General features: G+C 44.3%; 1 protein-coding gene across 2 annotated transcripts; it reads left to right on the top strand.

Annotated features, from left to right (window-relative positions):
• The first annotated feature begins 25,099 nt into the window (after positions 1–25,099).
• OXSR1 (oxidative stress responsive kinase 1) lies at positions 25,100–143,315 on the top strand. 2 transcript variants are annotated; one of them, XM_065397713.1, is made up of 19 exons: positions 25,193–25,276; positions 34,914–35,116; positions 59,611–59,723; positions 70,648–70,756; positions 83,669–83,810; positions 99,373–99,428; positions 108,817–108,926; positions 111,975–112,076; positions 115,315–115,448; positions 118,199–118,247; positions 125,416–125,481; positions 125,751–125,873; positions 130,344–130,379; positions 132,470–132,628; positions 135,455–135,540; positions 137,024–137,076; positions 138,868–138,936; positions 139,949–140,013; positions 140,679–143,315. In XM_065397713.1, exons 3-19 carry the CDS (start codon positions 59,709–59,711, stop codon positions 140,751–140,753), a joined length of 1,449 nt encoding a protein of 482 aa, XP_065253785.1. In that variant the 5' UTR covers positions 25,193–25,276; positions 34,914–35,116; positions 59,611–59,708; the 3' UTR covers positions 140,754–143,315. The 2 variants fall into 2 exon arrangements, with proteins under 2 accessions (XP_065253784.1, XP_065253785.1); XM_065397712.1 differs by lacking the exon at positions 34,914–35,116 and having other exon boundaries at positions 25,100–25,276.
• Positions 143,316–144,179: the final 864 nt, after the last annotated feature.

Here is a 144,179-nt window from a genome sequence, read left to right as displayed (position 1 = left end):
TACAGAAGTGCAGTTATAATTTCTTGGGTACTGCAATAAAGCTATTTACCCTAACAGTGAGTACATCCTATTCCTAATACAATCATTCTTCAGCCTCTTATCTGTGATGTAACCTCCCTTGGCAATGCATCTGTCATCCTTACTCTTTTTTACTGCACATTGGGAATGAAAGCTTTTGAGATCTTGGCTCTCCGCCATCCCTGCTGACCAGCATGCTGCTGTTGGTGGGCTGTGGTTTTCCTTTTGCTCTAAGACATGCATATTGATCGATCATTCTCATTTGCTACCCTCATCCTGTGTCATTGATTTTAATTGCTCTGTACTGGAGAGGAAGCATTCAGTCCACGTAGAATCTACTGACTCTGAAATCTTGCTTTTAGTACCTTTTAGCCAAGCATTGAATGCAACTAAGCAATGAAGAGCTGTGGCTATCTATTTCGGCTAGCAAGCCCTACAACTTATGCAGGATTGGTTTTGTCTATAAAATTTCTGATTCATTGTGGCAACTTTGCCTATCACATGACTTCAGACTTTAGCCATTAGCCTCTGATGTGCAAAGCTGTCCAGATGGTGGTGGTTTCGTTTTTTTTGTTTTGGTTGGGGTTTTTTGGGACCCATAGATACAATGCTCACATCTTCCTAGCTCCCTTTTCCTGCTATATTCTCCAAGAATCCAAGCAACTTCAGGACACTGCCAAGGGGAGGAAAACTGAGGCTTCCTGTGGAAGTTTCTTCTGAATCTTTCTGTTTAAATTGCAAGAATCAGGGGGTTCAGGCCTAAGGCCCCAAGATCCCTTGACATTCTCATGGATCTTGAGAATCTGCTGGAGGAACAATGGACATCTGAATAGAAGCCTTGTATTTCTGTGCTGCCTACATGCTCTCCTCTGGCCTTTTGTCAGCTGGCACGGCTTCTCCTGTGGACAGTAGTCCGTGCAACCAATTTCAAGGTCCAGGATGGGAGGTGAGGGAGTTTACAACATGAGAGAGTCAGCATTTGCTCCTGTAAAATTTGGTAAAATACAAAGTGCTGATCCCCTCCCCCAAAGGCAAAACAGCACAAAGGCAGTTCCAACATGTAAAAACTTGATTCTGGTATAATTTATTCTTTTATCTGTATAATCCCACTGAAAGTCTCCTTATAGTTAGATTGCCCCTATCTGTTTGAAACATTCCTAAACTCCCTTAGAGGACTGCAGTTACAAGTAGTTCCTGATTCTTCTCTATACAAAGTACTTGGTTTCTTTCTCTGACTATCTCTCTGATTATAGTCCTTCCTAGATTTTATATACACAGAAACTGACCTATTTTTTGTAACCAGCAATCAATGAAATAGCTCATGAGTGGGGAGGAAAGGGTGTTAACTATCCAAATTGCATTTTATTTTTTTTAAATGCACTCTTTGCATGGCTATATCTAAAGTAACACGGAATGAGACACAGTTGCACAGCACCATTATGCTATTCCTCTAAAATAACAGATTCTGATTATGTGATCTTAAAGCACTAGCCTGTTAACATGTGTGGAGGTGGAAGACTCTCTTACCTTTATAGGCCTCAATTTAGTAACATTCTAAGATTAGATATTTATATGGCTAACAAGAATATCTCCTCCCACTACTTATTTCCAGATGGTGAGATTAAATTTTCCTTTGTTCTGCTTCATCCTGCTATTCCAAGCTATTTTTATTGCCCCACCTCTAAATAATTTTATCTTCCTTGTGAGTTTGCTCATGGAAAAGTCTTTCCTGTCCTTTCCTTTTTCTTTTATTTCAAAGGGGTTGTAAAAGGAGGCACATTGCACTTTCCAGGGTCATCAGACCTAATTTAATTCATGTAACATATAGTTTGAGAAACAGCAGTGCATGCTTCCCACGCTTTTCCCCCACACTAATGCAGGGGTTCTCAAACTTCATTGCACCGCGACACCCTTCTGACAACAAAAATTACTACAGGACCCCAGGAGGGGGAACCGAAGCCTGAGCCCTGCCATGCTGGGGTGGGGGGCAAAGCTAAAGCCCCATCTCCCCAGGCCAGGGGGCCAAAGCCCCATGGTTCTGACCCGCAGTTTGAGAACTGCTGCACTAATGTTTCACACTGGGGGAATCCCAGGGGAGCGAGATGATAGTTCAGTCCCCAGGGTCCAAGACATTTAATCTTGGGCTCTGTAGAGAGACTACAAAAGAAGTGACAATGGTGTACACACTTGCCCATTACAAACTGGAATGAGGCCATCCACCTCATTGCACAGAGGCCATCAACGAGCAACATCTGTGTTCGTGGTGGATTCATACAAGTGATCAAGAGGTGAAAGGCTTCATAGCCCATATCAACCCCCCCGAGCCATTCACCTGCCCCGAAAACCTTTCTTAACAAAGAATACCACTTTGTTGAAAATAGCTCGGGAGAAGCCTGTCTCACACAATGAGAAGTTGTTCCAAGGAGACAATTATACCCCAACGGCTAAAACCACATGTAGCGGGGTGGTAACCCCGCTCTGGTCCAGAGGGGGCTGTAGCTGGAGAAAGCAGCTTTTAGGCTGAGCTGATTGGGGGAAGTGGCTGCAGCTGGGGCCATGCCCCAAACAGACTCAGCTGGCCCTATAAAGGCCAGGGCAGCCAGAAGCTCAGCAGTCTCTCTCTGCACTCAAAGAAGGGCCTGGCTGCAGCAAGCTAGGGATAGCATAGTTGAGTGGAGCAGGGCTGGGCTGGGGAGCTCCAGTCTGGAAAGCCCCAGGCTGTGGCCTGGCATAAGGCCAACAGGTACTGGGGGTTGCAGAGGGCAGCCCAGGGCTAGGCCAAGGCAGCAGGTCCAAACCCTCCTTGCCAGTGATGAGTGGCCTACACTGCAGTTTGCCCCAGGGAGTGGGGGCTAGTTGGTGACTGGCAGTGGCCTAGTGCTGAGGCAAGGTGGGGATAGTGGGTGGGGGTTCCCCTGGGAGGGGAGACCTAGCGTGTGGGTACTGCCAGGGGGCAGCACCCAGAGCAAGGGGCACCGGGGTCCTGGGAGGGACACGGGAGCTGAGAAGGAGAGGACAGGTGAATCACCAGCCTGCAGAGGGCGCTCCAGAGGCTGGGGAGCTAATTCCCTGGATGACCAGCAGGGGTGAGTCCGCTCTGTTACACCATGATAGAATAAAGACACTAGAATAAATAGTGTCTTACAGACTTATTAGAAGACAAAGTAATATAAAAGTGTGACTGGGGTCCCAGTGGAGAGCCAGCCGAAGTCACTCAATTAGGGTGAACTGCAAAGAATGGGGCAGACAAACCCTGTGGCAGGGCAGGGGTAAACCCCCCCTTGAAAGCCCTGCCAAAATGCTGGCTGCAGCCTGCTCTCTGGCCAGGAGGCCAGGTGTAGAGATGCAGGGAGCCCAGCTGCAAGCCCTAATGTGGGCTGGCTCAGAGGAACATACTGAGCTAAGTAGTGACAGCTGGGCTGGAGCAGGAGAGGGCTATAAAAGCCCTGGGTGAACCTCAGTGAGGAGGCTAGCCTGGGTGGAGACAGGAGGGCAGGATCTCTGTCTCCTTACCAACAAGGAAGCCTCAAGGGCCAGGAGACCCTGGGGAGGGTCTGTAGGGCACTAACTGTTGGGGAACTGGGAATTGCACAAGCATTGTAAATAACGACACTGGGGTGATCCAACAAAAGAAGGAGTGAACACTCTTTATTATACCAGCCTAAACACAGGGTGCAGGCACAAAAGTGGGAGAGCCTGCGCTGGACCCTGTGACAAACCCCAAAGCTGGTGGATAATTCAATACTTAAATTTACCAAGCCAGCCTTAAACAGCTTCTGTTTTACCTTACTGGTTACTCAGAAGTCCAAACAACACAATTCCCTTGAAGAAACCCAGCCTCAGGCCTCCATCCAGGTAACCAAGTCAAATATGATGAAGATGTCTGAAAATCTTATTACATCATATAAAAGAAAAGGTTCTACCAATCCCAAAGGATCGGCCGCATTACCTCCCAGCAGGGCTGTCCCTAGCCATTTGGGTGCCCTATGCAGCCCCCTTGCAGGGCTGTGTGGGGCCCTAGACACCCCCCCCCTGGGTCTGGGAGGTAGGAGGGCCACTTTTGGGGGCCCCACAGGCCCAGAGTGGCCCAGGGGATTAGCAGGGGGCCAGGAGCAGCCTGCTCCACTTCCCTTGCCCCAGCCGTGTCACTTGAGGGAGGGGACTTGGGGGAAGGGATCCACACTCACCGCAGTGGCGGGAAGCGGAGCAGCCCAGCCCCAGCCCGCTCTACTCCGCCAGCACCCAGCCATGGCGCTCCGCTTCCCGCCGCCGGTGAGAGCCGTGGTCGGTCCTTTCCCCAACCCAAGCGATGTGGCTGGGGCCGGGGCAAAGGAAACGGAGCGAGTTGGGGCCGCTTTGCCCTGCTTCCCACTGCCGGTAAGTGCGGGGGGTGATCCTTTCCTCACACTCACCGGTGGTGAAGCGGAGCGCCGTGGCTGGGAGCTGGCGGAGTAGGGCGGGCTGGAGCTGGGTTGCTCCGCTTCCTGCCGCTGCTGGTGAGTGTGGGGTCGCTGGGGAAATAGGTGGAATGGGGGTGGTCCGGGGGCGGAGCACGGGGGAAGGGTAAGAGGCAGAGCGGAGGGAGTTGTCCGGGGCCCCACACCTCCCTAGGGACAGCCCTGCCCCTTGCAGGGGGCGCCAGCCAAGGGATAGGGCTGGTCACTGGGGCTGGTGCTGCAGCATAGGCAGCCTGCCGCTGCCTAGGGCACCATGAAATCATGATGCCCTACGCAGCTGCATATGCCTAAGCACAGCCCTGCCTCCTAGGCTAATACATATTCCAGATCTTACCCAAATACACGTTACAGCCAATTCTTATGAACTAAACTAAAATTTATTTAAAAAGAAAAGGGAGAAAGTATGGTTAAAAGATCAATATACATGCAGACATGAGTTCAATTCTTGAGGTTCAGATACATAGCAGAGATGGTGAACTTTGTAGTTGCAAAGAGTTCCTTTAGAATTTAGTCCATAGGTTATAGTCCAATATCCAGTATCAAATCCAGGGTATACCCGCTTAACTGGGACCTCATCGTGCGACTCAAACTTCCTCTGATGAAGCTTAAGCAGATCTGAGATAAAAAGGATCAGGACCCAAGGATCTTTTATACAATTTCAGGACTTGTTTGACAAGTTGGAGTCCTTCAGGGAACAACAGGCCCTTATTTCCTAAGCATCATGGTTAATTATTCACACAGATTAACATAAGGCAGTCTATCCATCACACATCATCACTGGTACTTAGTTATACAAATTAATACAAGACAATCGCCTGCTCCTCCACCATTCACTGGTGATTTGCTATACATTTCAAAGAGAGATGAATACCGAGATATCCCGTGTTTACACGTCATTTAAAGGCTAGGATGTTCTTTTGATCTCTGAATTAACAGAATATAGCACAGAGAGGGACTGTTGATTACATTGTTGACCCTATTTATATATATGTAGATGCACAAAAACACAAACTTTATCTCCCCACATGTCTTTAAGGGTTGAAATTGAATAATTTATTTTACAGGATGTTTAACCCTTTCTGGCCATGCATCACAAAGATTTACTCTCTTATTCCAATGCAAAATCAAAACTCTATATTTAAGAGCAATTTGGATGAATGATACTCAGAAAGATTTTGACTTTTTATTTATTTTACATCTAATATCAGATTTGAAGGGAATAATAAGGCTCCCTTTTTCATAGCGGATTAATCTACTTCCACCTGGTACACTTGGCAAGGAAAAATGAATGCCAGCTGCAAAATAGAACATACAGGAAGAAGCGACCCATGGGGGGGGGGCCCGAAGGGTCACATGACCCTCCCCAAAATGCCGGAGGGGGAGGGCAAGGCTGGCAGCCGGGGAGATCAAGGGACAGAGCCAGAAGGGAAGAGGTGGGGACAGAGCCTCTCCTCTTCTAGCCTCCTCTTCCGGCCATGCTGCTTGGTGCAGCATGCAGCAGTTGCACTCTCCCAGACAGCCTCTGGCCACAGTGCTTGGGGTTCTGACCCACAGTTTAAGAACTGATGCACTAATGTTTCACATTGGGGGAATCCCAGGGGAGTGAGCATCCCCGGCAGGCAGCGTGGCCGGAAGGTGCCTGGGAGAGTGCAGCCGCTATTTGCCGCACCACGGGCAGCGTCCCAGGCAGGCAGCGTGGCCGGAGGGTGCCTGGGAGAGTGCAGCCGCTATTTGCCGAACCACGGGCAGCGTCCCTGGCAGGCAGCGTGGCTGGAGGCTGCCTGGGAGAGAGCAGCCGCTGCGTGCCACACAGGGCTGGCCCACAACATTTTGGCACCTGAGGTGGGGAGCTCAAATGACGCCTCCATGCTCCCTCGCTTGGGCCAAAACTTTGAAAGGTCTCAGTTCTGCCTTCTTCCTGTTCTACTCCCCTCATGGTACTGCTCTGCTACCTACCCCCAAATAAAGGAGAACTAACAACTTAAAATGCCTTGTTCAAAAATTTTAAGTAACACTTAACTTTCAAACGCCTGAACAACAGATGTAACTTTTCTTGTCTGCATAGTAAACACTAGCATTTTTATCTGTTTGAATAATCAAAGTGGTACTTTCCGTGCCTTTTTGGTTGCAAAGATTTGAACTGCTTCCTGAAGGTCCACAGTCTGGGCCAGCTCGTGCACTGTTGAGATGGTTGCAAGGCCGACCAGCCTCTTCTGTGTCATTGTGGAGCGTAGATGTGTTTTTTATTAACTTCAGCTTGGAGAAGCTGCATTCTCCATTGGCAACTGTTACAGGAAGTGTTAGAAGTATGCGCAGAGCAACAAAAGCATTTGGAAAGAGGGTGGTCATCTTATTTGTGCACATATATTCCAGAACAGCCTTTGGAGTTGATCCTGCTGAAATATATCTTGAAAGGGCTTTCAGTCGCATCACCTAAATCACTCGCATCAATATCGCGCATGTCATCATGTGTCAACACTGTCTCTAGTGCCCTGCATTGCTGGTGTAGGTCTTCAGGTATAGTGAGGAGTTTTGGAATATCATACAACATCCCAAATATACTGCTGTGTTCCTTGAGCTGCATGTAACGCTCTTCAACTGACTCTATTGCACAATCTAGCACCTGGTAAAAGAATTCAACTTTGAATTGTTGTTTGGGGTCTCTTATGGGATTATCCCGTACCTCGTAATCAAAATGTCTTCTTCGGTGACTCTTGTATTCTTGAATGGGTGGGAAAATAGCTTCAGTGTGAAGTTCCTCTGCCAACTTCTGTGCACTCTTCAGAACGTTTTGAAATCCCTCATCTGACCGGTAAGACTGTAGGTATGACTTTGCTTTGTCCAGTTGTTCCATTGCTCCAGATATAGCAAGGTCAACACCTTGGAGTCTCTTGCTTACAACATTTATTTCACACAGAATGTCATGCCACAACACTAAGCCACACAGAAATTTGAAGTTATGTATGTTTCTGGTGATTGCATTTCCCTCTGCCACTGTTCTCCCACGAACAGTTCCTGTCATAGCATTATCCTCCATAATGGCAACTATGGCATCATCTATCTTCCCAATTTGGTGTTTGATAGGCTTTATCGCCTCCACTCGACTTTCCCATCGTGTGGCACTCAGTGGTTTCAGTGTCAGAGAGGATGTTCCCAGATGTTGCTTCAAAATTTGCCATCGATGAGTTGATGCAGAGAAAAATACATAGCTGCTTTGAATTACATTAAAAAATTCAGCAGCCTCACTAGAAGCTGACGCTGCATTGCTGACCACCGAGTTCAATGAATGAGAACTGCATGGGGCAAAAAAAGCTCGAGGGTTTAACTCTCGGATCCATGTCTGCACTCCTCTGTTCTTTCCTCTCATGTTGGCACCATTATCGTAGCCCTGATCTCTCATGTCAGCTATCGCAATTCCCGTATCTTCCAGCTTTTTAAGAAGCACATTTGTCATACCAGCTCCTGTAGTATCATCAATGTCAATAAATTCTAGAAAATGCTCTCTGACAGTCACCATTGCAGGGACATTTTCACTAGGTTCTGTTGTTACAAAACGCACCATTAAAGTCATTTGTTCCGTATGGCTGATGTCAGGTGTGCAGTCCAGAATAACAGAGTAATATCTTCGGATCTGCCACAATCTTCTGTTTGACTTTTGTTGCCAGTAATGGTATGATCTCATTTTGAATTGTTTTTCCAAGGTAGTGGTGTGTGTACATTTCTTGGGTGGTGACTCTTCTTAGATGCTCCTGGAGTACAGTATCAAACTCAGCCATCAGCTCCACAATTTTAAGGAAGCTTCCATTGTTTGGCACATACAGCTGATCTGAAGTGCCACGCAGTGCTAGGTTTTGGGTAGCAAGCATTCTCACAATAGCAATGAGCCTTTTCAGAACATTTTGCCAGTAAAGAGACTCTGATGCAATCTTCTCTTGATGCTGATCATCTATGGTGGCCTTTAACCTTAGTCTCATCTCAAGCTCTTTCCACCTGTGGAAAGCTCTCCGGTGATTTGCTGCCTTCTCATGGCATGCCAGATTTCTAACCAGATTTTTTCCAGCCCTTTGTTCCTGTAGAACCCAATGTGGCTGGAACATTAGACAGGAAGAGTTTGCAACAAAAACAGTATGCAGCATTCTGGGTTTTTGAGTACATAAGCCATGGCCTCTCCACTTTGTCACCATTGGGGATTTCACGCCAGTAATGTGTTGGATGGAAACTTCTATTTTCATTGTCTTTGGGGAACATGAAGTTTTTCACTTGCTGTGGCCCATGCAGTACAAGGAAGTCCCTCAGGCTACTGCTCAAGTTGGTCCACAGTCCTGATCATCTAGACATAAGGAACTAAACTCAGCAGCAACTGTTTCTTGTGCCTCCACCACACTCTTCTCTGATCTACACTTTTTTTTCTGGAATGTGCATTGTTACATCCATTTCAGATGGAGATGTGGATGCTGCAGTAGCTGCCAGGTCACCTGCACTCTGACTAACTGGAAGATCAGGCATCTCCTCACCATTCATATCCTCACTGGGGCTGAAAGGCTCACCATGAACATTTGTGTCTATGTATCTCAGGAGAGCTCCTTCCTGCTTAGATAGAAAAGCTTCCTTTGCTTGCTTTCTTTTTCTGAATGCTGCCCCAGAGGGACGTTTTCTTCTTTCACTCATGGCTGCTGCTCTGTGCCAGCTATAGTGGCTCTCAACACTCAATTGAAGAGGACAGATAAGCAGTCTGGTAGCAGGGCCTGAGTGAGGGACGATATCGGCGTCTTAAGGGCCTAACTGGCTCCTACTACTTCAGTTGACTGCCTGTTCTCCTCAGGGAAGCCGCAGGAAACAGGAAGCTCCCTGAGAAGCTGGTGTTAATCAGTCCAGGCTCCTGGGGGTGCTAGAGAGGTACATAAGAGGCTCCTCCTCTCTCTCTCCCTGCAGCTCCTGCTGCTTTCTGTCATTCCCTCTCACCTTTTCGCCTGCCTGTTGTGTCTCTTGTGCCCTCCTTCCTCCAACACAGCACTCCACCATCTCTGTGCATCTAGAGCAGAGAGAATACATATGCACCAGCAGCAGACACAATTTTCTACACTCTGGGTCCTAGTGGCGCCCCACCACAGTCTGGCACCTGAGGCGGCCGCATTAGATGGCCTCATGGTAAGGCCAGCCTTGGTGCCACACCATGGGCAGTGTCCCTGGCAGGCAGTGTGGCCGGAGGCTGCCTGGGAGAGAGCAGCTGCTGTGTGCCGCACCGGGCAGTGTCCCTGGCAGGCAGCGTGGCCGGAGGCTGGGAGAGAGCATTAGTGGCCCCACATGTGCCAAGGGGACTGGAGCAGAGCTCCCACTGCCAGGTAACATGGGATGGGGAGGGGATGAGGAGAGCAGAGGGCCCCTGGGCTGGGGGTGCTGTGGGGATGAGTCACATGTGGGGGTCATGTGGGGAGTGTGGCGGAGAGGAGTCACATGAGGGGGTTGCGTGGGGGGCAGGGATGAGTCACGTGGGGGTCACATGGGGAGGTCACATGCCCCCCTTTAGCTGGTGCCCCCTTTGTGTCCCTCCCACTAGTTGCCTGTCACTTAAAACTATGGAAGCATTTTCAGTGAAGCAAGTAGGTGGAGAGAATGTAATGTTTCTGTTAACTGGGAAGAGGTGGGGATGGGATAAGGGGAAACTGTTTGCAGAGCAAAGTGAGAGCAAAATCTGGATTCCATAAACGTACTCTGAGAACCAGAAAGCACCTGTTCAAACCTGGCATTTGGCTACTTCAAAGTGACCTCAAAGGTGAATTTAAAATTACTTGGTACACTAGCATGGAGTGCAATGAATGACTGGAGGTACTCAATATTACACAGAATAGTTGTAATATAGAATAGTAAAATCTATTTAGCAGTTTAGGCTTGCATTTGGCTTATGTTTTGAAAACATTCTGCTGAGCTGATTGTAAGAACAGTGCATTGGTTGGAGGATTTTAAAGCAAGGCTCCTTGCTTCCCTGTCCAATCCTAGTCTTATCATTTTCTCAAGAGCAACCAAAGCACACATGATCCGAGAGAGCCCAGGAGATAAAGTGCATTCCTGCCTTTGTTGGCTACAGAGCAAACTGCCATGTAATTTGTTTAAATAATCATCCACAATTTGAGGGAGTAAATTCCCTCAATTGAATTCCATCAATGAAGAACAGCATGCAAATTTCGTACTGGAACAAGGTCAGGCATTCTGCTTGCTAATGCACACTTGCACTATTATGAATGCAATAAGACGCATTGTTAGGTTCCCTCTTGCTTTAGTAAACAAAGACTGTACAGAGCAGTTCAGTAAGCACATTAACTACTATTGTTTGTGAGAATCATGGTAGCTAATGCACAGTCACTTATAAACACTGGTTTATGGTGCCTTAAAAAGCTTTTAACTAGAAATGTGGTAGCAAGTTCCATGGCCCTAAACCACAACTGAACTGTAAACACTAGATACCTCTGTATGGCTGTTTTGAAACAGCAACTCTTTAACTCCAGCTAAAGGATAAAGTATACATGAAGAGTAGGATGATGTATGAAATACCTGAATTAGCAAGATGGAGTTACATCAAATTAGCTTTGTACATGCTAGAAGTTGCATCCCTATAGTTTCACTGGTGATAATACAACTTTGTTCTTGTTCTCTCTACCCGGAGTTCTTCCATGTATTAATTCTTACAACATCCTTGTGTTAAATACTAAAATCATTATAATATCACACCTAGATTATCTCTGAGATGGATGCTAACATCATTATAACAGATGGGGAAATTGAGGCACAAGGAGGGGGAAGGGCTGAATTGTGCCATTAAAGCACAGGCTTGCATTGAGGCCAGTGTGGAGTTGTCCCTCCTCTTGGGGAATGGCAGGAGGCATTCAGGAGAGCACAGGAGGTAGGGGAGCTCCTTGTTCTCTAGTCTTCCCTTATACACCCATGTAAGGGTCACCTACCATGTGACACTAAGTGTCTTCCCCAAGGTCATGCCCTAAGTCATTGTCAAAACCAGGAAAAGGACGCACAAGTCCTGACTCCCGGGCCTCTCCTCTAATCACTGAACAATAGACCCCCATATGGTAAACATGGTAACCCCAGATATGAGATCAGCCTTGGAAGAAGGATGAACTGTACCACTCTTGAGTATCCCTGAAAGCCTGGCCCAGAATGGAGGTTCAGGCGCAGAAGGCTGTGACTCCATTTCAGATTTCTATTAAGATTTAGGGCTATTATTATGACAAAACACTTGCACAGCAACATAACTTCACCAGCTGCTTTACAAACAGAGATAAAAGACACTTCCCCTGCCCTCAAGAGCTGACAACCTAAATGAAATGAGACAAGACAAAACGCAGCACAGAATAATAGCTCAGGAGAAGTTGAGCAAGGGGAATATTAATGATAAGAGGTAGGGACATTGCTTGAAGTTTTGAAATTGCACAAGGGTTATGATTTTTCCCCCTCCTTTTTTTTAGACTGTATCCAATTCTGGTTAAAACAGACATTGAACTAATGCAATTGCAATTTCTGACTTTTGAGGAGTTAAAGAAAGAGAGCTTGGAGTCGTCATGGATTGTTCTTTGAAAACATACACCCAATTTTTAAAAAAGGCTCCAGAGGTGATCCCAACAATTACCGGCCAGTAAGCCTAACTTCAGTACCAGTCAAATTGGTTGAAACTATAGAAAGAACAGAATTATCAGACACATAGTCACGGGCGGCTCTATGTTTTTTGCAGCCCCAAGCACGGCAGTCAGGCGGCCTTCGGCGGCACGCCTGCGAGTGGTCCGCTGGTCACACGGATTCGGGGGCATTTCTGCGGGTGATCTGCTGATCCCACGCCTTCGTACCCGCCGCCGAAGCGCGGGAACGGCGGACCTCCCGCAGTCATGATGCCGAAGGCTGCCTGACTGCCGCCCTAACAGCAACTGATACGCCGCCACCCGTGGCTTGCCGCCCCAGGCACGCGCTTGCTGCGCTGGTGCCTGGAGCCACCAGTGCACATAGTTGAACATGATTTGTTGGGGAAGAGTCAACGTGGTTTTTGTAAAGGGAAATCATGCCTCGCCAATCTACTAGAATTCTTGAGAGGGTTAACAAGCATGTGGACAAGGGTGATCCAGTGGATATAGTGTACTTAGATTTTCAGAAAGCCTTTGAGAAGGTCCCTCACCAAAGGCTCTTAAGCAAAGTAACTTGTCATGGGAGAAGAGGGAACGTCCTCTCCTGGATCAGTAACTGGTTAAAAGATAGGAAACAAAGGGTAGGAATAAATTATCAGTTTTCAAAAGGGAGAGCGGTAAATAGTGGTGTCCCCCAGGGGTCTGTACTGGGACCAGTACTGTTTAACATATTAATAAATGATTTGGAAAAAGGGGTAAACAGTGGGGTGGCAAAATTTGCAGATGATACAAAACTACTCAAGATAGTTAAGTCCAAAGCAGAATGCGAAGAGTTCAAAGGGATCTCACAAAACAGAGTGACTGGGCAACAAAATGACAGATGAAATTCAGTGTTGATAAGTGCAAAGTAATGCACATTGGAAAACCTAATCCCAACTATATATATAAAATGATGGGGTCTAAATTAGCTGTTACCACTCACGAAAGAGACTTGGAGTCATTGTCGATAGTTCTCTGAAAACATCCACTCAATGTGCAGCGGTAGTCAAAAAAGCTAACGGAATGTTGGGAATCATTAGGAAAGGGATGGATAATAAGACAGAAAATATCATATTGCCTCTTTATAAATCCATGGTACGCCCACATCTTAAATACTGCGTGCAGATCTGGTCGCCCCATCTCAAAAAAGATATATTGGAATAGGAAAAGGTACAGAAAAGGGCAACAAAAATGATTAGGGGTATGGAACAGCTTCCATATGGGAGAGATTAAAAAGACTAGGCCCGTTTAGCTTGGAAAAGCGATGACAAAGAGGGGATATGATAGAGATCTATAAAATCATGACTGGTGTGAAGAAAGTAAATAAGGAAGTGTTGTTATTTACTCCTTCTTATAACACAAGAACTAGGGGTCACCCAATGAAATTAATAGGCAGCAGGTTTAAAACAAACAAGGGGAAGTGTTTTTTCACACAACGCACAGTCAACCTGTGGAACTCCTTGCCAGAAGATGTTGTGAAGGCTAAGACTATACAAGAGTTCAGAAAGAGCTAGATCAGTTCATGGAGGATAGGTCCATCAATGGCTATTAGCCAGGGTTGCCAGGGATGCAAAACCATGCTCTGAAGTGTCCCTAGCCTCTGTTTACCAGAAGCTGGGAATGGGTGATTACCTGTTCTGTTCATTCCCTCTGAAGCACCTGGCATTGGCCGCTGTCGGAAGACAGGATAGTGTTCTAGATCAGTGGTTCTCAACCAAGGGTCCGGGGCCTCCTAGGGGGCCTCGAGCAGGTTTCAGGGGGGCCTCCAAGCAGGGCCAGCATTAGACTCGCTGGGGCCCAGGGCAGAAAGCCAAAGCCCCACCGCATGGGGCTGAAGCCCAGGTCCCTGAGCCCCGCCACCTGGGGCTGAAGCCTGAGCAATATAGCTTTGTGGGGGCTTCTGTAGCATGGGGCCCCAGACAACTGCCCTGCTTGCTACCCCCTACTGCCAGCCCTGGCTTTTATATGCAGAAAACCAGTTATTGTAGCACAGGTGGGCAGTGGAGTTTTTATAGCATGTGGGGGGGGGGCTCAGAAAGAAAAAGGTTGAGAACCTCTGGTCTAGATGGACTATTGGTCCGACCTGGCGTTCTTATGTAATGTGCCATGGAAGTCAAAAAAGCTAACAATGTTGGGCACCATTAGGAAAGGGTTAGATAATAAAACAGAAAATATCACAATGCCACTGTATAAATCCATGGTATTCCCACACCTTAAATACAGTAACTCCTCATTTAACGTTGTCCCAATGTTACGTCCCTGCTCAATTAGGGAACGTGCTCATTTAAAGTTGTGCAATGCTTCCTTATAACGTCATTTGGCTGCCTCCTTGTAAGGGTACGTCTTCACTACCCGCCGTATCGGCGGGTAGCAATCGATTTATCGCGTCTTGTTAAGACGCGATATATCGATCCCTGAATGTGCTCACTGTCGACTCCGGAACTCCACCAGAGCGAGCGGCGGTAGCGCAGTCGACGGGGGAGCCGCGGCCGTCGATCCCGCGCCGTGTGGACCCCAGGTAATTCGATCCAAGATACTTCGACTTCAGCTACGCTATTCACGTAGCTGATGTTGCGTATCTTGGATCGATCCCCCCCCAGTGTAGACCAGCCCTAAGATTCTGTGGAAGAGCAGCGACTTTACAAAGGAGCATTACACAAGTTCTGCTCCTCTGCCTCCTCCCTCTCCCTCCCAGGGCTTCCCCCACCACCAAACAGCTGTTTGGTGGTGCTTAGGACTTTCTGGGAGGGAGGGAGAGAATCAGACACGGCGCTTCCCCATTCCTGCCCTTCCCCTTCAGAAAGTCCTAAGCGCTGCCAAACAGCTGTTTAGCAGCGCTTAGGATTTTCTGGGAGGGAGGGGGAAGAGTAGAGACACAGGGCTTCTCCGCTCCTCCCCCTCCCTCCCAGCACTTCGCGTTTAGGACTTTCTGGGAGGGAGGGTCAGGAGCGGGGAAGCGCTGCGTCTCCGCTCCTCCCCCTCCCTCCCAGAAAGTCCTAAGCGTGGCCAAACAGCTGTTTGGTGGCGCTTAGGACTTTGGGGGGGGAGGGATGTGGTGTGCTCCGGGGTGGGAAGAGGCGGGCCTGGAGTGGAGCAGAGACAGGAAGAGGCGGGCCTGGAGTATCCCCGGCAAAATCCGAGCCTGTTCTCCGGGGAAGCTGCTGCTGCAAAGGTGCTTTCTAGCGTCCTTGCCTGCAGCGGGCTGTGCCTGTGTGAGGTAAGCCAGGGGCACTTCCCAACTACAGTACTGTACAGTATACAGTATAATGCCATTTGTCTGCCCCCAAAAAATTTCCTTGGAACCTAACCCCACACATTTACATTAAATCTTATGGGACAATTGGATTCGTTTAACATTGTTTCACTTAAAGTTGCATTTTTCAGGAACATAACTACAACTTTAAGTGAGGAGTTACTGTACTACATGCAGTTCTGGTCACCTCATCTCAAAAACAATATATTACAATTGGAGGAAGTACAGAGAAGGGCAACAGAAGTAGTTAGGAATATGGAACAGCTTCCACGTGAGGAGAGATTAAAAAGACTGGGACTGTTCAGTTTAGAAAAGAGACGACTAAGGGGGGATATGAAAGAGGTCTACAAAACCATGAATGGTGTGAAGAAAGTGAATAGGGAAGTGTTATTTACCCCTTCACTTAACACAAGAACTAGAGGTCACTTGATGAGTTTAATAGGCAGCAGGTTTAAAACAAACCAAAGGAAGTACTACTTCACACAATGCACAATTAATCTGTGGAATTTGTTACTATAGGATGTTGTGAAACCCAAAAGTATACCTGGGTTCAAAAAAAAAAATTAGATAAGTTCACGGAGGATAAGTTCATCAATGGCTATTAGCCAAGATAGTCAGGGACACAACCCCATGCTCTGGGCGTCCCTAAACCTCTGACTGCCAGAAGCTAGGGCAGGATGACAGGGATGGATCACTCAAAATTACCCTGTTCTGTTGATTCCCTCTGAAGCATCTGGCACTGGGTTCTGTCGGCAGACAGGATACTGGGCTAGATGGACCATAGGTCTGACCCAGCATAGCCATCCTTATGTTCTTAAAAATATTTATTTTATTTGCAGAATTAAAATGTTAAAGGATTTTCCAAGTTTTATGCATGAAGTGATTTTTGTGTGGAAATGGATAATTCTCCAAGGAGCTAAAAATTAAAATACATCTTTAACTTGTGTATGTTGATATGACCACCAATTGCATCATCAGTGCATGTTTTATAATGTTGCTTTGGTCAGAGTCTATACCAATTCTTAGAGAACGATACTTACTATGGGCTTGATACTGCTCTAAGTCAATAGGAGTTTTGCTATTGACTTTAATGAAAGTAGGATCTGGCCCTAAAGTCACAGGAATTCTGAATAGGGCCCTGACCCTACAAACACTTGCTCATGGTAGTAAAGTTAGGCACATGTGTAATCATGGAAAGTTTAAGCATGTGCGGAAGTGTTTGCAGGATTGGAGCCTTACTCTTTTCTTGCTGCAGTGGTGGTGGTAGAGCCTCAATGGCCATCTGAAGGCATTTTATTAGCAAGGTAGCTGATAGCACAGAAATTTGGAGTCACTAGCTTGGTGGGTCCATGGTAAAAATTCATAGCTAGCAACCCATGTAAAAAGACTATCAATTCTGTTATAACTGGTCTCCTTTGAAACCAACATTTGCCAGCAGATATCATGGTGTTTCTCTAGGACAGGAATTAGAATAAAAAATAATAACTGCATAGTGCCTATTTGACAAATGTGGCTTTTTAATGGTGCTCACTACACTACAGGTTGGAACTTCGGAGCCTTGAGATAGGCATTTGAGAGTAACACCAAAAGCTTTCTAATGAATACGATTCTTAAATACTAAAATTAAGAAATAAGCCATAAGAGGGGATGCATTAGTAAGCTGTTGATATGTGCCTCAGATGCATTTTGGCAACATGTCTTCAGACATCAAAAAATGTACCCATAGCCCTGTGGCCAGGGACCCCCTTGGTGCTAACTGGCAGAGGGCAAAAGGGTGCATATGGATTACAGGAGTCCCCTGATTCTGATATCTATATAATAGTTCACCAAAGGGTGAACTCTACTGAAAATCTGTGTCACATTGGTCATTATAATAATTGCAAAATGTATGTATGGATAATATGTAAGGAGTTATATATGTATACTGGAAATTAAATGTTCTTAAGGAGGGCTGATCACCAAAGGTGATAAATGTCTTTTGGGCAGAGATGCTTATCTATCTATCTGGCTATGTGTAAATCCTGTATTGTCTGCCTCACTGAGTCTGAGCAAAATGCTAATCAAATATGGAAATATGCTAATCAAGAGATTGCAGAAATCTATAGGAAAGGATCTCTGCAGGGAAGCAGCAGCGTGGTGTCCTGTTTACAAGCAAAGACAATGGATTGTTTGGGTTAACTAGGGGTACAGAGCTACACCCAACATCTTTTGCCAAGGTGGCAAGCTGCCAGCGACTTGTTTCATGAACAGAAGATCACAGCTAAGTCTGGCTGTTAAGCGCTGTAAGAAAGATTTTGGGTGAGCTAAACTTCAATAGACAAAAGTGTTGCCGGCACAGAGTGCCCGAGGAAAGCAACAGCGAGGTTCGTTGCCTGGTGTGCATCGCGCCAATGAACACACCAGGGTGGAGAAGCAATCAAAGTTTATTTGAGATCTCAAAGCGGTGCAAGGAGACTGGCACGTCTCAGATCAAGCACACTGAGACAAGCAGTTTTCTCTTTTTATTCTTTTTTTCCCCTTCCCTACCTTCCCCCCCTTCCTCCCCCTGCAGTAGTTACATTTAAGCAAGTAACAAGCAATTACATTTAAGCAGTTAAGTCATCTTGGCGGCTATAAGTCCAGCTTGTTAGTAACTTCTCTTTGAATTATTATCTTGTCCCTTTCCTTTGATTTGTTATTTTGCCTTTCAGCCAGAAGTATGCAGGCCTCATTATTACCGCTTGGCACAGGTATGAGCGGTGCTACACCTGATAACTGGCTGCTACACATTCCAATTTCTGCATCTGGCTTTTGAGGTCGATTAGAGTTTAAACATGGAAGGAGTTTGGTTCATTTAGGCCTAGTGTAGGAAGGCTTCATCGACACTCGTGGTCTTCCACGCTCCCGAGTTACCTAGGGTTATGCCTAATGACACCAACAAAAGGGTAACTTGTTAATAAAGTTTAGGGTCTAGAAGATGTGTTATGGTTTTATTTTGTATGATACCTTTGCTTCCAATTATCCTGCTCGCCATCACTAGACTCTCTAAGCTTTGTTAAATAAACCTCTTCTTGCTTTCACTAAAAACATATCTAAGGGCTGTGTGTTAAGAGGAACAGTGATCTGAGGTGTGACTGGTAAGCTGGGGTGTGACGTTATTGATATAATTTGGGACCATATAGGTCATTGTTGCAACCACAGTCCTGTAGTGGCACCAAATCTTGTATAAAGGGGGTCAAATGAGGTGTCTAAGACAAGGTTATGGTTTCCTGGTTATGATTATGCTATCTATATGTGTGTATCAATTTTGTAGTTGAAGTTATGAATATTGGCTCTATACTGTCTGTATTTCAAACTTATGCTATGCTTCCTGGGAGACTTCTCAGACAAGTTGGTGTTAGCTCTGCCTAGCCTGCTTGATGGCCCATTAAGGACAATCAGCTATACAATTGACCCATTGAGAGAAGGCAGATACGCCTTGCAACTCAGCAAAGTATGCAGGGACTTGCCCATGTGACTCCAGACTCCATTTTGCTGTAATTTTCCACAGTAAGGACAAAGAGGTGTTCTTACACCTGGAAAAGACCATAAAAGGCTGATGCCTCTCCTCCATCTGGTCTTCAATCCTGCTTCCTACCTCTGGAGGGATTTTGCTACGAATGGAAGCTCTACACAAAGGACTGATGACCCATCCCAGCTGTGGATGTACTCCAGAGACTTGATTTTGAACCTGCAGTTTATTTCATCACTGCTACAAGCCTGAACCAAGAACGTTGCCATTACAGTATGTAATTGATTCTATTTAACCAATTCTAGCTCTCATCTATATCTTTTTCCTTTTATGAATAAACCTTTATATTTTAGATTCTAAAGGATTGGCAACAGCGTGATTTGTGGATAAGATCTGATCTGTATATTGACCTGGGTCTGGGGCTTGATTCTTTGGGATCAGGAGAACCTTTTTTTCTTTTAATGGGGTATTGGTTTTCATAACCATTTGTCCCCTTAACGAGTGGCACTGGTGGTGATACTGGGAAACTGGAGTGGCTAAGGGAATTGCTTGTGTGACTTGTGGTTAGCCAGTGGGGTGAGACCAAAGTCCTCTTTGGCTGGCTGGTTTGGTTTGCCTTAGGGGTGGAAAAACCCCAGCCTAGAGCTGTAACTGCCCTGTTTTAAGCGATTTGTCCTGAATTGGCACTCTCAGTTGGGTCCCACCAGAACCGCATCGTTACATGGGGTGTACTGTTCTGGGAAGAGTGAGTCTGTGGATTCTGCATGTGTCCAATGGATCAGGGCTGGACTCTCAGGGTATATGTACACAGCAAAGAAATACCTGCGCTGCTGGCCCATGCCAGCCAACTTGGGCTTGCAGCGCTAGTGCTGTGGGGCTGTTTCATTGTTGTGGAGACTTCCTGGCTTGGGCTGGAGCTTGAGCTCTGGGACCCTCCCACCTTGCAGGGTCCTAAAGCCTGGGCTCCAGCCTGAGCCCAGAAATCTACACAGCAATGAAACAGCTCTGCAGCCTGAATCCCATGATCCCAAGTTGGCTGGCCACAGGCCAGCCATGGGTTTTTCTTTGCTGTGTAGACACACCCTCAGAGGAATCAAGGCTTGGAGTCTGCTTATTGCTAACCTGTCAAGAAGGAACGGAACCTGTGCAGGCCTGGAGGGCAGTGCTTGTGTTTCCAGAGGAATTGGGGCACTGACCCATGGCAGGTGTATGCAAGGCTTCCTCCTGGTACTTCCAGGAAACATCACAAGCTCCACCAATATATACACTGGTACAGACAATTCCTTCCATAATAGGGATGATCTAGATAATACTTAGTCCTGCCTTGAGTGCAGAGGACTGGACTAAATGACCTCTTGAGGTCCCTTCCAGTTCTATGAGTCTATGTTTAGCCAATCACAAGAGATATTGTGAGCAATAACTGTATTATACTTAACAAAAATAATTGTGCTGTGTATCACTCTAACAACCAAAGGAAAGAAGTAAAATGAACATCGGTTTTTAGACGGTAAGTTCTGTGGAACAGGGATAATCTTTTTGTTCTATGGTTGTATAGCACCTAGGCATAATGAATTCCTGGTCCATTCATATAACCAGAGGAGGGGGTTGCTGTCGAATACATTAGGCAGTATTATGATGTCAGATAAAAATGGTGGACTCACATCATGCATTTTGCAGGATTTTGTGGATCTTCTATGAATCTTGGTTTATCAGCTGCATCTCAGGGAACTTGTCCTAATAAGGTAAAAAATATGTATGACTGATGTTCCTTGTGGGACAAGCTCAGTGAGGTAATATCTTTTATTGGACCAATTTCTGTTGGTGAGAGACACAAGCTTTTGAGCTTATACAGAGCTCTTCTTCAGGTCTGGGAAATGTGCTCAGAATGTCACAGCTAACTACAAGGTAAAACAGATTGTTTAACATAAATAAACATATTTCAAGGGACCATTCAAAGTGAAGTGGCCCATTGACACTTCTCAAGTCATGAGAGACGGGGAGGGTTAGGCAGGGCTGGTGCAACCATTTAGGCGCCTAGTGGTTGGGGGCGCCTAAAAGCCCGCTCAGGCGAGGAGGTGGAGTGGAGGTGAGCTGGGGCGGGGGGGGGGTTCGGGGAGGGCCGCCCGCAGTAACGGGGGGGGCGCACAGGGGAACCGCTCCCCGCTCCAGATCACCTCCACTCTGCCTCCTCCGCTGAGCACACAGCCCCCACTCTAAGTCTCCTCCAATCGGCGCCGCAAGCCTGGGAGGGGAGGAGAATTAGAGCAGCGCCAGCGTGCTCAGCGGAGGAGGCGGAGCTGAGGTGAGCTGGGGCAGGCTCCCTGGGCGGGGTTAGCTGCCGCGGAGGGGGGCACAAGGTGGAAGTTTCGCCTAGGGCACGAAACTTCCTTGCACCGGCCCTGGGGTTAGGGGATTATAGATAGTTGTAATAAACCATAAATCTACTGTCTCTCTTCAGTCCATGATTTTCAGTGTCTAGCAAAGTTATTAATTTAAGCTCCCAGGCTCATCTTTTGAAGGTATTGTGTAGGTTTCCATTGAGGATGAGAACTGAGAGGTCAAGTATGGAGTGATCATTTTGTGAAGTGGTTACTCACAGGTGATGTGGTGTTTTTGTCTTCTATCATTTTTCTGTGTGAGTTCATTTGAGAGTGTAGTGATTGTCTGGTTTCACCCACATAGTTGTTATTGGGGTATTTAGTGCACTGGATGAGGTACACCACATGGATCTGGAAAGGTATGTTATGGGGGGTGTTGATCATCGGAGCAGTGGAGATATGTCTGCAGGTTTTTCAGCTGTTATTCTGGCAGGGTCTGGTGTTGCTTTGGGTTGGTATGTCCTGGTGTATGGGGAGCTTGCTTCTGATGATGAGCTTGGAGAGGCTGGGGGGCATTGTTTGAAGGCCAGAACAGGGATTCGGGAAATATTTCTTACAAGATGTGGTCTCCAAAAAGTATAGGTTGTTATTGTTTGATACTCCTACCGGTTCCAGTGGGAGGTGACAAGTAGAGGTGTATGGCTGGATGGGGTTTCATTTCTGTATTGAAGCAAGTTCTCTTGGGATGGCCCATTCCACATGCAATCTATTTCTCTGGGGAAGCATCCTTGTTTGATGAAGGTAGCTTTAAGTGTGTAAAGATGTATATCCCAGACTTTCTATTCGGAGCATATGCTGTGGTATCTGAGTGCCCGGCTGTAGATAACAGATTTCTTGGGGTCGTTACTGGATCTGTGAAGGCAGGTATGATGATCAGTGGGTTTCTTGTATATAGTTGTTTGTAGGGTTCCATTGTTGAAGGTGATCATGGTGTTCAGGAAGTTGATGCTAGAATAGGAGTGTTCTAGAGCGAATTTAATGGATGGGTGGCAGTTGCTGAAGTTGTGGTGGAAATATACGAGGGAGTTTAGGTCATCTGTCCAGAGGATGAAAATATCATTGATGTATCTTAGGTATATTATTGGTTTTGTGGTGCACTTATCCAGAAATTCTTCTTCAAGGTGGCCCATGAAGAGGCTGGCATATTGGGGAACTATCCTAGTATCCATGTCTGTCCCATGGTTTGGACAAAGTAAAGAAGAACTTTTTGCTAGACATTAAAAATCATGGACTGAAGAGAGGTACTGGATTTAAGGCTTATTACAACAATCTATAACCCACAACATCTCCCTCCCCTTCCCAAGCATTCTCTCCACTCCCCATGACTGGAGCATTGTTGACAAGCCACTTCACCTTGAATGATACCTTGAAATATGTGTTAACTACTTATGCTAAACAATCTGGTCCACCTTATATTTAGCGGTGACACTCCGAGTACATTTCCCAGACCTGAAGAAGAGCTCTATATAAGCTTGAAAGCTTGTCTTTTTCAACCAGTAGAAGTTGGTACCATCTAAGATATTACCTCATCCACCTTGTCTCTCTAAGATCCTGGGACCAATAGAGCTACAACAACACTGCAGACAACAATGGAAGATGTTCCTTGTGACTTACAGTAATATCTGATATTAAGCTGGATAGTGGCCACTCCAGGTAGACTAGAAAGCAAAAATAAAACCCAACACACAAATTCCACAGATTTTGCCAAATGTCCCAGCTGATTTGGGTTGTCCTTGACACTAAAAAAGGGAAAACAATTTTATCTATTTTGTGTGTGTTTAAAAACTGTCTTGACAGCATCTAGCTGTGTACATAATTAGTGTATGATCTGAAGAGCTCTGTGTAACTTGAAAGCTTGTCTATCTCACCAGCAGAAGTTGGTCAAATAAAAGATATTAACCACCTTGTCTCTCTAGTGTATGTAAATTCATGTTGTTGTTGTTTGTTATCCTCTTCCTTGCTCCATTCCTTCAGAGTCATCTTTTTTTTCCCTTACGTACTACTTCTGCCACACACATGGATCAATGGGGCTCCATGCAGGCTCAGCTGTGCACCTCTGTGCAGTTAATTGCAAGCTCTCTAGAGGCAGAATTTTTCACTCTGTGTTTGTAGAGCATCTAGCACAATGATTCCCCTATCCTGTCTTTGGGCATTACTGCAATGTCATAATTATAGGGGCTACATCTTGCTGAGATACCCGGAAGATAATGCCAGGATTTTATCATGGTTAGTAATCAGTCAGAATACTTAGATTGCCTGGTATTTGAATCAGAAAGTCTGGCTATATTACTCAATATTGAAATTAGGGAGGGGAGTATGCAGAAGAGTTTGGCAACTAGGAGATCTAGAAGAGAGGAGAAAGAGTGACCTTCCTTCTACACCAGATGACACCCACCATGACCTCTCCCTGTATTTAAATACAGAATATGGAGCTCAGAAGCATCTGTGGTGGACTACTGTACCTGCCCATTGAATTAATACAAGCCTTGGAAATATACATACATTGAAGAAGAGGGAGCCCCAGTGCCTGGGGATACTGGTTTAGTTAATTTAACACAACAATCTAAACCTCAGGGTTGAAATGCCTATGTTCTCTAGATCAAATATTTCACTGCCCTTCATCTTTTCAAGATAGAGAAGTTTGTGTTCACACAACTTAATCTTGAGGGGCAGGGGTGTCTCATATGTGTGGGCATTAGAAATATTAGGGCACTTTTCCTAACAGAGGTTTAGGTTGTGCCTCATCCAAAATTTTCCTCCAACTGCTTACCCTCCCCTAAGGATGCTTCTTTGAGATTGTCCAGTTTGGCAGAAACTTCTAGTTTGTGATGTTTTGATACACTACATCAAAACATCATGGCATTGCAGTGTGAAAGGGACCCTGGGGAATTATTAGTATCCCAAAGGATTGCCTGAAGCAGCTGGAATCATCACGGCAAAATCAAACACTCCTGGACGTACTAGAACGGGTGGCAAGCCTGCTCGGGGATGGGTGACATGACTATGTGGCAGTGCCTAGGTGGTGACGTACTCAGTGGACATTCTGCATGAAGCCATGGTCCTCAAGCATTCCCGACGGCTATTACCCCCAAGATGGGCTCTGCATGCTAGGTCAGGCTCCAGGAGTGAACCTGGCTCACTTTGCACAGGGCCCCACACAGGTGCAAGCCCTTTCCCTTATTCCTTCTGCTTCCCTCCCTTTTCTCCCCTCCCCATGCAAGAGCATGGCACACATACAGGCTGGGCCGGGGCTTCAAGCTATTGACAGGCTTTCAAGCCAATCGCTGCTGGACAGCTTATAGCCGAGGACCAATCAACACCGGTCTCAGAGACTAGGGGGCGAATCCTTTCCCGCTCCTCCCTGAGACGCAAACGGCCGCCATCTTGTGTGTGGCATGTTCTCATTCCGCCTCCCTCCGGATTATAGTACAGCCAAGTCTTTATCCTTCGCGGGATGTCTGGCTAAAAGCAGCCCTTCATACGATGGTGGGGATGGGAGGGGGGTGAAATTTTGGCGAGGTCTGGCATGCGCCTCACTCAAGATGGCGTCGGCAGGCGTGCGCGGGTGACGTCATCCGCGTCAGTGTGGGTCGGCGGACGGAGGGCCCATGTTAGTGGGGGGAGAGGTTGCCATGGTAGCGTTTACCTTGTTAGAGGTTGGTGGGTTTTTCTACTGAACTCTACAGGCTGCCTTTTCGATGGGCCTTTTTTGGCGGGGGGGGGTCGACTAGGCCCCGCCTCGCATGACTGTGACGCCCCGCCCCCCGCCGCTCTCTGACCCCGCCCCCACTGCTGAGACCCCAGCCAATGGGGAGGCGAGAGAGGGGCGGCGCGGGGAGGGCTCAGGCAGGGTGGCTGTCGGGCCGCTGGGCTGCGCGCCTCTCTTCGTCCTTCCCCGCTGCCCTGCCTTGCCCGGCGCTGAGCTCGGTGCGCCCGGGGAAGCGCCGCCATGGCCGAGGACCCCAGCTCCCTGCCCTGGTCCATCAACAGGGATGACTATGAGCTGCAGGAGGTGATCGGTGAGTGGGGCGCGCGGGGACCCCGCCGGCCTGTCAGCCGGGCACGGGCCTGGGCTCTCTGCGGCCGAGGGGTGGCTCCTGGGGGGTAGGGTCCGGGGTGTGTGTGCGCGCCAGCCCGGGGGGTACGGGCCCGGCGGGGGGCTGTGTCTGCCCTAGCTGTGGAGACCGGCCTGTCTCCAGGGGGTAGGGTCCGGGGTGTGTGTCTGGCCAGCCGGGGTACGAGCCCGGGAGTCAGGGGCCGGGGGGTACAGGGGCGGCGTGTGTGTGTGTGTGTGGTGGTGGGGGGGGAGACCGGACCTGGCTCCCAGGGGATGGGGTGCGGGGTGGGGCTGGTGTCTGTGCCAGCCCGGGGGCAGGGCCCGGCGTGGGGGGTGTGTCTGCGCTGGCTCTGGAGCCTGACTCCTGGGGGGTAGGAGCCGTCGCGGGTGGATCTGCCCTAGCCCTGGAGACGGGCCGGGCAGGGCAGGGGAGTGTGTGTCTGGCCCTAGCCCCGGAGACAGGGGCTGGCTCTGTTCCTACTCCGGAGGTGTAGCGGCCGCGGGGGGTGTGTCTCTCTGGTTGTCTCGCTTCGCTCTGGAGCCTGTATCTGTGGGGGTGGATTCCTGCTCGGGCTGGGGGGCTCTTGGGGCCTAGGGCGGTGCTTGCATCGGAGGGTCTTTGTTACAGCTCAGGAAATGGGAGCGCAAAAGGGGACTCCGGGCTTACTTCTTTGGTGGAGGGGGTCTTGGGGGCCTGGGGTGTGTGTCTGCCGTTGCGTTGAGCTGTATTTCTGCTCCTGGGCCTTGGGCGATTTTGAGCTTGGGAGAGGGGGAGCGGGTCTGGCAGCTCTTCTGACTGTCTGTGTTTCTACTTCTGGGGTGTAGGGATTTCAGCAGTGGGGGTGTGTCTCGGCTAGAACTAAAAGGGAAGGGTCACACTTACTCCAGTATCTGTTCATGGATCTCAAAAGTAATTGGTATGTGCGTTTCTGGGAGCATCTTCTAGGGGACTCTGTACTTTTTCTCCTGAGAGGGGCATATTATATCTTATGGTCTAATGCCCCCCCCCCCCCCGCCGTTGGGGTCCGTGTGTTTCTCTAGCTTAGCCTTTGAAGAGGGAGTTGTCTATATTTTTCTGATGTTTTGGGATTGGAAGTAACTGCTATGGGCAGTTGCCTGCCCACTTTGGGTTTTGGAGGAGGGGTGCTCATGTCTTGCTGTCCAGTGGGTGGTCTGTTTTGGCTGCTGGGAAGGATGAGGATGTAAGGTATTTGTTATGGTGGTTGGGATGTTGGTAAATAATGAAGGGCAGTTCCTCCTCCTCGGATTCTGGAATATACGGTTTCCTTTATAGAGCAGCTGCTCTAAGCTGTATTCAGTCAGAAGGGAGAGTCCATCCATATGGTGATTATTAATTTCAAGGCGCTGTATGTTGGTCTGTTCAAGGGATGAGGAATTTTGCTGTGAGTGTCTTTATATTTGAAATATCTCTCATTCCTTCTCACTTCAGCTTGAGGCAGCAGCCTTTGCTCTTTATGAATGACTGAGCCTCTCTTGACTTAAATGCCTGCACCAATTCACTCAGTCTTTCTTTTTTTAGTCACTTTATCAGTATGGTGGTGTGAAGGCTATATTGCTGCACACTGAGTATCTAACACATTACTTATTGAGTGCCACAGGTGACTGTAAGGTCAGTGCCTCGTGTTCCATTTCAGCAGAGAGGCAGAGAGTGGAGTGGGTGGAGGGATAGGAGGGATTGTTGGTCAATGTCTTAGAAAAGTTAATTTTTAGTTTAATGTTTATGAGGAACTTTTATCTTTTGGCGATTATAAATGAAGATGCTTCTATCATGCCTTGGCTTTGCGTCTCTGTAACGCAGAGACCTGCTTTATTTTGCTAGGGTGGGAGAATTTGGGGAAATCATGGTTACAGAGATTAAATTCTTGGCATTGTTTTAAAAGTAGGAAGGATCTACACAGCTGTGGCTGGTATGGAATCCTTCTGGAAGTACTGAAAATCCCCATTGCTCCATCAGATCAGGTTCCATTCCCTCCCTTAGCCTATTGGGAGCAGCAGTACTATAGAAGGGGGAGAGTCTGGTGCCTGCAGCAGGGGCTGGGGAAACTAAATAGTGAGAATTAGCACTTCTTAAACCCTTTCCAGGAAAACATGTCCTGGGGAGGCTGGTGTCCAAAAATTGGGCTTGTCCTGTGAAGAAGCAGAAGCTGGAAAAAGCTGCCACTAGGCTCCAGTTCTCTCTAAAGCTGGTGAGCAATTGCAGCTGTCTCTAGGAAGTGCTTTGCTTGTGGGAGTCTACTAAGAGGTGTGCCCCTCCCCCCGACCATTTTCCCCCTATAAAGTTCTGCTCTTATTTACCTTATTAGATGTTAGTCTGTGCTGGGGGAAAGGAAATTCACACAGGGCTGAGGGAAACATTTAAACTCCCAACAGCTGCTTTCCTGGGAGCTGCTGACAGACACTCCTCACATAGTCTAACAATCACTAGGAGGACATAGATATGTTGTTGTCCGTTTGTAACATATTGAGCTTGGGGAATAAGCTTTTTCATTCCTTTTTCTTCTCTCCTCTCTTCCCTCCTCCCCCCCCCCCCCCCAAACAATCTGTATGCTGAATTTCTGGTTGCCAACTGCTACCTGAAAGACTGCATCAGGTTTCTAAACTATATTGCCTACTTTTTGGAACATATGCTGAAATGTGTTTATAAATATTTTTATTGTCCCCCTTTATCTTACTCCTTCTAAATGTTGGAATGTCTGCCAATGTCTAGGATGTAGGTGTGATTTAAGTCTCATAGCACATACGTAATTTGAGGGACAAAATGTTCCAGGGTTGGCTAAGCAACTGGACTTTCCCCCTCCTGCTTCCACATATCCTCTAACTCTCATCAGGGGCTTGCTGGGTTCTCATTACTCTAGATTTATAGGCTTACAATTTGTGGTCATGGTCAAAGTGGGAATCCAGTATGGAAAGTGCCCAGCCTTGCAGCAGTACTTTCAAGGTACTTAACTAGATCTGTGATGGATGACAAAATCTTAACCTTAATCGTGATTGTTTTTAGTAAAAGTCACGGACAGGTTGCGGGCAAGAAACAAAAATTCATGGAAGCCTGTGACCTATCTGTGACTTTTACTAAAAATAATGGGAGGAGGGGCTGATGGGTGGGGTGGGGGGAAATGACTGAAGCCCAAGCAGGGGGGAAGACAGCCTGAGCCCCGCTGTGGGAAAGGGGGGAGAATCCAGCACCGGCTGCTGCAGTGGCAGACAGCTCCGGGTCCACGCCACAGCTCAGAGCTCCAGAGTCTCCTGCTGGCTGACAGCTCTGGCCCCACCACCCTGGGGCTGAAGCGAAAATGTCACAGAGATCTCTGAAAGTCACGGAATCCTTGACATAATCTTATCCTCAGTGATGACAAAAGTTGTTCTCTAGGTTTTCAGCCTAGCACTCTGTATGTTACATACTCAGCTATTTTTGATACCCAAGTAAAGGAAATCAATTTTTCACTCTCTTCTGATACCTTATTTCCTCACACTAATTCTCTGCCTGTAAATATCCAGTGGGCAATGTGGCCTCTTAGTGCAATAGTTAAGAGATAAAACATTCTTCCAGATTCAGGAAAGAAGTTCCCTTATAAATCACCTTACAGTTTCTATCTAGGATTAAAAACCTGTTAGTCAGCAGTGGATCTGACTAGTTCAATTTTAAAGGTATAGATTATGGCCTATATTCATTACACTGTATTAGCTTTAGTGACTAACAGCTGAGTATTCTCAAATATAGATTCCTTTTTTCATTGTAATGTTGCAAATTGTCTTGTTCAGGATCAAAACTTGACCTAATTTAAACAAACAAAAAAACTTACTGCAAACTGAAATTACAATACAGTTATAAGGTGTGCCTGTTGTGAGTAAGCATCTTTCCTGGGTGACTATTAACTACTGTGGAATCTGGCTTCATTTTAAAAAGTAGTCTCTCTCCCTTATGGTTGTAACGATAACCCTCCAGATGTGGACTGCATGGAAATCAATGCAATGCTGTTTTCTAAAGTCTGAAGGAAGATAGCCCCATTGCTGCTGCTGCTCAGAGCTTCCCCAATCTGCCATAGAGTGAAGACCAAATAGAATTCTATGGGTTCTCAAAGTTGCTATTGGGGGAAACCTGTGGGCAACAATGAAACTGAGTAGACCAGGGGTAGGCAACCTACGGCAGACGTGCCAAAGGCGGCACACGAGCTGATTTTCAGTGGCACTCACACTGCCTGGGTCCTGGCCACCGGTGCGGGGGGCTCTGCATTTTAATTTAATTTTAAATGACGCTTCTTTACTTTACATACAACAATAGTTTAGTTATATATAATAGACTTATAGAAAGAGACCTTCTAAAAACATTAAAATGTATTACTGGCACATGAAACCTTAAATCAGAGTGAATAAATGAAGACTCAGCACACCACTTCCGAAAGGTTGCCGACCCCTGGAGTAGACTCATTTCACTCATATTCATTCTGCTGCATCTTCAGAAAGCTGTGAGCAGTATGTGAAGTAGAAACTGTACTCCTGGGGGAATTCTGTGCCACTGTGTGCATGCATAATTAATGAGCTACACATTTAATTTTTTGCCAGAAAGCTGCTGCAGTTCCACCTTTTGCCCCCTAAAGGGAGCTGTGGCGATAGAACAGAGCAGCAGCTCCTGGCCAGCTAGGGAAGAGAGAGAGCCCGCTTTCTTCACGGCGCCTGTCGGGCCACGTCAGAGACAGACAGCGTGGGGCTGCTGGGGGTCAGACAGGGGCTCATAAGGGCTGGTGTGGGAGGACAGACTGGGAAAGAGCTGAATGAGAGTGAAGGTGTAGGGCCATGGGGAGGAGGGCGTGTAGTGACGGGGTGGCTGGGGAGGTGCAGGGCCACATGGGGATGGGAGAGAGAGTGCAGGGCCACGTAGGGATGGGGGGGTTGCTGAGTGGGGGTGGAGGGACACACGGGGGTGCAGGGGCACATGGGGATGGGCAGATGTGACTGAATGAATGGGACAGGCTAGGGTTTAGCCAGGGTCTGCATGGGGGAAGCTCCCTAACAATCCCTTCCCGCTCTCACACAAAAACCTGTTCCATACGTTTCCCACCCATACCCAACAACCCTCCAGGTTCACACCCAGCCTCCTTCGCAGCAATTACTTCCCTCTCCCTCGCTCCTCTGTTGCCCCGACTCCCCCAAGCCTTTGCACTGCTTCTGAGGCATGCAGTAAATATGGTTCTGTATTGTAGTTTAAATTAATTATTACTCAAAATTCTGTATTAATATGCCTAGTAAGGAATCTATTTGTCAAAAAACATTTCCTGAATCTTTTTTGTTGTCTGTATTGTTACAGACATACTTGCTGACAGGTATTTTGAAATAAGTGACCAAAAATCATTGAAACTGGTGTGATTATATTGTTGTTTTGACAATAAAATATGCAGAATTTTAAAATATTGTGCGCAGAATTTTTAATTTTTTTGGCTCAGAATTTCCCCAGGAGTAACATTGGTGCAAGCTGTTAACTGAGGAGGAGGAGAATGTATAAAACCAGAGGCAGGGTAGGGGTAAATTAACAGAGAACTCCCTCTTCTTCTCTCTCTCCCCCGACCCCTGCCCCGACCCCTGCTTTCACAGCAATCAGGAGGCTCTGGGGTGAGAGGAGGAGGAACAAAGAGTGAATGTGCATGTTCCTTTTCCCTTCCAGAAATGAAATCTAAAATAAAGTTAATACTTATTAAGGTTTTTCCCTTTCCCAGCAGCTGGGTATATGGGTAGCTGTTTTACACAGGCATTGCCCCTGAACACAGTAGAGCTTGCAGCTTAATCCTGTGGCATTTAGGTGTGTAGAAAATTTTCAACTCCTGTGGATCGGGGGGAATGTGGTTAGGTAGGAGAGGTTGATTACTATTCTGTTGCACCCCCAAGAGCATCTCAATGAACATAGTCTAGTTCTCTGAATTTTATCAAAATATCTATAGGGACCTATCCCACAAATTAAAAATGCATAGTACAGAAAGAGCACTCATAAGTCTCTACACACTGTAATAGCAGTTAGAACACTTTTATGTTAAGGGAGAAGGAGATGGAATGGGAAAAATTTATCGAGCAATAAGCTGTATAGAATCTGTTTGGGGACTAGAATTGATGGTTCACCTATGAGTCTTGTATGGTAACTGTAGGCAAGTTTCAGAGGGGTAGCCGTGTTAGTCTGTATCAGCAAAACCAACGAGGAGTCCTTGTGGCACCTTAGAGACTAACAAATTTATTTGGGCATAAGCTTTCGTGGGCTAAAACGCACTTCATCAGATGCACGGAGTGGAAAATACAGTAGCAGGTATATATACACAATACATGAAAAAATGGGAGTTGCCTTACCAAGTGTGTGTGTGGGGGGGCAGTTCTAATGAGACAATTCAATTAAAGTAGGCAAGTTGTAACTAAGCCTAAATAATTTAAACAAACCAGTTTTTTTTGTTACTAATGCTATACATTGAAAATGAAAGTCATAAAACCCAGTTCAGTTTTCATTCTCTTTCTTGCTCTATTTGTTTCTGGCATTTCTCCATTTATTTTAATTGGCTAAGCTAAGTCAATTTCCATTGCAAGTTCTCAGTGTTCAGAGTCAGAACATTGCAGGGAAATGTCTCTCTAAAAAACAACTCAGTAGAAAGTTTGATCTGTTCTTTTAAAGTGGAAATCTTTCTACTGGTCTTAGGTTGTATTAAAGCTTTTACAAAACCAACTTAAGAGGAACATAAAGCCTATTCAAAGTGCTTAGCCTATCTAGGCATCTATGCGCATAGCCCTCATCACCATAACTAATGCCCCACACTATGAAATCCAAACGCAAGTGCTTGGACTGTAAACCCACTTAAACAGCCGGGTGTCCCTGCCATATTCAAACCATCCACTCATCTGAACAGTGGGGATTTCTAGATACTTAGAACCTTGTTACCATCGCTTCGTAAAATCCAACCATTTGTCTTTGAAACTTTCCTCCTATCTGATCATCTGGGAATGAAGGAAAAGAGCTGTTCTACAAGTGCAGTCCAGCTTCTGTTGCCAGCCCCTGCTCCCTCTAGTTGGCGTAAAAGGAGGATAGAAGGGAGGAAGCGGAAGTAGGATGAGGGTATTTAAAAATAATAAAATCAAGCAGCAGTAGCACCTCTCTTCTAAAGAGGAGGGCTGGAAAGAGTATCTCATAGAATCAGCTTGGCTGCCTTTCCAGCTGACTTGAGGGGAGGGCAAAGGATTCTGCTTGTGTTTCCTTCAGCTATTTTGGGATGAGTGAGATACAAGGAAGCCTTAAATAGAAGCAGACCACTGTAGTTTGTTCCTGGATGGCAGTTAGTTCCAGTGGAGCTAGTTTCTTGGAAAGATTAATATTTTGTACTTTAATTTGTCAATAAGCCTTTTTATAAGTATAGTGTAACACTCTGAGGTAGGCATTTCTCAGCCAGTATCAAATATCTTGGGTGCCCTTGGCTCTTCTGCATACCTGAGGGGTGCATATATTGGCTGACAAATGCGCACTCTGGAATGTTATTACTTATGTAACTGACTGAATCTCAGAGAAAGAATCGATTCTCCCCAGAACATTCAGCTTTTAAAGTTCACAGTGACTATTTTATTCCAGAGGCTGGAGCTGTTGATGGGAACAGGAGCTGGTCCATTAAGACTCTAGATGTTGACTTGAGTTCTTCTGAAATTTAAATATCTGAGCCTTTAAAACTGCAAACAACTAGAGCTAGGTATTTTAATTACAAATGAGTATTGAAACTGTAATCTGGTAAAACTTGATCTTTTGTGAAGTGTTTTCTCTGGTCAAACTATTTCACGACTAGGGTGACCAATGCTAAATGTAGTTTATTAGACTTTTTACCTGCAAGCTTAGAGAAGACACAGCTGTGAGCAATGTGAGTATAGAAAATAACCATGGAATAATTGCCAGTAAAAAAGACTGCCGTATTAGGAAAATGGGAATTGCTGTACTAGGTCAGCCTAGTGATCTGCCCAGTCTGTTTTCCTGACTCCTGTCATAGCTGAGCAACTGAGGCGCAGAGATGAAGGGCCCAACTTTCAAAGTTGCTGTAGTTCCCTTTGACTTTAGTTGGAGCCGTTCATGCATAGCACTTCAGAAAATCAAGCCTTATGTGACTTGCCCAAGGTCACACAGGAAATGTGTGACGGAGTCAGGCCTAGAACCCAGGTTCCTGACTACCGATCCAGTGCCTTAACCACCATTCTATTGAATTGTACTTGAAGAAGACTGGTGGTGCCTGAAAGGACTACATAGTAGGTGACTGCTGTCAACATATTTAGTCATAACTATGTTAGCGAAGAGAACATGTATTTAAAAATGAAATCGGAGTGAATGAAGTTAGGTATTATGTTAGTAAGTGGTATGAGTATACTTGAATGGAAAATGTAGGCTTGGAAGGATGAAATTTTTGTCAGTAAATGTTGATTTCAGCATATATCTACAAACTGATGGAAAAAATATTTCCATTGATGAGAATTGAAATCTACAGATGGGCAAAGAAAGAAAAATGCTGGTTGCGAACTTATTAGAGTCAAAATCCAGTGTTTGACTTTTGAATTAGGCTTGTTACAAAAGGATGAGTAAGTGAATAGTAAAAACCAGTATGACTTGTTGATTTAAGCATATTTACTTCATATATTTTGACATGCAAGGGGGACAGTTTGCGTTTTAACAGTTTATAAAACTTTAACTTTTTGGATCTCAGTGTGTCCTGTCATTAAATAATTGTGACTCCCAATAACTTCCTGCTACTGTAAACATTTAAACAAACAAACATCTAAAATAAAGCTTTAAAATATACATCGATATGAGTTGAAATTACAAAAAAAAACCAACAATTGAATTCTGCCAATTCTATAGATAGGTATATCTAAAGTGGCAGATATAACCCTTATTATATTGAGAAATGCTGTGTGTTCCATAGTACTTAAACACCAGGGGGCAGAGCTAAGGCTTCATGTGCAACCGTAAGGGGATACTGCCTGAGATCTAGACAATTGAAACTGTTTTTGTCCTACACCTGCCCTGAAATGCTCTGCCAACTTCTGTGGTTTTAAAATGACAGTTTTTGCTATCTTTTACATATCTTTCTCTCCCCTGTTGCTATATGCCAAACCCACATGATCTGGATATGTCTACCTGCGGCTGGCCTATGCCGGCTGGCTTGGCTTAACAGGCTGTTTAACTGTAGTGTAGATGTCCAGGCTCTGGCTCGAGCTCTGGGACCCTCCCACCTCACAGGGTCCAGGCTCCAGCCCAAGCCTGAACATATACACTGCAGTTAAACAGCCCCTTAGCCCGAGTCAGCTGGCATGGGCCAGCTGTGGGGGTCTAATGGAGTGTAGATGTACCCTCTGAGTAAGCTGACTAGACTCAATGGGTTCTCAAGTGCACAAAGTGAACAAATTAGAAAATGGAAATCTTTCATTTCTCAGTCACAGTAGTCTCACCAGGTGTTACAGCTAACAATAGAATGTTTTTTAAAATAACTTTAAGACAGTTATGACTTTTTTTTTGAAGTCCTTTAACTTTGTCACTTCCTGACTTTTGAGTGTTTAACGTGGCTTTTATTGTAATCTCCTAGGGAGATTAAAAGAAATTCTGTGATATGGAACTGTTTGGCTACACAACATGACAACATCAAATGCTGCATCCCACACACCTTACAAGGTTTTCTTAGAGGGAGCTCTTCTACTCTGCACTCTGGGAAGTCTGCAGGAGACAGCTCTCTCCAGCAAGCCTTAAAAGCTGCACAGATCATTTCTTGCAAGATGCACAGTGAATGAGGTAAGAGCTCTGGATTCACTCTGTGCATTTACTTTTTCGCTACACTGTTAAGTTAGCCCCAGTCTCCTGCTCAGTGTAGCTGACGTTCACTGCAAACACTGCTTAAGGGAAGTCGTACCAATTGTATTGTGTCTGCATGAAGTGCAACTTTCAAAGGCTCATAACTCGGTCAAATTAAAATGAGTTTTCACTGGAACACACAAAGGCTCTTCTCATCAAGGGCCTAACTTCTGGCCAAACTTCAGCTTTCTGCCCCAGCCATCTTCACTCTCCTCCTACTCAAAGGAGTAAACTGGTTTTACTGAAACTTCCCAAAAGAAACTCCTGTTTGATCAGAACGCAAGCCTGTGTCAACCCAATAAGTGAAAGCTTCAGAAAGTTATGAGCAACTGAAAGAGGTGAAATTTGATGACAAACTGAAACACAAACTGTAGCAGTATCTCCTGCAATAATAAACCCAAGCTGCTTACTGCTTATAGTTCTGCTGTCCTCAGTCATAAATAACTTTAATCAAACATAAGTGTTTTTTTTTTTTAAACTCCTTCTAGTGCCTCCTCATCAATATATCTATGTAGGAGGGAAATCGCTTCACTTTTTCATCCATCCACAGAATTGTTAACTAGATTCAGATTGCAGGGTCAAATTCTGTTCTGTTATCCCCCACTGAGCATTTGGGGTTGCACAACATAACTGATTCCAGAACTTGGCCTGCAGTATCTCCTTCTAGAGGTGATGTGTGAGAGGAAAGAATTTTAATTGCCTCTCAGAGCAAAGGATGAGTTCCTAAGTTTGGCCGGTGGGGGTGGGTGGTGTCATCTTAACCGAGTAGATGTCACTGGGAAATGGCTGGACCACATATATGGAAAGACATTTCTGGTGAGCTTGACCCAGGGTCACTAGATCCTGGGGGTATTCTGCAACAGTTTCAGATAATTGAAAACCCTGCATATTTTTTTTTTTTTTTTTTTTTTAGTTTAAACACATAAATCATTATAGTAGTGTTCTTCATAGTCAGTCCCTTTGTGCTCTTGCCATGCTGTCAGGTTTCAATATGCTGTACATTCTTGTACTGAAGATGCTGGTTTAGTAGAAGCTCTTATGAGGAAATCTGGAAGTTTTGACAGAGTAGGGAATTCTGGTTTCTGGGAGCTGAGAACCAATTTAGGATTGTGGGGTAAGCACATTAGATGGGTGTTTCTGCTAAAATCATCAGCAGTGAAATAGCTGTGTTGATATTGTCATCTCTAGGTTTCATAGTTAACCTCATTGAGATAGTGGTACAATTCAGACATCAGAGTTCTTATTTCAGGATGTTTGCAGACTCATGCAGACAGTACAGCATTGGTTAAGTCCAAGATTAAGGTTTTCTTCACAACCATGAGGGCTAGAAACAATTATTTTTTTTAAACTAGAGCCTAGGTTTGTGAAAACAATTCTGTAACAGCCAATTCAACCTCTACAGAATCATGGACTCCATGGGGCCCTGAGCTTTCTGATGTTGTTTGTAGTTACTTTTCAGAATTGAAGTAAAGGGAAACATCCTTTACAATAGAACCTCAGAGTTACGGACACCTGGCGAATGGAGGTTGTTCATAACTCTGAACAAAACATCATGGTTGTTCTTTCAAAAGTTTACAACTCAACATTGACTTAATACAGCTTTGAAACTTTACTATGCAGAAGAAAAATGCTGCTTTCCCTTTATTTTTTTGTTGTAGTTTACGTTTAACACAGTGCTGTACTGTATTTGCATTTTTTTTTTTTTGGTCTCTGCTGCTGCCTGATTGTATACTTCCGGTTCCAAATGAGGTGTGGGGTTGACTGATCAGTTCATAACTCTGGTATTTGTAATTCTGAGATTCTACTGTATTTCGAAATGCCTAAGTCAAATTAAGAGGGACGATTAGTGAATACATGGTACATCTTTTCTAAAGTGCATGTGAGAGTTACATGCATAAATTGCGTTAGTCCAGTGGTCACCAACCCGACGTTCATGATCGACTGGTTGATCCTGGGAACTCTCCCAGTCGATCGCGATCTCCGGCTGCGGGGGCGCAGTGGGGCTGGCTACCTGCCGCGGCCCCATGCCACTCTCGGAAGCGACCAGCATGCCCCCGCGGCCTGGGGGGGGAGGGGGTGTTTCCGTGCGCTGCTCCTGCCTGCAAGCACTGTCCCCACAGCTCCCATTGACCGGGAATGGGGAACTGTGGCCAATGGGAGCTTTAGGGGCAGTGCCTGCAAAGAGGGGCAGCGCGCAGAGCCATGTGCCCCCTGCCCCCCTCCCCCGGTCGCGTTGGCCCCTTCTAGGAGTGGCGTGGGGCTGCGGCAGGCAGGGAGCCTGCCTTAGGCTTGCTGCGCCTCTGATCGAGATAACTGCTGCCTGGCGGGAGGCTGCATCCTGAAGCCCCTCCTGCACCTGAAGCCCCTCCTGCACCCGAAGCCCCCCTCTTGCGCTCCAAACTCCTGCCCAATCCCTGAGCCCCCTCCCAGAGCCAGCACCCCGTACTCCCTCCTGCACCCCATCCCCTGCCCTAGCCTTGACCCCACTCTCAGAGCCAGCACCCCACACCCTCTCCTATACCCCAACACTCCTGCCCCAGCCTGGAGCCCCCTCCTGCACCCAAACACCCTCCCAGAGCTTGAACCCCTCACCCCACCTACACCCCCAAACCTCTGCCCCAGGCTCAACCCAGATCCCCCTCCCACACAGCAAACCCATCAGCCCCAGCACAGAGCCCGCACGTCCTCCCAACCCCCTGCCCCAGCCCAGGGAAAGTGAGTGTGGGGGGGATGGAGTGAGCAGGGCAGGGCCTTGAGGAAGGGGCGGGAAAGATCCTGGTTTGCCCTTAATTTCAAAAAGTGACCTTGGGTGTAAAAAGGTTCGAGACCACTGTGCTAACGCACAGAAATCTGACTAGTTGTATGTCCCCTGATGGATGAACTCCTATTCACCCTCTTATTGCTTGTTCAGATACTTCTAATAGACATGTAAAGGTAAACTGCTATACCAGAGAGTAAATATGCCCTCTACTGCCTCTTTATGATGTATAGAGATGCTGTTGATGTTTCTTCAACTTTTCTTCTGCTGCTTGTTCTACGTTAGTGATGCTGGTCCTGGCAACCTCTTTGCTGGAGGGGTTGGGTGATATTTGGAGCATCTGTATGGTGATATTGCAGCTCTTTTTCTTTAAACCCAACTGAATATCCCCTCCTCTCGTTTGGGGATGGGAGAGCTGCAGACTGAGATTTCAGCACTGATATGTTTTATCTTTCAGATTCTCCAAACATTTCCAAATACCTCTATTAAAAAGATGGCAATTGGAACTTGATTTAAAATAGAGTAGTAGAGGATGCAAACTCTTGTCTAGTAACTACCTTGACATTAACATCCAACAAACAGCATTTCAACAGAAGAATTCTCATTAGATTGACATTTCTCCATGTCATTGACCCAAACCTTGATTTGAACAGCTGTGAGGGCATGATGGACAAGTATCCTTAACATAAAATTATTCATTCTGCATATAGGATCCAGAGTAACTCTTCTTACTCGTGCTTAGGTAATACTCTTTCTAGCAATTCAACTAATCTTGTGCACTGAACCCACTAATAGAGACAGAAAAGATCCTATTACATCCAGCCTATGCCTTGCAATGGCCGGATAACTGCCTCCAATAGGGCAGGGGTTCTCAGCCTTTTTCTGTCTGAGGCCCCCCTCAACATGCTATAAAAACTCCAGGGCCCAGTGGGGATGGGGGGCTGCGGGGCAGGGGCTTTGGGCATAGGTGTAGTTTGACTTCTATTTTGGGGGGGGCAGGGGCCAGTGGGGCTCGAGCGCACGGCGGGGTCTGTGGAGGGTGCGCCACCTCCACCCCCTGACTCACCTCAGCAGGCCACCCAGCCTGTCTGGGTTGGTGGGGGTGCAATCAAAAATTATAACTCAAAGGTGGTGGCTTAGCTCAAAAATTTGAAAACAGCTCAGGGTGCAGGGAGGGGGTAGCTAGGGGCTGTGTGCAGGCACGGGGGTAGCTCAGGGTGTAGGGGGGGCGTAGCTCAGGGTGTAGGGAGAGGGGTATTGGGGCTGTCTGCTGGGAGGACTCCCCTGTGGTCCCTGTTCCTGGAGGGGTCTGCCAGCCACGGAGCCAGGTCTCCCCATCCAGGTGGCTCTGACCTGCTGCCTCTGCGGGAGCAAAGAGGCCTGGGAGCTGAGGAGCAGCTTCAACCCCGGGCACTAGCAGGAGAGGAGGGAACGCTGCGGCTGCTGGCTTCATGGCACCAGCCGGAGCAGCAGCTGCCTTGCATGTCCCGGTAACGGCAAAAACAGCAACAGGCACATTTTCCCACCAATAGCAGTTACCTGTACTGAGCCTGCTCGGTTTGGGTGAACATGCTCAGTACAACCTAGATAGGAAATTCTTCTACCAGGGAGCTGTTTGTTGTGACTGAAATGTTTAGCAGACAAGTCTGAGAAGGGGGGTAAACCTGTTCCTCAAAGATAAGGGGCAGGTTGAGGCCTCTAGCTGGGTGTCATCAAAGTTGATCAGTAATCACCAGTCAAGTGGCCAGGAACAGATCGATCTGCATTGTAACAAACAGCAACCTGGAACCTCTTTCACCACGAGACTCCCTGTCTCCATCTTCACAGTGGGAAGAAAGTTTATCTGGGGGTAACCCTCAGGAAAATGCATTTCAAAGGGTCACTGGACTATCAAAAGTGAGGGGCAAAAACACTCTAGGTTTGTTCTCGTTCTCTCTCTCTCTTGCTTTCAAGATGACAAATCAGCATTAAGACTTTGGGCGGGGTTCTGAACTGAGAATTTGGTCAGTCCTTTTGCTGGGAACATGTATTAAGGATTTTAAATTGAGCCATGTCTAGCTTGTTAAGTTTTAGCTACTACAATTTTCTTTTTCTGTTGTAATCATTTCTGACTTTAATACCTTATACTGCTACTTACTTAAAATCTGTCTTGGTAGTTAAACTGGATTAGTTTTGATTAAAAAATAAAACTATTGTTGTGTTTAAACTTAGCTGTTTGGTAACTCCATTTAAAGTGGCAAACTTGCATATTGACTCCTTATGGGGCAACAGACCTCTAATAACTGCCCAGGAGAGGGCTGGTCAGTGCAGAATACATGTTTTTGGGGAAAATTTTGGACTGGGGGTGTCTTGGGGTCACCCTGCAGATAATAACCAACGCTGTTGGAAGCCAGAGTATGGCTGGTGTGTCTCTGACAGGCTGCTGAGGTCAGAGTTGCTGCGCCAGGGCTGTAGCGGTACAGACACTCAAGGTGTGACCTGCAGGCTGTTTGTGAGCAGAGCATTGTAAGACACCCACAGTTGCAGGGCAGGTGGTGACACAGCCCCTCACTGATCTGGATTGCACCCCGGAATGTGATAGTTGGCCACTACAATGCGTGAGGGATAAAACAAATGAGAAATGATTCAAGCTTTGGAAATATGAGATTAGAAATTTGTATTCAACCCTAACACTTTAAGTATCTTATCATAGGAGCAGTGACTGAAACAAATAAAATGGCTCTACGACTTGCAGAGAATTATAAACAGTCGTGGTATATTCAGGGATTGAATTTGCCATACACTACACTACAAAGTTACATCGACATAAGTTGCCTTATGTTGAGCTCTGTGTGCATGTGTCTACAGTCTAAGTTGTCTCCGGTGGATGAAAGTGCCTTGTTGCAGCAATGCAATAAAACCACATCCCTAAATGGTGTAGAGCTGTGGTTGACCTACTGAGGTGACAGTGAGAGGGTAGACCTTGCATGACCTGTGTTGACCTTAACAGTCCTCCAGCAGCTGTCCCACAATGCCCCATTTCCTGCGACATTGACTGTGCTGGTCACAATTTTAAACTCCACTGCTGGGGGGTGAGGGAGACCAGAAGCTGCCAGCCCAATTAAAGTTCCCCATGTGTTTTTTGAAATGCCTTATCCTGATTGTCCACCTTGGCAAGCACACCTAGCAGCTCACCTTTGCTGTGTGCAACTGCCCAGCCGACCATGCCGGCTCCACGTATGCAGACAGGTACTAGACAAGCTCCAGCCTGGAGCATACAGGAAGTATTGGATCTCCTGGACCAGTGAGACTGCAAGCACAGCTACAGTCCAGCTGTAGATCTCCACTTTCTGTGAGCAGATTGCACAGGGAATGCAGGGATCAGCAGCAGTGCTGCGTGAAAGTGACGGAACTTCGTCAGGGATACCACAAGGCCAGGGAACACAACAGATTTGGTGCTGTGCCGCCACCTTGTCGTTTCTACAAGAGCTGCATACCATACTTGGCAGAGACCCTATCAACCCTTCACAGACCACTGTGGATACCTCCGAGGAGACACAAACTCCTGCTGTGAACAGCGTGGGATGGGAGGAATGGAGGGATGTGCACAGTGGGGGACTCGAGTCATGCTGCGAGCCAGGGCTTGTTTGAGACACTACCACAGTGAGCGTGATGAAGGGGAAGAGAATGTGGGTAAGTGTGTGCCTATTTTCCCCTTATGATCTTTTGTGCTCTTGAGATCTCCGCAGTTCTCTCCTGAAGGTTTTTAGGGTGGATGCTTTATTTCTTTCTCTGCTGTAGGATGCTTTCTCACACCACTCTGATGGCTTTGGCAGGCTCATTGCAGTCAGCAATATACAGGCCTGGGTGGCTTTGGGACACCAGTAGCAGCTGTTCTGTTCCTTCGTGATTCTCAGTTGTGAGATGTCACCTAAAATCACCACCACCTGTGGAAAATAGTGCCATTGCCATATGCTCAGACCCATGGGAAGAATGGCTGAAAATTTTATAGCTTCATGGAACAGAAAATCCACCTTCCCCCTACTCGTGGTGGGCTGTATTCACCAGAGCTAGGCCTGGAGAGCGGTGTTGTGCCAAGGTGCTCCAAAGTCGAAGTGTCAATAAGCATCTCTTATTAAAAGTGTTTGTGGGAATGAGGGAAGAATTTTGAAACTTATCTTTCCTTTGCCGTTGCGACTGTCAATCCAATGGTTTTTATCAGCAGCTTCTCGTGTGGTGGCCTGAAGGGGTGCCCCCTCCACACCTGCAGAAAGCATGGCTTTGGTGAGGAAGAGATGTTCTGTGAGATCCTGCAGGCCTATGCTCCTCTGGATTGTCAACAAAGGGCTTGCAGTGTGAATAGGCTAACAGCATGGAAAAAGACAGAGGACAGGAAAAAGGCCCAGGAGTCCAAGTAGGACAAGGACTGGGAAATGCACCAGGACATAATGGGTCTTCTCAAGTAGCAAACTCAAATGCTGCAGGACCTACAAGTCTAGAAATCCCAGCCTTTCCATCTTTTGTTTTCCTTGGAGAACTCCGTAGTCATTGCTCCCTACACCCCTCTCCCCAACGTAGTACTTGTCATCACAGGGTGCATCACCAGAAACGGAGGACAAGCTGGAGGGAATGCAGGCAGGAGGGACTTAGCCTTCCATATGGACTTGGACCAAACCTAGACACTTACAAAAGGGGCGAGATCAGGCTGGAGGGGATTGCATTCAGGAGTGTGTTTTCCATAGATCTATAACTCTCTTGTGCTCTTTAAGAATAAAGTGTATGTGTTTAAGAAATTCCTTGCTAACACTGTTTTTCCTTGTTCTACTGCCACTCTGTAACTAGAAACTAGAGCTCCCACAACGAGGTTGTCGGGGGGTAGGAATGTGTCTAAGCACCTGGGGTGTGTGGGAGTGCTGTGGCACCGGTTCGAGGGCCTAGATGGCGGCCAAAAATGGGTGTCAGGCGTGGGTTATGCTTCTGGGGAGTGTGCCTGAGTGACCCAGAGCTAGGAATAGTGATCAGGCACTACCCAGACCCAGGCAGCGTAGCAGCACATGGAATTCAATGGTAGGATCTCATCATAATAAGATTGATGCCCATTGAGAGAGCTGGAGTGGACCCGTTGTGAGACACTACGGAAAGGGATTGGAGTAATCGCTAGTGTGGGATTTGTAACGGGAAGCCATGGAAATTCCCTTGCCCCAAATAATTTTGTTTCCTGTTGCTAAATGTTCAGTAACTTCCCAGCCAGACAATGTCACCTCTCCTGAACTTCCCTTCCTCCATATCTGTAGGTTGCAGTTTCATTTGCTGAATATATTGTGATGCATAAATCTTGATCCACTGCTTTAAGATTCTTGTCTTTCCCCTCTCCTGTCTCTTCCCCACCCCAAGGAATTTCACAAATAAATCAAATAGCTGCAACTCCTTACCACTCCATGAAAGAAAACCACAGCTTCATATACATTAATCTGTGAAAATCATGGTTGGTGTATGTATAGCATTAATGGACTACATTTATTTACTCAAACGGACATAATTAATTTTTTTAATTTTATATTTCCAATCCCATTTAGTTATGTTAAAAATGTGTATGACTCTCCCTATGGGGTTTTTCACACATTGAGTGAGGAAAAGAGCACGGAAAAATCAAAGTTCTATTTTTGGCGAATCACATTCTTCATTAGTTCAGAACAAATATTGCAGCATGCATAGTGGTTGCCAAAGCAAATGGTATTGTAAATTCACACCAAGCACCACATAATTCATAGCTTCAGGAAAACAACCAGTCAGATTCATTAATGTGTACAGCAAGCACGACACACATCTTAACACCAAAGCTCCAGGCCCAGAGAAACTCGGGCTGACCATTAAAGTGCTCTTTCAAAGCCTCCCTCTACCACATAGCTCCGTGCTGGGCTCTTGCAATAGCACCTGTCTGGCTGTTCAAAGTCATGGTGGCAGCTTTTCCCCATTTGCCTCACAGATATTACGCAGGACACAACAGTCAGCTATCCCCATTGGGATATTTTTCTCACTGAAATCCAGTTTAGTGAGGGAACACCGCTAGCGTCTCTTCAGTCTATCAAAGGCACATTTGACAGTCATTCTGCACCTGCTGAGTGTGTAGTTGAATCTTTCCTTGCTGTGGTGTCCAGTGTATGGCTTCATGAGCCAGAGGACCTAGAGGTAGGCTGCCCCTCCCCGAGTTGCTATTGGCATTTCGGTGTTACCAATGGTAATATGCTGGTCGAGGAAAGAACATACCTTCTTGCAGCTTTCTGAACAATCCCATGTTGTTAAAGATGTCAGTGTCTTGCACCTTTCCTTACCAGTCTATGCTGATGTTGGTGAAGTGTCCTCGGTGATTCACCAATGCTTGCATAACCATAAAAAAACCCCTTTCTGTAGGTGTACTCTGTGGCAAGGTGGGATGGTGCCAGAATAGGGATGTGCGTGCTGTCTATCGCTCTACCGCGGTTTGGGAACCCCATTGCTGCAAAGCCATCCACTGTGTCCTGCACGTTGCCGAGACACAGTCATACATAGCAGGAGACGATTAATGACCCTACACACTTGTATGACCACTTGGATTTTGCAACTTGAAAATGATTTCCCACTGATCAGTAGCAATCTGCCGTTGCATACTCCCAGAAATGCCAAAATTCACTCGCTGCTTCACTGTCAATGCTGTTCTCGTTTTGGTGTCCATGTTGCTGGAGGACTTGGTCTAACTTGGCACACAGATCCAGGGATGTGGCCTTTTGCAGTCACTGCTTGTTGTCCCAGACACACTTTATGATGCAATCCCGCCAGTCAGTGCGTGTTTCTCAGACCTAAATGCAGTGCTCGACCAGCTGCAGCTGCTGCATGAATGCCACCGACAACGAAGTGTTTTCGCTTTCTCTCTCAGCAAACGGTTCTCGAAGACATCCTGCCTTCCATTGTTTGATCCTCCTGTGGATCTGCAAATCAGGAGATAGTGTGTTCTGTATTTGCAGTGTTCATGAAAATATTGGAGGTCTATGGGCTCCGTGCTTCTGTCAGAGATGGCAGACCCCAAAAAATGCTGTGTGGGTTTATGGGCTTCTTTTAAAAAAAAAAAATTGAAAATTCTAGGATATGGATGGCTTAATAGGATGGAGAACATTGCATGCTGGGGAGTTGACCCCTAGCTCCTAGAGATCTCTGGTCAAGTCATCTCTATCCAATAATGCATTGCCAAAATTTCCCAAAAGGCTTTGCACAGGATGGCGGCATGTGGCATCCTGGGATACTGTGACACTCCTCACTTTGCATCCACACAAGCACTCGTGGTGAATACACAGAGTGCCAATGCAAGCAGGCAAGTATGTGGTCATATAAGCAACAGACAAACTTTTGTGGCTGTATCCCAATGTAATCCTGTCAACTTTGTTTGATGCAATGTAGACATAGCCTTAGGGCATGGCTACACTTGCAGATGTAGAGAGCTTTGAGTTAAACCAGCCTTCGTAGATTGTGGTAAGGAAAGCGCTGCAATCTGTCCACACCGACAGCTGCAATTGCACTGGTGTGGCCACATTAGCAGCTCTTGCAACGGCCACAGGGAGCAGTGCATTGTGGTAGCTATCCCAGCATGCAAGTGGCTGCAATGTGCTTTTCAAATGGGGGGTGGGGTGGAGTGTGACAGGGAGTGTGTTGTGTGTATATGGGGGGAGAGTGGATTTTTTGGGGGGGCTGAGAGCATGTCAGCATGCTGTCTTGTAAGTTCAGACAGCAGCAGACCCCCTCCCCCCCCCCCCCCCCCCGACTCTCTCTCTCACACAGCATTCCACAGTAATGGTTGCTTTGTCTCGGAGCAGATAAGCATGCCGGCTGTCAGAAACGAAGCTTTCAAAGGGCATGTCTGCATTCCTGCAGTGATTCCAAAACAATGACAAGAGTGGCCACTTGACTTAAGGGGTTTATGGGACGTTTCCGGAGGCTGCTCAGAGCGCAGTAATGCAACACCTCGTTCACACTGACGCCCGGGCGTTTCAGCCAAGGCGCACCAAGCGTTAATCTTCTCGCCGAGGTGGAGTACCAGGAGCGCTCTAGCCCTGGAGTCAGAGCGCTCTATGGGCCTTGCCAGTGTGGATGGGTAGTGAGTTAGGGCGCCCAGGACTGCTTTAATGCGCTCTAACTCACAAGTGTAGCCAAGCCCTTAGTCAGGACTCAGCCTAGTACCAAGGATGAGAAATACTTATCTTAGGCCATAACAAAGTTACATTCTTGCAATTTAAAGGAATAGAACATGTGTGGTATTTAATTAGAACATTGTCAATCAACTTTCTGAACTTGTAACTTACCCACATCTCTTGTTAAAGTTGCTTTCCCTTTCTGGCTTCACTCAATACTACTCTGCTATAATGGATCATTTATCTCATTCCTGAAATACATTCGTGTATTCTCTCTCGCCCCCCCCCCCCCCATATCCTTGTTCTTTTCCTATGCCGTATTCTATTTCCTTCCCTGATTCTTTTCTCTCCAGTCCTGGACCCTAACATTTCTCTTTACCCTACTTCCTTTTCTAAGTTATTCTCCCAGTCTCTTTCCCTACTCACCACCTCACACAAAGGGCTTGAAAAAACTTATCACACTCAGTCCTGGTGAAGCTCCCGCTGCTGGACGCTCACCAGGTTCCAGTGTTTGCATGGGCGGCGGGTATAATAGGCCAGGGGAGGCTCTGTCTCCCCTGGTGCAGCTGCTGCCATCAGACCCTGGTTGTGGGTTTGGCGGGGGAAATTTTTGCTTTTTATTATGCCTCATGCAGGTTCTGGGGCAGCTGAGGAGATGGTGTGTGCTACTCAGCTCCCGGAGTCCAGGGCGATGACTGATGAATCTGGGAAGCTGAGTAACACATGCCGCCTCCTCCGTTGCCACGGAACCTGCATGGGGCATAGCAAAAGCTCAGGTTCTTCTTCTGGAAGAGAGAAGAGCTTTTGAATTTTCCCGCGGCATGGCTTGGGGTCTGTGGAGGGGAGGCGCAGCTGTGGCGGCTCCGGCTGGCCCGGTGCTTCTCCGGGCAGGTTGGTGGGGGGGCTCGGGGCTGTGACTGGCCCAGGGCTCCTCCATCTGTGGGGAGGAGGAGGGAGTGCCGGGGGTCTTGGGGCTCTGGCCATGGGCAGGTAGATGGGACAGAGCTGGGGGCAGCCTCCCCGAAGTGGGGCTCCACCCGCCACCCATGTGAGTTTGGGACTCACCAGGCTGGACCCAGGTGTTCATCAGATTCTCTTGGTCTGATAGACCCAGTGTTGGAGCCTTTGGCCTCTCTGGCATGCTTCCTGGTCACAGACCTTGTCTGTTACCCCTTAAAGGTACTGCTGTGCCCCTCCTACGTCACCCTCAAAGACTTAAGTACACCTTTTCCCAGAGCTTCAGCCTTGTGGTCACTCAGGTTTACGGTTTACTTCTTCAGGGACACATGATAGTTGAAGCACATAACACACAGGCTTTTGTAATGATTTCCAACACTACTCTTTATTTTAGAAAGCACAAGAAAAACAGATCTATGCAAGACAAAACACCTTTCTCTGCCTCAGTTTGCTCATCACTCTTGAGTGTTCTTTGGGATTTGGTGAAAGTCCTCTAGGAGCATCCAGGATCCCCTCTTCTGTACGTTACTTCTCTGAATTGTGTAGTTTCTCTCCTGCAGCCAGCTTCCTTCTTCCTTAGTTGGCCTACAGTCAGAAAAAAATTCCCTTTGCTATGAAAGCATGCCTTTCTCCTGCACAAGGTTCCTTTTGTCTTTTTAGAACTGCTGCTCTGTCCTCCTGTTTGTTCTCCTGTTTTAGGGATTTTACCATTCTTCTCTCCTCCCTTCCTTCCCCCCCTTCCCCCCCCCCCGGTTCCACCCCAGTTAAACTTGGTCAGACTGGTTTTCTAGCTCCTGCACGCTCCTTACTATACCCATTATTCAACCAGAGCACAGTCATTAAGGCTAGTGATGACTCTTATTTGTTCTGTAGTGCCGTGACTCTCAACCTTTCTGGACTACTGTACCCCTTTCAGGTGTCTGATTTGTCTTGTGTACCCCCAAGTTTCACCACACTTAAAAACTACTTGCTTACAAAATCAGACAAAAGAGTCATAGCACACTATTATTGAAAAAATTGCTGACTTTCTCATTTTTACCATATAATTCTAAAATAAATCCATTGGAATATAAATATTGTACTTGCATTTCAGTTTTTAGTATATAGAGCAGTAAAAACAAGTCATTGTCTGAATTAAATTTGTTTGTATGACTTCGCTAGTGCTTTTTATGTAGCCTGTTGTAACACTAGGCAAATATCTAGATGAGCTGATGTACTCCCTGGAGGAGCTCTGTGTACCCCCTGGGGGTATGCGTATGTTCCAGTTAAGGTGACCAGATGTCCCGATTTTATAGGGACAGCCCCGATTTTTGGGTCTTTTTCTTATATAGGCTCCTATTCTCCCCCCCCCCCCCCCAACTCCCTGTCCCATTTCACATTTGCTGTCTGGTCACCCTAGTTCCAGACAGTGTGGGTGACACCTGTCAGGGACCATGCCAGCTTGTGGCTGATTCACTACAGCAAGTTCATAAAATCAAGCAGAATTCATAAATTGTACATAGCTTCCTCAGATTGTCACAGACAGCAGAGGGCTAAGATTAAGGGCAATGCCCAGTTTGAAGCCAGATGTGTCCCATCCTCTCATGACTGCTAGAAAAGGGAAGAACATTGGGATTGTGAATGGTGGCCGTTGCTTGGGGGCTCCATCTCTTTTTTAGCAGGTAGGTGTTGGATAAATGTGAAGTCTGCATGCCTCTGACTGCTGTATGGGAAACATTGCTCACATTAATCCCCCACTCCCAACACTCATAATTGCAATGAGGGTGGTGGTGGGTTCTTCTATCCTCTTGCTCTTCCAGCCTCTTGTTTGTCAGCCTCTCCCAGGGAATGGCTCCACTGTCTGCCTCTCACCTAGTCCTCATAGCTTTGCCAAGCAGCTGCGGAATGAAATTGACCTGCTTCTTGCTGGTTTCACTGCTGCTCCCAGGGTTCCCAATAGCAGCAACAAGAACAGACAGTACAGGGCAGTGCTGCAAGCTTGGGTGAGATCCAAGCAGCAGCAAAGGCAGGCAAAGGCGCTATCTTTCTGCTGAGTCAGGATTGTAGCACTGCATCAGTTACTGTGTTCCTGAGTGGAAGCTATCCTTGCAATCATAGGTGCTAGAGACTTCATGTTTTATAAATGAGAGCTTACATTCTGTAGAAGTTGATGGCCCTGGACAACTTCCTCCTCCCCATGGCTGAGTGAATTTCTCAAGCCCTCTGTGGCCATTTGGAGAATGTCAGTGTCCAATTATGAATTCATTTGATTTTATGAACACCACTTGTAACTATAACCATCATTGCGGGTTAATCAGCCATTTTGTAGCATGAATTTGATACGCAGACAGCGGAGAGACTGGAAAGCTGTGACAGAGCAGTCAAGGGCCATCAACATTGGCTGTTGCTCCACTGTGTGAACAATGGGGTCACTTGCAAGTACTGTAGGGCCTTTGACTTTGAATGGTCTCTTCACAGAGGAGCTGGAACACCCAATCCCCCTCTGCTCCCTGATCTAAGCACATGGCTGGGAGGGCTGCAGTTTCTTCACCTGACTAAAAAGGTGACAATGGTTTTTAAAAAGAGGCTGTTTATGTGAGCAAGGGGGTCCATTTCGTCACTGGAAACAGAGGACAAGCTGGAGGGAATGGAGGTAGGAGGAATTTCACGTCCCCAATGGACTTGGACCAAACCTAGGCTTTGGCTACACTGGTGCTATACAGCACTGCAACTTGCTGCACTCAGGGGTGTGAAAAAACACCCCACTGAGCGCAACGAGTACAGCGCTGTAAAGCGCCAGTGTAATCGGTGCCTGCAGCGCTGCACGCTCGCTCGCAGCGCTGCAAGCTACTCCCCTTGGAGAGGTGGAGTACATACAGCTCTGCGAGAGCTCTCTCGCAGCGCTAGTGGCGCAACTACACTCGCGCTTCACAGCGCTGCCGTGAGTGTAGCCAGCTCCCTAGACACTTACAAAAGAGGTGAGAATAGACTGGAGGGAATTGCATTCAGGAGTTCCATAGATCTATAACTCTCTTGTGCTCTTTATTTTTAAAGTGTATGTGTTTAAGAAATTCCTTGCTAAGCCTGTTTTTTCCCTTGTTCTACTGCCACATTGTCCCTGATTGGGTTAACTAGAAACTAGAGCTTCCACAACGAGGTGGGCGGGGAGGGGGAGAATGTGTTTAAGCACCTGTGGGTGTGGGGGTGCTGTGGCACTGGTTCCAGAACCTAGATGGTGGACTCTGGGTTTTGCTGCTAAAAATGGGTGTCAGATATGCGGTCTGCTCCTGGGGAATGTGCCTGAGTGACCCAGAGCTAGCAACAGTGATTAGGGACTACGCAAAACTGGGCACCTTAGCTGCACATGGGATTCAGCAGTAAGATCTCCTCACGATAGACTGATGCCCATTGAAAGGGCTGGAGTGGACCGGTTGTGAGACCGTACATAAAGGGATTGGAGTATTAGCCAGTCTGGGATTTGTAACGGACAGCCATGGAAATTCCCTCCCCCTTCTCCCCCCCCCTCCCCCCCAAACTCTTTCCTGGTTCTAAATGTTCAGTAACTTCCCAGCCAGGCAATGTCACCTCTCCTGAGCCTCCCTTCCTCCATATCTGTAGCTTGCAGGATCATTTGCTAAATATATTGCGTTGCATTAACCTTGATCCACAGCTTTAAGACTCTGGTCTTCCCCTCTCTCCTCCTTCCCCCACCCCCAAGGAATTTCACAAGTAAATCACATAGCTGCAATTCCTGAAGTGGCTTTGTTGCTATGTTTTCATTACTCTTTAGAGGAGCCTGGAAACCTGTCTTTGTTCAGTCTATAAAGTATGGCATGCTGCTGCAGTTACCAAACAACAACTCCACTTGTGGCACATCCTAGTGCAGCTTGGCTTAAACCTTGCTTGATATGCTTTTGATATTTCATTGTTTCTCTATAATTAACTGCTATAGTGGGAGCTGAAAAGAGGAGAAGCAAGGAATATTGGGGTGGGGGTAGCAGAAGAGCAGGTGGTGTCTTAGCAGTGAGAGCAGCAGGGAATTATACTTTGAGTCCTGTTTAGAGGATTCCCTTCCTGCCTGGCCTCAGAAAGCTATTTGGATTTTCACTGTCCGATTCCAGTAAGACCCCAGGTCTCTATTGGACTAGGTACTGAACAAACACACACTGAGAGATGGTGCCTATCCTGAAGAGCTTACTGTCCGGTCAGACACTGGCTGGGAGAATAGTTGCATACATGGTTTAGCCTTTGGCTAGTCTGCATCCAGGGTTTTTGGTAAAATGGCTTAAAGAGGAAATGCAAATCACAGTAGCTTTTTCCTGCTTCTTTATTACATTGGGCTGTGACCCGTGATGCCAGGGACAGACCTCACTGAAAATGCCAGGGTCAGGGCAGGCTGCAAAAGGGAGAGCAGATACTCCCAAGACTGGTGGGTAACACTGAAGTTAAACTCCCCAACCAGTCACAAACCGTGCTTCTGATCCCCCACACTGGTTATCAAGAAGCAAAAAAGAAATCACACAGCCTCCTTTATTGCATTCCAGTCTCTGGCTCCCAATCAGCACCTAGATCCAGTACAGTGAGAAGTTATTTTAAAAACTCTTCTCGCATATACAAAATGTTGTTCTGACCCCAAAGGGTCAGCCACATTACCAGGTCAGTATAGGTTTGGATCTTACCCAAAATACCACGCTGCCAGACAATCCTTTGCTGTCTAAAACTAAAGGTTTATTATAAAGAGAAAAGAACAAGAAGAGAGGTGTTAAATGGTAAAATAGTCACATACGTACAAAGACTTCAACGTCCGTATATCAGGTTCCTAGCAGTACTGGTGAGTTTGCTGGCTTGAAAGTCCCTCTGGAACACATTCACAGCTTGGACGGGTCATTTAGTCCTTTGTTCAGAGCTTCAGTTTTTAGGAAAGTTCCTCCAGAGTTAAGAAGCAGGATTGAAGACAAAATGGAGAAGCAGCAGCTGGCTTTTATAGTCTTTTGCCGTGCGGCCTGTGCTTCCTTTGTTTCAAGCACATGGCTTGAAAGCCTGAGATTTCTGTCCATAGGTATGTTCCTGCATGCCTTGCTGAGTCTTGAGGTGTATCTGCCTTCTCTCAATGGGTCAATTATATAGATGATGGTCCTTAATGGGCCATCAAGCAGGCTAGGCAGTGCTGATGCCAAACTGTCTAGGGATGTCACCCAGAAGCATAGCACAAATTTGAAATACAGACATACACACATCTATAACTCATAATACAAAGGTGATATAAACACACAAATTAGATGATCATATCTAGCAAATTATAACATTTTTGCAGATACCTTACATGGCCTATCTAAAATAACTCATTGCAATTTTCAATATTAATAATCATAATATCCTCAAGTGTCCCCCAGATTCCATACAGCATCACATGGGCTTTGACTCTTTTCACTGGAGAACTTGGCTTACGGTTGTAACATGTTCTGCAACATCTGCAATTCTGCCAGCCCCTGTGAAGAGTGTAGGGGAGCTGTGCAGTAGCCATTGTGGGATGTACAGTGCAATGTTGGGATTGACTCAGGTAGAGTCGGAGGCCTTGTCTACACTGGTAAGTATCTACGCAGTAAAGCAGCTTTCTGTGTTGTAACTCCTGAGGTATACACGCTGCCAAGCCACTTAGTGCGCAGAAACTGCGCTGTTGCAGCGCTGTAAAAAAACCACCCTGACGAGAGGTGTAGAGCTTTCTGCGCCGGGGCTACAGCACTGCAGTGCCAGTGCAGACAACCTGGTCAATTATAGCGCTGCAATTGGCCTCCGGGAGGTGTTCCACAACGCCTGTTCGCGCCTCTCTGGTCGTTGGTTTGAACTCTACTGCCCTGCCCTAAGGTGACCAACTGTGAGCCCCACCCCTTAAATTCTTAAATTCTTTGGGAATTTTGAAAGTTCCCTTCCTGCTTGCTTGGTGACGTGTGCAGTGGTCTCAGCGCATCTTTCCAGGTGACCATGCCTGCTCCATGTACCAGGCGATCCCCCGCTTGGAGCAATGCCGAGCTGCTGGACCTCATCAGCATTTGGGGAGAGGAGGCGGTCCAGTCCCACTGCACTCCAGCCGTAGGAATTATGATACCTACAGACAGATTTCACGATGCATGACAGAAGGGGGCCATGACAGGGACACAGTGCACTGTCAAAATGAAGGAGCTGCGGAAGGCCTACCACAAGGCGCGGGAGGCAAACCGCTACTCCAGTGCTGCGCCCACGAGCTGCCGGTTCTGCAAAGAGCTGGACGCCATACTCGGTGGCCACCCCACCTCCACTGCGAAGGCCACTGCGGATACTTTGGTGGCTTGCATGCCAGTCGAGAGTGGACCGAGCCAGGAGGAGGAATTCTTGGATGAGGATTTGGAGGGGGACCCAGAGGCAGAGGACGATTCGGAGGTCAGAGATACATGCATCCAGGAACTTTTCTCTACCCCGGAGGAGGCTAGCCAGTCACAGCTGTCGGAGCTTGGCAAAGCGCAAACAGGAGAGGAGGCCCCTGGTAAGTGGATTTGATTTTGGGAATCACTGAAGTGAGTTGTTGGGGGCAGGAGGGTTGCAGAAAGCAGGCTTGTGTCTGTATGATGCGTGTACCACCACATGCCTAGTCTGAGCGGCGGAACAGGGTGTTGATTGACTCCCTCACTTCACGGGAATCTGCCTCCGAGATCTCCACAAAACTCTCATGGAGATACTGGGCAATCCGCTGCCGCGGGTTCTTTGGCAGAGCTGCTTTGTTTCTTGCCCCATTAAGGGTAACTTTCCCGCACCACTCTGCTGTCACGGCGGGGGACACCATTGCTGCACACAGGTGAGCCACATAAGGGCCAGGGTGGAAGCCGCAGTCTTGGAGAAGACCCTTCCTTGATTCCCTGCTCACCCTCAGCAGCGAGATATCGTCCATAATGATCACCTCCTGTGGAATGTATGGGGACAGTAATGATTATAAGGTGTCCCGTCCGCCCCCCCCCCTCCCCCCCCCTCGTGCTGGCTCTCCCCAAGAGCCACGTGCCCAGTGTACAGTACGGTCCTGGAACACTGATTTTCCCTGCCCCTGCGGTTACTCACCATTTTGGGGGTCTTGTGGCTCATGTGTGCTTGCCTGGGGTCAGCCAGTTAGTGATAGGTATGTGAATAGTGGCTGTGTTTTAAATCAGTGGTCTCTGTTGCAAACAATACTGCTTCTGTAAAATGTTGCGTTTTGGTGTTACAGATAAGACCTTGGGAGCCCAGCCTCCCTCTTCGTTATCACTGGCTGAACAGCTACACAGAATTAGAAAGCAGCCATGAAGAACAAAAGAGGACTTTCTGCGTGATGTCCTGATGCACTCCCCGGCTGAAAAACAAGAATTGAAGGAGTGGCAGGACAGCGAGAAGAGGGACTGAAAGGAGAATGTGGCATGCCAGAATGAAGCCATGGAGCAGCTCTTAAACATTATGGAGCACCAAGCGGACATGCTCCAGGTGCTACTAGCACTGCAAACCGAGCAGCTCCGCGCCTGCCCTCCCCTGCAGCCGCTGTCACAAAACTCTTTCCCATGAACCGCCCCCCCCTCCCCCCCAGACACCTCCAACACACTCTTAACCTCCTGGCTCCAGTCTGTACTCGCTGCATTCCACTCCTCCCATGTCACAGTCCAGCACTGCGGACTCCCAGTGCCCACTGCACTCAACACCCACCCCTTTGCAGTTTAGCCCTGCTGAAGTACAGTACCGGCTGCACTGTACTCCAAAGGAGAAGGTTTGATATGATCCCTGGACATAGGCAAATCTTTAGCCATCCTGGGACCCCACCTCCTCCTGGGACCCTCCCTTCCCCGATCCCCCTCACTGCCAAGGTATTTTTTTGTTTGTCTCTCCCCTCCAGTTGTTCTTTTTTTAATAAAAGAATTGTTTTGGTTTGAAAGCAATCTTTATTCCGTTAATTGAATGCAAACAAAGCCCTGCAAAGCAACAGGCAATTTTCTTAAACCTTGATAGTGCATCGTCTGCACCAATCACAATCACCTCCTAGCATTACAAGCACTGCACTCCTGAGCATAGCAACAAATATTAGTGGCTTTCAGCTTAAAATTGCTGCCTCAAGATATCCCTGATCCTTACGGCCCCGCGCTGCGCCCCTCTAATAACCCTTGTCTCTGGCTCTTCAAATTCAGCCTCCAGGCGCTGAACCTCAGTGATCCAGCCCTGAGTGAAGCTTTCACCCTTCCCTTCACAAATATTATGAAGTGTACAGCATGCGGCTATAAGCATAGGAATATTGTCATCGGCCAGGTTCAGCCTTCCATGTAGGCAGCGCCAGGGGGCCTTTAAACGGCCAGAAGCACACTCAACAGTCATTCTGCACTTGCTCAGCTTGTTGTTGAACCGCTCCTTGCTGCTGTCAAGGTGCCCCATGTATGGCTTCATAAGCCACGGCATTAAGGGGTAGGCAGCGTCTCCCAGGATCACAGTGGGCATTTCGACTTCCCCTATGGTGGTCTTCTGGTCTTGGAAGAAAGTCCCTGCTTGCAGCTTCCTGAACAGGCCAGTGTTCTGAAAGATGCGTGCGTCATGCACCTTTTTGGACCAGACTGCGTTAATGTCCGTGAAATGCCTACGGTGATCCACAAGCGCCTGGAGAACCATTGAGAAATTCCCCATGCGATTAATGTACTTGGTGGCTAGGTGGTCTGGTGCCAGAAATGGAATATGCTTGCCATCTATCGCCCCGCCGCAGTTAGGGAAGCCCGTTTGTGCAAAGCCATCTACAATGTCACGCACGTTGCCCAGAGTCATGGTCTTTCGGTGCATGATGCGATTAACGGTCCTGCACACTTCCGTCAACACGAGTCCAATAGTCGACTTTCCCACTCCGCACTGGTTAGCGACAGATCAGTAGCAGTCTGGAGTAGCCAGCTTCCACAGTGCAATCACCACACACTTCTCCAACGGCAGGGCAGCTCTCATTCTTGTGTTCTTGCGCCACAGGGCTGGGACAAGCTCAGAGTCCCATGAATGTGGTTTTCCTCATCGGAAAGTTCTGCAGCCACTGCTCGTCATCCCAGACGGTCATGACTGTGATCCCACCACTCAGTACTTGTTTCCCGAGCCCAAAAGCGGTGTTCCACTGTGGTCAGCACCTCCACGAATGCCACAAGCAATCTCGTGTCGTAGCTACTACGTGTGGCGAGATCAATGTCGCACTCCTCTTGCCTTTGTAGTTTAAGGAATAACTCCACTGCCACTTGTGATGTGTTAGCGAGAGCGAGCAGCATATTGGTCAACAGTGCGGGATACATTCTTGCAGACTGAAGAGGCAGAGCATGCAGTACACACTGTTGAAAGATGGCGCCAAATGTGGACAGAAGCACAGGGATTGCTGGGATGCAAAGCAGTGCATCACGGGGCATTGGGACAGGACCCAGGATGCCCCGCAACCCCCTCTGCCTTCCCACAGCTCTTAGCGGCAGAAGAGGAAGAGATGCTCTGTGGGATAGCTGCTCAGAGTGCACTTCTTTGAATACTGCTGCAAGTGCCACAAGTGTGAACACGCTATCGCGCAGGCAGCTGACAGTGTGAACACACAACAGCAGTTTCCCTTCAGCGCTCTCTGAGCGAGGCTGTAACTCTGCCAGTGTAGACATACCCTAACTTCAGCTGTGATTTTTGTTCTTTACTGGAGGACTTGAAGTCAAGACACTTGTATTTCTAATATGCAAGAAGCCAGCAAGAAAATCTTGTCCAGAACTTTGGACTTGCTAAAGGAACAGCGAAGGCACAAAAGTGCTTTGTCGTTTACCGCTGAAAAGATGCTTCACTAGGGAGAATGGGAGTACGAAGAAATGCCAACACGGCACTTTCCTTGCCTTTGTTGTCACTTCTGTGTATTCTGCTCCTTTCATCTTGAGTGAGTTTGTTGTATTTTCAGTTTGCTTCTCAAGAAGAGCAGTCTTAAAATCTAAAGAAGCAGACTTAAAATAAAGCCAGTAAACCTGACCGACTCCTCAAGTGTAAGGAGTCACAATGAGCCTCTCAATGAAGAAAAGAATTCAGCATGAATATAACCTGAGCACAGTACTATGCAGGCATAGTAATCGTGTCCAGTTTTAACACAGTGGTTACATCTTGCAAGCCTGTCGCGCAGTAATTAGGATGAGAGAATTAGCTGTATCTGACTCCTGACAGCTCCCCACCCTCACATCCCTTCTCCCTCTAGTCCAGCCAAAACCACAGCTGTCATGGTCTTCCTCTCCTGCATCTCTAAGCAGGTCTCCTCTTTTCTGACTGTCTGCACAGATTCTCCATGCCCCCTCCGCCAAGTTCATCCCCTGATTCTGTTCCTCAGCTTCATGTTTGAAGCGCACTGGATGATAGGGATTCATGCTAATATGGCAGTTCTTCTTACCCTTCCCCCTCTCCCTGTGCTCCACCCAAGCCTCTCCTGGCAGCTTTCATGGTGTCCTCTGTGCTAGGAACGGTCTGTGAATTAATGAATGTCTGCAAATAAATGGCCCTCTTCCTCAAAACTTCTCACAAGCCAGCTGCTGCATGATACAGTCCAGCTGTAATGACCATGGACTCTTGTGTTCTGCATTCCATCGCCTTTAGACTGTAACCGGTGGTAGTCAGTAGGCAGACTATGGGTCAGATCCGGACCGCCAGACGCTTTTGAACGAACCCCGAAATCTTTTTATTGGTGGGTTTTTTTTTATTATTTTCTGTGGAGTCTGGACCTTTACTATACCTTCCACAAGAAATGTGGACCTTGGAAAAAAAATAGACTGCCCTGCTGTAAGCACTCAGCTATCAAAGTATACCCATTGTACAGAGTACACGTACCACACCACATAAAGAAAAAGGGGCGTCTCGCATTTCCAGTCTGCTAGATACTGGAAGAGAATCTGAAGAGTGAAGCCATTGGGTTGGGTCTTCAAGGTGTTATTTGTTAAACTTTGATCACAGCTGTCCTCCTAAATCTTCGTTCTCCACCAATGCTTTTATTTAAAGATTTGCCTCTGGCTTATAACACTTGCTGTAAGGAAAATATTGACGTTAGCCATTTGTGTACAGCTTCAACAGCCTTTGTTTAAAAATTGCACTGTCAAGCTCTCCCCTTGTTCTCTTTCTATACAGCTCATTAATTCAAATAAATAAAAATGGAGGGAGACAAAGCCAACTGTGCTTGAACGGTGTCAGAGTAATGGGGTGGATTTTGTGGTATTAAAAATGGAAGCTTCTAGCTCTTCTGTCTGCAATGAAGCAGCCAAGCAAACAGGAAAAATTAACATCAGTGCCTCTTCCTTCCTACCTGCCAGCCTAATTCAATTTCTTAAAGGTTTGAGAGCTATGTGCATTATCTTTGTGAATGACCGTGTTGCTAGATAGTGTTTAGAACAGAGACATTAGCTTGAGTTTGTATCTTCTCCTCAAATGCTGCATTGTTGCCTTTTCTTAGACATGGTAGGAATAGCAGTGACCCAGAGATGGGCAACAAAAAACGATCAGAGGGGGGTGTGCATCTGGGGGGGCCTCAGAATATGGAAGAGAGCTTGCGAACACTAGAATGACTTAGCTTGGGAAAGGAGGTGTAGCTGAGGCCTTTTGGAAGCTGCTTTTAAATTGGAGATGCCAAGTGTCCTTTTGTACCAATGGATTTGTCCCAAGGGCAGAGTTGAGATGACTACAGGCCGTTCGTAACTTCTTAGCCTTCCTCTGCTGGGAGACAGCTCTCTGCCACCGCTGGGCAGTCTGCAGCTGCCAGCTCTCGCTGCTTCCCTCCTGACTTCCTGCTGTTTCGCTGCACAGAGCAACAGTAATGGGAGAAAGATACTGAGAGCTATCCCTGCCTTCTCAGCCCAGGATCCCCATCTCTTTTGGGACTTGGTGGAGAGGGAAAACGGCTGAAAGCTGGAAAAGGGGAAAGACGATGCTGGTTTTAAGGATAGAGGGAAATGAGTTGGACACTGAGGTATTGTGCTAGTATGAGAGACCTGGAGTTGAACACATGAAGAATGGATCCGAATGAAGCCAATTAATGCATCTTCATTGTCCAAACTGAGGGGAATGTGAAAAGCTATTTAGACTTTTTCCAATGTTTTTTTTAGTTATAACCTGTGTTGGTAGCAAAGCAGGTAGCACAGTTTGTTTTTGAAAAATTAGGATAGATGCTTCAGGTTAAAGACTTATTTTAGTCATGTTACTTGCCCCCCCTCCCCCCCCCAAATCAATCTGGTCAAATCCCGTGCTTCTCATTCACCCAAATAGTCCTGTTGACTTCAGTGGGGCTGTCTGAGTAAGTAAGAGTAAGATTTAGCTCATATTTTGTTTGCCCAGTTCTGATGATCTCTCATAAAGATCTGCATTGTTTCTGTTCTGCTAACCTAGTGCTTCAATAGATGCATTCTATTTGGCTTGCTGAGCTGTGCAGAACTTAGTATGGTCGAACTTTCCCTTTTTAAAGGGATTGGATTCCTCAGGCCTTCACCCGGCTTTGCAATTTAGCAGCCACCAGGATTTGTAATATTGGTTTCTCCAAATTCTCTACCTTCCTGCAACAGTCCTACAAGAGCAGGTGTTAACTATTTGTTTCTCTTTCCCTCCAGGGAGTGGAGCAACAGCTGTGGTGCAAGCAGCCTATTGTATCCCGAAAAGAGAGAAGGTGGCAATTAAACGGATCAATCTCGAGAAATGTCAGACCAGCATGGATGAACTCCTGGTACACAATTATATACATTTTGTTTGGGAAAACTCTGCTCCAGTTAGCATAGTCTCCTGCTCAGCTCTGAGGTGCCTTTAAACAATCTTTCTTGGAAAGTTATGATCATGAGGAGAATGAGCCCTCCCTCCCCCTTTGTGGTTGCATGGTTCAAAGATGCACCCATAAGATCCCAAGTGTCGGACACAATGTGTGACCAAAGACCCAGCGGGTCAGATTATGGAGGCCTTATTCACACTGGAGGCATTTACTCAGGTAGTCCCACTGATTTGAACGGGACTAAATGCACATGAGTAAGGACTCAGCCAGTGTTTTTTGAGGGCTCTACAATCTGAACCAAATGAGGGGGACATAATTACTCTTGTAGGAGATACTGTGGGATTCATTACTTATATGTGAATATTCCTCCACTTCCCCCCAGTCCTTCACATTCTCTCATTCTCAACTAGTAGCAGCTTTTGTGGCAGCTAGTAGCCCTGTAAATAACACCACCAGCTTTGTTCAGGACGGATGTAGTAGTAGCATTACATTACTCCCATTACATGCTGGCTAACCAAAAACCCTTTAATATTTGAACTGCTGATTCCACCAGGCTGCTGTTATAATTCATGGTTATTCCCTCTTTGCTGTAGTGTTCATGGTAGTGGGCTCGCTTTCTAGCCATGCACATTCCCTTCAGTAACAGCTATTCCTCCTCCCCCACCTCGTATTACATAATCTAATACTAAAACAAGCCAGCCAAGATAAGCTTTTTTTTAATAATAAATATTCTCTCCTTTTTATGTGGGGGGGAAAAGGGGGATTATAACTTAGGTCCTGATCAGGGTTTCCCTCCCTTTGTGTCCTGACAGCCAGTAATAGTAGACTTAACCATCAGCCAAAAGTTCTCTTCTTGATGATGCTTCTCTCTAACAGGCAATGTGGTTTGGTGGCCGGTGATTAGAACACAGGATTGGGAGCCAAGACTCCTGGGTTCTGTTTCTAGCTCTCGCTGTACAAATTTGGGCAAAGCACTTTAAGTTCTGAGCTCCAATACTTGCCAGACTCTCAAGTGTTGTAAATCTGTACTTGTAGAGGGGGGGAAAGGTGCTATACAAGTGAAGTTATTTTTAACATATCTGTAGGAGTTTTAAGCTCGGTCTCTGACCAAGTGTATCTAAACACCATTATGGCTCTAGCTAGTCTAGGGGGATCCGGATCTCTCTTCCCTTCCATAATCGTGATCTTTCCTCTTGACAACCTATCCTGCCACAATTTTAATGCCTTCGGTGTAGTTTGTGGTCCCCTGTCCTCACTATATTCCTAACTGGTTTACCACAAACTAAAACTGAGATCAGTATTTGAGTAATTGCCAATTTCAGCTAAAAGGCTTATATTCAGAAAGCTCTGCAGTAGAGAGTTGGCTTGTAATTTTAGATAAAAATGTCCCCTAATTACATACCTTAATCTCCAGCTGACCCATTCTTCAAAATTACCTCCATTTTATCTCATAATGAATAGGACTAGAATGAATAGCTGCTTTCTTCTTTCATGAAGTCCCAATTATGTGACATGATTCAGTGCTGGCCCCTTCTGCAGGCTTGATTACAGGCTGCTGTGAAGAAGAAATGTCAAGTCATGTTTTAGGATGACTCTAAACCATGATCATTTTAAAAATAAAACATACAGGAATAATCTCTTGGGCAGATACTTGGGTTAAAGACATGAATCAAAGGGTGTCTTTCTGCACCAGTAAACTGAAAAGTAGACTCTTACAGGTTAAATCAGAACATAAGAACAGCCATACTGGGTCAGACCTATGGTCCATCTTGTCCAGTATCCTGCCTTCCAACAGTGGCCCGTGCTACATGCTTCAGGGGGAATGAACAGAACAGGGACATTTTGAGTGATACATCCCCTCTCATCCAGTCCTAGCTTCTGGCAATTGAAGGCTTATGGACACCCAGAGCATGGGGTTGCATCCCTGACCATCTTGGCTAATAGCTATTGATGGACCTGTTCTCCATGAACTTATGTAATTCTCCGTTGGACCCTGTTATACTTTCATAATATCCCCTGGCAATGAGTTCCAAGGGTTGACTCTGCATTGTGTGAAGCTGTACTTTCTTTAGTTCTAAAGCCTAGTGAAGTCTGATGGACAGTAATTTGGATACTGCCAATGAAAACAGCCATGTGCTTGAAGTTGTCTGCTGCTCCAGTGTGGTTATGTCAGTAATTTGGCCGAGAACAAAAGAAGCATGAGATAGCAAAAGAAATATTGATTTCCCAACTGAGAACAATAAATCTCTTAATGTTAATTTCAGAATAACATATGGTCAGAGTTCTCTGTCCTTCAGTCATGGCAATGAAATAGCATCTGTGAGGATGGTCTGTTTCTGTTTAACACAGTGAGGCTTGAATGATCAGAACTAATTAGTGTTTTTTGCCACCCAACTGGAGACGCATGATTTGTTCAGAAGGTGGTCCTCAATATCCTCTGAAAACTGGGACCCTTTAAAGTGTCTCTAGTTGGGTGAAAATAGCCCTTTTTTGAAACCTGTCTGGTTCTGCAATACTCATCCTTATCTTTATAGGGTTTTTTAAAACCTTGTTTTGACGAGGCCAAAATGGAATCCAAGAATAAATATTTTGAAAGAGAAATGCCAGAAATGGTCGCTGGTGTATCGTATACCCCTATATCACGCCATTGTAAACATAAACTAGTGTGCTTTACTAGATCCATTATCCCTCTGTTGTGCTGATCAGGGACTCCAAGCATAATAGCCAGCTTACAACAAACATTCCATTCTTTCCTCTGGCAGCAAAATCCTTGCTTTTGTGTAATAAAACACTGCCCACTCATCATGAGCTGGGACAGAAAATGACACATGGGGCTCAGTCAACTCTAATTCCCTACAGCACTTCAGACCAATGGGCATTTTGGGGGGATTATTGTTTTGGGGTGAGTGGGAAGTATTTATCCCAAGTCTGTTTGGTAAGGGGGTAAAATTGCATGGATCTGAGGGGCTGTACCCTCATTTTGGGTGGTGAAACGTTTCCCCAATTAATAATGAGATTTGTTTCAAACTTCTGGCCAGTAGGGGGCTGGGACTTCTGCAGAACTAACATGCTGAGTCCTGGGATTGTGGGGGAGGGGGTAGGGAGAAATCTTATGTTGCTCTCTAACACTGTCAGCTGAATCAAGTGAAGGTCATGAACTCTGGGAGGAGCTTCATTTAGGCCAGGGATTCTCAAACTGGAGGTCATAACCCTTCATGGGGTTGCGAGGTTATTACGTAGGGGGTCGCAAGCTGTCAGCCTCCAGCATTTATAATAGTGCTAAATATTTTAAAAAGTGTTTTTCATTTATAAGGTGGGGGGGTTGCACTCAGAGGTTTGCTGTGTGAAAGGGTCACCAATACAAAAGTTTGAGAACCACTGATTTAGACTGTAGCAGCTGGTGGGTCTGACACAGGGTTTTGAAAATGGGTTGAGTGAAAGGGAGGCTGGGAGAGATCCTTGCTCTTGGTGGATCCTTTCAGGAGAGAGATGGCTAAGCAAGACTAGTGGTATGACTTGGCTGGTTGAAGGTACTTGACCTTGATCCTCATGTCTCAAAATACATTTGAGCCATGTGGGTGTCCTGGTGTAACCCTCACCATGTGGTGTTTTGGAAGCTGTTTGTAATAGTCATGTGTTTTATAATTAACAGATGTGTGTTTCTAGATGAAGGCAATGGAATATATTTTCATACATTGTAGCTGTGTTAATTTTAGAAGACCAGCCGTACCATGCTAGGGATTAGTATGGAAATATGCACCAAGTAACACACAGACACCTTGGCTATTCAGCAGAAAAAGTGATAACTGCCACAAAGAAAATATACAGGAGCAGAGCCACTACTAGATGTCGGTGGCGAAAGCAGGGAATGAAACCAGGGTGCCTGGGGCCTGTTTCCTCCTGTTCTGCTGTCCTGCGGGGTTGTGGAGAAACCACTGCCAGCTCTGTGTCTCACTTTCCCCAGCAGGGTTGGGTGCTTTGCACTTACAGAGCGTATTTTGCCAGAGGATTTCAAAGTAATTCTTCATGGTTTTTCAAATCACCTTTTGCCACAGTACTTGTGGAAGGAATGTGTGTAGGGGAAAGGTCAGGCAGTGTGTTGTCCACCATTGTACTTGGAAGGAAAAATTGGGTACAGTTTTCAAAAACACCTAAGTCTGAGCCATGTCTTATTTTCAAAAGTGACTTAGGAGTCTAGGGGCTGGTCTACGGGGGGGGGGGAAATCGATCCAAGATAGCAACTTCAGCTACGCTAAGTCGAAGTATCTTGGATCGAATTACCTGGGGTCCAGACGGCGCGGGATCGATGGCCGCGGCTCCCCCGTCGACTGTGCTACCGCTGCTCGCTCTGGTGGAGTTCCGGAGTCGACGGTGAGCGCGTTCGGGGATCGATATATCGCGTCTTAACGAGACGCGATATATCGATCCCGGATAAATCTATTGCTACCCGCCGATACGGCGGGTAGTGAAGACGTACCCTAGGTATCACTGAAGGTGAATGGGACTTAGGCTGCGAAGTGACTTAGGTGCTTTTGACAGTTTTATTAAAGGTTACTGTTTCCTGCTGCAGAGGATTTCAAGCTGGACATTGTTCACTGTGAATGTCTTTCCTCCACCTCCTGTGCTGCACCTTGCCTCCTCCAGCTTCATTGTCCCTGTTGATCATAGCACTCACGGTGTGGTGCAGAGAGATTCACAGTAACAAGGCCTTTGCCCTCCAGGAATGGATGCCATTTTGAGGTGGGGTAGGCATTTCTGGCCAATGATGCAACCTGGTGTCCAAGTGCAGAGCTGAGTTGAGTGGCTTCTGGAGCAGGCATCTCCTTGTCGATCACATTGATGGCTATCCTGAGGGAATGGTCATGGATTCTAACTGTTTCTACTAGTGTCATGTCTCGGACCTTATACAAACAGTAAAAAGGCACATTCTTGTTCGGAAGAGCTAACAATCTAGAACGCCTTAATTATTCCCCTATACTCACCAGCATTATCTCCATCTTCCTTAAGTTAAATGTAAGCCAGTTAACTTTCATCCAGTTGTTTGGTTCTTGCACCCCCCACCCCCCCGATGTTGGGGTAGCTGAGTGAAATGGATTGTCTGCTTAATGTCCTCTAATAGTTAGCCTAAAAGTTGAACAACAGAGGGGAAATCATTAAGCTTGTGGAACTCCAAATAGGGTTCCTACCGAGTGGAAGCAGCTGCCTGTCATGACTTTCAGAGAGTGATTCCATGGATTTCTAGGTTGCAGATCACAGAAATGGAATAGGTTTAGAAACAGATGACAAATGATCAGAGACATGGAATGGTTTCCATGTGAAGAGACTGAAATGGCTGGGTCTGTCTAGTTCAGCAAGGTGATGGAGTAGACTGGGCATGACATTGATTATAAATAATCAATAACTAAGAAAAATGTAAAGTGGGTTGCCTGTTTGCCGCCTCTTGTAATACTAAAGCAATCGGACAGTCAATTGCAGTGATTTTCAAGAGGTTTAAACCTGATAAGTTAATTTTGTGGAGTGTAAAGATATTTTGTGGCATTTGCTGCCACAAAATACTGAGATCAAGAGCTGTGAAAGATTAAAAATCAGATGCATGGATCAGAATATCCAAGTTTAAGGCATGAGAATTTATAATCCCTTAAGGTATAACCAATTGCTAACTCCCCCAGCTTAGTCAGAAAATTTCCCCATACGGGCACACTGTTCATATGCCATCATGTGCCAGCAATGCCCCTCTGCCATGTACATTGGCCAAACTGGACAGTCTCTACGCAAAAGAATAAATGGACACAAATCTGACATCAGGAATCATAACATTCAAAAACCAGTAGGAGAACACTTCAATCTCTCTGGTCACTCAATAACAGACCTAAAAGTAGCAATTCTTCAACAACAACAAAAACTTTAAAAACAGACTCCAACGTGAAGCTGCAGAACTGGAATTAATTTGCAAACTGGATACCATCAGATTAGGCCTGAATAAAGACTGGGAGTGGTTGGGTCATTTCAAAACCTAAACTTAATTTCCCCAGTACTAATTTCTCCCTACTGTTACTCACACCTTCTTGTCAACTGTCTGTAACGGGCCACTCTCTTACCACTTCAGAAGTTATTTTTCCTCCCTTGGTATCGTGCTGTTAATTGATTTATCTTGTTAGACTGACCTCACACTTGGTAAAGCAACCCCCATCCTTTCATGTATTTATACCTGCTCCTGTATTTTTCACTTCATGCATCTGATGAAGTGGGTTCAAGCCCATGAAAGCTTATGCCCAAATCAATTTATTAGTCTCTAAGGTGCCACAAGGATTCCTCATACTACAATTGCCCATTATTGGGTTTCTTATGCCGTCTTTTTAAGGATCTGGCATTGGCTACTGTCAGGCAGGATACTGGACTAGATAAACATCTGGTCTGGTAGGCCAATTCCTATGTCCCACATGTGGGTTAACAATACCAGATGATGGCTAGAATCAAAGCAGCAGACTGATCCAGTAGGATCAGCACAGATGTCTCATCACTATCCATTTCCTTACTGGGACTCTTATTTTCTGATAGTTTATAGAAACTGGAAATATCTCTTAAATTGGGTGATTGGGGGGAAGTTACAAAACCCTCAAAGCATTTCAGATTCTGAAATGTAAATGTATAACTTGACATACCAAATAACCACAGTTGGTATGTGATTGATTTAAATCTCTCATGTGACGGGACCTCACCTAACAGAAAATGGAAACCTTAAGGCTACTGCAATGCTCTGCCATATCATTCCTCAGTATATGAATATCAGAGCTGAAGCTGAGCAGTCTTAATTACTTTACTGATTGATGTCAGATCATGTTACAGTTCAGTTTGGACATGGATTCCTGAGGGAATGTGGAAGCCTGGCCTCTAAAAGAAAACTGTAGTCCACTTGCCCCTGATCTGTTGATCCAGACAAAATGGTATATTAATAAAGAAAATGCCCATAATAATTATTTACAAGGCAATAACTTGTCTAATTTAAGCTGATTCAGAGTGTGCATGTAAATCTACATCAATTTCTGTCACCATGGTGAACAATATTGGGAATCAAAAGGAAGGATGCGACAATCTAGTTGACATAGGAGGTGGCAGTGGGCATAGAGGTTGAGATTGGCCAGCTGGAAAACGCTCTTAGTATTCTTGCATTTACTGCGTTATATCTTCAACGGACTTTACAAATATCAATCCTGACAACACAAGTGTGGTCCTGAGTTTGCAGCTGAGGAGAATGGAAGCAGATGTTGAGTGATTTTTCTCAAGACTGTGCAGTGAGTTAATAGCAGAGTAACATATAGGAACATGTGAATTGCCACACCGGATCAGCCCAGTGGTCCACCTAGTCTAGTATCCAGTCTTTGAAAGTGGCCAGTACTAGCATCTTCAGAGGAAGGTGCAAAACGTGCCAAAGTGGACGTATGTGCAATGACTTGCCTGTAGGAGCAGTTTCTTCCCATCCCTTCATATTGACTTAACCCCTGAAGCATGAAGACTTATATCCTTTCCAAACTTTGTTTCATCCTTACTAATGTAGCTCTGGATGTTCTTGTTTTCCATATAAATGTCTAATCCTTTTTAAATCCTTCCAAGCTCTTTGCTTTAATGATATCTTGTGGTAATTAGTTCCACAGGCTAATTTTGATAACTCTGATTAAAACAGTTCCTGGCTTCCATATCTGCCCTCCATTTTTTCATATCGTGCTCTTATCCAGTTTGATTAGGATACAGGGAAAATTGATTTAAGATTTCTTTAAAAAGAGTGCATTCATGTTATCAATTCATAGCCTCAACTTAAATGTTAAAATTAATAAATAGAAAAGTTGAAGGGCTATGGCTTCTTGTGACTTCTGAGGCAGTTATTATGTATAAATGCTTTATGGAGCAAAACCAAGGAGGTTTTCTAAAGGTTAACACATGCCTTGATTTCAACTAAAGGAGGAGAACTCTCCCCTCAATACTCAGGGCAGTGTCGTTGGCCGCATCTGAACATACTTTTGCTTATCGCGGATCTTCTGATGGCAGGACTGGGCCGCCCAAATAAGGTTTGCCTCATTGGAATAGATTTGTTTTGCATTGGTTTTGACTCTTCAGTAAGTAAACAGCATCCTGGTTTTCTCTGAAATCATAGGTATCTGTGTGTAAGCACAGTGCTTTCCCCCATACTGTGTCTATTGAGTTAATGTGTAGAAAGGAAAACTAAATTTACCAGGATCCTGCGCTCAGTGTTTTAAGGAGCAAAATTCTTCCAGAGGAAAGTACATTTAACATACATACATATGCCTGCAATCACATTCAGCTGGTGGGTCAGATGTTTGGCCTACCAGCTTCCCACATCTCCACGCCAGTTAACTCAAATCTGAGTCCGACATCAGTGGGTGAGTAGACCCACTTTCAAAATAAACAAAATGCTATTCCCGGTCTTCCATTGACACGTTTGACTTTTTTTACATAAAGTGTCTATTCAATATCTATTATGATTCTAAATTATAGTTTGTAGTAGTTTTATTGGCGTTTCAAAAGCTTCCAAGTGCTCAATTTACTGTAGAGAGATGTGGTTAAGGTATTCATCATGGCACTTAATGGCAAGACATCAGAGCAGTTAGAGCTGATCTCTGGATACAAGCTTTTGGAGTCTGACAATGTGGATATTTTAATACCCAATTCAAGGAAAATGTGCCTTTTTCAAGACTCTTGCATGTCTTCAAACCTGTTTTTGTCAGTATTTCATCCTCAATATCTAAACAGGCAACACTCTAAATACTGTTCCCAAATTATGAATCAGAAATAAGTCTTGGTTCAAGACAGCTTCAACTAGGTCAGTGTGTTCAGGTAAAGATAGGACCAAGTACATTTATCTGAAGTTTGAGAAACCCGTGGCAAGATGCAGCTTGAGGTTCTACCTGAAGTAAAAATTGCCACAAAGACTGAATATAGGGAAATGGGAGCCTGCTTGCAGGAGAAGGACGGTGCGAAACTCATTTCTGCAGCTCTCCTAGTTTCTGCTTCCTGATACTTGATATCAGGTGGCTGCATAGGATTCCCCAAAGTGAAGGGAGGAGTGAAAAGGAACATGACAAACAGCAAGTGTATTTTGCAAGTGTATCATGACTAAGGCCTTACTTGAATTGCGGGATGATGGTCAAAAAAATTGCGGCTGAGTTGCGGACAAGCCATGGAAAATTGTGGAAAAGTCATAAGGGACTTTATTATTTGCGGTAATAAAGTCCATTGTTACTCTTCCGTGATTTTCCACTGTTGGCCGCCTGGGGCTGAGAGCGGAGGCTCCCACTGTCAAAATTGCGGTGGAAGCCTACTATTGTGGAGTCTGCAATATTGCAAGTTAAGTAGGGCCTAACTCATGACAGCTCTGCTCTGTGACAAGGGTCACAGGGCATGGGCATTGGTGGTAGCAGCTTTCATTTCTGCTGTCCTTGTCTAACAATGTACTCCCAAGTCACTTCACTTAAAATCACTCTTTAAACCTTATTTATTTCTAGAGGACATCGGAAAATTACTGTAAACTGAGGATGCAATAAATACACATGGATTTTGGTTAGTCTTTCACATTTCTCCCTATCCCCCATCCAATATGCTTATAAAATAAGGTTCCTGGCTGTTAAATACAGCTCTTCAGCAATTGTGCTGCATTTCTATTGCTCTAACAGAGCTATTGTGCATATGTCTGGTTTCAGTTATGAGAGGAAGCATTTTTAATCACAATGCCCATTGTGATTTACAATGATCAGTTAAAACAATTGTGTGCGCCAAGCCTCCAAGGATATTATATCCTCTGTGGGCACAAGAGAAGCCCTTATGTTGCCAATGAGAGATTAGAATAGAAGATGAGGGTTATTGAGGTTGGGGGAAGAAGCTCTGCTTTTCTTAATACTTTTTTCTCACCTCTAATATTGCATAGGTCAGTTGCATTCATAGTCATAGAATGTCAGGGTTGGAAGGGATCTCAGGAGGTCATCTAGTCAACCCCCCTGCTCAAAGCAGGACCAATCCCCAGACAGATTTTTGCCCCAGATCCCTAAATGGCCCCCTCAAGGATTGAATTTACAACCCTGGGTTTAGCAGGCCAGTGCTCAAACCACTGAGCTATCCCTCCCACCCCCGGAGGGCTGTTTATCCATTAATTATTCATGGCCTTACTATCTCGTGTGAGGAACAGAACATTTGTTAATCCCCCATGTTACAAATCAAATAGCTGACAGTTTTTTGACTGCATGTGTTGTGCATGTGACTTTTTTCTTCCTCGACATTCACACAAGCATGTGACAAACTTTCTATTTTTTTTTTTTTTACTATGCAGCCCAGCCGTGACTTCTGGAAATAATATCCTCTGAAGGCTTCCTCCTTCTCATACATTTTTTTTTAAGTGCTTTACCATATTCTCTACTGATGTTTCAAAGTGCAACAGTACCCCCATTGAAAGTTATAGTAGGTATAAGGAAGAAGCACCTATTAACCAGAGGTTGATAGACAGATTGAGCCACTATGCAAGTTCTAGGGGGAACAACCTGGTAGAAGTCCCAGAAGTCACCTCCCCTTTCATTTCAGCTGAGCTTGGTAATAGGGGCTTGGGTTCTCGCCAGGGTGTTGCCCTTGACCCTTGTAACTGGAAGTCCTCCACCCTGTTCTTTACTAGCCAGGACTTGATAGCTTAGTCCTGTATTCAGAAAAATTTCAAAGTTTGATCTGAGCAGATCAAACAGGACTATTACATTTCTGGATCTTCACTGTTGGTTCCAAGAGTTATTTTCGCCTCATGAACACCCTGTCTTGATGGAAATAGTAGTAGTAGATGGTAATTATTTACCAGGCGTTTAAAAAATAACTCTTTTTTTTTTTTTCTCTGCAGAAAGAAATTCAAGCCATGAGTCAGTGCCATCACCCTAACATTGTATCTTACTACACATCATTTGTGGTGAAAGATGAGCTCTGGCTAGTGATGAAGTTACTTAGTGGAGGTGAGTGGTACTATGTTCATATACCCTAGACCATATGGAAAAAGTATGGGACGTGGTTGGCTTTAAATGCGCCCTTCCACGTTGTACCATCCCTTCTCTTCTCCCCCCTCCTATCCCCAAAATCTGTAGCTAAAGATGCTGAAATAACTGCAAATATTCCCTTTTTATTTTCTCAAAGTTAAAGGAATACAATCAAATTTAAGAGTGCTTCTGTTTGAACATTCGTTTGCTACTAGTGTTACAAGTAGCAACTAACACTACTGTAACTGAAAGATTGGAGGAGAAAATTATTTCAGTTTTATTTTGTGCATTTGACAGCACTTCATATAGTCACTGTTCCCCTAGTATAGTCATTTTTCTGTCCTCCCCCTTCCTCTTTGCTATGTGAAAAATTCATGTAAACACACAAAAATAGGAAAACGTGACTATTAATCTATACAAATCGTAGTAACTGAAGCTATTTTATGCTTGTTTTTGAAAATTGATTAATGTAAAGCTTCCTGGGTGGGAGGTCTGAAATATTGTTTCTGTATTCATATTAACAAGCAAGGCTCAGTTTCCAGAATTGCTTTCCCAGGGGAGTTTCTTCCCTTTTCTCCACAGCACCTAGCATGGGCTTTTTAGTTGGAACAGTAGATGACTGACTCTACATAGCACACACTCTTGTTGCTTTCTTTTTCAACAGCATCAATCTCCACTGACCTGTTTTTCAGGTTGAAATTGACTTAACTTTAGCCTAATTCAGGCTCCTCATTACTTTGGCCCACACAAAAGACAAAGTATGAATGCAAGGGCTGGGATTTCTTTTCTGATTTACGTCAATGCAGACAAATCTCTTAGTCTTGGGGCACCAGTACTGCTGAAATCTGAAAGGAGCAGTAATGTAACTGCTGTAGAAATAGTCCTAAAGGGAAACAGTCTAAAACCTATTTAAGTGTTAGCATTCTCTTCTGATAATACACAGGCAACTGACTACACTGGTACGGTTTAATCTCTTCTGGGCAATTAGGCCAACACTTTAGGCACCCAGTTTTGAAATGTAGTCACTTAAACAAGTGGCACTGCACTCATTGTTGCTGAGTATCTGCTGTTGCCATTTAGTTCAGTGGAAGGTGCAGGTGTTCTGTGCCTGTAATAAGCCACTTTTTCTTAGGTACCTGCTTTAATCATTCAGACTTGATATGCTGGTCTTTATGCACCAACATTGCTCCAAAGCAATCAGCAGTGTCCGATATTTCTAAAGTGGGGCAGATTTGCATTTGGCCCTTCTAACATATCCATGTCATGACTTTTTTAATTGTGCCTTTTCTAAGTTAACTGCTGGCAGTTCTGCTCTGTAAATTGTGTAGCTTGCTCATTTGTTAAGGTGAGGAACCATTATCCTTGTTCTCAGATCTTCTCTGATTTGCAAATCTGCTAGCTCCTTTAATGTGCTTTCAGTTAAGAACTGTCATTTGAACCGTGACACAAAACACTTGTTCATCAAACAGCTGTCTGTGACCGCTCTACTGTAGAGAGCAATTCTTACCATTCCACCCTTTAGCATGAGAAGCCTCCAATGTATTTTTAAATTGTGCAAGTCTTTGAGGTGTTGAAACTCTGCGAGCTGGTCATGCACTCTGAGCTTCTGTCACATTTCAGGAATTTAATCTATTTTGAAGAATCGCTGATCTAACAACTTCCAAGGCTTCCTAATGACCAGCAATTTAATTAAGATCAATGGACAAACAAACATTCTTAAGAAATCTTTGTTTAATTTGAATTACTCTGTAATCATGAATAGTGTCCTGGAAAATACTTCACAGAAAACAGTCTCTGTCACCAAGGATTTAGAATTAAATATGGTGTGATGCAACAAATGAGCCCAGTTAAGTAACAAATGAGTTACAGCAGTTGACATTTGGGTATGGGGTAGGGAAAAAATGAGGGTATCTGATAAGATCCATATGTTTGCTCAGCGTGAGGCATGTTTGCATTTTGGTAGGTCCAATTTTAATATGTTAAATATAAAAGATCAAGTTAAAAAGAGAAGAGGGAAATTACAAAAAGCCCTAATAGAATGCACTGTACCATCTGTTGTCATTTTCATCACTTACACCCTTTCCCCTTCTGCTAGTCCTAATCTTGTTTTCTGTGTACCTACACCTCTCTGCAGATGGGCCACAGTCTGGAGAGAAAGGGCAAATGAAAGAAATCTCTTCCTTGAAATTGGCCATGACATCTTGTCTGTGGTGACATGGTTTACCCAATGACATGAAGAAATTGACAGATCCATGAACTTGGAACTTATTCAAATGTTTTCTTCTGTTCTCTGTGTCACTTGTTCCTTTTCTCTTATCTGGACATTGTTTGGTGTGTGTCTAGTGTGTTGATCTCCCTGTTTTATTAGATTCTATCTCAGCTCTGTAAGGCCAAGCATCTATCTATCTATATTTCTGAGGTTTATTTCTCTCAGGTAGCCAGAGGCTGATCGGTCCAAGTAGATGTAATTCTTAGAGCTGATAATGATGCTCTTTAAATTGTTCACTACTGCTAAAGTTGACGTCTGTTGGGCCCAATCCTGCAAAGCGCTCTGTGCTGCCAGACTCCTGCACTAAACCCCATGGAAAGCTTGGGCCCTGAAGTTGAAAGGGGACAATATTTGGTAACTTGTATTCAAGACTTTCTGATCCTATAAAAATAATGTATGTAACATCCATAATTTAACAGCAGCGTGTCTAGATCATAGATCATGTATGCCAAACCTCATACTAACCAACAGAAAGCAGTTATTGGCTGTGCAATGTTGACTTCAGTGTGATGTCATGGCTGAAGATTTTTTACACGTACTTTGGGAAATTCAGAGTGAATTTTCTTTTCAAGAACCTAACTTGTGTCCTGTGTATTTTTAATACTCTGAGAGGTTCAGTTACTGTAGTTTAGGTTGTGGAGTGCAGTGTGTGGCTGATTTTATTGCTGTGGGAACTATACATTTCTTGCCTTTTGGGAGTATGTAAAATTTCAGCCATAATGCTTCATATGTATCTTTAATCTTTTTTTAAACATGCTTTGTTTTGTTCAGGTTTTTAATACCATAATCACAGTATCTGAGCATCTTCCACTGATACATTAAGCAGTGTGACTAATAACTATCACATGTAGTTCTCTTTTTTTTTTTCTTCCTTCCTCTTCTGAGGAGGAACATTGCATGTGGATTTCTTAAATGTGTGCTTCATGGATATGTTGGTGAGGTCAGAGAAATATGCCTTGCACTTGGGAAGGAAGATGGTGAAGTGAGATTTGTAGAGCAAGTCAGACTTTTTCACTGTCAGTGGATGAGCATCCAAGAGAGCACCTATAGAATGCTGACAGACCTGCTAGGGCCTGGTGCAGTGTTTTAGACTTTACGTAGTTGTGTACTTGAAGGGTGTGCGCTACACCAAGTTTAACTATTTGGTACATGGTGTTTGGAGGGAACAATGAGGAGGCTAGATTAGCCAGGAGATGGGGACGATTGATCTCAACTGGTGTGCACTGTCTTAATGTGTAATAAGTATTGAACTGATCTATGCAAGAATTAATAGAAAGCAATGCCTTGTGGAAGAATGTTTATGTGCAAATTCGTACATGCTAGGCACTGGTTCTTACTGAAGACCTAAGGCAAACTGTTTTTAAGTTTGGTGCCTAAAGTTAGACATCTAAATTAACGGCATGACTTTCAAAGGTTGCTGATCTCATTGACTTCAGCAGGAACTGTGGTGCTTACTTTCTCTGAAAATCCGTTCTGTTTTTATTAGGTGCCTAAATATGGATTTTGGGGCCTAACTTTAGGCATCCACGTTTTAAGATTTTTTGGCCCGAGAATGTGGCAAGACGGAAGATTTAAGTCTTATAAGTGGAATACAGAAAGCTCTAGAATAATTGCCTTGATGGTAAAGCCACCTTTTTGATACATTACATAAAGTATCTAGGGGATTCTATGTGATCCAATGCATAGAGCACTAGACTGAAACAGAGGAAAACTGGTATCTATTCCCAGATGTGCCAGAAATCCTCTGTGACCTTGGACAAATGCCTTTCCTTCCTCTGCCTAAGCTTCCCCCACCTGTAAAATAGATAGTTGTAAAGGGTTTTGTGATGTACAGATGAAAACTGCTATATAAATGCAAAGTATTCCAAAGAGCCAAATTTTTTCCCCCTAAGTTTTTTCTAAAACAATCAGTTTTGGGCTGAGGAGAAGCTTGAGATTGGAGCCCAAAAAGTAACACTTTAAGTGCTAGAAAATTGGGACCTGGAATGAAACATGTTGCCTCAGCCACAACTATAGCTCACTACTGTTGCGATGAAGTTTCAGAGTTGTCTGACCCATAAAGGCTTCCATGGTGCCTGCTTTCATGTTTTGCCAGGCTCTCTGATTCCCCATGTTCTCAGGACTTGTCAGTACGATGTTCTGCCTTTTGATCTAAAAAGGTGTCCTGTGGGTGTTTATCCATCATGTAATTGCTGCAGCATCAGCAGGCTGCTTGAGGGAAGAGCGGTTCATGACATATATGCAGTACCTAGGCAGATTGAGACAAGTTGCTTTATACGCAACTCTTGTATGTAATCTTCACTAGAGCTCTAGTCTTCCATGAGTGTTTGTCCAAAGAATAAGGAACCAAAGATGCATGTGTAATTGGTTCAGTGTGTTACATGCTTACCTCTTGTGTTTGGCCACAAGATAAGAGCACAGTATTTCTAGTAGCTAGTGGTGTTACTCCTTTACATGATTTAGTAGAGGCCCATGCTTTAGTGTTTATGGCCCCAGGTTCAATCCAAGCTGAGATGACTCATGGTGGGAGAGTCATTACACATGGCACTTCCCGTGTTTCAGATATTGGTTTGCTAATAAACCTGTTGTGCCTTCGGTCTCTTAAGATACTGTAGTGATGGGTAAGGTATAAATACTTGGTGATGATTATGAAAAGTGTGACAGCTATTCGGTGTTCTATTCAGACAGGGCTGACCTAATTTGTAGGTTCTCCTCCACTGCACTCACATTATGAAAAAGGGAGAAATGGAGCCATGATCCACCTCCCTCTTCTGTCCTGGTAGCACAGTGGGGAGGGGAGCTGCAGGTTCTTGTCTCTGGTCTCACATCTGGAGAGAGATCAGGCCAGTTTGTCAGTTGCAGAGAACATAAGAATGGCCATACTGGGTCAGACCAATGGTCCATCTAGCCAGTACCCTGTCTTCTGATAGTGGCCAGTGCCAGATGCTTCAGAGGGAATGACCAGAACAGGGAAATTATCCACTGTTGTCCAGTCACTGCTTCTTGCAGTTCATAGAATCGTAGAATATCAGGGTTGGAAGGGACCTCAGGAGATCATCTAGTCCAACCCCCTGCTCAAAGCAGGACCAATTTCCAACTAAATCATCCCAGCCAGGGCTTTGTCAAGCCGGGCCTTAAAAACCTCCAAGGAAGGAGACTCCACCACCTCCCTAGGTAACGCATTCCAGTGCTTCACCACCCTCCTAGTGAAATAGTGTTTCCTAATATCCAACCTAGACCTCCCCCACTGCAACTTGAGACCATTGCTCCTTGTTCTGTCATCTGCCACCATTGAGAATAGCCGAGTTCCATCCTTTTTGGAACCCCCCTTCAGGTAGTTGAAGGCTGCTATCAAATCCCCCCTCATTCTTCTCTTCTGGAGACTAAACAATCCCAGTTCCCTCAGCCTCTCCTCATAAGTCATGTGCTCCAGACCCCTAATCATTTTTGTTGCCCTCCGCTGGACTCTTTCCAGTTTTTCCACATCCTTCTTGTAGTGTGGGGCCCAAAACTGGACACAGTACTCCAGATGAGGCCTCACCAATGTCGAATAAAGGGGAACGATCACGTCCCTCGATCTGCTGGCAATGCCCCTACTTATACAGCCCAAAATGCCGTTAGCCTTCTTGGCAACAAGAGCACACTGTTGACTCATATCCAGCTTCTCGTCCACTGTGACCCCTAGATCCTTTTCTGCAGAACTGCTACCTAGCCATTCGGTCCCTAGTCTGTAGCTGAGCATGGGATTCTTCCGTCCTAAGTGCAGGACTCTGCACTTGTTTTGTTGAACCTCATCAGGTTTCTTTTGGCCCAATCCTCTAATTTGTCTAGGTCCCTCTGTATCCGATCCCTACCCTCTAGTGTATCTACCACGCCTCCTAGTTTAGTGTCATCGGCAAACTTGCTGAGAGTGCAGTCCACACCATCCTCCAGATCATTAATAAAGATATTAAACAAAACCGGCCCCAGGACCGACCCTTGGGGCACTCCGCTTGAAACTGGCTGCCAACTAGACATGGAGCCATTGATCACTACCCGTTGAGCCTGACGATCTAGCCAGCTTTCTATCCACCTTACAGTCCATTCTTCTTTAACTTGGCAGCAAGAATACTGTGGGAGACCGTATCAAAAGCTTTGCTAAAGTCAAGGAATAACACATCCACTGCTTTCCCCTCATCCACAGAGCCAGTTATCTCATCATAGAAGGCAATTAGGTTAGTCAGGCACGACTTCCCCTTGGTGAATCCATGCTGACTGTTCCTGATCACTTTCCTCTCCTCTAAGTGTTTCATAATTGATTCCTTGAGGACCTGCTCCATGATTTTTCCAGGGACTGAGGTGAGGCTGACTGGCCTGTAGTTCCCCGGATCCTCCTTCTTCCCTTTTTTAAAGATGGGCACTACATTAGCCTTTTTTCAGTCGTCCGGGACCTCCCCCGATCGCCATGAGTTTTCAAAAATAATGGCTAATGGCTCTGCAATCTCATCCGCCAACTCCTTTAGCACCCTCGGATGCAGCGCATCCGGCCCCATGGACTTGTGCACGTCCAGTTTTTCTAAATAGTCCCGAACCACTTCTTTCTCCACGGAGGGCTGGTCACCTTCTCCCCATATTGTGCTGCCCAGTGCAGCAGTCTGGGAGCTGACCTTGTTTGTGAAGACAGAGGCAAAAAAATCATTGAGTACATTAGCTTTTTCCACATCCTCGGTCACTAGGTTGCCTCCCTCATTCAGTAAGGGGCCCACACTTTCCTTGACTTTCTTCTTGTTGCTAACATACCTGAAGAAACCCTTCTTGTTACTCTTAACATCTCTTGCTAGCTGCAACTCCAAGTGTGATTTGGCCTTCCTGATTTCACTCTTGCATGCCTGAGCAATATTTTTATACTCCTCCCTGGTCATTTGTCCAATCTTCCACTTCTTGTAAGCTTCTTTTTTGGGTTTAAGATCAGCAAGGATTTCACTGTTTAGCCAAGCTGGTCGCCTGCCATATTTACTATTCTTTCTACACATCGGGATGGTTTGTTCCTGCAACCGCAATAAGGATTCTTTAAAATACAGCCAGCTCTCCTGGACCCCTTTGCCCTTCATGTTATTCTCCCAGGGGATCCTGCCCATCTGTTCCCTGAGAGGAGGTTGGAGGTTTACGGACACCCAGAACACGAGTTTGCGTCCCAGACCATCTTGGCTAAGAGACCTTGATGGACCTATTCTCCATGAACTTATCTAATTCTTTTCTGAACCCAGTTGTACTTTTGGCCTTCACAACATCTCTTGACAATGAGATTCAGAGGTTGACTCTGCATTCTGTGAAGAACTGCTTCCTTTTGTTTGTTTTAAACCTGCTGCCTATTAACTTCTTCAGGTGAACCTTGGTTCTTGTTCTGGGAAGGGGTAAATAACACTTCCATATTCACTTTCTCCACACCATTCATGATTTTATAGACTTTTATCATATCCTCCTTTTGCCCCTCCCCCCCTCCCTTATTTGTCTCTTGTCTAAGTTGAACAGTCCCAGAGCTAACCTCGGATGTTGGGACACCAATAAATCATTTGCTTTTCTTGTGCTGGACTTGACCTGTAATGGCTGTAGGCTGTATTATCTGCTGTGGGAAAAATCTATGTACCACAAAGGTTCTCTTGGAGATGTCTGCTATCATTAGAAAGTATTGCAAACTCTGGTGCATTTGTATCTTTCAAAGCTAATTAGGGAACGTGCAAGTTTGAACAGAAAACCACTTAACTTTTAATTACAGTATAATCTGCACCATGGGATTGTACTTTACTAAATATAGATAATATAGTTGTTGATGGGTTGTGATTGGTGCTAAATGATAGTGAAGGTTTTGAATTCAAGGGGAATAAACAGTAATTCTGAACATCTTATTGCAGTGCATAGTATCTTGCACCAACTTTTTGTATACTACTTTGCAGGCATTTGATGCACTGAAACACTCTCATTTGTTGTTGCATTTTTTCATATTACAGTTCCAAGTAAAACTCTGTTTTAACAGCATGTCTCCTCTCTTTGTATTGGAATCCTATAGTCAGAGTCAAAGACTCTTCATCAGAGCTTCCTCTCTACCCATGCTTAACATTTTAGTGAATTAAATTTAAACTCCAATTGCTGGGTGCCCACTCCTGACTTTGTGCTGCTTTACATGGTGCCCTGATCACTTGGAATAGCCTTTCATTCAACATTTGCCAAGCTTCTTCTGTCTCCTTCAAAGAGCTTCTTACAACTCACCACTTTTATGAACCTTTAGAGCTGTGATCACAAGGGACTTTGTGTATTGTGCTGTTCGCATCTATGCCTCTAGATCAGGGGTTCTCAAACTTCATTGCACCGTGACCCCCTTCTGACAACAAAAATTACTAAATGACCCCAGGAGGAGGGACCGAAGCCTGAGTCTGGCCAACCCCCATTGCCCTGGGCGGGACCAAAGTTGAAGCCCAGGGTCTTCAGCCCCAGGCTGGGGCCTGTAACCTGAGCCTCGCCACCCAGGACTGAAGCCCTCTGACTTTGGCTTTGGCCCCGGGCAGTATGGCTCAGGCTTCGACCCTGGGCCCCAGCAAATCTAAGCCAGCCCTGGTGACCCCATTAAAATGGGGTTGCGACCCACTTTGGGGTCCCAACCCACAGTTTGAGAACTGCTACTCTAGATTGTAAGGCCCTTGGGATTGGAGCATGCTGTTGTGCCAAGAAGCTATGTCAAGGTATAGTGCTATATAAAAAAATATTGTGACCAATAAAGCATGTTCTCCATCTTGCATAGGACTGACTTTGATGAAATAATTGAATGTGCCCATTTTCTTTCACAGACTTTAGAAGTATGTAGCCCAGATAGGAAGATAGTACTCCATTGGTGGCGGAGGATTTTTAAGGTAAAGGTAGAAAGGCCTCTGAATGTACAAGAAGCTTATAAGTATTCATCAGTGAGAAGTCTGTCTAAATCCTAAAGCAATAGTGGTCTTGGACTAATAAGAAGACTGTAGTTGGCTCTAGTTGCTCAGGAATGGCTTTAGTCTGGTTATTTATCCATTTCTTTCGTATGATCCTTTTATTTCTTAGTCACTCCATATCAAACTGGCTTAGCTAATATGTCAGAAATAAGATTTTTAACTTCAGGCTGAATCTTGTATGGGAATGCAGCTCATTTTAGTTCTTTGTATCACCCAATGTTGTCATATGTAGTTGCAATCAGGAGTCTGGAATCAGAGCTTAACTAGCAATTTTGTTGGTGCATGAGGCAGAATAAATATAGCTCTTACACTGCTGTGGTGACAGTAGTAAAAGCATGTTTTTCTTTTAGTAAACTAAGTGGGGATGAGAGAGACAAGGTGGGGATGACTCAGACAACATTTGGTTCAGTAGAAAGGTGACATTTTCAGAGCTTAAATTCTTAAATTTCCCAGGGTCCCAAACCCCCCATCCCCAAACATGCTATAAAAACTCCAAGGGGGTTGAAATCAGCTGAAATTAAGCCCTAGGCATTTTAGTCACTTATCTGCTGTCTGCGACATTAAATATTGGTTGAGAGAGCTCTTTGTCTTTCTCCTTTGTTTGTTGTTTCTATAGAACACTTCCAAATTCCTCCATTGTTCTAAACATCCCCACCTGAAAGTGGAGTCTAAAAATACATTAGCAGACTTAAAATGACAAGCTGGCCTTGTACCAATTATACACTATATGGGTCTGTGTTGGCTGTAGCTATTCTATAAACAAAATTACTGTTTTTCTGTGTTAAACAAAAACTCTAACTTACCTAAACCTTTTTAAAGGTCCAAATCTGTGTGCATATACTCTGTATGATCTTCTGCCCCTGTGGAAGGAGGATGAAGTGAGAACATGAGTTATAACACATGCCTGCATTTTCTACAGGGAGAGCAACATTTACTGTGTGTCAGTGAATGACTGAATGTGACTCGTTTCTACTAAAGAAAAGTCACTCTTGTTACAGTAAGAGGGGACTTTTGGCTAAGAACAGACGTACCTTTAGACGCATTTTATAATCAGTATCAAAAGTATTTTACAGTCCTAGGAAGGTGGGGGGAAACTGAACATAGTTAAGAGACCAGATCTCTAGAACATATAGGCAGTTGGTGCAGATGCAAATCCTGAAAACTCTTGTTTTCAGTCTTCTGTTGTATTTGTTCCTTTCATAGTCAAAAATTCCACCATCACAAGGGACCATTGTAATCATCTAGTCTGACCTCCTGTGTAACATGCCATAGAATTTCCCCAAAATAATTCTGTAAGACATGTTTTCTAATCCTTTAATCATTCTTGTGGCTCTTCTCTGAACCCTCTCCTATTTATCGACATGCTTCTTGAATTGTGGGCACCAGAACTGGACACAGTAGTTCAGTAATGATCACAGAAGTAAAATAATCTCTGCTCCTACCCAAGATTCTCTTGTTTATGCATCCAAGGATTGCTTTAACCCTTTGGCCTCAGTGTCGCACTGGGAGCTCACATTCAGCTGATTATACACTCAAATTTGGCTTGTATGCACCTCCATCATGATGGGGGGGGGGGGTGCCAAACCTGGACAGCACGGTGACCCTGTGCACCAGGCTGCAATGTCTGGAGTGGAGAGCTAAGCCCAGCTCCGTGGGACAGCAGCCATCACTGCAGGGTGAATGCAGGGAGTATTTGCTCTACAACCCTTCCCTCCGCCCCCAAGGCCTCCAACCTCCCCTCCCCTTGTGGATAAAATGGATAAAACAAAATAATGCAAAATTTCCCCAAAAACCCAAAACCCTCCCCCTAAATTATATTAAAAAAAAAAAAAAAATAGAATTGCATAGGGGTCTATAACAGCACAAGTGTGTGTTTTTTTTTTTTTTTTTTTTTTTTTTTTTAAATCTTTACCTATGTGTTTCCCATAAGGTTCTGCTTTCTATCTGCTTAGAAATGTTAACTGGCACATTCTTGAAATTCATTATTAATCGAAATTCATATGACTAAGTCTTAATGTTTTTAATACATGCCAATTTTAAACCCTTCTGGGCTTTTCACTGTTCTTTAACAAGTCGAAACATGTTCTGTTTTCTTTTGTAATTTTAATCACAAGTTAGTCAGAATGAACTCTAACTCTTATAACTAGCTAAACTGGTACCGAAATGTTCCTTATTTAAGTATACTGCTCAAGGACTTAAAATAGAAAACCTGTGGTCCTAAGCTAATTCTTTCCAAAACCCATCACCATTGCTGACATTGTCTTGTTTGATACCTGTATCACTAAAGCTCCCTACAGTTGCATATACAAGGGTTAAACAACACAAAACCGGATTGGAGATACTCAACCGCCAAACTGAGCTGCTAAACACAGTTTAGCTCATGAGAATAGAGACAGGCTATACACCGGGCCTTGAAGGTCAGGCTCTCTGGCTAAAGGGAGTAGTAAATACCAAATATATGGCCTTCCAGTCCCCAGATGAAAATATAGAGAATGTTGGCACAAACACATCAGCAGGTCACAATGTTGTAAGAGAAGAGACAGTCTCCGAACTGATTCCCGATTTATTCCCGGGTGCAATTCAAAGTGCTGATTTGGTCTGTAAAGCATGGTTTGTCATCCAGGATGATGTAATTCACACCCCTTCAGGAAGAGGAGCTGTATTGATGCATCTCAGGAAGGATTTAAACTCTATTCCAATTCTGTACATAGTGAGGAAGTGATTTTGTTACCAAAATTTTAAATTCATATGTTCTCTCCATCTGTTAAAGAAATGCTCACCATTAAGTGTTAGGAATAGTACCAATGTTAGCAACTGTGAACCAAATGTGTCTTTAGAAACTGGAAAATAAAATTCTACCAAATTTTAGTTTGTGCACAGTGGCAACTCCCTCCCCAATTCTTCATTTCCTCTCCCTGCTCTTAAGTTGAATCAATGCCAAAACAGCTGCCGCCTCAACATCTGTGCTCCAGTATCTGTATCAACTTACAAACTATTCTTTTGTGATTTTAATCACAAGTTAGTCAGAATGAACTTTAACTCTTACAACTAGCTGACAAACTAGGTGCCCTTTAAGCTGTAAGGCATTTACCTGTTATTGGACTTCTTGACAAACTTTTCAGTCAAGCTAAAGGTGTATATTTTTGGATGTTTGTACTATTGAGGATCTGTAAGACCTTCCCCACCACTGACCAGATAAAAATGGGGGGCTTAAACACTTTCAGTAAAACTATGAAGAAAGTGCAAGTATGGAGGGAGGGATAGCTCAGTGGTTTGAGCATTGGCCTGCTAAACCCAGGGTTGTGAGTTCAGTCCTTGAGGGGGCCATTTAGGGATCTGGGGCAAAAATCTGTCTGGGGATTGGTCCTGCTTTGAGCAGGAGGTTGGACTAGATGACCTCCTGAGGTTCCTTCCAACCCTAATATTCTATGCAAAAGTCCTTTCAGTGCATCCCGTTTGGAATGGAGAAGGTACCCTTTTATCTGTATTTTTGTTTGGAAATAAAATGGATGCTACTGACTTTAACCCTAACTCCTCCACTTATTTTCCAGGCTTCCTTGATTTACTCACAAGATGACTGTGTAGATGGCATTTAATCACATGGAATAATTCCTTCCAGTTTAAGCTAAAGAACAAGTTTAACTTTTGTCTTCTCTCTAGGCTCTGTTTTGGATGTTATTAAACACATAGTGGCAAAAGGGGAACACAAGAATGGAGTCCTGGATGAACCTAGTATAGCCACAATCCTAAAGGAGGTGCTGGAGGGGCTGGACTACCTGCATAAAAATGGACAAATCCACAGGTACTTTTTTTGCTTTCCTGTAGTGCAAAGCTTTCCCAATACCGTAGAAGTGCTTCTTGGCTTGCTCACACACAGTATATGTGGAAAATGTTTCTTCTGAGCGAGGCTTAAACCAGTTGTAACGCTATATGTAGGGCCTGGCAGAAATGAGGGAATTGAAACAGTACAGTATGTCAAGGTAAAAGAACAATATTGAAAGGGGTTGCCATATACTTTGGCCTGAGGGGCAAGGCAAAAGAGTATAGTATATTTGAATTACATGCACAAAGCTATGTTAAAAGAACATTATTAAGGTTGCAAAGTCAACTCAAAAGTTAGGCAATCCCCTTGTGCATATCCATTATGGTATGATCTAGTTTTTAATTAAACGATCACATATTGACTTTTCCACAGGACTCTGCCTCATTCACTGCACAGGATGGACCTGCTGTGGGGATGAATCAGGGTTGTGTAGTAAAGGGGACGGTTGTCTGTTGAGCCCCCTCCTCCCTTGTTAAAGAAGTTCGAAGGTGTGTAGTGAACAAGACAGGGGATTGCAGGAAGAAGAAGAATGGTTAACTCAGTCATATGCTGCCCTGGAGGATTGGATTCTGTCCTTGCCTCTACCAGAGTTCCTGTTAGATGCTGGGCAAATCCAATTAAATCAAACTTTTCGCAGGTGGTCACAAATTATGTGTTCCTCATTTGCTGGGTATCCAACTTGAGACCAGGGGGTCTGGTTTGCAGAAGTGCTGAGCACTCACAGCTGAAGTGAGTGGGAGTTGGGCTAGAATATATAAAGTGTTATCTAATGCTAAGTACTCTGAAAAATCATGTGGTAGACATGTCAAATTGGGCACTTAAAATTAATGAATACCTTTGTCCCTAATCCCTCTGTGCCTGAGCTCCCCATCGGTCAAGTGGGAATAATAATACCTACTCCTCTCACATGGGTTTTATGGGTCTGATTAATGAATATTTGTGAATCGCTTGGATACTATAGTGTTGAGCACCATAGAAAAGACCATGAGGAAATTAATACTTCTGTCTTCAGAGCAGGGTTTGAATAATGTGCAGTGAACAAGACGTGGGGCCACACACTGAACAATGAGATGAAAACAAAATATTGAGTAGCTGTTCATTGAATGAGCGCTTTCCATCCTCTGCACTGATTGGGGCAGGGGTCCTGTGGAAAAATTAGTATGTGATCATGTAAATAAATAGTTTTGGCGTTTCCTAATATTTGAGTGCTTAATTTTGCATCCTTAATATGGCTCTTAGTTCCTAGATTATTAAAAAAAACAAACTGAGAAAACAAATTGTCATATAGCATCATATTGACACCCATGTGGGTCATCAGCTGCATATGAACTTTTAGATCCATTTCATGGACCTTTGCCATGTGAACTAATTGAATTAGTGATAGCAGTAGTAGGTTGTCTTCCTCTATGTGGACCAGCGCAAGAGGAGGTGGAGATGCAATACTTTTCTAGTGGTTGTCAGCAAATATCTGTGAAAGCGAGGAGTGGTGAGATTCAGGAATCTTGGGTTTCATTTTAAGCTCTGGAAGGGAGTTTTCTCTAGTGGTCACAGACTCTTCTGTCCATTTCCTCCAACTTTAACCCCTCTGTCCCTGTTCTGTCACTTCCCCATCTCTGGCTTCTTGTCCCACTCCTTACATATCTAATCCCAGTTCCAGTCTCCTTGCCCAGCCAGTCCTAGTTTCCCCCTCCAGGCTCGCTGTCCAACTCCCAATCTTCTCCCCCTGACACCCCGTCCCTGTCTCCTTGTCCATCCCATCCCATCCCATCCCAGTTCTCCCCTCCTGGCTCCTTGTCCAATCTCTCCCCACCTCCCCCAACATGGCTGTCATACACGGTCTCCCTCCCTGGACTTCTTGTCCCAATCTTTTTGCCCAGGCAGTCCCAGTTTCCCCCCATACCCTTGTCGTATGTCTCCTTCCCCCACCACCTTGTTTCCCACACTGCCTCCTAGTCATATTTCTCTCACACACACACACACACACACACACACACACACACACACACACACACACACACACACACACACACACACACACACACACACACACACACACACACACACACACCGTGTTCTCCCTCAGCTTCCAGTCCCAGCCTCCCCCTCTTCCCTCCCAGTCAGTTTTTCTCTGCTCTCCAGTCCCAGTCTCACCAGACTCCTTGTCCCAGTGTAATTCTTTCCCGCTCTCATGGCCTGGCCTTTGTCCCCTCTGCATTCAAGTCAGACTGCTTCCTCCATGCTGCTTGGGTGCTAGCATGGTGTCATTGAGAGTACACAGAGAGACAGGCTCCCTGGCCCGACCCTGGCCTGGAGCAGCAATTACAGGGAAAGTCATCCTGAGCCCCTCGCCTTGGGCTGGAGCATGCTCAGTCATGCTGTGGGAATGGCACATGGACAGTTGGTAACATGTAGGAGCTGCAAGAAGATGGAGCTTGCTCAGTGCAGATGTAATCTTCATAGTCGTTAGCTGGTAGCAAGCTTGAGCACAATGGTTTTCAACCTGTGGTCCCCTGGAGGTCCACAGACTAAGATTTCCAAAGGGTTCACACCTCCACTTGAAATTTTTTATGGGTCTGCACATTCAAAAAGGTTGAAAACCACTGCTCTAGCAAGTCTCTACTGAGCATGTACGAACGGACTTTCAGAGGTTTATAACTTGGCCGGATTAGGGCAGATTTTCACGGGAGTAGCAAAAGGCACATACCTAACACTAAGGCTATCCCCTGCTGAATTTCACATCCCTGCTCCAGAGCACAGAGGCGCTAGAGAATTTCAAAGAAAAGAAGTCTCTAGAATTTAATATGGGCAAAATGGCATTTTTTCCCCTTAGACTCATTCTCAGAAGCGGCTGAACCATTTTGGCTAAAATTTTCCAAAACCTTCAGCCTGACATAGCATGGAAAACTTCAACCCACGTTTTATGAGCAATTGGAAACAGTCTGATAATAGGAAGCGAGGGGCATCCTTAATAGGTAGTGCTGCTCCAGACCCACCTATAATAAAAGACTAGTTGCAACCTTTACAGTACAACTTCATATCAGATAGTGTCTTGTACAAAAGATTCCAGAAAGTTTTAAAACTGGATAATTGTCTCCCTTCATCTAAGTGAAGGAGAAAAGAAAACCCTCTTACCTTTGTAATGAGAATCCCGTATTAACACTCTTCTTCTTGATTATGCTGGGCTTGGCTTACTTTGGGAACAGAACAAGGAGGATGCTGAGTCAGTGTAGTCTGTAAGGTAAAGAGAATGAAATTAACAACCTCATTCCAGCCATGAGGTCTCTGCTGGAGAACAATCTATATTGGGGAATGCATGGGTTTGGGGAAGATACTGGTTTCCTGCTGCTTTGGTACACTCATACATATTACTCTTGTAGTGCTGGGATAATGTCATTTCTACTTCAGTTGGGTGACTAGTAGAGCTGGTCAAAAGAAGTTAATTTTTTTCAGGAAAATATTAAAAATATTCAGGTTTTCCAAAATCTCCATGAAAACTTTGTGGCTTGATGAAAACCCAAAATTAAAAATGAGAGTTTAGATTTTGAAAGCTGTTTTTGATGTTTGAAAGTTTTTTGTCAAAAACTGAAAACATTTACCAACATTTTAGGTAAATGGCAAAAACACGCTCTGCTGGGCATTTCTATAGATCTGTTTAGCTGGTGGTCTGAAGCTGGTAATTTTTCAGTATAATCTTATTGACACGCACGACTAATATTGTCACTGCCTTTATTTAAAATTAGTTTTTTTTGTAGGAATTACTTTTCATAGATTCATGGATTCTAAGGCCAGAAGGTACTATTACGATCTAGTTCTAGTCTGACCTACAGTTTAACACAGGTCATGGAACTTCCCCAAAATAATTCCTAGAACAGATCTTTTAGAAAAGCATCCAATCTAGATTTAAAAATGATCAGTGATAGAGAATCCACCCTGGCCTTTGGTAAAATGCTCCAGCAGTTAATCACTCTCACCGTTAAAAATTTATGCCTTGTTTCTGAATTTGCCTAGCTTCAACTTTCAGCCATTGGATTATCTTTATACCTTTCTCTGCTAGATTGAAGAGCCCATTATTAAATATTTGTTCCCTGTGTAGGTATCTATAGACTGCAATCAAGTCACCCCTTAACCTTCTCTTTAGCTTAACAAATAGATTGAGCTCCTTGAGTCTGTCACTATAAGGCAGGTTTTCAACTCCTTTAATCATTCTTTTGGCTGTTCTCTGAACCTTCTCCAATTTATTAACGTCCTTGAATTATGGCTGCCAGAACTGGACACGGTATTCCAGCAGCAATTGTACCAGTCCCAAACAGAAGTACTCTGCATTAAAAAGACATGATGGTCTCTTCATTTGACTTGTAATGAATAGTATGAAAGTAACTATGGTAAAGATTCTTTGGGGCATTGCGTGGCTATTTTTAGTGCAATTGACAGAAAACTGATTTCCACGAAACATTTGGCGCCTGGGGCCAAACGTGCTGTATCCATTTTGGATCCAGTTACGCCACAAATACCATTGTACTTTTCTAATTAGTTAGGTCAATGTCCTGAATTAAATACAGCAAACTTGGTTGCGCTTTGTCATTGCTGCATCTTTATGTCCACAACCATGAGTCACAAGTACCACACTCAGAATCTGGTTTGTGTCTGTGCATTCTGGGAAAATCTGGACAGCTATCTCATAATGTCGCCACAAGAGAATACACACACTGAAAGTAGAGTGATACCAGCAGCATGTGGGGCAAAGCAGTCTGGAAAGTTCTACTGTAGAGCTGGGTGGAAGGATGACTGACCAATCCAACTACAAAGGCAAGGTTTTGGAGCGTGTCCCCTCTGCATTGTAAAGAGAGGATTTCATACTGGTTGCAGGAAGAAAGCAATGTGCCTGTGAGAAACAAAAGAACTAGGCTCCTCCCCCTTCCCCCCAATGAAATTAATAGGCAGCAAGTTTAAAACAAACATAAGGAAGTATTTCATCACACAACAGAGAGTCAGCCTGTGGAACTCCTTGCCAGAGGATGTTGTGAAGGCCAAGATTATAACAGGGTTCAAAAAGGAACTAGACAAGTTCATGGAGGATATGTCCATCAATGGCTATTAGCCAGGATGGGCAGGGATGGTGTCCCTATCCTGTTTACTAGAAGTTAGGAATGGGCAATATGTGATAGATCACTTGATTACTTGTTCTGTTCATTCCCTCTGAAGTCCCTGGCATTGGCCACTGTTGGAAGACGGGATACTGGGCTAGATGGACCTTTGGTCTGATTCATTATGGCCATTCATATGCTCTTATGAGGGACGAAAGGTTTGCGGCTGCAGTTCTGACAGGAAGTGTTTAATGTAACTAACTTTGACTCACTTTTTGAGCTGACCAAAGATCTACTGGTTCTGGAGGAAATCCATCTGGTGATCACTGCCACCTGAAAGATGCTTGTAACATGGGGCTTCTGAGTGCAGGTATAAAGCAGGGTGTGAAATCAGGTCAGGGCTGTGGAGTACAAGCCTTCTGTTAGCTACTTGCGCTCTTATTTTTTAAATATCTAGCACAATGAAATGTTTGTTCAGTCAATTACACAAATGTAGCTGGAACACTTGAGTCATATCACACCTAGCAGAAAATTGTCTGTATACATTTAGTCACAGTACAGTAGAATAAATGTAAGTAGCACATCTGGCCAACCTTGACACCACGCCATTGGCAGAGCCGCCCTAAAGGATGACTATGGGAACTCTTGACCTAATCAGAGGACAAACAGCTATTGCTGTAAAATCAGTAGAGACTGAATATATATATTCAGCTGATGTACTTTTTAAATAATGTGCCTTCTTAAATGGGGAAATTAAGTTACCACATGGCAAACTGGCTTAATGAAATCCTGCTGCTGCTTCTCACTCCACACAAGCTTGTCATAGTTGCAGTGTCGCTTCCAATTAAGGTTTGGGCAGCCGTCTTTTCATTATCACTAGAGTGAGTCTGTTGCTGTTTTGGGTAGGTAGAAGTAGTTGGATAATACTCTTTGGGGGAAGTTGGAAAGTCAGACATCTAGGGAGGGCTTAAATGTTTGCTGAAATTCTTGTTTAACCTCCTTAGCGGCCAAAGTGAAGCACAAGCGTCTCTGGTGAAAAGCTTCATATTTATCTCAGATTCCTGATTGTGAGACGAATGCCCCAGGGTTAGGGTGCCAGCACGGAGCTTGGGAGACCCAGTTTAAGTTGCCTGCTGTGCCATAGGCTCCATGTCGCTTTGTCTTGTTCTGCCTCAGTTCCCCATGTATACCATGGGGATAATAGCACTGCCCTACCTCACTAGGCTGTTGAGAGGGTAAATGCATAAAAAATTGTGAGCTCAGATATACAGTAATGAGGGCCATATAAGTACTTAAAATGGAGCCAGGAACTACTGCTTTGAAATCCTCCACTTCTTCCTTAATGGAAGTGTAGTGTGTGTGTGTGTGTATGTATCCAGTAGTACTCACAATGTGCTAGCAGAGTCCCTTGCCCACAGAGCTTACCATCTGAAAAGCAAAGGGAAAAGTGGTACGTCAGTAAAGGTTGGCTGCACTTTAATGAGATGCGTTTTAAAAATACAGCTTATCTCTCCAGTTGCTCCTCAACCTTAACATCACTAGTTTGTCAATTCCTTGTAGGTTTCAAATAGCAGAAGCCACATTTCCTGTTTGCCTCCTAAAGCATGAGGCACCACCTCCAGTACCCCAGAGGCAGAAGCAGACAGTCTTAATGTTATACACTCATCTGCACTTGGCCATGTCTTACTGCATACATCCATTGTTTATCCTTATTTGACCTCCATAGCCAGAAGTCAATCCTCCCTTTCTAGCACCATGACCCCACTGACTATCTGAAACCCTAGGAATCTTGCCAGTGTCTAAAGTATTAAACACCTGAGAACTAGCCAGTGTGCTAAAGATTAAGGGCCAAATTTTGCAGCCATTGTGTGAGCAATCTGATATCTGTGGGATTGCTTTCATGAGCAGGGCTTCAGGACTGCACCCAATGAAGTTTCCACAGAAGTCAAACAAGCGAGACAAGCCCATTTTGTGACTAAGCTGACAGGTCAGTTCCAGATAATGCTGTAGATATTTTGCACCTCTCCTGATTTGGACTCTGATTCTTCTGTGTATATGATCGGGGATTATCAGATGTCTGGGAGTTTGATGGATGACTCCATGCAATATGTAACTAAAGCAAAAGTAACCAAAGAGCTTTTGAAATTACTGAACTTACAATGAATTAGTCAAAGTTAAGTTTAATGCTTTTTCAGGTGACACTTTTTATGGCAACCTGACAAATGAATCATGCTGATTAACTCCTTCAACGTCTCTTTGTCTTTCTCCCTATTTTAATTGAAATTATTTTTCTGTTCATGATTAGCTGTTGTGTAACTGAAATTTCAACCCAAGTGAAATGATAAATCACAAATACTCATATGTAAATTAAGACTTTTCAGGATCTGAGAATCACAGAATTCTTTAGTCAAATAATGTTTTCCAAATATGAAAAGGTTCAGTAAGTGGCTAAAAATTATATATATTGAAAATATTGGCCTTGCATCGAAAACAGGCACCAGTACATTTAGGCATTTACTTGCTGGCTCATCTTTACCTGTAGAGGCAGCACCTGTGGTGTTCTCTTTGTTGAAGCTGCCTATATACACTGATGCAGGGCAATCATTTATCTTGAAAATATTCCACCTCTTCAAAATTATCAGTCTTGTAGGGGAGAGTGCCATGGTGTTCAACTGAATGTTGTGAAGAAGAAACACAGTTCCTGATGTTCATGCCAATGAGGTGGCTTGGTCTCCTGACTTGGGGAGGGCGCACGAAGGAAGAGGAAAAATGCAGTGAAGGAAATCAAAGAAGAGACTTAATAGGTGTTTGCCAGATGAATGGGAGAACGCCGAGTGGAGTTTGTGGGGGTGCACATGTGAGGGAGCTAAAGAGACACTGTGAGGTTAACAATCCATTTTTTTAACTTCCCTGCCCACATTACAACTAACTTCAACTAAGTCACAGCTGAAAAATTTGGTTTGTGGCTGAGAATAGTAGTCAAAGATTGCACCTTTCTATGTGAATACAGCTTCAATAAATTGGACAAATACCTACGCGATTGCTGATTGCAGTAAACTGGCTCTGTTAGGGGTTAATGTGAAGGTGGCTCTGGAAGTGTATTGGCAGAACTCTGTATACCAACTTTATTTCCTTGTAGCTGAGTAATGCATTGACAGGTCTGCTGGCAGGTGGTGCAGTAAAACTGGATCCCAGTATTCTTATAATTGCCATGGAGACTGTTAAGTGCTGTAGTTCGTTATTTTAGTAACAATAGTGTAACTTTTTTTTTTCCAGCACTACAAATTTGTTTTAGTGAATGCATTTGAAAAAAGACAAACCCAATGGGAACTGAATAGCTCAAGGGATTGGTAACACGATATGGAGCCTTTCATCTCTAATTGCCTGTTTGAAACCAGGCCAAATTGGTAGTGGCCGAAAGCTGTTACTATTTTATGGCCATTCTGTAGCCTATGGGAAATGAGCTGGTATCATGCCAAAACCCAGTATCCAGTAGGAAAGTGCCTATATAGAAATCTACTGTGACTGGTGAACAGTCGGGCTCGAGAGACAAGTGTCTGAAGGGGAATGGAAACTGAACTACCTTGCCACCCGCGAAGGCTGTTCTAGGTCTGGGGTGAGGCAGACCGATAAGCAACATTTGTTCTGTGGACAAACAGAGGTCGCTGGTAGCCAGTGCTGTCAATTTGGTGCCCTTCAAGGACTCTAAATTCACAGAAACCTGGATTAAGTCACACTTCTCATGGGATTTAGTCGTCTTCTTTCTCAGTAAGAATGAGGGACAGCAGTAACCGTTAGCTCATTATAAGTTGCTCATTTCTGCTTTATTTGAAAACTTTTTCCAAAACTATGAGAATTTTTGTCTACAGCCTTAAGCAATCATTGTAGGGAAGAACAGATCCCAGAATGTCTAGCACAGCTTCACAGAATGTCTAGCACAGTATCTGTCATAAGAGGGCACATGGCACTGTTGCATCTCTGTGTCTAAGAGCAGGAACCAAATTAGATCAAATTGTGGTGACTTAGCAAGCTAGTGCTCTGTCCTGGTGGCGGCAACTTGTACTTTATCATCTTGGAATTCATTTTTAATAAGTGCCTAACCTGCATGGTCTCAGACAACCTTCCAGTATGAACCATAGGTAAACCTGAGACAGTGACATTTGCCTGAGGCTGCAGACAGCCAGAAACTATAGTTCCTGTGAAGAGTGCCCTTATCCACTTCAAGGGAAGTGATGATAGCTCTGAAGCCTAATGGCATTGTCACTGCTGATAAAAGCGTGTAAGAAAGAGGGCTGATCAGATACCACTGTGTCTGTGCAGTTTGTAAAACCTAGAAGATCTACTCAATATAAATCTCACTTTGGTACTTCAGGCTCAGACCTAGGGTGACCAGATGTCCCGATTTTATAGGGACAGTCCCGATTTTGGGGTCTTTTTCCTATTCTCCCCCCCCATCCCGATTTTTTTACATTTGCTGTCTGGTCACCCTACTTGGACCACTTCCAGCACTGCTTACCTTTCCATTGTGATCCCTGGCCTAAGTGTCACGTGCTTCACCGTTACTGTGAGTGCTGGATTTATCAAAGCATTTTATTTGTGTTTAGGAAATGAACTCCACACTATTTTTTTGTTCTTCACTTCAGACCTTTGTCATGAGCCTGAGAGCGATGCTTGCAGGGAGATATGAAAGATCTTAATCTTACTGATTCTCCTTTTCTTTGTTCTTTGTAGTCATACTTGTTACTAGGAAATTTAAAAGCAAGAAAGCTTGTTTGAATTTCCTCCTCAGTACTTGGTAAATCAAGCTGCTTAGTAATGAATGGAGAAAAATCTATCATGAAATGCATGAAATAGTAACCAGGACAACTTTCAAACTTGTTGTGTGGGTTCAGCTCTGATTGTGTCTTGGAATTCAGTGGTCTGTAGAGAGATTACTTAGTAACATATGAAGCTAGTGTCATTTTTAGCAATTCCTGAGTTGTTAGAATTATTTGGGAGAGACCTTGAGTGGATCATCTCCATCCTCTACTTGCATCACAGCAACTGTTAGTTATTTCAGGTGAAACACGCAACCACTTTTTTCAATTTTAGAAACGGAAGGATCGTTCACTTCAAGTATGTCATCACTGCCTTATTTAAGGCACCTTCTGATTTGTCAACGCTGTTACCCAATATAGATGAGTCTTCCCACATCATTCTAGTCAATAAAGCAGTGGATTCAATAAGCAATCTTCATCTCATTTTCCATTTATAGTACAGCATGTCTACAGTGAATAAACCACTTCAAAGACCATTTTAAGATGGATAATACCCATGTTTCATCATAATGAACCAGATTTTCTCTCCTTAGTGTAACTTAGTTACTTAATTGGGGATCCCTTAAACCCAAAGTCAATGAAGGTTCCTCAATTATTCCAGGTTGCTATTCTTTCCAGGCTCCATACTTACTGGACTACAGTGTTTCCAGGATGGGGAAAATGGTGTTTGTATTTTTATTCCATCCATCACAGAATTCCGTTAAAGCATGAGAAATAGGCCACTTACTATATTAGTTTAGTAATATACACTTGAAATTTCGCAAGTCTGTAACAGAAATGGTTTTGGATAGAAGGTGTAAATGTATAATAGGCCACATTGTATCCTCTCTTCTATTAAAAACAGAAATCTTGTAAAGCTTTTTACATAGGAGAGAGACCATTCCGCAGTCAGTGAGTCTCTGATCGTTGTACCAGAGGGAGAAATGTAACGTGCAATGGAAACCTGGAAAGCAACACTGATTTAAGATCAGTGGCTCAAAGGATGACTGTTTCCATTTTAAAGGTCCCTTTACATGTGTAAACATCCAGTTTAATTATAAATCAAGGGAACTTCCTTCCCCTCTCACTACTTTGGCCTAGCCTGAGAGCTACTTCCAGCTTTTGGGGAAGGAGGTTGAGAACTGGGAAGTGCCACCTCCTGCTTCTGTCCCTCAATTTTCACAGATAAACAGACATGAGTTAGGAATGTGTTTTAAATGAGCATATATGAGAATTGGAGCCCCATAGTATATATATCCGTATTGCCACATCAGCAAGTATATCCAGTCATTTACATAACCTAAATCTGACATTAGGTTTTGAAATGCAAACCAAGCTCAAACCTGGAATCTCTCATCCATTACTAGTGCCTGAGACTGGGCACTGCAAAATTATTTGGCTCCCTAGAGGTAAGAAGCAGACGTTGTGACTCCACAGTATGCTTTCTCATTGATTTATGTAACCGTTTGTAGTAGCTGTTAAAGAAGCTTTGTGCTCGCCCTCTATTGCAATTGCTATAGAGGAAATGAGATCAGGAAATCCAAGAATTCAGTGGATGAACACAGGAGAATTTCCCAGTCTATTTCTAGCCTTTGGACTGTGACATGGAAACTCAGCTTTCAGGAACACCTCGGCAGAAGCCCCCTGCTGGGTGGCAGGGAGTATCGGTTAAATTTCATTTAAAATAGCCTGATTATTCCAGTAGGGTGTGATGGTGGAAGCATGTTTCACTCTCCCCTTCCCCTCCGTTTCTCACCAAATGTCAAGGCCGTTGGCCTTCTTGGCAACAAGAGCACACTGCTGACTCATATCCAGCTTCTCGTCCACTGTAACCCCTAGGTCCTTTTCTGCAGAACTGCTGCATAGCCAGTCGGTCCCCAGCCTGTAGCAGTGCATGGGATTCTTCCTTCCTAACTGCAGGACTCTGCATTTGTCCTTGTTGAACCTCATCAGATTTCTTTTGGCCCAATCCTCTAATTTGTTTAGGTCACTCTGGACCCTATCCCTACCCTCCAGCGTATCTACCTCTCCCCCCAGCTTATGTCATCTGCAAACTTGTTGAGGGTGCAATTCATCCCATTATCCAGATCATTAATAAAGATGTTGAACAAAACTGGCCCCAGGACCGACCCCTGGGGCACTGTGCTTGATACTGGCTGCCAACTAGACATTGAGCCGTTGAGCCTGACAATCTAGCCAGCTTTCTATCCACCTTATAGTCCATTCATCCAATCCATTCTTCTTTAACTTGCTGATAGAGCACCATTTTAATAGACATCTTAACAAGCATGTATGAGAACTTAGGAGATTCAAGGAATAGAAGGATTTTTCTGCTGAAGTTTTTACTAGATACATTCTAAATGCCTGCCTTAACTCTCTCTTGATGCCCCAGTATTATTCAGCAACGTATCCTGGCAAGGGTGGGGCAATCTGGCATTCTCTGAGTCTGCATGGAGCTTGTTACCCAATTGTTTCTGTGTAAATGGAAACATAACTGGTTTCTAAATAACACAGTGCATGACCGTTAACGTTTCTCCCTTAGCTGACTCTGCTTCATAAATGTCAGCCAAGTTTTATCTCTAGTACTTGATTGAATATACATCAAATTCCACTTAGTGGGTTAGCCAGCTGTGATGCAGTGTAGCCATAGGGTGAACTATGAAAGGCTTTGTACCATTGCACAGGCCATTGATGGACCAATCTTACCTCGAAAACTACTGTCATGTACAGTGCTGGATTCTTAGTAAATTGAAAGAGCCATTGAGTACCAGTTCTTCCTGTATTAGGTGGGTCCAGCCACATGGGGCCATGCATGCCGTTCTGTTCCTCCCAAACACAACCCTCCCCTTCTCTCCCCTACCCCAACACCATTGTAAGCTGCAAGTTGTTGTAAATCAGTATGTCTTGGGGGAGACCCAGGGGCAGCCAGAAGAAAATGGCTTGGAGAACTTGCTGTAGGAAGTGACTTATTCCACCAGTTATCCAGAGGGCTTCACTGAGCAACCTCTGCACATGGGTAAGTGCCAGGAGGGATTCCTGGAACTGGCTTTGCATATATCTAGCACATATTTCTTGCTGAACAAAAGCCAAATCCGTAGCTAGCGAACTGGTGGCATTTGCAGTCCAGCCTTTAGCACTTTCTAAACTTTCCCAGCTACAGGTGCTGTTAGGGACAGAATCCTGGTGGAATCCATCTTCATATGCACCAAGAGGGCTTGCCTGTGACCGAATGCAGGAAAGGCTTCATTTCTTACTGCTGTAAAAACAGAAAAGAGTAAACAACTCTCTCAAATGCTAATTGTACTGGGATTTTAAATGTTGTCCTCTTACTGCAATATTACAAGAAGAGCTTGGGGGAGGAAATGACACAGCTATATTTTTAACGTGGTTTTTAACCCATTATTGTCCCCCTCCCCCCAAAAAAGTGCTGTGATACTTTTCGGAATTAATGGAAATGTATAAACGTAGGTTTGTAAAATGAGGCCTTAAAATCTCTAGCATATAGAAGCTGATCTGTTTGCATGATACTGCTTTCTTGACCATGTTGTGTGGAGATTTAATTATAGGAAAAAGTGCATAAGTAATGCCCATCTTCACTATGAAAACTGGTTTCCTTTTTGAGAATAGCTTTGTGTGGCTGGGTGTGTATATGTACACACAAACAAACTTAGGTCTTTGACCTGGGTGAAATGAGTTGATGGTCTGTCTAGCTTGCAGTGGACAGTTGTCCTACGTATAAATGACCCCCGTTATTATTTTTAGTTTTGTTGTAGTTGTGTTGGTCCTAGGATATTAGAGGGACAGGTGGGTGAAGTAGTCTCTCTTTTATTGGACTAACTTCTGTTGGTGAAAGAGAGGAGTTTTCAAGGTGAAGTGTTCTATTAATACGCATTAACTATTTATGCTAAATAAGCTGTTCCACCTTGTGTTTAGCTGTGACACTTAGTACCTTTTCCAGACCTGAAGAAGAGCTCTGTGTAGTTCGAAAGCTTGTTTCCCTCACCAACAGAAGTTGGTCCAATAAAAGATATTACCTCACCCAGCTTGTCTCTCTAGTCCCTTATTAGAGAGACAGGGTAGGTGAGAGGCAATATAATAGTCAATACATTGTAAGAGAGCATTCAAGGTGAAGTGGCCGGTTAACACCTCTCCAGTCGTAGGGGGGAAGGGAAGTGTGCGTGTGTGTGTTTGGAGGGAACGGGGGACGGGACACAGCTAGGGGTGGGTTGTTAGAGGGTTATAGATTGTTGTAATAAGCCATAAATCCAGTGTGTCTACTCAGCCCATGATTTTAGTGTTTAGCATAAACAAATTCATAACTTTGCTAGACACTAAAATCATGGACTGAGTAGACACACTGGATTTATGGCTTATTACAACAATCTGTTCCACCTTGTACCTAGCTGTTACACTGAGTACCTTTCCCAGACTTAAGAAGAGCTCTGCATAGCTTGAAAGCTACTCGCTCTCACCAGCAGAAGGTGGTCCAGTAAAAGATATTACTTCACCCACCTTGTCTCTCCAATATCCTGAGACCAACACGCTACACCACCAATGCACGTAGCCCCCTTATTGGCAGTCTCAGGAGACACACTGAGAATTGAATAATCCATGGAGAGAACCCATCCAAGTCTGGGTTTAGTCACATAGTGGCAAATCTTTGTATTGCTGCAGCCTTGTGATGTCCCTGCTCTGTAACTAGAACACTTGATTATCTAGGCCTGTCCATTCAGCACCCTTAACAAGTAATTAATTCACTTCCCAAAGACCTTTTTCAACAAGTCACACTTGCATGCTAGGATATTACAACTTTTCTAGTATCCACTGTACATCAGTGATAGGCAACTAAGTGGGGCTTTATCACAAACATATTTCAGGCTTGTAATATACGGGAAGCTATTGTATTACTGTATTGAGGATGTTCAGTAAACACTGGTGGTATACTACCTTCATAGAAGTAAGTTTTATTTTTTGTCACTGATACTGCACAATGCAACAGCCTCTAAATAACTTATGTGAATCCCATTAAGCTATACAATTGGCTTAAAGTGCAGAATAGTAATTAATATTAGTGCTCCCATGTATACTCCTTTAAATTCTTAGATTAAGGCAGATTGGAATCTGGTCACTCTCTACTTAGCTCTTGCACTACAGATGCAAATACATGTCTTCTCAAGATGGCCACTGCTAGGAACAAATTCACAATTGGCAGGATGTTAAATAGTTATTCAAATATTCTTCAAAATGATGCTGTCAACTCCAGTTTACTGTTACTAAAAGTATATTTAGAATCCCTATCCCTGGGCAGTTTTTGTCTAATTTTGTTCTGATGTGTGCTTTTGGGAGGGGGGGTGGGGTGTCAAGCAAATATCCCATGCTGGTGTTTGGAAGAACCTTGCAAATATTAACTTGGGAGTGAGCATGTGGAGTTCAGCCCTGGAACTGATCTACACCTGAGCTGCTGCTGCTTTCAGGACTGCTCCAGAAGGACGAGAGGAGCTGCTTCTGAGGAAGTCATGAAGGATAAAGAGACTTTCAGGGCCCTAATACATCCCCTCACCCAGCCAAATCCACATTCCAGTCCTATGTCGTGTGTGGGCAAAATAGTTTGTAGTATCTTTGCTTAATAAGTAATACATATTGTTGCTTTATTTTCTACAGGGATGTGAAAGCAGGGAATATTCTTCTTGGAGAAGATGGCTCAGTACAGATTGCGGGTAACTTCCTTATCAACTTGGAGTAAAGGGAATATGGACAATACTGCATTGCTTCATGTTTGGCCAAAGTGGCTTGCAATGGCACATAGAAACCCAGTTAAAAAATGCCACACTGTCAGATGGTCCTGTATTTCAAACAAGATTTCTAAGAGCAGTTTTTCTTTTGACGTATTTTTCTCACTATTTTAAGATTATTGTGCTGGAAATGGTCTCTGTCAATATGAATAAATCATTTCAGCATAAACCAAAAGCCACTCCTTTAAATCAATTGCTTGGACAATATGATTTTTTTAAACTAAGCAGCAGAGCTAGTCAAAACCATAAAACGGTAGCTTCACAGGATTGAAGAGTACATTGTATAAAGTACATACGGTACTGATGTGTAACATCCTGCTGGAAAGTGGGTAGAACTGTTTGAAGTAAATTGCTGATGCCCATATTCTTTATGGGGAAAGTGTAGGTCCTCCGCTTAGCGGGGCAAGAGAACTAATAACAGATAACGTCAAAAAGGCTGAGGTATTTAATGCTTGTTTTGCTTCATTCTTCACTAAAAAGGTAAATTGGGACCAGATACTTAACAAAGTTAATGTTAACAACAAGGGGGAAGGAATGCAAGCCAAAATAGGGAAAGAATGGTTAAAAAAATATTTAGATAAATTAGATTTATTCAAGTTATTCAATCAGGATCAGAGCTCCGGTGTGCTTTCCACCTAAGCAGTCTTAGTGATAATTCCTTACCCAAAGAGTTGACAGATGAAATTGAGACAAGCTGCAAAAGGAGGGAAGCATGAGGGTGAAGGAACAAAGTAGATGTTCCTGATGGTTCAGAGGTGTTTTTTGGATGTGTAAGTGGGAATGGGGATTAACTTAAAAATAATTAAGGTCAATATTCCCGAGAGAGACTGTATTATTTTAGGTTTCAGAGTAGCAGCCGTGTTAGTCTGTATCCGCAAAAAGAACAGGAGTACTTGTGGCACCTTAGAGACTAACAATTTGTTAGTCTCTAAGGTGCCACAAGTACTCCTGTTCTTTTTGTATTATTTTAGGTACTCTGAGTGCCAGCTACTTCAATGGAGCTATAACAATACTCCCCAGCTGAGGAACTGGCTCTGCATGTTTCATTCTAGAGCTGATCAAAAATAATTTTCCAATGGAACAGTTTTCTGTTGGAAAAGGCTGGTTCAGCAAAACTGAAATGTTTCATGGGAGTGTTTCCCGGGTATTTAACGGAAAATTTCAACAAGGTCTAAGTGCTTCGTTTCAACAAATACGTAATATAAAGTCAAAATGAAGTGCTTCAATGAGCTGTTTCCATATTTCCAAAAAGAAAATTTTCAGACTGTTTCTGAGGAAATTGACATTTTATTCCAATTTGTAATGAAAGGAAATTTTGAAGTGTTGGAATTTCCTGTAGAATGGAGATTCTAAGTTTTGATCAGCTTTGCTTCATTCTAAGTGTCCCCCCCCCCCCTTGCAGTTCGTGATTTTTAAAAATAAGATGTTCAAACTAGCAGTTGCTTTCACAAAAGGGAAAACACTTCCTTCAACTCTTATGAACTTTGACCTTCATAGTTTAGACATTGCCACCAGCTTATCCTATGAAAGATTCTGAAACTGGTCCTTACATAGAACTTTAGAGCAAAACCACATGTTATGAAGAGTTGAGTTCATGGTGTATATGACTAGCTAGATTCCATGTTTTAATGCTGGGGATCTGGGCCTGTCTCATTACTATATAGAGTATCCCACGGATATCCTACCAGTGTGGTTACACCCATATGTCCCTTGAGGTGCAAGACCTTTAATATCCTGGTGTCAACATAAGCAAGAGATTTTAATGCACAACTAGGACATTTGATCAAATTACAAGCTTCCTATTACTTAGTTGAGAACCCTCCAACAGAGATAATAAATATGCACATAAAGCACCTATCATCTCAGCAGTTTACACACTTTGAGCCTCAGTATTCTTATGAGATAAAAACATAGACGTTAAGTGACTTGCTTTGGTGTAACAGCAAACTAACCTGGATGCAGGAATTTAAAAAAAACAAAACAGGAATAGCAGCTCATTCCCCTACTGTAACAGCTTTACTAATAGTCTCTCCCTTAAAAAGATCTAAGTGTTCTACAACGATGAGCCAAAATACTACATCCTAGACTACTACTGAAGGATATTGTAGGCTTTTATCAATAAATGGCTTGTCCAATTGAGAAATTTGGGAAGTCACACATTACCTACTATCAGCTGACACATGCGATGAAATCCTTACACTTCATTAAGTAGCACAATAGCAGGCATTAAGAGCTCTGGGAGCATTTAAGGGAAAGTAAATCTATTTTGGGTTTTATACAGAAGCCTGATAAGTGTTGTATCTTTCTGTACCAAGACTTGTTCTCTCCTGCACAGAGTAAGCAGAGCATGCTGTACACAGCATCATGTCACACTGCAATGGGGAAAATTTTTAACACTCTTCTGGTGAGAACTCATGCATTTCATGGGAGGATGCAAACAGCAGGAAGTTTGTCAGAGGGGTGTTATACTTAAATGAAGTTTTAACACACAAAAAACAGGGATAACCTCTTTTCAGATTAAAAAATAAATATAGGCTAAGAACCAAATATGTATTCCTTTTTAAAGATTGTTCAGGCATCTGACACAAGGAGGTGAGGCAAATGCCAGAAAGTAAACCATTGATAACTACTCTGTGTAGTCTTTCAACCCGTTGTGCACTCACCTTATAGTAATTTCATCTAGAACACGTCTCCCTAGTTTACTTATGAGAATGTCAACATGGGACTGTGTCAAAACCCTTAAAAATCAAGATACATCACGGCTACTGCTCCCCATCTCTATCCACTATGCCTGTAACCCTGCCAAAAGGTGGAAATTAGGTTGATTTGGCATAACTTGTTCTTGATAAATCCATATTAGCGATTCCTTATAACCCTATTATCCTCTAGATGCTTACAAACTGATTGATGAATAATTTGTTCCAGCATCTTTCCAGGTATCGAAGTTACATTGACTGGTCTCTAATTCCCCAAGTCCTCTTCCCTGCCCTCCTTTTTAAGATAGGTACATTTGCCCTTCTCCAGTTCTCTGGGACCTCGCCCATCCTCCATGAATTCTCAAAGATCATCACTGACCGTTCCGAGATTGCTTCAACTAGTTCCTTAAGTACCCCAGGGTGAATTTTATCAGGCCCTGCTGACTTGTCTCTACCATGATGCAATTACCAATAATCTTAATCTTGTAAACAGTCCACAGGAGCACATTCTAGCAATTCCCATCAGCAGCCAAAAATAGAAGCAGTTAGTTTATATAACTGATCAAAACCCTTAGGATAAATCGGATGCCTCTTAGCTATTAGAGGGAGGGATAGCTCATTGGTCTGCTAAACCCAGGTTGTGAGTTCAATACTTGAGGGGGCCACTTATGGATCTGGGGCAAAATCAGTACATGGTCCTGCTAGTGAAGGCAGGGGGCTGGACTCAATGACCTTTCAGGATCCCTTCCAGTTCTATGAGATGGGTATATCTCCATATATTCTTTTATTTTATTTATTATTCTATTTGTAATTTTAAATTGCCAAATTGTGTTGTCTGAAAACCACTTCAAGAGTGACATGAATCAAGGTCATGGAATGAATGAGGCCATGAGGCAGAGTGGAGATAGTCTGTGAATTAAAGAAGCATTTGATAGAAGTACAAATTCTAAAAATTCCCATGGCAGCCATCACAAAGGTGGAACTTAACAGACCTGTTGAAGTGCTAGAACTCAGTATTTTTACTCATGGAGAGTGTATTTTAGCAACTTCAGAGCTCTTTTTGGCCACTCTAAATGTATACCCACCTGGCTAAGTAATAAAATTGCCACTGACAGACGCAAAGGTGCTCAGTTAGATCCAAACTGAAGTTGATTTCTTTAAAGGGACATTGGCCTGGCCTATTTTGTGCAAAGCTAATAATTTATCCTGCTCTTATTCATTGTGATACTACCATATTTAAAGCGGTTTTACATTTTTTCATATTGAATTGTAGTGGAGAAGCAGGAGGCTGTTGAAGGGCTAAATATTTATTGAAATTACCATACTTGCCATTTGGAGGATCCTTGTGTATGATACTGAGGTGACAGAAATCTTGTGCTGTCCTTGTTGAGGGTTTGTAAACAAAGACTTTTGGTCAATTTTTATTTTGAACTGTCTTTCAAATGCTGCTTTCTTTTGAGCTTAGTGTTCATGCTGTTTACTAGGGAGGCAACATTGTGTAGTGGTTAAAATAGGTTTAGAAGTCAGAAGACCCGGGGAGAGTCAGTGACTTGCTGACTAATCCTGAGCAAATTGCCTAACATCTCTTACTTTATCTATTCATAAAATTGGCCCTAACTATGCCCGACAAAATGTATGTAACTTTCCACTAATTCATGCCAGCTTCTCTCCAGTTCATTCTGTTCCTGATTTCTCTTAATTCATTGTGGCAAAATGGATGAAATTAACATCTAGGGCTAAATGGACTGAGGGACATAGGAGTCCTGCTGCCCAGTAGAATCCTCAGCCCAGAGTTAGGTGTCCAGCCTCCCTGTACAATGCATGGGGAGAGTTAGGTGCCAAAGGGTAGTTCTACATTTCAGTCTGAGATAAGATGGCAGCTCAAGTAGGCATACGTCATAGACTTCAAAGTCAAAAGGGACCCTCATGATCATCCTGTCTGACTTCCTACACATGACAGGCCACAGAACCTGACCTACCCACTCCTGTAATAGACCCCTAATCTCTGGCTGAGTTATTGAAATCATCAAATCATGATTTAAAGACTGCAAGTTACAGGGAATCCAGCATTTATACTACTTTAAACCTGCAAGTGACCCGTGCCCCATGCTGCAGAGGGAGGCGAAAACCCCCCAAGTTCTCTGCCAATCTGACCTGGTGGAAAATTCCTTCCCAACCTGCACTAGCATAGCTAAAAATAGCAGTGTAGATGCGGCGGCATGGGCTGTAAAGGCACACCAGGGACCCTAGGTACGTGCTTGTGTTGCTGAAGCCCACCTTGTCACATCTATACTGCTTTTTTAGCCATGCTAGCGTGTGTATATACACCTGAACAGTGTTCAGACCTATCCTAAGAATGGGATTCTCAGAAGTCAGTAAGCTGCGTAAACTACTCGGCAGGAATTGCCAAGGAGAAGGGTGGGGATTAGGCCACGCCCCTCAAAGATCATTAAGTGCCTAGCTCTGCTTGGAATTGTAGTCAATAACTGGGTGGTCAGGGCACTCAGCTGGGATGCGGGAGACGTGGGTTCAAGTCTGTGTGTCAAAGTAAGCAGTGTGAAGATTTTAAAACAGATCTCTAACATCCCAGCTGAGTACCCTGACCACTGGGCTATAGGGTATTCTGCTGTACACTCCCACCCCAGGCTAGAAATTCCCGATCTGTTCACTCTTGTCACTTCTGTGCAGATTAGTCTTGTGTTGTGAGCTCAGTTACTGTCTGGCATCATAGGCTAGATAGACGAGGAGTGTCTAATTTGAGAATCCTGCCAAGGCTTAGCATGAGCTAGGGCATCAAGCAGCTTTGCGGTGTTGAGACTTAGGCCTGGTCCACACTACCCCCCCACTTCGGACTAAGGTACGCAAATTCAGCTACGTTAATAACGTAGCTGAATTCGAAGTACGTTAGTCCGAACTTACCGCGGGTCCAGACGCTGCAGGCAGGCTCCCCCGTCGATGCCGCGTACTCCTCTCGCCGAGCTGGAGTACCGACGGCGAGCACTTCCGGGATCGATCCCAGAACATCGATTGCCTGCCGTCGGACCCGGAGGTAAGTGTAGACGTACCCTTAGTGGGTTTTGTTCCTGTTGACCAATGGAAATTTAGCGTCCACCTAACCCGGTAAATGCCGGTATTCCCCTGGCACTGAGTCAAGCTTTTGAGAATTGATAGAAATAGCTGCTTGCAAACTCCCAATTTCCCCAGCTGTGAGATTGGGGAACCCAATTCATATTTACAAATCAAATCCTACTATACACTCTTGTTCTTTTTTTGTAAAGGAAACAACATTACTTAACAACAAGAATCAGGAAAAAGGATCTTATATAAAATTATTTGCATTTTCCTTAGCATTTGCAGGAAAATCAAGGGATTTATTGCCAGAATTCCAAGATAGAATTTATAAAATTCTTACATTTTTCTGAAATGTGGTGTGTGTTGTTTAAGGGACTTTTATTTTTGATGCTGGAACATTTTTACCTGAAATGACATTTCCTTTACCCTGCATTGAAGTAAGATAATAGTGCATTATTTAAAATACATGCCTGTTGTTCTTCAAAAATTTACCTCAATTGCAATCTCTCTTGCTAGAGTTTAAATTACTCTTATTTTTAGAAACAATAGAGGTTTCATAAAAATACATGTCATGAGGGACAAATGTCACTGACTTTTGGTAATACCACAAATTGAGACTAGGATGATTTCTATCCAAACAAATTCCGAGGCTTCAGCTAAATACACCTAATTTTAGCAAACCTTGTTTTGGAACCTCATTAGAGCTTACAAGTTAAGCAGGAATGAAACTAGTCAATACTTGGATAGGAGGCCTCAAAGGAAAACTTTGACACTGCACCTTTGGTGATTCTGTAGAAACACAGGGACTGCTGTACAGGTTCAAGGTAATGGTCCATCTAGACCTTTATTCAGTACCAGATCCTTCAGAGGACGGTGCGAGAAATGATTGATAATTATGAAATAGCCATAAATTAGAAGCAGAATCCTCAACAGGCGGTGGTGGTTTTAGGGCCTGAAGCATGAGATCATATAAATGGCCAGTGTTTTTCCTGGAAAAAAAATCTTCCTGTAGTTACAATTGGGTATGGTCTCTTTCATTTCCTCTATTAAACTGTCATTTGTTGCTACCGTGTGCTGTTTGTTCAGGTCCGAAATGATCGATTGCTCTTCAATGGTGGGTGAAATAATTCCTGTGTTTAGGTTCTGATCCTCCAAGCCCTACACACACTCGCACTGAAGTTACTTGGAATCTTGCATAGTCAGAGCTTCAAGAATCAGGCCCATCATTTGTATACCAGTTTGTCAAATAATTTGGGATCCTTTGGGCTAAAGGGAGCTTTATGCAGGTGTGGTACCAGATATCCAAAGTGTATATAGGGCTTGGAGGAAGTCTGTCTCTGTATGTATAAATTTGCCTATATAAAAAAGATTATAAAAATAGAATAGATTGTATCTGGGACTACCAACTCCCAGCTAGAGAGGTTACATCCGGAGCCATCAGCCAAAATTCTTCAGCAAGACCCGTCCCCTTCAGCACTGCAGTCTGGGTAGCAAATTGGCATTTTGGGCCACTACGGAATAAATGGAAGAGAGCAGGGGTGAGGACTTGGAGAAGATTTTTCTTTTAAAAGCAACCTGAAAGGACCATCAGTTGAATTTTTTGTTAACTTTGATTTGATTTTTCCATAGACATGAGGCACAAATCAGGACAGTCTTGCCAGGATTTCTTTCCCATCTCGTGTGGTTATTTTCTCTTCCTCTACTCTGCCCATACATCTAGAGCCTCCTGTGAAAAAATTCTCCCTGGCTCCCTCTTGGACCTGTTACTGTCATGTTGCCATATTTGTTTATATAGTGCTCCTCTCATTCTGAGCAGAGAGCTTGTATCACACTTCGTTCCTGCATGGCACTGGCACCGTCACTGTTCACAAACTCACTGTACCGCACCTGTATCTGTTGCACAAAATGTCAGCATTGTGATTGCAAGCTCAGCTTAAACGTCCTTTAAAAGCATATTTAATAACTAGAACTAAAATTAGTACTGTGAGGTGCCTCTTGAATAAACATTCCTCATGTTTCAGCTTGACAAAGGAATTCTAGTTCAGGTTGGACTGTGGTGGTGGGGGAGAACTTATTTAAAATACTGATACAATAGAGATATCAACATCCAGTCCCAAATTGCCTCTACATAGCCTCCTACTTCAGTGGGAGACGGTTACACTTCTTGATTCCAGTAACATTACCACTTTGTCATTGATTGGCAATAGCTTGTTAACTTCAGGTACCCAATTAAAGTGTTGTGTGATCTAGTCATGGGTCATTGACAGAATATACTTCACTTGGTAGCATAGTATTGAAAACAAAGGTGTTACGCATCCCACCTGCATGAAACAGTTGTGGTCCACATGACACTTTTCACGTTTTACCAGTTCTAATCCTTTATTTAAACACCTAACTCTCCCGCCCTCATTCTGGTGCAGAGTCTTCCTAATGAGCAGAGCACTAATCAGTGCAGTGTTGGCTTCCAGAGGCTGCAAACTGAATGAAATAAAGGCTCTGAGTGGTATCTCTTAACTTGTCCAAGGCTCAAATGTGGGACAGACCTAAATGAGGGATACAAATTATTTCCAGAAGCCTAAAATGCTGTGGGATTCATCCCTTGAGTATAAACAACTTTCCATAATCTCAGCTTCAACTATTTATTGTTGGAAAACTATTTATATCAGAAATAAAAGTGATGGGACACATTCTTCATGTTAGAATGCCGGTGACTTTGGGACTAAAGTGAGTGACATCCATCAGTGAGACAGATGGTAGATAGATGTGAGCTCCCTGCCTGCCCTCTGCTCTTCTCATTGGGATATTTACATTGTGTTTAGACTTTTGGATTAACATCAACATTTATTGCTAATCATTTTAGCTGATGGGATAGGGAAGGAGGTGAGTAAAACCTCTGTGGGTGGGGGAAAAAGAACAGGAGTACTTGTGGCACCTTAGAGACTAACAAATTTATTTGAGCATAAGCTTTCGTGGGCTATCATTGGATGGGTGAGGAGTTACTGCAGAGAGAAGAGAAGACTGATGCAGATACTGGAAGAAAAGAGAAACTAAAAAAGAGGTTTTTTTTGGGGGGGGGGGAGAGGAAGAGGAAAGGCAGAAGCCTTTGATCATAAAAGTCCAGGATGTTGCTAAAGGAGACAATAACTCACTTAACTGAACTCTTATTGTTTGTTACTACATAACCATTTTCTCCTTGGTCTCTGTGCGAACTTCCCATTGACACCAGTGGGAGATCTGCTGTGCATTGAGGGTGTATGTAGTCCTTCATTCATTCCCTGGCCCAAAGACCATTGTTAAAAATTAGAATACTGTCCTCTGTGTGAACTGCACTTCACACCTCTTGAATGTTATTGAATAGTATCCATGGTTATGAACATTGTCAAAGGACTAATTTCCCTTAGTTGATCATTCTTAGTCCTTCAGAAACTTCCCCATGTGAAAAATGACCATCGTCTGCATAGCTGAGATTTCTTGTGGGTTTTGTTTTTTTTTTTCTTCGTGTTCAGGATATTTTCTTCACTGTAGGCATTTTTTTGCTATTTCAGACTTCGGTGTTAGTGCATTTTTAGCGACTGGTGGTGATATTACCAGAAATAAAGTGAGAAAAACCTTTGTGGGTACCCCTTGCTGGATGGCACCAGAAGTCATGGAACAGGTAACTGTTTAATTGGTAGTGTCTTGTTAGCTCACTTGCCATGTACAATTTTCTAAGTCATTGATGTTTGTTTATGAAAGCTTTGGTCACTGTGGTGGCTCGGTCCTCATGCCACCCACTGTGGCTTTCTCAGTTCCTTTCCCAGAGGACAGCTTAGTACTCATACTGCTCAGTATAGTACAGGCTGCTTTCTCTAAAATTTCAGACCGATTTGAGCACTCACAATTTCAGGCCCTTCTTCTATCTGTTAGATTTTTCTCTAGCACCCTTTGTCATCCCAGCTAGCCTCTGATAAAACGCTATGCAAGATCCAGGATTGTTTCTTAAACTCAGACAATGGTTGCTGCTTGTTTCAGTGGAGCTACTTGCTCCATTAAAGTGGAGGATATTGGGGATGATGGGAAGGATAAAAGAATATTTGCTTTTTAAACATGCAGTGCAGACTACTCCCAGCAAGGCAAAACAAATGTAAATGTCAGTAACTGGTGTGGAGGAAAACGGGGGGGGGGGGGGGGGGAGATGGGACCCAGGGGACGACTCATTACCCTGCCGAATTTTCCACCCCTACTGAAGTCCTAATTAGCATTTGTATCCCTTGAAAAGGAATGGCTGCCTCTAGGATGTTGGCTTCTCTCTCCTTCCTTGAACTGCTGATCAGCTGAGAATGGAAGTGATGTCTGCTGTTGTCTCATGTAACTGAAAGCACAAGGGACAGAGCAGCAGGGCAGATAAACACCTGTCAGTGATGGTCTAGATAATACTTAGTCCTTCCATGAGTGCAGGGGACTGGACTAGATGATCTCTGGAAGTCCCTTCCTGTCCTATGATTCTGTGATGTCGCCTGGGCCTTATTGGACTTCTACAGGCTAATTGTATCCAGAATGTCTGTGATTAAGGAGGAGAAGGGGATTAGATCAATGAAAAACCAACTGATCAAAGAAAGGGGTTGATAAAGTGGTTATAAAGATCTTTAACCAGGAAGAAAATGTAACTAAAATGAAAAGACTTAATTATAAATATATCTAGTATTTTCTGTTGACACTGATATTCTGGGGACTATAGGAGTTCGTAAGGACTGTGAGTGTGGAATTATTACAAGAAATTATTTTGAAAGGCTGTTGTACCATCCCATTCCCTTCCAGCAGGTGTCGCTGTGAGTCAATTATATCTTGAGTTATAGATAAATAGAAAAGGTAGATATCAAAGAATTTTTGACCCAACTCCATTTCTTAATTTTGGGATAAACTTCCCTATCCCACCATTATCCCTCTAAATGCTATGCACATTTTGACTGGAAAACAACTTACAGCACAAATTGAAGAGGTAAATTTCATTGATCTAAATCCATAAAGTATAAACAAATGAAGGCTATTGGTATATTCTGGATCAAAATTCAGGTGAAGAGCTGTTTTCCCTTTGGGTAGCCATTAGCTATATTAAACTAGTTTATGGGAATTTGAAAACTTCCCCACTGACTTCAGTTTACAAGCAGGATTTTGTACTGTAATCGGAAGCTATAAATTAGGTGGTTAACATTTATTGGAAAAAAAAATGATGTATTTGTGCACCTACTATAAGACTAACACTGTACTTCACTGTTGTTTTTTGTCTCTTTGATTATAGTTTCAATTTATTCTCCAGCATTATTGAGCCACATACAGTGTGATGCAACTTAATTTTATTAAACTTTACAGAGATATTTTTCTCTACTAATGTAATCGTATAAAGCCAAGTTTACATAGAAACTGCTGGTAGTAATCTCCTTTTACTATCACTTAAATTCCATCAAACTGGAGTATCCCAGGCAGGCTAGATATGGAGTGTCCAGAGATGACACACAGACACACACACACACACACACACACACACACACACACACACATTGCCTGCAGCACTTAAGGAACTAGTACAAGGTAAATGAAGTATAGTAAACTTATCAAATTTAATTTAACCATACGAATATAGAACAAGATGAACCATAAATTGAAATCTGGAAGTGTTCTTCAAAATGCAACAATAGTCTTGTTCCTTAAAGATAGTTTGTGCAAAACTGTTGGCTTCATCAGAATTAGTATCTTCTCCTAAACTAGTTGTTAACTTATCTAGTGCAATACTGCTATTAAATTTGCACTTATTCAACTATTGCAGTCTTCTCCCATTTGTCTAGAGAGCAGGAAATGCGAACAATTTCATTTTGGCAAAACACTTGTGGTTTGTAGTTCTCATTAAAGTTAGTACACAGTGTCTCTTCCCTGCAGTGGATAAAGTAAACTTTCCATTTCAGATGCCAAAACACTAGGTAATGTTAATGAGGAAAAAGGCTTATTGGCATATGAAATATTTTTTTTCTTTGCATAGTGGAGGTTAAAGTGTTATATGGCTTTAGATGGGCAGATTTGTTCACTAATGTGGAAACTACTAATACCCATTAAACCAAAAGACAATCTAATGGAAAGCAAAATATTAAATATCAGCAATGGCTTCTATAAGCAGGAATGAGGAATTTCAGTGGCCTGGCTCAACTCCAGGCTGGCATGGACTTCCCAGTGCAAAGAGTAGATTGCTAACCTGTTTCAGGACTGGACGTGATTGCAGTTAGTTTAACAAAGTAGCCGGTTAGACATATGACTGCGTGCGGGGCTGTGCCTATCAATCCCCTAACTATGACTATTTCAATCATACCCAAGCAGTCCGACTTTCCATATTAGTATGGAAGCCAAAGCCTGGTTGAACCCAATGCCTAGTACTTGTAGTGTGGCATATGAAAACTCTTTTACAAGCTACAAATCTGGTCTTCCTCAGGTATGACTGTTCTACCTAAGGTTTTCTGATTTGCAGCCAGGAAGGAACTGAAAGGTAAAGAAAGGCATGTTCTTTCCTGGGTATAATTGCAATGCCAGTGAAGGTTAATGGGAGATGTGTGCCTTTCAGAGTCCTTGAGGGTAAAGAAATGATGCAAACATTTGACAAGCTCCATTCAAAGCCTGTAGGCAGAGGTGTAGTTGGGATAATGAAAAATATGTAGAGTAATATCTTGTCACTTTTCAGGTCAGAGGTTATGACTTCAAGGCAGACATCTGGAGTTTTGGAATCACTGCTATAGAGCTGGCTACAGGGGCAGCTCCTTATCACAAATACCCACCGATGAAGGTGAGCGGTAATCTTCAAATACTTGTGGTGACAAAAAACGGTATTAAACAGTATTTCCTGAGGTTATTTGAAAGAATGTGGTCAGTCCAATTTTCCTCTTGTTGTTTTTGTATTTGTACCACCAGACTCTCAGTCCTTTTAAAAGTTACATTCCTTTTTTGTGTTTATGTGCTTAAAATAGAGAATAGTAGTGTTCAAATCTATACCCTTCCCTGCGCAGATACTCATGAGTAGTACTAGACATCTCACCTGGATCCTTTAAAAACAGCATAGCAGTCTTAGAGTTGTAGAAAAACCAATGGTTCAAAGGCATCTAATAGGGCACCCAGTGACCCCTGGATAAGGAGATAATCAGTCCTCTCCTACCTCAGTGTTCCTTCTATCCACCTACTCATAAAATCTGGAACCAGTTGTCCCAGGTGAGTTTTTAACTGGGGGCTTGGATACTTCATTGGATCAGTAATAGAGGTAAGAGGCTCTACATTCTTCTCCTGGTTTGAATGTTAGCCCAGCTGGAGACTGAAAGTTGCTATCTGGTGGCTGTTGAGTAGCCTGTGTAAAATGAATTGAGGGTCTCAGCCTTGGGTATTCCCGAAAGGTAATTGGGTTCATTCTGTCAGAGAGGTAGTACGTTTCACCGTATGTTTTTGTCAGCTCTAACTGTCTGATATCTATTTGTGGGAGTTATAACTATGGGAACAGAGCTGGGATTTGTGTGTAATATGGTATTTTTGTTGGTTTAGTTCAGATGTTTCCATTTTAAAGGCACATCACTTAAGCCTGGGGCGGGTTGTTGCTCTAAACTAGAGCCCTGTGCAGGATATTTTTTGAATACCATTTTTATCCTGCTCCCACCCGCAAAAACCTTAGATCCCGCAAGAGAGACAGATTCCCCCATGCTGCTACTTAAAAAAAAAAAAAAAAAGGCAGTTATATATATATATATATATATATATATATATATATATATATATATATATATATATATATATATATATATATATATATATATATAAATAAATAAAAAAAACATTTTGGCATGTATTTTTATTAAAAGTCACAGATAAAATCGCGGAAATGTACAAAGGGCCAGTGTTAGGGGGTAGCAAGCAGGGCAATTGGCTGGGGCCCTACTACACAGGAGGCCTCATAAAGATAAGTTACGGCGGTAGGGGTTGGCCTCGGGTTTCAGACCTGTGCAGCGGGGCTTGGGCTTGCTCTGAAGTCTGAGCCCCGCTGCCTGGGGCTGAATTAGTGCAATTTTGAGGAAGTTACAGAGGTCTCGTAAAATCACAGCATCTGTGACCCTCCATGACTGACTCGTAGCATCCTATCTATCTATCAACGGAATTCAGACACAATTTTTACCATTAAAAGAATAAAACAAACCTTGCTTAAACCACACAAAAAAATACTTCAACTCCTGTTATAATAGACATCAAATCTTTCTACCCCTTGCTTAAATTTAAGTATTAAAACCTTTATTTTAAAAAAAGGAAAACCAGTTCCTGTTGTAGTGGTGCAGTTGGCTGGATAGGATGCAATGGATTTTAAGACTTCAGCATTCAGAAAATAAGGACCTGTTTCTATGTGTTCAGATGCCCTTATATTCAGACATACCTGTTTCTAGTAAACGAGTTAACTGAGCACATGGACTGAAAAAAAAGTTCCGTCATTACTGGTCTGCTGTGTTGTGACTGTACTAGCTGTCGCTTGCTACACAGCGTTATGGGTTAAGAGACCTGGAGACCACTGCTATGCAGACATGTTCCAGACTAATATGGTAATTGTTTTGTCAGATATTTGCTGTGCAGAAGACTTATCCTTTCTCTTCAAATGCTTGTTTCGTGTACTCCAGATTTTTAAATAGGTTTTAGAATTGTGTTGCTGTTGCATATTGTTCAAATTCTTGCAAAAAATTGCAACCACTTACCCTGATTATCACTAAGGAATTAAAGGCAAGTTTTCACCAGCTAGCATCAATGGAACAAACATGTTTTCTGGAAAACAATTATTTTATTCAAAACTGAAACATTTAATGGGTTTGACAAATAGTCTGAAAAGTGACCTGCCTTATGCCTTGTCTATGCACAGAAATTGCACCAGTTTAATTTAAATTGGTTTTTAAACGTGTTCAGTTAAACATGTGCAAAGCCTTTTGTGGCCTCTAATTTCAGTTTGAGTATCAAATTTTGGTTTAATTTAAGCACATTTCTTATTGCCTGACGCTAACCTGAAATAAGCTTGTCTTAGACTGAAATAAGAGTCTAGCCAGGAGTTTGCACGAGTTTAACTAAAATAAGTTAAACTGGTGCAACTGTCCTTTGCAGACAAGGCCTTTAACAACCGAGTTGGTTTCAAATGCAGTGTTCATGTTAACAATGCCCCTGGTCTGCAAAGCAACAGTCAAATATTCACTGATTTAGCAGATGTTGTTTTCCATCATCACATAAGAAAGTATTATTGAATTTTAAAAACATTTTACAGTAGGTTTTGTGGCCTGCAATCAGTTCTACGATTACTATAGTCAAACTCCACAAGTTCAGATCCTGGAATATAAAGGTCACTTAAGTTGTAATTCTGTTGTTTTCATATTTGTGACTTGGGAATATTAACCGCCATTTACATTTGATTGTATAATTCTGCATGAATTGATGGACCACTGCATTTTTAGAACAGTGGAAACCTTTAAATATGCCGCAGGCTGGTTCCTCTTCTAAAATTGGTGAAACCTGTATCTAGGTGACAGAGTAAGACAGAGGCAAGAATAATTTTCTCTTTTTTTTTTTCTTCAGAATATTTGTTTTGTTGAGTGGAATAGAAGAAATCATCCACTTGGGGTGTGTGTGTGTGTGAGAGAATTATCCTTTGTTTTTACATTCATAATTAGCCATGTTTCTTTCTAACTCCCTCTCTCTCACAATAAGATACCTGCAGGAAATCTGAACTGAGCATTTGAATCTAAAGTCTCATATGACTAGTGCCTATAGAATGAGCAGGCTTGGCAGAAATTCTGTGCCCCTTTTCTTCCCTTTGGGGCTGCATCATGCTGGCATGACTGACCTGAGAACTTGCTCTGATCTTACTTTCAATTTGAAGCCTGTATCTCAACTCCTAACATGTTAAAGATGTGCATCTCCAGAATGCATCAGGCTGCTGTATGTGTGGGGTTCCCTAGACTGCACTTCTAAGAATTTTTGGTCTTTCTAGATGTTTCCAATGAATTTAATTCTTTCAGGTTTTAATGCTGACACTACAGAATGATCCACCTTCTTTAGAGACTGGTGTGCAAGATAAAGAAATGCTGAAGAAGTATGGGAAATCATTTAGGAAGATGATTTCATCATGCCTACAGAAAGACCCTGAAAAAAGGTAAAACTACTGTGACGGGTTGGATCACAGAAACCCCCTTGGGAGCTGCCACCTAATGTACCAAGACTACTTCTATTCCTGTTTTCCCTGCCAGCTCAGAACTCCAGCACCCTGTCTTGCTGAGCCAGACACTCCCGTCTGCTCCAACACAGACCCCGGGACTGAATTACTTACCCCAGAGCTGCAGGTTTACCTGAAAACAGCCCACAGAAGTGTGTTGGTCTATAGCACTCAGATGCCCAACTCCCAATGGGGTCTAAACCCAAATAAGTCCGTTTTACCCTGTATAAAGCTTATACAGGGTAAACTCATAAATTGTTCGCCCTCTATAACACTGATAGAGAGAGATGCACAGTTGTTTGCTCCCCCAGGTATTAATACATACTCTGAGTTAATTACTAAGTAGAAAGTGATTTTATTAAATACAGAAAGTAGGATTTAAGTGGATCCAAGTAGTAACAGACAGAACAAAATAAGTCACCAAGCAAAATAAAGTAAAATGCGCAAATCTATGTCTAATCAAACTAAATACAGATAAGATCCTCACCAGTTCCAGAATGTTCCCTTTTACAGGCTAATCTCCTTTTAGCCTGGGTCCAGCAATCACTCACACCCCCTGTAGTTACTGTCCTTTGTTCCAGTTTCCTTCCAGTATTCTGAGGGGGTGGAGAGGCTCCTTCTTTAGCCAGCTGAAGACCAAATGGAGGGGGTCTCCCACGGGTTTAAATAGACTCTCTTGTGGGTGGAGACCCCCCTCCTCACTTCTATGCGAAGTCCAGCTCCAAGATGGAGTTCTGGAGTCACCTGGGCAAGTCACATGTCCATGCACGACTCAGTCTTTACAGGCAGAAGCCATTGTCCACATGGTATCTTGTATGTCTCCAGGAAGACTTCTTATGTGGATTGGAGCATTCCAGGATGCATTGTTCCCCAAATGCTTCCTGATCGGGTACTTAACCTTGCGAATTCCTTCCTAAAGAAGCTGACCAAATGCCTCACAAAGCTTACTTAGAAATCAAGCAAGTATACATAACTTTGAACACACACATGGTGCCTACATACAACTCGGATGAACATAACCAGTAGATCATAACCTTTACATAGATATGTTACATGGCATATGTAGCAAAACCCCATTCCAGTTATATCATACATACATTTATAAGCAACCCCCCCCCCCCCCATAAATAAAAGTTGTCCTAGTTAGCTCTCCAATCTTTGAGCCAAGAAGATTGCAGAGGACCTGCTGTCTGACAATAAGTTCTCCTGGCCGTTGTCATTTTTTAAAAATATGGATAAATGTTCAATACTGTGTATGACTGGCAAGACACACAACTTCCATTCTGATTAACCAGTACTGACTAGCTTACTGCTCAGTGTTGTACTCCCAGAGAGTTAATTGCGATTTTTGTCTCACTTCTGATTCAAGCTGCACTGTGTTTTTTGCACATCAGAAATGATAGGTTGTGAACTATGTATTTACCTGTGGAGCTTTTAAAATATACAGACACCCCCCGACTTACGCTTCCGTTTCGGAAAGCCTTGCATAACTTGAGTTTTGCATAAGTCGGAAACATATACCCGTACGTTACACAAAAATTTCTGCAACTCGAAAATCCTATTTCTGGTTTATGGAACTTTTTCCGTACGTGCGAATTTGCATAAGTCAGGTCTTGCGTAACCTGGGGAGCGTCTGTACATTGTTTTTAAATTTGCAAATATAAGAAGGCTCTTAGTGCAATCTTGATTCATTTGGTTATAAGGACTATTTATTAAGGGCAGCTACATAAAATATTGGCAAATTTCCCATAACACTTTCTCTCATCCATGCAAATCCTTTTAAAATATCCTGATACAGCAGTTTTAAATCATCCTCTCCCTACAAGTAGATGATTGTCTGTTCAGTGTTAAGGGTGTGATTGGGGGGGAAAAAAGCAAATGGACTTGCAATTCTCAATTTATTACTATTTCTTTATTCTATGGTACGGGCGTGAAGCCCCAGTCAGGGTCCCATTGTGCTAGAAAATGTACAGATGAGTAAAACAAAGGCAGTAACGATCTAGGGCCTTGGCTACACTTGGGAATTCACAGCACTGCTGCGGCAGCGCTGTGAAGCGCGAGTGTAGTCGCAAGGCAATTTTCGAGTTGCAGAAATTTTTGTGTAACGTACGGGTATATGTTTCCGACTTATGCAAAACTCTCTCGCAGCGCTGTATGTACTCCACCTCTCCGAGGGGAGTAGCGTGCAGCGCTGCGAGCGAGCGTGCAGCGCTGGCGCTTTCACACTCCTGAGCGCAGCAAGTTGCAGCGCTGTACAGCGCCAGTGTAGCCAAGGCCTAGAAGAGCTCACAAACCAGTTTCAGCCAAATGGTGCCAGCAGATAACCAGAGGTATATCTGTGCACCTCCTAAATGTGTAATGTCTATATATGTCACTTTCCAAAGATAACTAACCTAATGCAGAATTAGTATTTAGTAACCGTCTGCCTTAAAGCAGAGGCGTGAACTGAAGTGCATACATCTGGAAAAGAGCCATTGCTTTTGCTGTCCTTATTGGATATGTCTACACAGCAACTAGATACCCACGGCTAGCCCGTGCCAGCTGACTCAGGGTCTTGGGTTGTGGGTAAACAGTCAGCTGGCAAAGTTTCATGTTGTAGGCAGGTTGTGGTGAATGAAGCAAGCAGCTTGGAAGAATGTTACATTTCAAAGTAACAATTATAACTATTTTTCTCCCTCTTTTGTTACTAGACCAACAGCAGCCGAGCTATTAAGACACAAATTTTTCACAAAAGCAAAGGTATGATAAAACTTTCTAACTCAATTTGTCATTCCAAAATTGTATGGAAGGGAAACATTATGTATAATTAAACATGTGGGGCGGTATAAGGCTTTACTGATGTGAGTTTGGGATGGCTGTTTTATTTACAACCAGTGCTGCTCTGAGTTAGGCTGCTTGTTGCAAATTAATGAAATAAAACCTTTGTATGCTATCAAATCATGTATTCTGTTAAAGAAACATGTTTCATAGACACTATTTAAAAAAATCTTTGAGTTTTTTTTAACATCTTCCATTGGGTTTATTTTTTTCCCCCTCCACCTCTAAAGCCAACTAAAAGTATGTCTACACGTGCGGTGATGTGGAGAGTTAGCTACTGCATGCCCAGGTAGCACGGATATAAAGTAGCTGTGTAGACAGTGAGGCACCGCTTAGGCAAGTAAAGTAGAAAAGCTCTGGCAGAGGGAGGCAGTGGGAAAAGTCTCCTGAAGCTCAGCTGGAGACTTTTCCCACTGCCTCCCCCCTGCCAGAGCCTTTCAATGCCACGTGTAGCTATACTCCTCAGTAAGTGTAGACACAGCCTGCCTTTCGCTATCTCACGTAGCGCCACGTACCCTACCTGCTGGCACAAGTGTAGATGAGTTCTGAGAGGGAGTAAATCTAATTAAGATCTTAGAAACCTCTGAAAACAATCTAGGAGACTTTTCGTGTACAGTAGAACCCTCAGAGTTACGAACACTGGAGTTATGAACTGACCGGTCAACCACACATCCCATTTGGAACTGGAAGTACACAATCAGGTAGCAGCAGAGACCCTCCCCCCCAAAAACAAGTACAGTACAGTACTGTGTTAAATATAAACTACTAAAAACATAAAGGGAAATTTTTAAAAAAAAAAAGATTTGACCCGGTAAGGAAACTTTCTGTGCTCATTTCATTTAAATTAAGATGGTTAAAAGCCGCATTTTTCTTTTTCATAGTAAAGTTTCAAAGCTGTATTAAGTCAATGTTCAGTTGTAAACTTTTGAAAGAACAACCTTAACGTTTTGTTCAGAGTTACGAACGTTTCAGAATTACCAACAACCTCCATTCCCGAGGCAGAGCCGGCTCCAGGCACCAGCCGAGCAAGCTGGTGCTTGGGGCGGCAGCTTGTAGGAGGCGGCATTCCGCCCAATCCTAGGGTGGCACGGCTGCTTTTTTTTTTTTTTTTTGGTGGTGGTGGTTGTTCTGCTCCGGCCGCCCTGTAGGGGGCGGCGGCGCGGAGGACGGGAGCGCCCTGCAGCAAGCCCAGCAGGGCAGCCCGCATCCTTCCCTCCCAGCCGACTGGAGCGGTGTGGAGCCCTCCCGGCAGGGGGCATGGCGGGAGGGGCCGCGTGGCAGCGCCCCGCTGAAGCCCTGGCCGCTCCTCTTCTCTCTCTCCCCCCGCTAGCCGGGGCACATCTGCAGGGCAGGGAGTCCCCCTGCACCCTGGCTCTGGCCGCACCACAGGTGTGGTGTTTTTTGGCTTGGGGTGGCCAGAAAGCCAGAGCCGGCCCTGTCCCGAGGTGTTCGGAACTCTGAGGTTCTACTGTTTTATGCCATGAATAAGGTCAGGTGTTTCAGGGCTCTCAAGACTAGCAGCAAGTGCTGTATGCTGTTGAAAGCTGGGCGTCTCCACTACCAAATAGTATAAAACGCCCATTTCTAGACCCAAAGGGTGGGTTGCAAGATACCAGATCTTAAATCTGTCACTGGATCTGGGCAGAGTATTTCTTTGTTCTTCTTCGAGTGATTGCTCATGTGTATTCCACAATAGGTGTGCGTGCTCGCCATGTGCACCGGTGCCAGAAGTTTTTCCCTAGCAGTACCCGTAGGGGAGCGCCCCTAGCGACCGCTGGCGTGGAGCCTCCATGGCGCGGTATAAGGGGAGCTGCGCGCTCCCCCCACCCTCAGTTCCTTCTTGCCGCCAGTGAAGGTGCGTCAGAACTGCTCTGCTCCAGCTTTGCTGTAGCTCGTCCCCAAAACTGCTTGTTTGTTCAGTGTATGGTACCTGTAGTTAGTTGTTTAGTTAGTTTAGTATAGATAGAGCGCCCGGGCCAGGGCATGCCCCGTGCCCCAGGTTTTAAGTCGTGTGACACTTGTAGGCGATCTATGCCATTGAGTGATCCGCACGCAGACTGTCTACGCTGTTTGGGGGAGACCCATCTCAGCGATTGCTGCAAAATTTGCAAGTCGTTTAAGCCTCGGTCCAAGAGAGAAGGGGACATTAGGCTCCGGGCTATTCTGATGGAGTTGACGCTGACCCTGGCTCCGGCGCGCCGCTCCGAGTCGACACCGGGCACCACGGTGTCGGTGCGTGGTGACCCTTCGGCGCCATCGACTAGTCGGCACCGCTCCCCATCCCTGGGGCACACCAAGAAGGCTAGGAAGAGGCCTTCTTCACCACGGCACCGGAGTAAACCTGGGACAGAAGCTAGACCCATGTCGGGCAGTCCTCGATCCCCACTGGCCTGTAGGCCTCTGACTCAAGTCGAGCAGAGTAGCCTGGTCCATACGGAGCAGGCCTCCCTGGATGTCCGGATGCCCTCCACACCGGAGGCCCTGCAGACGGCCCGGGATGTTATGTCCATGCCAGTACCAGGAGCACCGCCGATGTCGGCCCTGCGCTCCAGAGGCAAGCCGCCACTGGGATCTCTGCAGTCGCCCCCGGCTCGGTACCGGTCTCGGTTGAGGGAATGTTCCCGATGCCATTTGCCGCCCAGCGACCGTTCAGGGCAAAGTCCATGTGGATCGCACTCAACGCCCACCAGGCTGTCTGGTTGGGTTCCGTCTGACTGAGGCTCTCAGCATCACTCCGCCTCGAGGAGCGAACACCGACAGGACCGAGGCAGACGACGCCAAAGGTCCTCGTCTCAGAGGGGCTATCGCAGCTGGTCATGGCATGAACGTAGACGTCGTTCCCGTTTGTCGTCCCGCTCCAGGACCCCGCCACGGCACCGCCTCCGCAGCCCCGGGCGTTGATTGCCAGCATCTCCCCGTCGCAGGTCAGCCCGCTGGAGCGGATCACAGAGCAGCTGTTACCGACAATACCGGTCCTCCACATCGGGATCGCAGTCCTGTAGTCGGCATCGCTCCCGGCGCCGCCACTCCTCCTGGTCCAGGAACAGCGGCAGGTCATATGTCCCATATGTTAGGCCCCCAGTCCGCAGTGGGACCTAAACCTGGTGTTGGCCCGTCTCACGGGGCCCCCGTTTGAGCTGCTAGCCACGTGCTCCTGGTCACACCTCTCATGGAAGGTGGCCTTCCTTGTTTTGATCACTTGTTGGGACCCTCGGCTAGGCGAGTCTCGGAGCTCAGGGCCCTGACCCGTACACGGTGTTTCATAAAGATAAGGTCCAGCTCCGTACACACCCTTCATTCCTTCCGAAGGTGGTCTCCGCCTACCACATGGGTCAGGACATTTTTCCGGCAGTCCTCTGCCCCAAGCCCCATGCGTCCAGTGAGGAGCGCCGCCTCCACACGCTGGATGTGAGATGGGCTCTGGCTTTTTACCTGGAGCAGACTAAGCCGTTCCGAAAGTCCTTGCAACTGTTCATCGCCTCGGCCGAGCGCATGAAAGGTCGGCCAGTCTCCACTCAGTGGCTCTCCAACTGGATCACCTCGTGCATCCGTACCTGTTATGACCTGGCGGGAATCCCTCCACCACCAGTTGTGAAGGCACACTCGACTAGGGTGCAGGCCTCGTCGGCTTCCTTTTTGGCCCATGTCCCCATTCAGGACATTTGTAGGGCTGCCGCGTGGTCTTCAGTTCACACATTCACCTTGCATTATGCGATTCTCTCTCAGACCAGGGAGGACGCTGGGTTCAGCAGGGCTATTCTCCATCCCAAGAGTTTGTGAACTTCTTCCCACTTCCAACAGATATAGCTTGGAATCACCTATTGTAGAATACACACGAGCAATCACTCGAAGAAAAGACAGTTACCTTTTCCGTAACTGGTGTTCTTCGAGATATGTGCTCATGTCTATTCCACATCCCGCCCTCCTTCCCCTCTGTCGGAGTTGTCTGGCAAGAAGGAACTGAAGGTGCATGAAGCGTGCAGCGGGGGGAGCAGCAGGGAGCAGTACCTACGGGTACTGCTAAGGGAAAAACTTCTGGCACTGGTGCACATGGCGAGCACGCACACCTATTGTGGAATAGACATGAGCAACACCTCTCGAAGAGCACCAGTTACAGAAAAGGTAACTGTCTTTTCTCTCTTGTTCTAGGCCTTAGGTCAATGGGTGAGGGCGGGTGCGGAGAGAGGATAAGGGGAGAAGTCCATATTTGGATGGAAATGAGGAAACCTTTTTCTGGCTGGTTATTTTTAAGATGTGGATGAGGTCTCAGATTTGGCATTTTGTTAGTACACCTGTACCCCGATATAACGCGAATTTGGATATAACGTGGCAAAGCAGCGCTCCGGGGGGGCGGGGCTGCGCACTCCAGCAGATCAAAGCAAGTTTGATATAACGCGGTTTCACCTATAACGCAGTAAGAGTTTTTGGCTCCGAGGACAGCGTTATATCGGGATAGAGGTGTGGTTTAAAAGTACATGGGTTGGTGGGCAGAGTGCAGGGGAAACTGTCAAATAAACTCATTTAATTTCAGGGAGAGAATGATCTGTGCATTACATCTGTAGCCATACTATTTAATTATGAAGGGGCCTAGTGTCTGTCTGAAACTGCTTGTACTAAACCTTCCACATCTGGCTATGATGAGTTTAGCAATTGATATTCTATTACGCTTATTGCTTGTAAAACCTTGTTTAAAAAAAAAAAAGGAGAGAACTAGGTAAATTCATGGAGGTTAAGTCCATTAATGGCTATTAGCCAGGATGGGTAAGGAATGGTGTCCCTAGCCTCTGTTTGTCAGAGGGTGGAGATGGATGACAGATGAGATCACTTGATCATTACCTGTTAGGTTCACTCCCTCCTGGGCACCTGGTATTGGCCACTGTCGGCAGACAGGATACTGGGCTGGATGGACCTTTGGTCTGACCCAGTATGGCCGTTCTTATGTTCTTATACACAGTTATAGATCAGTAACTGGTTAAAAGATAGGAAACAAAGAGTAGGAATAAGTGGCCAGTGGAGACAGGTAATAGCAAGGTCCCCAAGGATCTGTACTGGGACCAATGCTGTTTAATATATTCATAAATGATCTGGAAAAGGGGGTAAACAGTCAAGTGGCAAAGTTTGCAAATGATACTAAATTACTCAAAATAGTTAAGTCTAAATCTGACTGCAAAGATTTGCAAAGGGATCTTATAAAATGGAGAGACTGAGCAACAAAATGGCAGATGAAATTTTTTTTATTAATGGAGATATCCCATCTCCTAGAACTGGAAGGGACCTTGAAAGGTCATCGAGTCCAGCCCCCTGCCTTCACTAGCAGGACCAAGTACTGATTTTGCCCCAGATCCCTAAGTGGCCCCCTCAAGGATTGAACTCACAACCCTGGGTTTAGCAGGCCAATGCTCAAACCACTGAGCTATCCCTCCCCCAGCTATCCCTCCCCCTTAATCCAATGTTAAGTGCAAAGTAATGCACATTGGAAAAAATAATGCCAACTATACATACAAAATGATGGAGGCTAAGTTAGCTGTTACCACTCAAGAAAGGGATATTGGTGGCATTGTGAATAGTTTTCTGAAAACATCTGCTCAATATGCAGCAGCAGTCAAAAAAGCTAACAATAGGGATAATGAGACAGAAAATATAATGCCACTAAAGAAATCCATGGTATGCCCACACCTTGAATACTTGTAGTTCTGGTCACCCCATTTCAGAAAAAATATATTCAAATTGAAAAAAGTACAGAGGAGGGTAACAAAAACGATTAGGGATGTGGAACAGCTTCCATATGAGAAGAGAGAAAATAGACCAGGATTGTTCGGCTTAGAAAAGAGATGACTAGGGGGCATATAATAGAGGTCTGTAAAATCATGAATTGGGAGAAAGTGAACAGAGAAGTGTTGTTTACCCCTTCACATAATACAAGAACTAGGCATCAACCAATGAAATTAATATGCAGCAGGTTTAAAACAAATGTAAGGAAGTACTTCTTCACACAAGGCACACTCAACCTGTGGAACTTTTTGCCAGGAGATGTGAAGTCCAAAAGTATAACTGGGTTCAAAAACGAATTAAATAAATTCATGGGGGATAGATCTATCAATAGCTATTAGCCAAGATGGTCGGGGACACAACCCCATACTCTGGGTATCCATAAACATCTGACTGCCAGAAACTGGTACTGGACAACAGGGGATGGATCACTCGATAATTGCCCTGTTCCGTTCATTCCTTCTGAAACATCCAGCACTGGCCATTGTTAGAAGACAGGATACTGGCTAGATGGACCATTGGTCCTACCCTTCTTCTGTACCCTGTCTGTGAAATAGACAAGGGTATTAGAGGACTTTTAATGCAAAGGGATACTGCTTATACATGTAGAGATTTATTCCAGTGTATGCAACATACTGGGCTTCCTCCTTGAAAACACACGTGCTGTGTTCTGTAACTCTCCCTGGCCCCAGGGATGGATCATATTTTCCATGTATTGGGTTGCACTATTCCTGACCCCTCATGCTGGCATCTGAGATGACTTGCCACTGACAGCGGGGAAGGGACCAGTTTGAGTGCAAAGGGAATAGGGCTGAGTTAAATAGTATTAGCATTCTAGCAAGACAGTATGTGACATACGTAATAAAATGGCCTGATAAAAGGCTCTGCAATTGCCAGTTTTTCTTGTTTCCTGCCCAATTTTTTTTAATTTGGTCAATTTCTAGTTATCGGGCTAAATATTTTGCAGTGATTCAGTTGAATTTTAAGGAAAACCAAAGTTTCATCTATACCACTTCTCACTTGCTAATCCTATATCATTTTGCATGGTAAATCTGTCACAGATGAAAAGGTATATAGGATTAGCATGCATATTAGAGAAATTCTAACTGCAGTCCCAGGGAATGAATAGTGGATTGCTTCTTGTTACATCTCGCAGACGTTCTTAGAAAGAATGATGTTGACTCCCAAACAGCACAAGTCTTCCTGGTTTTATTAAAATTAGATTGAAAGTGGGGTTTATGGCCAAAAAATGCTTGAGCCATGAAATGACTTTCAACAGTAGACGAGTGAATTAGACACTTAAAATCATTTTCTTTTCCAGAATAAAGAATTTCTACAAGAAAAGATGTTGCAGAGAGCACCAACAATCACTGAAAGAGCTAAAAAGGTACCAAGATGCAAATGGGCAGTGACCACCTTTGTTTAACATGGATGTCACAGTTCTGCTAGTTTTTATGCTTCACTGTACTCAAAAATTTTTGGACTAATTCTTAGTTAGCATTGTGATATTCTAATGTCTTCTAGATATAAATTCACTGATCCCTTATCAGTTCCTGTTAGAATCCAGGATTACAGCTTAGATACTGTTTGGACACATTTTTCCTAAAAAAGACAGTTAGAATTATCTGCATTTGTTTCTGTGTCTCTGCTGAACAGGTCCGAAGGGTCCCGGGTTCCAGTGGGCGTCTTCATAAGACTGAAGATGGTGGCTGGGAGTGGAGTGATGATGAACTAGATGAAGAAAGTGAGGAAGGCAGAGCAGCAATTTCACAGCTCAGGGTGAGCCACTGGATTCTGCAACAATTGTATTACTTGTATCACAGTAGTGCCTAGATGCTCCAGCTGACTTCAGGGCCCCATTGTGTGAAATGTTACACATAAACAGGAAGACAGTCCCTGTCCCGGAGAGTTTACAGTCTAACCAGACATGAGAGAGACAGGATGGTAGAAGTAGTATTATCCCTATTTTACAGAGGGTATCCTGAGGCACAGGGCTTGTGACTTTTCCAACGTTGCACACAAGTCTGTAGTAGAGCTGGGAATTTGAATCCAGATCTCCTGGCTCCCAGTCCAGTGAAATAACAGAGAATCAGGATAGTCGTGTGGCTAATTTAAAACTGCAGTGGTATAAACTACCTGAGATTGTTTTCGTAGCATTATCTGAAGTACTGTAATGGACTGATTAATGTGGATATCACTGCCTCCTACATGATAGAATCAACTGCATCATAGGTCTTACACAGCCAACATTCTCCCTGAGCTCAAGTAACTGGGACTTGTGATTGGACACGTGGAACAGTTCTATCCCAGCAACTGCCATGGAGTTGCATGGCCCCAGTGTGCAATCAAGTGGCATCCGTGAAGTCCTAAGTAGCTACGGATTTTGCAGTATTATATTTTGTGTTTAAAAAAACAGGTGTAAAACTTGAAGTGTTAAATCCTTTGTAGATCTTAAATCTTCAGTGATATGTATGCTCATCATTCCAAACACTACCACTTCAAAGATGTTTTTTCTAAATGTAATTCTTCCCTGTCATAGCAACACATAGATTTTAATGGTTCTCAGATTTAACTAAGGAGAGCCAAATAATGAGCTTTTGAAGACTTCTTCAAATACTCTTGTACTAAAGTTATTTTCTCTTGGGGTGTTGTTTAAACATTTGCCCCTTTAAAGCATTTCCATCTTCTGGTTTATTACATCCCTTTTATTTATGATCTGTGTAGAAATTTCCTTAAGTCTCTGCAAAATTAGATGCTTTTTGCAACCTTGCAGCTTTTTTTCTAATATGCTTGGTGATTACAGTTATTCTGTTTTTATTTGTTAGCTTTCCAGTTATAAATTTGACTAGCTTTCTTTTTGTGCTCAGACTGTTGCTACTCACCCAGGGATGATCTTACCATATCAGATAGATAATTCTGAAAATCTTGATCTAGGACACTCTCAGATATAAAATACAGTCTCCCTATATTTTAAATTGTAAGGCTAATTTTAAAGGAGGCTGATATTCCAAACCTTGTTTCAGAGAAAATTAAAAACTTTTTGTTCCCATATCTTGTCTCTGAAATCACGATACCCTGATTTAGCACTGGCCCCTGTTGTGTTTTGAACATGGCTTATTTGTTTTTTTTCCTATTGAGCGAGAGAGAATTGACACTTTCATTTATAATCTCCATTCCAAATGTTTGGACTAGCTAAAGATTCTTTGAAAACTGAACATGTTATTCCTTATACTGTGATCCATTCAGATCTCACAAGTTAATCAGGGTCGGGCTGGGTCAATACTTGGGTGTGAGATCTCCAAGGAGCACCTAATAATAATAACATTAACAGTACAACATCAGAGCAAAAATCTCATCTTGCCACTAGCCTAACTAATGCCCGACGGTAGCAACAGTGTCTGGAGATACCATTTTCAAATATCCGAGATTGACTTTGGCCAATTTGTAACGTACTACCAGAGCCTCTCCTCCAAAGAAAGTACAAAGGTCTTGTTCGCAGACCAGTCGGTTGCAGAGAATACTGTGTAGGAACTCCTCCACTGTGATCAAATGCTGATGGTGCCAGGAGAAGAGAGTAATCCAGGTGGAAAGGTAAAATCTGAAATCCATCCCACCATTAAGCCTCACTTGACACGTTTCCAAGCAAGATGTAGAAAAACTGTTTGGCATTATTCCCACAGACACTTCTCCTCTGTAGCACCCAGCTTTACTATAGCCCTTCATTTGTTTTAAAATGCTCATTTCCAAGAGTCTGAACACCACAAGAAATGAGTCAGTGTAGCTTAGAAGCATTGTTTCTCTGAGAGCTCAAAAGTACGCTAGACACTGCATGGGGCAGGTGAGGGCAATAAGAATACAAACAAGACAAGAAGGGAAGAGGCAGGACAAGGATTAAAGAAATAGGATTATATGTTAAGGGTATCATCATGTTATACACAACTCTAGGTTTGGGGTTTAAAGTGTATTAGCTCACTTAAAGAATGCAAAAGTAATTAGTGAAGTGTTGTGATTAACTAGTGAGTGCGAACATGCAGTGTGCCGTTGTACACTGATACATTCATTTTATAGTGGAAGATAAATCATGTAAGAGCATGTGTGTTGTGATTTATCTTTAATTTGAATTTCCAAACTCCAGAGGGATCAAGCAGCTCAATTACTATCTCTATCCGAAAGTAAAAGTTGAGCCAGTTTGCTCAATGGGATAGTAGTTAGAATTTTCTTAGTTTTCATTTTTAATAATGAATAGAAATGCCATTAGTTTGTCTGCTGTTGAAGTGTGAGAGTAAGTAGCGCTGGTGAGTTAGAAAACAGATTTGTAGATATTATTAATATTAAATGAGCTTAGTTTTCTTTAAAGAGGGAACTAGAAATAAATCCAAGATTAATTTCATTTATGTAGAAGCTTTCATCCAACAGGGTCCCAAACTGCATATCTGTTGCTTTACTTTGCTAAAGCAAGCTGACACTTTATTTAAAAAATATTAACATTAAAATGCAGTCATATCCCAAATGAAATGTGACAGCTATTTAGAAGAAGCAATTCTGTTGAACAATTTAGTTCAGGGAGTAAAGATACCTTATCCAGTTAAAATTGCATGAGGAATATAAGGAGGCTGAATTTAAATCACCCAAAGTGGAAATTTGGCCAAGATAAGGGGGTTAACATCTACTCTTACAAAGAGGTTAGGATCTCTCCTGGCATTGTGATAGTTCACAGGGTGCCCAGGACTGAGAGTCACCTTGTTACCCTCTGCTTCCAGTAATACCACATGTAGTATTACTTTACCATCCCAACCTCAACCCCATTTTTTAGACCATTGTTTCTCAACCTGGGGGTCGTGACGTCCAGGGGGATTGTGGGATAAGTTTAAGGGGGGTTGTGGTCTCGGTCTGTCAGCCTCTGGTGGTGGGGCTCAGGATTAGTCTGTCAGCTCCCGGGTGGCTTCGTCCCCGGCCCCGGGTGGCTTCGTCCCCTTACTGTTAGAACCCCGCGTGGGTATAAAGCAGATATTTGCGGAGATGCAGAGCTTTAGTGACAACGAGCAAGACTCCTGTCCATGAGTGTGCAAGCCGCTTGCACACACTAGCGTGACCAGGGACCAGTGAGCCTGGTGCCCACTCTAGTGTGTAGGGCTGGGGGTGGAACAGCCACGCTGGACGAGCTGCCCAGGCTGGGCGCTGGCTCCTGCAAGCAGCTGCCTGACATGCTGCTGCTTTCACCGTTGTGGTTCGTGGCCCGCTCGCTGGCCATGGCCCTGCTGGTCTCTCTCGTTGTCGCTAGAGCCTTGCAACTCCGTGGATATCTGTTTTATAACTGCGGATATCCGTATCTGCGGATATAAATGTTCTATTCACACAGGGCTCTACCTACCTTTTCAAATCTGAGTAAGTCCAAAGGGAAAGGTTGAGAAACACTGTTTTAGACTATAAATTCTTTGGGGCAGGGACTGTCCCATGTTTGTATAGCACCTAACACAGAGTTCCCCAAATCTAGTTAAATGTTGAATAATTCCCTTTTACTCCGTCTCTTCCACTTGTTTTCTGACACCTAGAGTCTAAGGGACTGCCTTTTGTTAATTGTTCCTAAAATGCCTAGCACAATGGGGCCTTTGGGGGTCCCAGGCATAACCATAACAGAAATTATAACTAATAGGAAAAGGTAATATTGTTTCCCAAATATAAAATAAGACTATTTGTTCATTGTTTCAACTGTAGATAGGAAAAAATACTTTATCGTTCTCAGGAATTGTTTTTCATTGTTGTGTATATTGCTTATGACTTCAACTTTCTAATGTATTTAATGCTTATGACACCTTTAATATTCTAATTGCTCTGCAGACTGTTATGTTGTCCTCTTTAAGAGTTGGGGTGGCTTTACAACAGACTTTATTAGCTCGGCTTGCTAATAAAATCCATATCTGATCAATGTAGTCCTCATTAATATTAGATTTCTCTGCCAGTAAAGAACTCCGGTATTTCTTATTGTATGCTACTGTGTATAAATCTAAACTGTAAGTAATAAACCAAGCCATGACAATACATTTCCGGGGGATAGAGCATGGCTAGGCTGCTGAGAAATTATTTGGTTTGATTGCTGTTGTGCATTTTAATATGTAGATAAAAGTAAGACCAGACCCATGTATGTGCATTTAGTGAATATTAACATGGTTGAGGCAGTCCATGGCTAGTCAATAAGGTTCAGTTTTGTTACAGCTTATAGTAACAACTGATCTTTTTTTCATTTTTTAGTCTCCCAGAGTGAAAGAATCTTTACAGAATTCGGAGGTAAGTTGGACCTTTTGGAAGTTATTGCTCTTTGAATCTGACAACTCCCAATCATTGCCAATATTACAAGGAACATGTTCTTATTGGCCTCTAAAAATAATATCCCCAGGCTTGGAAGCTAGTTCCTTCCCTAGAAGGTGAATCATTAACTAGCTAGAGAGAGACTCTTAGCAGTAACCTTAACAAACCTTTATAGCAGGGGTTCTCAAACTTCATTGCACCACGACCCCCTTCTGACAACAAAAATTACTACATGACCCGAGGAGGGGGGACCGAAGCCTGAGCCTGCCTGAGCCCCATGACCCTGGGCGGGATGGAGGGGAAAGCCCAGACCCTACTGCCCTGGGTGTGGGGGGCCCAAGCCCAAGGGCTTCAGCCCCAGGCAGGGGGCCTGTAACCTGAGCCCCACCACCCAGGGCTGAAGCCCTCTGGCTTCGATCCCGGGCAGTTGGGCTTCAGCTTGGGCTCGGGCTCTGGTGACCCCATTAAGATGGGGTTGTGACCCACTCTGGGGTCCTGACCCACCGTTTGAGAACCGCTGCTTTATAGGGAATGTTGTTTTCAACTTAGTTACTATGTTCACTCCCTTGTGGGGATCTTCTCTGATGATTTCCTTGTCAAATAAAATCCTGAAAATTGTTACAGCCCTCCAGCTTTGAGGTTGAATCCACTATTTCAAAGTCTGTCAAGTTCTTCACATCCCTTCCCTCCAAACAACTTAGTCAAAGGGTTTCTCTACTCTGTAATTCAAAACCCACAGCTGGCCTGTGCCAACTGATGTGGGCTCGGGCTAAGAGGCTGTTCAGCTGCCGTGTAGACATTCGGGCTCGGTCTGGAGCCTGGGCTCTAGGACCCTACGAGGGGGCCCCGAAAGTCTACACGGCAGTTAAACAGCCCCTTAGCCTGAGCCCTGCGAGCCTAAGCCATCTGGCACAGGCCGGCCACATGTTTTTAATTGCAACGTGGACATACCCAAAGTGCCCATTTTACAGGACCTGGTCTGACTCATTCTCAGCCTACCGCTAAGCCTCTGAGATAGGCCTTCAGGAGTCCTTCACAGTTGGTAGTGGAGCAATAATGTAATGATAGTTAAAAATCTTGCTTCAGAACTCTCTGCCGTCTGCAAATCTTACACAGGAATTTTATTAGTGTATCTTAGATATTAGCATATGGTTGCTTGCTGATTTGGTGCGTAGATATTACTTATTTCCTTCCCGACACACACGGGATGTTAAACTGGCACGTCTTGTAGAATTCCGATGCGGTTTAGCCTCCCTGTTCTAACTTCAGCTTGCAACTGACAACTTGATCAATTATAGAGAGATTCCCTGCAGCCATCTCAGAATGGAGTCAGAAGATTTATAATTGCAGTAACGAACATTTCATCCATCCTTCTCCCCTAGAGAACTGACTAGGTTCTTGCTTTTCCATATTTTTGGTCAGCCAGGGACTAGAGCATTAAATCTATACATCCAGTCCCAATCATGCTTCTCTTACATGCTTTGAAGAGCCTGCACTCTGTTTACGTTACCTCAGAATTGAATGCGGAACTGTTTTGACATCTTAATACCTGGAATCATATTTGTTTGGAAACAGATAATTATCTACAAAGATTTAATTCTTCGCTGTGTTGTGTGTGTATCCCCTCTGAAAGGAATCACAAGCCAGTTTTAATAAAGCAATGTGGGAGGTTGACCCGATGACTTGGCAAATGAGACATGTCAATGATGCTCATGTTCCAAGAAAACGGAGACTACAGCATGTGATTGTATCTTCCAGGGAAGAGCTCGGTTTGTATTACTATGTAGCATTCAGTCCTTCTGCTGTACGAGTTTCTTGTCCATAGTAATAGGGAGGATGAGCATTTCAGGAGATAATGAGGGAGAGGAAGAATCATCTTCCAGAGCAAGGAGAAGTTGAAGCCCCTTGACACCCACTTGGATCTGACTTAGTGGTTTGAGGGGATGGAAATGTAGCTGGCAGTAAACTCATCAGTTGTGCTTTGGCAAGCGGGGTCAAAATGCACTTCATGCCCAACCACCTGCTCTCAATGACATTCCTTTTCTCATTAAAACATCTTGGTTTTGTAGCTGTTCCCACCAGCTGAACCTACAGGTCATTTACTCCATGTTCCAGCACAGACTCCTGCTCAACTACCTCAGCCAGCAGGACAAGCACCTGCGCAGCCTTCTCAAATTGCTGTCCCTCCACCTACTCAGGCTCCTGCAGCAGCTCCAGCAGCAGGGCAGGTAAGGCTAGAAACCCTTTATACACACGTTCAGTTTTGCAGGAGACCCTCCTTAAAGTATCCGTCTCACTAGAATTGACTTAAGCCAGGAAAGCTGCTTATGATGAGCTGTGTTAGCGTGGTGAATTGTCCAGTTGAGTAAGAGGAGTAGGCAGGCCCTGGTGGCTTTGAGGTGCTTAGCTTAGCACAATCCCACAGGGATCTGCTTGCTGCTGGGTTTTCTTTTCTCTGAACTAGTAGTGGCTTTTAGTGCTGTACGGCAAACGCATTGGTTAGATCAGCAGCTTCTTGTTTAAGGTGATTAAGGAGTAACATTGACAGGGCTGTGAAGCAGGTTCTGGCCAGATCTCTCAGCAGCCTCAGAGCCTCAAGGGTATGTCTATAAGGAGGAGTAGGAGGAAACTGGAGGTGGAAGCAGGAGGTTCTCCAGGCTCTGAAATGGATGCAGGACACGTGCATTGAAAGAGCCTTCGTATTAACATAAGGCTAATAGAGAAACCAGATTTCCCTGTGGTTTTGAGTTTGAGGCTGTTTTTTGACAGGCTCCCATTTGGTGCAGAAGAGAATTGATGTGTGTGAGGAAACCTGAAACCTTGCTAAGTAGCACAGAACTTAATTCTGTTCTGTATTGTTTTGGTGCAAACCCAGCTAGGAGAGCCTACCCAAGAGGGAAAGAAGTGAATTCTGATGTCTTGGGCTGAAGGGCAGTGGGGGGGCGGAAATTGCCAAAATAAACCATTCCAGAGATATTTGGAATATGTCTTACAGTTGGCTGGCTTACAGTGCTGCTAAATTTGCCAGACTCCTGAATGATGGTACTTCTAAATAAAAGAAACTAATGTTCGTATTTGCTGTTGGGGAGAAGCATTTATTTTTAGAAAGGGCAAAACGAACATGATCTCGCTAACAGCCACATAGGGAAGTGTTTTGGCAATGCTACTAGTAAAAGTAACACTCTGGTCTTCATTTTTTCCTAGAAACTTTTTTTAGTGGAACTATATCTAATCTCATTGCACTTAATTCCTATTTCCACTTTAAAGATAACCATTACTGACAATATACTAGTCTTAAAGAGAAATGGTACAGTTTGGAGTAGACATTCACTTTGCTGCATTAAATCATAGCTCAGAATCTTTGATGTATTTCTAAATAGGGCCAGCACTTAGACCAGAGGTTGGGAAACTACGGCTTGCGGGCCACATCCAGCCCGCAGGACCCTCCTGCCCAGCCCCTGAGCTCCTGCCTGGGAGGCTCGCCCCCGGCCCCTCCCCTGCTGTTCCCCCTCCCCCGCAGCCTCAGCTTGTCCCACCGGTGGCGCAACGCTCTGGGCGGTAGGGTTGCAAGCTCCTGGGGCAGCGCAGCTGCAGAGCCCGGCCTGACCCAGTGCTCTGTGCTGCGCGGTGGCGTGAATGGCTCCAGCCTGGCACCTCTCCTGGTGCTCTGGGCAGCGCGGCTCTAGGGCCACCAGTCACCGGTGCTCCAGGCAGTGCAGTAAGGGCACGGGGTGTGTGTGGATAGAGGGCAGGAGAGTTCGGGGTGGTGGTCGGGGGTGGAGCTATGGATAGGGGGTGGGGCGGTCAGAGGGCAGGGAACAGGGGGGGTTGAATGGGGGCAGGGGTTCTGGGGGGGGCAGTCAGGAAGGAAGGGGGGGTTGGATGGGGCGGTGGGGGCAGTCGGGCGGGGGTTCCAGGGGCGGTCAGGGGACAGGGAGCGGGGGGGGGGTGGATGTGGCAGGGGTCCCGGGGGGGTTGGAGGGGGCAGGAGTCCCGGGGGGGGCATCAGGGGGCGAGAAGCAGGGGGGTATAGGGGGTGGGGGCCGGGCCACGCCTGGTTGTTTGGGGAGGCACAGCCTCCCCTAACTGGCCCTCCATACAATTTCTGAAACCCGATGCGGCCCTCAGGCCAAAAAGTTTGCCCGCCCCTGATTTTTTGAAACGGTAGTGAAATTGGTATCAGATGGCGTGAAATACCTCATTTCTCAATCAAGCTGTTCATTTTTAAGTTGCTCAAAAGAGAGTGATTCAGATGAAAAAAGGTCTTGGGTAGTGTTTCCCTGCTTTGTCAGCCTAGCATACGGTCTGTCCTATTGCTTCAAGCTACAATCTCTTGTGCAGCATGTGAAATACAGACTAAGATTTAGACAATGAAGAACAATCAATCCTCCCCCCCCCCCCCCTCCCCCCCCCCCCCCCCCCCCCGGGCACGCCAGATTTTGATTAAACAATAAAGCAACAGTGTGTCCTGTGGCACCTTAAAGACTAACAGATGTATTGGAGCATAAGCTTTCGTCGGACGCATGTGGGTATTCACCCACGAAAGCTTATGCTCCAATACATCTGTTAGTCTTTAAGGTGCCACAGGACACACTGTTGCTTTTTACAGATCCAGACTAACACGGCTACCCCTCTGATACTTTATCTATCAAATACCTTAGATTCCAGACAAATCAAATTTGCCAGAAAAATTATTTGATAAATGCGCTGAAAACCTCTTCTGAAGCCTCTGGCGAGTTTCCAGTGTCTCTCTAAAAGGCAAATACCTATTCCACCATTTATTTTCTCTGGAGACAATGCGAGACAGGATTGTCTTTCTAAATATTACTACGTAGTATAGTTCAACTGTACATTAATATTCCTCTCATTTGGGTTTTCATTGTGCTCTCAATATTCCAATGAGTGGTTATATGCCCACACATTACATAGTATTTGATAGTTGTATGGTATTCAGTATTTATACTCAATTGTTGTAATCTGTGTTTTGTGCTTTTAAGACTGGGGGAAGAGGGGTTAGTGATAGTTGATTTTAAAATAATCCAATCCCATTTTAGGCACCACCAGCCCCTGCCCCTGCCCCTGCTGCAGCACCAGTTCAGGAGGATATAAAAGTCCCCATCAGTCTTGTGCTAAGGTTAAGGTAAGTGTGCTACTGTGGAACTGTTGGAAAGGAAGGCAGTGTGAACTAGTGGGTGGGGCCTGGGCTATTAAGCTAGGGAGCTCTGGAATTGTAATCCTGGATTTGTCACTGAAACATTGTTTCCTTGAGTAAATTATATAACCAGTTTTCCCCATCTGTAAGATAGGTAGGTGAAGTTATCCCTACCTCGGAGAGGTGCTGTGAGGATGACTGTTTGTAGAGTGTTCTAGAAGTGTTGTTAATTTCATAGATCGTCATGTCTTCTCCCTTGTTGCATTGAAGGGATGGTGACCATACATGTACTCCAGTTTAGCTTCCATCCCATGCCCCTAACTGGGACCAAAACCCAGCAATGTTTGGCCATGGGACTGGACGGCATGAGGAAATCCAGGAGGCCCAAATTCTTTTATTCAGACTCCTCTGCAGCTTTGCAAATTCTATATCCTGAAAGGTATCAATCTTGGTGTAAAGCGTACCAAAGTCTGTTCTAGGCAAGAATGAATTATCCCTGTTTTCCCCATGGAGGTTCAGGGATATTCAGTTGTTTAAAACAACAGAAATCACATATGGTACCTGATCTCTTGTGGGCTTTCTCAGCTATAATGGGATTCTGTGTTGGCATGCTGGGAGTGTCTCATGGAGTAGCAGCCAGCGGTCTGCACAAGAGACCTGACGTTGTACTGAATGGCCTTCTGGTGTGCTTTCGTAAGCACAACTGTGTTTAGCTAACTTTGGGGGGGGGGCTTCCTAAAGTTCATTGTATAAGGATATCAGCTTATTTAGAACAGTTTACCACTGTGTATAGTGCCCTTCTGTAGTTAGGTACAAGAAAGAGAAAACAGTTATAAATACAATCTAAATTGGCAACATCAGCAGTACCATTAAAGAACATTCAACTCTCGGGTGTCTCCTGAAGAGTCCCTTCATTGAGAGCTGGGAGAAGGATGATCTTGTGGTTTAAGGCACTGGACTGAGTTGCTAAGATTTGGGTCTGCCACAGACTTCCTAGGCAAATTAGTTAATCTCTGTGCCTCAGTTCCCCATTGGCAAAATGGGGATACTTCTCCTACCCCACAAGGATGCTTCAAGGATAAATCCATTAATGTTTGCATGGTGCTCAGATACTGGAGTGTGTGTGTGCCGGGGGGGGGGGGCGCTCATAAGTTCATGGATAGATGGGCCTTATGTATCCTGAGTATCAACAAGCACTGGCTCTGTCAAACCAATGGGGGAAGCACATTCCTAAGTATACGACCCTCCACTGAGAGCTTTCCTCCCAGATGCAAATCCAGGGACTGTCTGCATCCCTGTTGGATAGAGTAGCTGGTATTTAAAAATTAAAATCCAGTTATCTTTTTAAAACTGATTTTTGAATGACTCCCCTTCAACCAGAACACTGGAATCCCCAAACAATCTGAAATAAATTCTGTACAACAGCTGCTTTTTCATTTTAATGTATTAATACTATGTATTCTTACCACAGGAATTCAAAGAAAGAACTAAATGATATTCGGTTTGAATTTACCCCGGGGAGAGGTGAGTAGTTGTGGAAATTAAATGTGTTGAAATGGGGGTGGGGGACGGCTATCTTTGTGGTGGGTTTTTTGTTTCGGTTTTTTTTTCTTGGCAAAAAATTGAAATGAATGTGTGGAGATCCAAGCAGAGGTTCAGATTGAGATGCGTGCTCCACTGGAGTGTACTTGTTCCACTCGTTAAATGTTTGAGATATCCACAGCAAACTGCCTGGATCATGCCTTCTTGGAAGTTTGGTGCTGAGGCAATGGGGCATCGTCCCCTCCCCGCCCCCCCCCTCCCCCCCCTGTATTAATACATACTCTGGGTTAATAAGTAAAAAGTGATTTTATTAAATACAAGAAGTAGGATTTAAGTGGTTCCAAGTAATAACAGACAGAATAAAGTGAATTACCAAGCAAAATAAAATAAAACACGCAAGTATAAACCTAATACAGTAAGAAAGTGATTACAGGTAAAATCTCACCCTCAGAGATGTTTCAATAAGCTTCTATCACAGACTGGACGCATTCCTAGTCTGGGCACAATCCTTTCGCCTGGTACAGCCCTTGTTCCAGCTCAGGTGGTAGCTAGGGGATTTCTCATGATTGCAGCCCCCTTTCTTCTGTTCCACCCCCTTATATATCTTTTGCATAAGGCGGGAATCCTTTGTCCCTCTCTGGGTTCCCACCCCTCCTTCTAAATGGATAAGCACCAGGTTAAAGATAGATTCCAGTTCAAGTGACATGATCACATTTCACTGTAAGACTTCAAGCCCCATTCCTCCCAGCCTGACTCACAGGAAGGCCTGCAAGCAAACAGAGCCATCCACAGTCAGTTGTCCTGGTTGATGGGAGCCATCAAGATTCCAAACCACTGTTAATGGCCCACACTTTGCATAAGTACAGTAGGCCCTCAGAGTTGTATTTCATATTTCTAGTTTCAGATACAAGAATGATACATTTATACAAATAGGATGACCACACTCAGTAGATTATAAGCTTTGTAATGATACCTTACAAGAGACCTTTTGCATGAAGCATATTCCAGCATATTTCATAAAATCATATAGAGTGCAACGTCACCCCATGAATGCAGGATTTGAAGGCTGCTGGGCCAGCTCCTTCAATCTGAAAGTTCTGGGTGTCCCTACAAGACTTCTGAATAATTGAGGTGGTACAGTGTAGCTAATTTTAAATAGTGTCCACCTCTTAAGTTTTGGGGGGGGGTGGAGACAGATGTGGACATTTTCAGAAGTCTCTAGTGGCCTTAAATTTGCCTGGCCACCTGTCAATACTGGCTCAGGGTAGAAAAGAAGCAAAACTGTAATCAACACTATATTATAATTGCATTCTACACCTCTACCCCGATATAACGCGACCTGATATAACACAAATTCGGATATAACGCGGTAAAGCAGCACTCCGGGGGGGCGGGGCTGCGCACTCCAGTGGATCAAAGTAAGTTCGATAGAACACGGTTTCACCTATAACACGGTAAGATTTTTTGGCTCCTAAGGACAGCGTTCTATCGAGGTAGAGGTGTAATGTGACCATTTAGTCATTTTTCTAGCTCAGCTAGCTCAGCGAACTTTTATTGTATCATAAATTATAATCCGTGCAATTTGTGCAGGTTTTTGTTGTTTGTTTTAAGAACTAACTTGCCAAATTTCTGATTCCCAAATCATTTGGGTTAGTGAGAAACTTGATTGTCCAATGTTGTGCCTATCACTTCGTTGTTTGAGTGACCATAGTGTAAGCTGTCCCAGACTAGTTGTAATGTAAACTGAACAATACTTATCTTTGTCCCCTACAGATACTGCTGATGGTGTGTCTCAAGAACTCATCTCAGCTGGGCTTGTTGATGGCAGAGATTTAGTAATAGGTAATTACAAGTGATGCTATAGTGTTCTTTGTATGCATGTGTATGCTTTACAATAAACACCTTTAGTTATATAGCATGTGGAGAATGACCAGATCTTTAGGTACTGAGTTCTTCTGGGAAAGCTCACCTAGGCCCTGATTCTGTATGTCATACTTGGGCAAAACTGTCATTAATTCCAGTGGGAGTTTTGCCTGAGTGTGTGGGTTTGAGCCCCAGAGTTCAGAGAACACGACCTATTTCTAAGAACGGTGAAGAAAAGGTTCTGTTGACTGTAATTGTAATACAAACTAAAATAAACAGCTTCTAGGCAGTGCAGCGAACACACTTGCCTTTCACCTCCTTTCACTTCTGGAGGCCCTTGGCTGGTGTCCCATTTTGAAACAGGAGTAGATCAAAGTGCACGACAGAAGATTTAGTATGTCGTAGCAGGGTCCACACAGACAGTGTACAGCAGGCTAGTGCAGGGTACATATGCACCCCAGCTTGCTGCGAACTAAGTGTGTGTATAGACACGCCTTAGATCCCCACGTCCCACAATCATTTCTAAACGAACACATCCTCTTAAACGGTGGATGTTACTGCTAAAACTAACAACAATCTGCGTTGCATGAGCACTTCTCTTCAGCTATAGCATGTCGAATAGCATTCCATAGAGACTGGTTTTGAAAAGGGGCTCGCCCCAACCTCCCTCTTAGAAGGTAGAAATGCTGCCAGCTAGCAGCTAACCTGATTTGCCAGCACAGTCAGGCATTTAAGACTACACCTGCATAAACAGAGGTTGCTTTTCAGAATCAAGCTATAATATTTGCACAGTTTAAAAGTGTAGATTAAACATAGCTTTTTATTTTGCCTCGTTGTGAGCCTGAAGATTTCATACATTAACCTGTATTTGTAAAGTGTTCAAAGCTTGTACACTCTGAGTACTGTTAAAAAAAAAAAAAAAAAGTGCCTAATGGATTTAGAATTTACTGTATCGAGAGTGTCCTAATATAACCTGTGTGTGTGATTTCAGTTGCAGCTAATCTGCAGAAAATTGTGGAAGAACCCCAGGCAAACAGAGCCGTCACTTTCAAACTGGTATTTATTCCTGTTCCCTTGTTAAGCAAGTTGCCATTTTTGTAAATAAAACACTGCATATTTAGTGACAAGCTTCCTGAACCCCTTACTTACTGTCTATTTTCAATAAGAGATTGAAATAGTGTGGCGGTGGTATCTGTACTTGAAAACCCCACGTACCCAACAAGAGTAGAAGTGGTTTGGCCAGGTAAGGTGCCATGGGCTCCTTTCTGGAGGAGAAAAGGGAGGCTCCAGTTGACAGGAGCTTTTTTTTGAGAGGGGAGGGAGCAGAAGAAAGACCAAGTGAAGGGGTGTCCTTGAGCCCAAGAAGCATGATGGCAGTGGCAGAGGAACCCTGCAAAGAAGTAGCGAAACCCAGAATTGTTTATCAGCAGGGGGTTGAAGACACCCCATTATAAAGTTAGACCTATCTTGGGATAGGGAGTTACCTGTATTTTTCACCCTGGCTAGTTGGCTTAGCCATAAAGTGAATAGTTGTTGATGAAACTTTGAGCGCAGCTCTTCATAGCTGAAAAATGCTCAGCGGTAAACCTCAGACGCTGCCATGTGCTGAACAGAACCAAAATTGTCCTGTACCTGCTCCTTCCCTGAACTAAACTCAGATCAAGCTATAAATAATGCATAACGTAGTGCTATTGAATTTTTCTTTCCCATTATGTTCCCAGGCATCTGGTGTGGAAGGCTCAGATATTCCTGATGATGGCAAACTTATAGGATTTGCACAGCTCAGCATCAGCTAAACTGCAATCCCAGGAGAGGTTTCCTTACTGAAAACCTATATGTGCATATTTCTCATGCTTCTGTTGGCCTGAAAAACAAACAAAACAAAAACCACTACTGCCAAAGAATTGAACTACAGCCCCCATTCTAGGAGCTTTAATGTTTTTTCCTAAATAGGATCACAAACCTATTCAGCTTCCTGAAATTACTGATTCCGTTTACTGCTTTTGTAAACAACTCTCATATGTTTTTATATCTCCTTCATCTCACACGTGCAGATCCAACACTTCATTGCCTGCATGGTCATTTTATTATTGCCTTACTTAAAAAAAAAAAAAAATACTACTGAGTACGAAACAGGGGTTCCACTACTCTAATCATCCAGCCTAAATGTTTGCTTACATGTGGTTTCATTTCTTTCACTTGCTGTTTTTGCACAAGTTTAAAAGGCCTTTTTTGGGTTTCTTTTGCTCTTGAATCTGCTTTTAACCTTGCATCTGAAATGGAGATGCTGGTTGGTCAGCTGACATGCTGGGGGATCTTGCTTATCTTTAGGGCTGTGCTTTTAAAACTCAATGGATTTGAATGCTGGCATTTCAGAAAGCGAGCCAAGTCTTACCAGTAGGACAGTTAAAAATTCTCTTTCATCACATTTCTGAGAGATTCCTTTAAACTGAGATCTTAGGTGCCAACCATTTATTCATCTGCCCCTTTGGTAAACTGCTATAATAGCCTTCCCCTCCCTTCATTGCACATTAGTGCTAAGTGTGGCACTGGGACAGAACCTCTTAATTTACCATGATCAGGTTATTGCTTAAAGTAGTCCTCCGATGTAGTCCATTCTTAAAGTAGAACTGGGAGGCTCTCCAGAAACTGACCTTTCAGGTAGATTAGTAATAGTCATTTTTACAAAGGAGAAGAAATCCATGCTCCTTGGCACTTAGAAAGCCTGCACATCGAATTATTCTTTAAAACAAATCCCTCTGCCCTGCTGAGAGTCCTTCCTTATGTGCTTTGCAAACAGGTACATGTGGAACAATCCCTGTTCTGTTTTACAGCAATAAAAGGATTGCCAGTAGATGTATACTAGGCAAGTAAGCTCTGGACCTTGTGTCCATCCTGCACTAACTGCTTGGGTTTTCAGATGTCTTCTCGACCCAAGTGTCGAAGTTTGATCAAGAGGTCACTGAAACCATGTAACTCACATTTAGGTTTCGTTAGTATGTGGTGTTTAATTTGAATTTCTACATAAATAATATAAATTATACTTTTAGTTTAAAAAAGACACTTGTAATGCAATATGTGAATAATAAATGGTGTTGATTTTTTTCCTACTGTTTCACAGTTCGCCTTTGTATCTCCTATTGGCTTTGAAGTGTTTTATACAATTAAATTGTAAGCCTGTAATTTAACACAGAAATATGGAAATACGTTCTGTTTCCGTCAGTTGCATACCATTCAGCAAGGAGTGTTAAAATGGGACAACTGGGTTCAATTAGGACTTTTTTATTTCTAAGTCTTGTAATGAACAATATATATTTATATATTTTTCTCTATGAGCAGCTATGGAAGCTTCCTAAATTTTGCATGGTTTTATACTGCACTTGTTTCTTTAGCCTGTAGTTTAATATCTTCCTACAGGGACTGCCAGTTATGCACAATCCCATCATTAAACGAGTGCAAAGGGAGGGAATGGGAGAAGAGGATGAGAGAGAGTCTGAGCAGCGTTGAAGTGCTGAGTATGAGAGCGAATAAAGGAATATAAAGCACATGACAATTTTTAATATAATGGGGTGGTTCTCATTTAAAACGTGTATGAAAAGTTTTGGCACCTTTTCGTGTTGTGTGATGCAAAGCACGCTCATGGCTTATCCTCTAAAGTTCTTATTGGCTTTGGAAGAGCTGGTTGTGATCTGCACATTCATGAAGGCCAGTGGGTGATACTTCTTTAATTTTTAAATCTTAGACAGAATATGGAGACCAAATAGTTTTGGTGCAGTATTACTTCTCTTCTGCCTGCATGCCATGCATACCTCACTGTTCATTTATGCACTGGTGCTGAGAAATGTCAGACTCAAACTGCTCAAATGAAACCATGTAGTATCTATTTATTAAATGATCCCTGGCCCTCCCTAATTCAGAACTAGCAGACACAGTGAGTTTGCACTGACATTGAGGCTTCTATGTTTTTTAAATTTAAAAAAAAAAGCAACTAGAGTGTATTTGAGATTAGATCTCTAGACATTTTTGGTAGTCATTCAAAATTTTGCTTGGGATACTACAGTGCTAGATAATTTTGTTTCTAAGTGCCAATGCTGTTCATAAAAAATATTTTTTTTAATATGTCATTAATGGATTTGGTTTTTGGTACTTCTGGTCTGAACCTAGGACCAGGTGGTATTTTTTAATTTAGTTGATATTCTAAGGATAATGCTACATTAATGAAACAGGATCCTCTCCACAACTTTGTTGTGTTGTAGATTATAATGACAGATGTAAAATATTCCGCCTCTTTTCTTTTGACTTTGTATTTTATTGCATGTATCTCTAATTTTTAATCAATAAAGAATAAATTGTCCATGGCCATGCTTTAGATGCCATTTTGTTTTCAGAGTTGGGTCTGATGTTGCATATCGGAAAGCTGGGATACAGGGCTGTCACGGATAACAGAATTCATGTACATAACTGAACTTTAGAAGCTCATACCCTGACTCTCAAAGTGAAAAAAGTATTAATGTATCTCTACACCCCAACAAAAAACCTGCAGCAGAGAGTCTCAGAGCCCTCGTCAGCTGACTTGGGTTGTAGGGCTAAAAATTGCAGTGTAGATGTTTGGTCTCGGGCTGGAGCTCAGATACTGAGACCTTCCCTGTCCTGGGGGCTCAGACCCCAGGCTCCACCCTGAGCGTGAATGTCTACACTGCAATTTTAAAGCCTCCCAGCCCAAGCCCTGTGAGTCTGAGTCAATAGATTGGGGCCAGCCACAGCTATGCCGCAGGTAGACATATCCTAGTGGGGATGGGTTGTGAAGAATTGGGAGGATGCACTGGGGTTTCACCTCTGCAGAACTGGGATCTAGCATGGTGTACTGGGTTACACCAAAATGTCTGAACTCATGCTTAGTAAAAAACTGGTCTGTGTTATAAAAGTGCTGCGTGACGGGGCAAAATAAGTTTCCCTTGTCTTGAAATAGTCAAGAGTGTTGCAAACTGGGATCTAAAGTCCACTAGCCAAGCACTGTTAGAAGCTTGCATAACACTTTAAAGAGCCAAACTTTTTTTCTCTTTCTGTCTTAAAATATTGTCAGGAATCCTCCACAGTAGAGGATCTGATTCAGGAATTTGAGAGAACTTTGCTTCAAATTTTAGGAGAAGTCAAGAGTGCACTGAAATCTTTTTGCAGAAGTGAGATGCTACAAGTCTCTTTATCTTGCAATATCAACTCTA

The sequence above is a fragment of the Emys orbicularis genome, chromosome 2, assembly GCF_028017835.1.
Source record: "Emys orbicularis isolate rEmyOrb1 chromosome 2, rEmyOrb1.hap1, whole genome shotgun sequence".
NCBI lineage: Eukaryota > Metazoa > Chordata > Testudines > Emydidae > Emys > Emys orbicularis.
Note: the sequence above shows the minus strand (reverse complement) of the source record. Positions and strands in the feature narration are given on the sequence as shown.

Bases quoted from the DNA above. Each gene is read 5' to 3' on its own strand.
- OXSR1 (XM_065397712.1), top strand. From the start codon at position 25,207: ATGGCCGAGGACCCCAGCTCCCTGCCCTGGTCCATCAACAGGGATGAC. The intron at 130,380-132,469 runs GTAAGTTGGACC...TTGGTTTTGTAG, and splicing joins AATCTTTACAGAATTCGGAG to CTGTTCCCACCAGCTGAACC. The intron at 135,541-137,023 runs GTAAGTGTGCTA...TTCTTACCACAG, and splicing joins AGTCTTGTGCTAAGGTTAAG to GAATTCAAAGAAAGAACTAA.